The 117,229-nt window shown below is 41.3% G+C and overlaps 5 protein-coding genes across 8 annotated transcripts; 3 read left to right on the top strand and 2 right to left on the bottom strand.

Annotated features, from left to right (window-relative positions):
- The first annotated feature begins 16,270 nt into the window (after window positions 1-16,270).
- On the top strand, window positions 16,271-33,771 carry klf13 (Kruppel-like factor 13). The gene is made up of 2 exons (XM_041037555.1): window positions 16,271-17,211; window positions 28,576-33,771. Exons 1-2 carry the CDS (start codon window positions 16,734-16,736, stop codon window positions 28,890-28,892), a joined length of 795 nt encoding a protein of 264 aa, XP_040893489.1. The 5' UTR covers window positions 16,271-16,733; the 3' UTR covers window positions 28,893-33,771.
- An 8,422-nt stretch (window positions 33,772-42,193) lies between these two features.
- Window positions 42,194-80,167, bottom strand: otud7a (OTU deubiquitinase 7A). Of its 3 annotated transcripts, none has more exons than XM_041039131.1 (13): window positions 80,038-80,167; window positions 64,765-64,894; window positions 61,038-61,191; window positions 58,675-58,860; window positions 58,364-58,582; window positions 56,162-56,263; window positions 55,457-55,584; window positions 54,664-54,776; window positions 53,118-53,245; window positions 52,877-53,026; window positions 46,496-46,610; window positions 45,732-45,816; window positions 42,194-45,367 (listed from the first exon to the last, which is right to left on the bottom strand). In XM_041039131.1, exons 3-13 carry the CDS (start codon window positions 61,120-61,122, stop codon window positions 43,805-43,807), a joined length of 2,874 nt encoding a protein of 957 aa, XP_040895065.1. In that variant the 5' UTR covers window positions 61,123-61,191; window positions 64,765-64,894; window positions 80,038-80,167; the 3' UTR covers window positions 42,194-43,804. The 3 variants fall into 3 exon arrangements, with proteins under 3 accessions (XP_040895065.1, XP_040895066.1, XP_040895067.1); XM_041039132.1 differs by lacking the exon at window positions 80,038-80,167 and adding an exon at window positions 67,809-67,940; XM_041039133.1 differs by lacking the exon at window positions 64,765-64,894 and having other exon boundaries at window positions 80,038-80,148.
- Window positions 80,168-81,484: 1,317 nt separating this feature from the next.
- LOC121181970 (proprotein convertase subtilisin/kexin type 5) lies at window positions 81,485-95,225 on the top strand. The gene is made up of 16 exons (XM_041038215.1): window positions 81,485-81,662; window positions 83,353-83,556; window positions 83,641-83,709; window positions 83,858-83,900; window positions 86,666-86,811; window positions 87,627-87,821; window positions 88,917-89,003; window positions 89,094-89,292; window positions 89,394-89,617; window positions 89,764-90,006; window positions 91,008-91,253; window positions 92,147-92,342; window positions 92,678-92,883; window positions 93,038-93,138; window positions 94,024-94,195; window positions 94,273-95,225. The coding sequence occupies exons 1-16, from the start codon at window positions 81,485-81,487 to the stop codon at window positions 94,653-94,655; spliced, it is 2,892 nt and encodes a 963-aa protein (XP_040894149.1). The 3' UTR covers window positions 94,656-95,225.
- Window positions 95,226-95,609: 384 nt separating this feature from the next.
- Window positions 95,610-97,641, top strand: gcnt3 (glucosaminyl (N-acetyl) transferase 3, mucin type). Its single transcript, XM_041039137.1, has one exon. The coding sequence runs from the start codon at window positions 95,671-95,673 to the stop codon at window positions 96,973-96,975; it is 1,305 nt and encodes a 434-aa protein (XP_040895071.1). The 5' UTR covers window positions 95,610-95,670; the 3' UTR covers window positions 96,976-97,641.
- Window positions 97,642-97,851: 210 nt separating this feature from the next.
- bnip2 (BCL2 interacting protein 2) lies at window positions 97,852-108,637 on the bottom strand. Of its 2 annotated transcripts, XM_041039135.1 has the most exons (12): window positions 108,212-108,637; window positions 107,576-107,958; window positions 104,659-104,754; window positions 104,461-104,528; window positions 103,790-103,966; window positions 101,944-102,126; window positions 101,640-101,742; window positions 101,430-101,561; window positions 101,263-101,349; window positions 101,076-101,174; window positions 100,282-100,317; window positions 97,852-98,480 (listed from the first exon to the last, which is right to left on the bottom strand). In XM_041039135.1, exons 2-12 carry the CDS (start codon window positions 107,941-107,943, stop codon window positions 98,423-98,425), a joined length of 1,407 nt encoding a protein of 468 aa, XP_040895069.1. In that variant the 5' UTR covers window positions 107,944-107,958; window positions 108,212-108,637; the 3' UTR covers window positions 97,852-98,422. The 2 variants fall into 2 exon arrangements, with proteins under 2 accessions (XP_040895069.1, XP_040895070.1); XM_041039136.1 differs by lacking the exon at window positions 100,282-100,317 and having other exon boundaries at window positions 107,576-108,636.
- Window positions 108,638-117,229: the final 8,592 nt, after the last annotated feature.

The following is a 117,229-nucleotide window of genomic DNA, read 5'->3' as shown; positions in this document are numbered from 1 at the left end:
TAATGGAAGCTCACAGAGGCACATTGCAGCAAACTAAACAACAGCAAAGCCACGTGTAAGTGAAGCAAAGCGGTTTCATGAGGTCAGAATCTCAAATAATAAACACCAACCATGAATGGATGATTTCCTTTTTTCTCCTCCACTGCAGCCATGTGTATCAGTGTTGTCTGGCTCTAAGAGTGGATAATGCGTAATTTCTCCTAGTAAGCAGACACAAATGAGCTTTATCATCTGTTGGTGGCTTTGCGTGTGTCAGTGGAGGAGATTACTTGTCTCCAATTGAAGCTACAGCACTGAGGAGTAAAGAGGGCCAAAAATAAATAAATAAATATTTATTTAAAAATATTGAGAAAGTTATCGCTACCTGCTCTGAGATCAGAAACAGATGGATAAAACTACTAGTACATGTGAAGCTGAAGACTGAAGAAAAACTGCAATTGTGATTTAAGATGACCATTAATCAGCAACTGTTTCATAAAGTTCAAAGATTTTTCACATTCAATTTTAGTTTCTTTGATTCGGAGATTCCTCAGACAAACATCCAGACACACAGAACCTTTCTGAATAGACAGTTAATTGAAAAGCTGCCAACCTTGCTCCTTTATAAATTTCAGACACTCTACACACATGCTACTTTGACAGAACAAAAGAAGCAAAATAACTGGATGACCCTTGTTGTCACAATGCACATTTAAAGTGTTGCATGTATCTTCAAGAATCAACTATAAATTCATTTGATAAGCTGTACTTGCTTTTTAAGTGCGTCATTGCCAAAAAAACTGTGGTCAGTAGTTTTGACTTTTTTTTATGCTGGACTGCTGATGCTAGTGGATTTTCTTCAAAGTTTGTCACTGCAGTCACACACTTCTGCAGTCTGTGACACCTGAGATAAAAGATATTGGAGCCCCCCCCCCCCAAAAAAAAAAGCGACAGGATGTTGACATACTGCAATCTCTCTTCACAGGTGGCAGGTAATATTTAAAGTAAATCCAACCTGACATGAATGCATCATTGAACAGGCTTTTGCTGGCAGAGGAGGTGACTGCCTTCCAGTCAGCAGACAGAAAATAGATCTCCCTTGTGCCCAAATGTATATTAGAAAATGACGCCTTATGAAGCTAATTTTAATTCACTTTGTTCAAATAATCAGTTCATCGATCAGTTCATTTGTAAAAATTCATGTGGCAGCTTTATGTAAATTAAAAGCAAGGAGATCTAACAGTATCTCCTTGGAGAACACATTGTACCCTGTCTACTTGAAACAAATCTCTGTGGGCACAGGTGCCTGAAGAGAGCACTGTGTAAATTTTCAGCCACAAGAGGGCGCTCTGAACGTTTGTATGGCCATGGACTTTGGCTTAACTCTGACCAAGGGTTTAGGGAGTGATTGTAAGAAGTTCTTTGTGCTTTAATTCTGTCAGGTTACCTCAGAGGTTATCTCTATGTCAGAGCCATCAGCTCAGCCAGAACCACAAGCAGAAATCTGCAAACTCGGAACAAACAGAAAAAGGTTCCTTGATTCCCTATACTTTACATTTTGTTTGGGGCTCCTGCTTTGCATCAAGATCAATTTACCTTCAGTTGTTTTACTTGATAATTTGCAAATGTCTTGTGTGACTAATTTCATCACTTAAGCCAGATGGGATAAAGCCAACAGCTGGGAAGCAGGTTAGACTGAAACGACTTCCACATGTGATGGTCTGGAAGGAGACACTGTTCAACGAAGAGGATTTGTCTCTAGTTTGTGCAGTTCAGCTGAGCTGTGGAAGACCTCCTTTGTTACTGTGAAGTGCTTACAGGCACCACCCCTGGCAAGGAAACCCAAACATCTAAATGTACGGAACAGGAGTACTGCACAAACCTGCGGGTGAAAAACACCAAACAAAGGCATTTACGTCTGCTTTTGTTTGTGTGTGTGCTGGTTTTTATCAAGGTGATCTGGAGTGACCTACGGTAACAAAACAATAAATGTTGTGTGTTTTTGACTCAGTGAACAGCCAGTGTTTCTCCTGGTTGCTAAGGAAACGGACTACACCCTCACCTGAGGCCTTGGTGCTTCAGGTGTGTTCAGTCCCTCAGTACTGCAGGGGAGGACAAACACACTCAGCTGATAATAACATGCACACAGTTGGACAGAGAGATTAAAAATGGAACACTACATTACATGAGTAGAGAGAGATAACATGCCACAAGGATGTGTGTGTGTGGATGTGTGTGTACCGTGTCTCTTGACAGACCAAACACTCTGCCTGAACTTAAGGGCAGGAAATGTTCTTTAGTGGTTTGTTAGGAGTGGGTCATGTTAGGACATGTTCTCTCTGCTCTCTGCATGTCTACGGGTTGCACCTTGAGCTCCCCTCATAATAACCACTTATTAGACTTGACACAGTAAAAACTTTATTTGTATGTCTCAAACCCAGTTGAGGGGCATAGGTGTGGAGCAGAGTCCTGAACATCAATCAAAATCTGAATTATAAGCTACTGATATTGTTAAATTACCATTTAAAGCCAGACTATATAAAAAAGAAAGATGACAATCATGCTCTTACAAATGGAAAGTTGAATTCATAAGCAATAAAATGCCCTTCAACAAGCTCAGGCATTTGACTGCTACAGCCTTACTTAGCCCTGTATGACTAGTCTTTTATGGTGGCTGATGATAGTAAATTTTATATAGATATTGCAGTGTAAATGACATTGTTGAGTCATTCTGCTGACTCTTCCCTGCTTGTGCTACTGTTACACTATGTTTTAGCATTTATACTTTTCCCATAATTGTCACTTATGGCTCCATTTCCTGCTGATCAGCAAAATCTTTAAGGCTCGCTTTAACACTGGTTATTCAAAATTTAAAAAACAAGATTCAACTACAAATCTACGAGTTGTTTTTTAAAGCCATGCATCTACAGGCAATTCTTGTTTATAGATTTAGCAAACAAAAATTGTACTGGTCAACAATAATACCTGTATTTTTTAATGTTTGATTGATATCTCAGATTATGTCTTGGCATCTTTTTAATTTTTATTCTTTTACCATATTCAACTGTGCATATTATCTACTTTTTACACTGTACCTATTACAAACCTACTCACTGCTCAGAACTGCATCCCTTCTTAATATCACTACTCCATTGATTATACAGTTAGAGGCCAAACTGCAGGTTGTGTGCACTGCCAATAAAGTATAATCCAGTAGTCTAATCTCCTAGTGAATGTGGATGACAATATGACAGTCCACAAATGTTTTCTGTATTGCAGGAAAATGGTCTAAACTATCCAACCTTGCAACTGAAGATGCACAAGAAGATTAAAGTTGATTCTGGGAATATCCCGGAGCTGGAGACGCAGCAGTGCTCTTAATTCTTCTCAAGGTAAAAATGACAAGGGTTCTTCCTGTCAAAATAATAATTTTGTTCTTCAAATCTGTTTTAATGAGCAGGTAATGTAAATTACATATATGTGTGTAAATTATATGGAGTTTTTTTTTTTAAGTGAAGCAGGAAGCCCTCTGTGGGTGATGCCTCAGAGCTGCAGTGTGTGGAGTCTCAGTGGAGTCCACTGATGTCAGAAAAAGGATGTTTACAATGTCTGGGGCTCAAGAGGGGACAGAATGGGGTGAAGGGTAAAATTGCATGGGCAGGCGTGTTGGGCCTTAGGTCTTCCTGAAGGTTAAAGCTTATGAGGATAACACTGATGATAAGGCATATGTTTAGAGGAGTGGTCCCTCTGTACTCCACTGTCAGCACAAAATGGATTTTAGGGAAGTAGGCAGGAAGGAGGTGTGGCAGGCTATCGGTCTGCTTGTGGCTTACTACTTCTCTGGTGAACACCAGGGCCGGGGCTTGTGCACACCCATATCTGTCTGCTTCTGCTCATGGACTGGCTCACTGCACACCACTTGAGCAAAACTGTTCCTGGAAACCTGTCCCCTGGGAGAAATGCATTCCATGAATCTCCTGCTTGGAGCAGCTAAATGGCTGGGCTTTTATATACCTCTATTCTGCTCCTCAGTGAGCACATGCTGGTGTAAGGCATTTCCAGGATTGACCTGGGGCCCACACAGAGGTTAACAGGGAATCCATATGCTGCAGTGGGGCTGTAAAACTGCAGCTCTCTTGACCTGCAGGAAGTTACTCCAACCACTGACTCCATTTCACAATATGTCATACTGGACTGAACAGTAGCCCCTTCCTTTGATCACAGACATTTCATAAACCTCCTTGTTTGTAATTGTAGTGTCTGTGCAGACGGGGGGTGGGGTACTGGGGGGGCACATAAGCCCTACCCCAGCAGATATTTCTCACTGGAGGAGGGTGCTGAGTCCTGAGCTCAGCTGCATAAACTTCCAGAATCAACTTATCGTCCAACATCCAAACAGCCAGATGTGGGATTCACACTCAAAAGCCTTCTTTTCCGTAGACTTTTCCTGACCTTTTAGGGGACTGACATGTGATCAAAGAACTATTTGAACTGCCCTGCATTAACACTCTGGAGATGCGAAACGGAAACAGACAGCTAGACAGACAAAAAGCACAGAACTGCTGATCAACACTTTCACACCGGGAACCGAAGCCACATGATACAGTTGTCTTTTGTGTCAGACCACAACCGCAGTTTAATGGATGTAAATTAATGTCAGAATCAGATGTAAACAAGCAAAATCAATAGTCATTGCTGTGCTTGCTTGATTACCTCTGCAGCCAAAGAACTGCTGTGAGCGGGATTACTGAGCATTATGAGCCAAAAACAGTCAATATTTTCAGTGCTTCATCTGAGCCACAGACTGTTGTTAATGTCATGCTAGCTCTGTATAATCCACAGAGTTGTTTCTATGACTGGGTCATACATAAAACCCAGTATTATGTGGCATGAGAAAGCAATGGGCTCGGACAATTTCAGACTGTTCCAGTCTCAAGTGACTAAAACATCAAGGCAGTGCAGATGTGCATAAGCTAAATACTGGGAATCACCAAAGCACATGGATGTGGCTCAGAGTAGAGAATCAGTGTTAAAGTATACAGTACAATAATTCATTTAGATTCTGATTAGTTGTTTGAACAAATTATCAAATAAACTGTTTTAGCAGATGTTTTGATGGGTCACAACCATACGCTGTACATCCAGTTCAGTTCAGTTCAATTCAAAACCTGGATGGAAAAAACTGACTGACTGGAATATCATTGAGATTTTCCCTCATTTACAGTGATGTTGACATACAGTGAAATACACAGTTACAAAGAGTTATTAAAAAATTCAAAAGAGGACAATACTCAGAGAAAATAATTACACACCAAGGTGGAGTGGTCGTTGATGCACAAAAAGTAAAGGCAGATTTTAAAAGTTCAGATCGAACACATGGGAATAGAAACATAAGACAGTAGAGTGAGTTGGATAGAGTCCAGCATAGATTTTATACAGAGTGGCGAAGGTCCAATAAGGGATTTATGGATGAAAAGATACGAGTGTTTATTGTGCCTCTGCGCCAGAGAGGACTATTTACAGTCTTGTAGACTGTCTCACTCAGTTCAGCACTGAATGAGACAGACTTTTCAACAGCTGAAATTGGTCTCATGTTCCTGGCTAATGATGATAATGGCGACTGACAAACACTCAGGGTGGTATTAACAGACTCCATTTTGATTCACTTGGAAGACCAGCATGGCATGTGTGAATACAATTTCAAAACTGTTATCATTAAATATAATTAAATTGCAACCCTAATCATCATGTTTACACTACCAGTCAAAAGTTTTCCATCACAAACTGTTACTCAAATGTACATCCTGTAATGTCTCTGTGTACTCTGACATTAAAGCATAGAACATACAAATAATAAAGATTGAAAAAAACTAAAGAATCATGGAATTTAAATTGAATTTTAATTTTAATTATTTCTTTGTACAGACAGAGGGTTTGTAAGTGACCAGCAAAGGTTGGGTCACCTGTAGGAATTGTTTGCCTGTTTTCCATTAAATTTACATCATCAAAACTTTTGACCGGTAATTTTATGTTTCTGCGACAAGAAACAGCTCTGCAACTCTGACGCAGAAAAGAAGCACTTGTTTCTTAAAGGAAATTGCATTGTTGGTGTATCTGAGCAGGAGACAAAGAGTCACTGAGGTTCCCATCTCCTCATTGATTGTCCAGGGTGTGTTACAGACCATAAAAGCCCAGGTCAAAGCAAGTCGACAAGCACCTGTCTAATCCTGCTGATCATAGCAGCATTGTCATTATCTATGGGCTCTTGCCTGTGACCGTAATTAGAACTGCCTTGGATGATCTGAAACACAGATGGCGGGAGACTAAGCAAACGGCAGTAAGGTAATCAGTTGAGGCTGCGGGAGCAGACAAATCTTTAAAGACCTGAGCTGACTGAGGCTAAACACTGAAATCACTGAATCTAGTTAGGACTAGTCAATCTGCACTACAGCTTCTTCATTCTCTAGACATATTGTCAGGGAAACCTTTTCAGTAACAGCTATAAATGTGATGCTGTCTGATGGATTTGAAATGAAATTCAAGGATGTGAAATGCAATTACTCCAATAATGCCACTGACTATTGAATCACACAAAGTCATGTCCTCTCAGAGTTCGTTGACCTTGTCAACCTCGCCGCACTCAGCCATCATTCATGCTCATGTTGTGAATCCAAGCATCTTTCAAAGCCAGGGAATAATTAGGGTCCCAAAGTTATTCTGAGGTTATTACATGCTCTCATCTTGAGCAGCAAGTACAGGTGTACCTTTCTTAAAGTCTGTACAAATCAGATCATTTCCCTTAAAAACAAACCGTTTTCTCACACCCACACAGGAAGCAGGGTTTGACAGAGTTGATGTAACACAGAAACGCCCTGCAGCAAAGCGTGTACCTTGCTGATTCTACATGAAGCACCTAAAAAAAAAAAAAAGATTTAGGAGTTTCACTCAAAATCAGCACTGCCCCCTTTTAAAGATAAAACTAAGCACAGGACACAATCAGTTCTTTGCTTGTACAAGCTCAGTTTGTTCTCAACCTTGGAAACAGCAGATATGACAAAGTAAATTTGACTTAAGGGGGATTTACTTTCCACTTTATCACATGGTTTTCATCAGCAGATCATGTTTGTTGTTGTTTGTGAGGTTAAGAATGAACCTGCAAGCTCAAATTCTAGGTCAACATGGATGGGAAGTCCTAAATGTTTTCAAAATCATGCAAAGTTTAATTGTTTTGATGGCTGATGAGGAAACTCTTTCCAAACTCCAGAAAAAAAACATCTTGCATTGAGGTTTTTTTTTTTTCAGCTATATTCCTTTTTCGACACGCTGAGCTTTTGAAGTGCTGCAACTTCACACATAAGCATTATCTCACTAATTCCACAGGATGTTTTATTTGGCATCTGAAAACATGCATCGTCCAGGGCTGAACGCCTCAACCCTTCTGCTTGTGGATGCAGGTGCGGCAGCGTGGCGCAGTCATGGTATGGAAGGGATGGAACTGGAAAATGTCAGGCTTCACACAAGAACCACCCTGGTTATGTCTGGTATGACTGGTTGCACGGACTGGGTGAGGCACAATCCCAGACTTTCGGTTTGTCTGTGTACAGTGATACGTAAAGGTTTACATTATGGCACCGCGCATGAGCACTTTTCCTCCAGTGTGCTTTTTGGGCTGCCTAAGTTGTTTTACTGCTGCTGACCTACATACAGCATTGCCATGTCAGCCCTCAAAATCAGCCTGCCCATAGATTCTCCAGATAGGAGACTCCCAGAGAACATAGCAACAGAAACTCTCCTCCCACCTCTCTCCCCTCCCTCCCTCCCCCTGGAGCTATGCAGGCCAGGCTCTGTAGCTCCAGCCCCACTTGGCTCCAGGATTGGGGGAAGGGACTGAGTTAACATATGGCTTATTGTGCATTGTAGGCTATGGCTTTCAGCTCATCAACATTGGCTCTCCTCTTGGCACAGAACTGTGCTGGGATTGTTGGGCTGGAAAATTGCTCAGCATCGTTTTGTGCAGTATACATTTTTTATACTGTGTTCGTTTTCTGAAAGACCGACTCATATTATGTTTATGCATAAACACAAACACGTCGCACCTTCAGTTTGACACTATACTCCCTAAATGTGCACTGGCTGAGTTATTGTCAGCTCTCACCACCTTAATAACAACGTGCGTAACACTTAACAAGTGGTAATCACATTGGCTGTAACACCCGCAGTCAGCTGGTGGAGAATGATGACTACCTGTTTTATAACTGTGTTTGCTTTGGAGGAGAATGTGTTGCTGGCACAGTTTGTGGCTCCGTTGCGTGTCTAGCAAAGCGGTCCGCCACAGTTTGGTGACGCAAGGAGAGCTATTAATATCTCAGGAACGGGATGTTCTCGCTTCAGCATTGGGGTCATTCGAGGATAAACAACGTGCGTCCCCTGTAGACGGTGTCGTTATGGAGAGCGCGACGAAACGGTACGCGGGGAAGTTTAAAAAAGAGACGCTGCAACTTCTTCCATTTCATTCCTTACACTCACTCTCCCACCGCACCTCACCCCGCCCCCTTCACACCGGGCGCATCCCCGCGGTCAGCCCGGTTCATGCACCGAGCTGAGGTTGTGCACCGCTACAGTCTGTGTGAAGCCTCGCCCACTAGTGAACCCGGTGACTTTAGAGCACACTCTGGTCGAAGCGGTGAAAACAGCCATGTGATGTAAGAGTACCTCTTTGGAAATCGTATGTTTTGAAATTCAGCCTCGCCTTTTTTCCCCCTTTGAACTCCCTTCCTCTCTCTCTCTCTCTCTCTCTCTCTCTCTCTCTCTCCTCACCACACAGAATTCAAATCTACTCGATCCAAATTACAGGCCCGTAACCGTGCGAGCGAGTTTGATAATGTAGTCAAAATCGAAGCGGACCCAAATGAGAGAAAAGACGAAAAGAAATGTCAGAATTTGCTTCAAACGCTGCGCCAGTAAGTAAATGAACTTGCAAAGATGGAATGAGGGCACATCACAAATAGTCATGGGCGTACAAGATTATTTGTGTCACCCAGTGGTCTAATTGGAAGTCGAGCATAAAGTACACACAAACTCAGTTAAACATTTTCCAAAACACAATCAGTTTTGAGCATCTTCTCTGAAGTTTCTATGTATCTATGTATCTATGTATCTATCTATCTATCTATCTATCTATCTATCTATCTATCTACCTGTCTGTCTGTCTGTCTGTCTTTTGTGGTGTAAACACCAAAGGAGGTCAGACTGTCAGTATATGTGGGTATATAGTAGATTTGTATCTATTCATCTGTGAACAGAACCCACTGTACTGTCACACTCAGTGCTGATGTTTTATTAGAGGTGACGCAGTGGTTTAATCAATGAGTCGATCAACACAAAATCATTTCAACTGATTTATCACTTTTCAAGCCAAAAAAGTGAAGTAATCACTGGTTCCAGATGATTCGCTGCTTTAACTGATTTATACATTGAATATCTTCAGGGTTTGGACTGTTGGTCAGAAAAAAAAGAAGACATTAACTTGGAATCTGGGAAATTGTTTAATTTTACTTTATTACTTTATTTTATCACTGTCTAAACGATCAATCGAAAAAGTAATCAGCAAATCAGTCACTTATGAATGTAATCATAAGTTGCAGCCCTAATGTTTAACATGATGTTTAATGTTTAACAAGCCCTGTTTAACATCAGGTCAATCTTTCAGTGCAATGTGTTCTTTGCAGTCGTACATAGACTCCACTATGGGCCAGGTTCATTCTTCATGGATAACATGCCATATAAGTGCTTCTGTTGAATGGCCTTAGAAAGAAAAAAAAAAAACCTCATCACTATGGCATCAGCACAGTACGTTAATGCAGCGCCTGCGGACTCACCAACAAGCTGAATGGTGTATTTCAGAGTCAGTTCCCCACACCAGTGCCTGCGAGGCACATCCCTCCCCAGTCACTGCACTGATCAATGCTTTCTGAATAGGGCCACTTCTGACCAGCAAATGGGTGCAAAAACAAAACTGTGTCCGCTTCACTTTGCTCTTTTCAGCTGTATTATGTGGAGTGGACAAAGCCACCGCGCTGTGATGTGAGGGGACAATGATGGCAATACATAGTCATGGCTCAGCGTCAGCCTAGGGTCAAGCGTATGACGTGGATTTTAGCTTGTGATTATGAACTCGAGTTTACATGCATGGCAGTCGTCACTTTCCACGTCATATGATGGAGTAAATGTCTTTAGTAGGCTCTTCTCTCATATTATGCAACAGACAATTCAACATGTTCTTCTGTCAATGAGTGTTGGGCAGCACTCTGTTCTTTGTGGTGGTGTGCTGGGGAGGCAGCACCAAAGCGGGGGAGGCAGGCAGGATTAACATACTGGTGAAAAAGGCTGCCTCTGTTGTGTGGCTGAACATGGACAGCCTGGAGGCACAGGCAGAGGGAGGATGACGACCAAATTGAACTCCGTCTTCAACAACACCTCCCACCCTTCTCTGAACTGATGTAGTGACCCCCCTTTCAGGCTCCACCCGCTTCGTGCAAGGTTGCCTCACAGGGCACCTTTGAGCACTCTTTTGTGCCCTTAGACTTTGCAATGCTTCCTCATCTTCCTCCCAGTCTCAACTTACTTCTTGTTGTCAGAGAAGAACACCTGCATGAAAACTGCCCTGCACTGCCTTTGTGGGTTCATCTGCATGTTATCTTAACTGCACATACCGATGCACGTCACTGCTATCTCAATGCACATAATCATAACCGTATGTATGTTTCCTCCACATGAACAGCCTTTACAGGCATGAGCATGCCTGAATATGCACGCTGTTTACACAAGGCTTTTATGAGACATTCATGAACTGCAAATATGACCGTGTTTAATGTTATTAATGTGAATGTTTTACATGTCCAAATCTACTGAAGACAATATAAGATTTAGCTACTTAAAGGAATAGTTCCACATTTTGGGAAACATGATTATTCACTTTCTTCTTACTCTCGTATTTGTCTGTGAACTCACTAATTAAAACATTATATTGTTTGTTTAATTCATGTGTATATGACAGTTTGTGGTTTTACAGGGAGTTATGTACTAGACTACTTTTTGGCTGAGCGCAGTGACTTCTTGGAGTCTTGTCATCGCGGTGAGGTTGCCAGGCAACCAGCTGAGACTCCTGGAAATCACATGCCCCTGCTAAGAAATAGTCCCACACATAACCCCACGTAAAATCACACTTGTCCTCTTTATTTATTTATTTATATTATGTAATTTACAGTTTTTGTACAGTAAATTACAGATGAAACTTGAAGGGAACCCAGAGAGCACAGACCTCTGCTAAAGGCAATGTCAAACAACATACACCGGCCTTTAGGAGGAAAAAAAAAAATCTAAAAAAAAATAGTACATGATCTGGATTTAATTGAATGGGCTCTTCCCAGGCCCATGCCCCATCTGTCCAACATGTTCGGAGCAAATGGGTTCAGTGCTTTTTGTATGAACCAAATAAACAAACCAACAAACAGGCACGGCTGAAAAACACAACCTCCTTGGCAGAGGTAACAAACAAGATAGGGAATGTATTAATTACTGAGCTTTAGTTGTGCTTTTAGGTGGATTGTGTTACCTTGGACTGAGACAGGTTTGCTTGTTTCTCCCTGGTTCCAGTCTTTATGTTAAGCTCGGCCAACTGGCTGCTGACTGTAGCCTTATTACCATATTTACCATACAGACATATGAAGTGTAGTAATCTTCTCACTGAACTCACAGAAAGAGAAGCAATAAATGTTTTTCTCAAAATGTCAAACTTTTCCTTTAAGCTCCACGCAACATTACCTCTGACAGACTTTACAAAGTAAAAAAAAAAAACAACAAAAAACTTCAGAGTATGTTGACTGATAGACGTCGCTCTTTTGGATGGTAAGAATCAAGCCAAAATGGGAAAGACTGGCACCGTATTGTTTTTTTTTTTTTTTTTTCCTGCGAGAGATCTGAGACTGAAGCCCATCTGAATAAAACACAATGACTTTTGAGAATACCATGGAAAAGGAGCAGGAACATGTGATCTTATTTGTGCAAAGTGCCAAGTAAGTATTTGGCTTTCACTCTTGTCCTGAACAGTCAGTTGTGTTTGTTCAGTCTCGTGTTAGTACTCCGTGTGTCTAATGGTAATGTTATGACAGTAGAATCTTGATGATAAGGACCCAATAACACTGTAACCAGTATATCCTGCTAGACAGCAGGCAGGTCGCACTTTGTTACAATAACACATAGTTTGGACTTGTTTACACGTCCCTGCTACACCTGACTGACTCATTTGGCCTCATGTGATTACTGCATTCATATATGCTGTGTGTAATCTGGCTTTCTTTTCCCTCTTCAGTCAAAGGGACAAGATTTTACATGTGGCTTACTGAACATTGCACATGTGGTCCATTGTTACAGAGACTCAAAGGGTGGATATTAGACTTAGTACCCGCTGCTGACTTACATGAACATGTTTTCTTTAACACCTATGTAACATCCTCTCTGTGACTAATCCTCTTTTCTTCTGCACAGGTGAAATCGTAGCCTGTTTTGTGATCATTAGTCATGAGGCCCAACTGCTGTTGTGTCACAAAGGATGACTAAGCTTTGTTAAACAACAACAGAAAAGAGAGAATCCATAGTACCCACACAACAACACACCTTATGTTCTGTATCAGTTCTTACCGCTGAAATAGCTTGGAGCTATGATCAGTGAATTAGTGCCTCTGATTTACTTGAAACCACCACCAAGTTCAATATTCTTTTATGAGTCAATAGTAGATAAGACACATGACATTTCTAGAAAGACTGGCTCCGCAGTAAAACACCCTTAAGTGCTTAAAAATTACTTTTATGTTCTGATAACAGTTGGCTCGTTTTCATTTCAGGGAAGTCTGACAAGGTAACTTAAGCACATAAGGAAACCCAGTGGAAACTTCTTAGTTAATAAATGATCAGGTTTACAAGAAAAGGTGCGTTTTAATGAAAAACAGCATAAGATTTTTTTTTTTTTTTAAGCCCTGTTAGTGGTGAACTCCTAACTTTTCATCAAGAGCCATCATCAGGTCAAAACTTATCTTGTCCCATACTTTGATTTATGACCAAAACTTGTGTTTAGTGCTAATTAGCAGCAAAACACTAAACTGAGATGGTGTGCATGGCACGTTAGCATTGTCATTGTAAGCATGTTAGCATGCTGATGTTTGCATGTAGCTCAAAGCATCAAAGCCTCACAGAGCCACTAGCATGGCTGTAGTTGTGTTACAATACAGAATAAATGGGGTTCTTTGTTGTTTCTTCAAACTTTGCATAACTCAACCAAATATTTTGTCATGAATATGAAAGAGTCTGGTCCAGTGAATGTGTGTATTCACTGAGTAAAGTTTAAAAAAATAGTACACTGCCAGGACTTGATGACAGTTTGGTGTCTGAGACAATGTTCTACCAAAACTATGGGATCAGACTCAGGTCATAAGCCAGAGGTCTGCGCCCTCCACTGAGCATCACTGCCTGCTGCGAAGAAAAGAAATCTCATCAATCTAAATCTACTTGTGGTGTTTCGTGCTTTTATAGTTCTTTGAATTTTTCTCGTCCTTGAGAGCCTGGTCTTGACACGACAGGCCAGCCAGACAGTTGTAGTGGTTAGGCTGTGCTTTAAAGAGGATCTCTCCTATTACAAACAGAAGTGAAGTGGCCAATCAAATTGCTGTTCCTGCCTGAGAACTTTATGTCAGTGCCAGACAGTGTGCTGTTTGGACACTGCACGCTGGGGGGTTGGTGCAGGGATTTGGGAACGTACAAAAGGTCTCTTGAATCATCAGATTGCTGCAGCTACAGAGAAAGACAGTTCACTATTTCCCTCTGAGTGAAATTTAAAAAAAAAAAAGAAAAAGAAAAGAAAAAGACTTCCACTGCTGCAGCCTACCTTTGTAGAGGTTAAGTTGTATATAAGCTGCAGCTGATTTCCTCACTGTCTCTTTTGGCCTTCTTGTGCTTGACACCCAGTGGGAATTGATAAACACTTGCAGTTTCTACACAGCTCTGGGAAATAACCCTGTGAAAGAGGAACCAAACCCTCTTGACGTGCTCTCGTTAGAACAGATCGCCAAAGCACCACATGAAACACAAGAACACCACGTATTTGTGGTGAAAGAATATGTAAAATAATACAGCCAGATGGCCTTCTGAATGCCACATCGCCTTGCTCACACTGAACACTGGGAACTTTCTAGTGTGGGCTTTTGTGCACAGTGCTGAAAGTGTGCATTCATTCTCACAGGAGAGCATCAGCTGCTGCAGGGAAGCAGGTCTAATCCTGTATCAGTGGAGTGTGTGTTTATTTTTATTCTTAATAAATGTGTTTAAATCAACCATTTTTTTGTTAATTGGGCTGCAAGCTGGATAAACAGGAGATGAAAAAGCTGCAGTGTAGCAGGCACTGATCACTGGGGACATAATGTACAAAGCAGAATTTTGTCATGTTCCTTATCTGAGACAAATACATCCTGAAAAAAAATGTTGTTATAAACGGTGGGGTTAATTTGGGTGCATGAGGTTAACAGGGACGTTCAAGTGTGTCCTTGCTGCTAATCAATAGTATCAGCTGGTTTGTTTTCTGCCAGGACTTTGTAACTGGTGACATGCTATTTTCCAGCGTGTTTAATTCCAGGTTTCTGGAAATATGTTCAGACTGATTAGCTGGAAAACTAATAAACAGCTGTCTAATAATGACAAAACCTTCATTTCGCACAGCTTTGTATCTTGACTCTTTCCTCCCCACAATGGTGTCACTTGTCTCTTGCCTGAGGATAAATTGAAGAAGACATTGCCTGTGGTGGCTGGCTGGATTTCAGTTGGCAGAGACCACAGAGCTGCTCAGAGGAGGGTTTTGAAGTAAATTTCTATTTTGCTGAAAGTAAGCCGCCACGAGGGTGCCAGAAAGTGTTCAAGCTGTGGATGTTGCATTTAGCAAAAAAAAAAATTACACTTTAAAATGGATCATAATCACAACACCTAACAACTCCTGAATGCCATTTTTGAGTCAGCAAGGCCACAGTACAACTATGAAGCAACTTTTCCATTTCACTTATACATTCAAAGTAATCACACTCTACGAAGCTAACAGTGCACTCTGGTAAAGGCTGCAATCTGCTAAAAAGCAGAAGGTTTAATTCACAGGTCAGACAGGTATTTGAGCAACTGTAAGAGTTATTGCCAGTCATGTTTACACCACTGTCCCTTCTTTGACTAGAATGTAATTAAAAGCCTTTGAGAGGCTGTGAAGAAGAATTATTTTCCCTGTGTGGAATCTCAGCAGGCTAAGCCAATAATTTGGGAGTTGGAAGCAGCTGAGCTCAATGCTAGTGCACTGTCTCGCTGGCCAGAGGCCCCGGAGTCACCGGTAACAGGAAGCTGGAGCTGATCGCTCCAAGAAGGTGACACAATAATATTCAAAGAATCGGGCACATGTTGTTGAGGATGAACTGCAGCCTACTTTCCAGACTAAACTCACTTTACCTAAATGATCGCACAGTGTGTTTTTCTTTATTGTTTCCTCATTTGTGATTGGTCATTTGTATATGTAACAGGGGAAGTCAGAGGCATCATGGCTTCAGAGTTGAACATCATCAGGTTACTTCATGGCAAAAAATGTTGCACATTCAGTGTTTAAAGAGGAAACTGTGCCCATTTAATATTTCTAGACTGATTTCCCATCAGGTCATATCCTTAGAAAGCAAACATATTTAACCAGTTAATGTCAGATCACAGGAATTCAATCTGCAGCCACGTTATCATCTTTTATATGATTACTTTATGGTTTCTAATGTGAGGATTTGCTGCTTTTTATATCATTAGAAACTGAATATTTTTTGTTCTGGACGGTTGGTGAGATAAAACAATCAGTTTGGACTCTGGGAAATGGTTGTTGACGTTTCTCACTATTTTCTAATCGATAAATCAACAAAATTATATGAAACCTAATCGGGCATAACCTATACAGTTATGTATTTATTTATTTTGTGCAGACGTTACAAAACATGTCAGCGCACGCATGCAGGGTCAGACAGGATGCTGCAGAATAAGCCATCCCACCCACCTACTATACAAATATTTAGATTCTTAATTTGCGCGTATTCTCCCTAAAGGTCTCTGCAATGCACACACACACACACACACTGTCGCCGGTGAGATGCGTCATCTGAATGCATGGAGACAACCTGTGGTGAAACTTTCAAGTAAACTCGCTTTGTTCGGTGCATTTGGGGACATGCAGTGCCCAATGAATGAGCGGCTACTCTGACGATGCTGCCAAGCGCTGCCGGTCGACACGCCCCCAGCAAGGATACAACCAGCAGGAACAGGCGCTCAGGAGACGCACTCACTATGCTGGAGAGTGTTTGAAGCCGCGATGGGAGTTAACACATCCAAGTTTCTAGAGTTCCTGATACAAGCGTCGTTGCACTAAACAAAGACTTTGGGTTTCTTGTGTGTGTACGTGTGTGTGTGTTGTTGTGTTTTTTTTTTTTTCCTCTGAGGGGGCTTGTCTGCATTTTTGTCCGAGGCGTTTCTCTCACAGGATGTTGATGATACTGGAAAGCCGGGTAAGATCCTAAAGTCACTTCTCTCCGATGAGATCGACCTCCTCCTCCTCCTCCTCCTCCTCACCACCACCACACAAAGGGAACCACGGAACAAGTACTTTTTTTCCTCACACGCCATCGTTTTATTTTATTTTTTGAATGTCATTAAGAAGCAGAGGGGGCTGTTTCAAAGACAAAATGGATCACTTTGCAGCAGAGTGCCTTGTTTCAATGTCCAGTCGTGCAATTGTTCACCCTCCTAAAGGGAATAGGGAGATTAAACCAGAAATCCCGTCCTCCTCCAAGAACGGGGAGGAAATTAAAGAGCCTTTGGTGAAAGATAACTCCTCTCTTTTTGTGGTGGCGCGGATTCTGGCGGATTTTAACCAGCAGACTCCCAACAATGTTGCCGAGCAGGCAAAAATAAAGGATGAGAGCATGCCGAACCTCATAGATGATGGAAACTCTGCCACACCTACCACCATCTCCGATCCTTCGCTCAAACAAAGAGGCAAAAGATCGAGAGGTCGAACTGAGCAAGAATCACCTCAGAAAAAGCACAAATGCCACTATTCAGGTTGTGAAAAAGTTTATGGCAAATCATCCCACCTCAAAGCTCATCTAAGGACACATACAGGTCAGTTTCAATGGATGCAAATGTTTGTTGCTGTTAACATGACTTACTGTGGTTCCCTTGCCCTTGTGAGAACGGATGGGATTATTAAAACTGAAAGTACTGATTAAAAACAGTGTGGTTTCTCTTACATTCAAACCGATATTTGTGCAGAGGAGGGTGATTGACTGCCGTGTTTCACCGAGTCATATGCGTAAATATTCACGGGTCCACCCTAAATGAAAATAGTCAGCGCCTTCTGCAAAGTAAAGCCAGATTTGTTTTCTATTTTTTGAATATTTGCATTGTTTGATTAAGTTGTATGAACTTTGCGAAATGTCCTTTTTTTTAATTTCGGGGAGAGGGAGGGAGGAGGAAATAGTGCCACTCCCACTCAAGTCTCCGAGCTTTGTCACGGCTTTCCTCTGTGCAACCTCCCCTGCATTGGACAGTGTGTACAAACCGAAACTGCAGTGCAAACGCAGAAACAAATCACACAGATCAGATTCCGAGCCTCCTTTTCTGCGCACAGCGATAACAGTAAACTTGTTTGTTTCATAGCAACATGAGAAAAAAAAAAAACATCCTTCGACAACATGTAATGTGCACATCACAGAACAAACTAAGTGTGCACTGATATGGGCATGCAAAAAGTTCTCAAGATCAATCCAGCACAGACTGAGTGTACCGTCACACTGCAGAGAGACAGGCTATCAAATGCGCTCCAGATCAGCGGTATGTTACGTTTGACCTTCCAGAAGGACCATACATCCATATTTGCGCTTTGCATTCCGCAGGATAGGCTACTGAGAGGAGGGAAAAAGATGCAGATCGACTCAAATTGGGGGGTTGATAAGAGCTGTGCTTTCGTCTGTCTGCCCAGAGCCCTTTGTTGTGATGTGCCACACCCCCACTAGACAGACTGCCAGCTGATCTGGCCAGCAACAGACTCAGCTAGCTGAGCCTCGACTGAGGAGCCTCTCCTCCCCTCTGTTCTGTAGACTGCAGCTCACGCTCCCTCTTCCCACCGTTATCCTCCATTCTTCACACGCACACACATACACACATCAGCCTGACAGACCAGAAACAAAACAGACCTCTCTGTATCCCATAAGAAACGCCTTGTGTGAACTTGACATAATGAGTTTATGAGTACATGAGAAATCTGAGCAAGAAAAAACACCCAACTCAGCACAAAATTCTGAATATGTGGGACACCTTCTTGACAATGAGATTTTTTTTTAGAATAACTCTTCTCACAGGGGTGAATTCTTGTCTCATTGCTTGTGAAGCTTTTCTTTCTACCTTACTTGCTGGGATACTACACTCCTCTTTCTGGCTTTGTGACTGGTTTGTGCCATAATTAGATTTATCATCCTTTAGAATAATTTCATATGGATGCCATATGCCATTGAAATATCAAAGCATAACTTTAAAGCTGCAAGTACATACTATAAGACACTATACGGCTGTTTTATGGTGCTTTTTCTTGTAGATGGTTGGTTGTACTGTGTTGGTGGTGCAGCTTGGTGCTGACAGCTGAGGTGTATAATCAGCGTTTTTCACAAAAAACAAGCTGAGAATGATTTGGCTTATATATGTGCATAAGGTAGGGTTCCATAATACTAATAATAAATGCCAGTGTCTTCTGCACAGTGTGTTTAAGTGCAGTTTTACTACTGTATATCAGCCCTGCCCTTGTCTCTTTGCTCATTAAGCCTTTCCTTTCTTTTGGATATGCTCCTGCGCCTGGCGTTGTGATTGGTTTGTGTCCTATAATTTCTGATAATGAGGATGGTTTCTTCTTATTTGATTGGATAGTCTCAAAACGTGAGTCATCTCGGTTTAGCTGCCTCGTCTCAGTCAAAGTTGCAGCATCGCTCTCTCCGCGTGCCAGCCTCCAGCACACGGTGTGCTTCCCTTCAGCCCCAACCATGTGTTTTTAGAGCAGTTTTATTGCTCTGTATTAGCCCTGCCCTTGTCTCTTTGCCTATTAAGCGTTTCCTTTCGCCTGCCTTTCTGTTTGGATATGCTCCAGCGTCTGGCTTCACGATTGGTTTGTGTCCCATAAATTCTGATAATAATGACTCTTTCTGCTTATTTGATTGGATAGCCTCAGAATGTGGGTCATCTGAGTTCAGCTGGGCTGCCTCAGCCAACCTTGCAGTGCTTTCATAGAGCCAGACTAGCAGTGTGCTTCCCTACAGTCCCTACTAGCAGAGTCAAGAGAGAATGGATCCCAGCCCAGTCAGTCCCCAGCCAAACACCGCTATCTAATTGAGGGGGGAAACACTGTTATAGACACTAAACAAAGAGCTAGGGACAAGGCGTCCTTACTTGACTTCTCTAACGCCCAAAGCCTCATCATCCCGGCTTTTGCAATCCTTGTGTGTGTGATTTGTCAGAGTGTAAGAGGAGCTGAAACCTGAGCTACGTTGTATTTCTTATGCAATGTCTACAGTACATAATAAATCAATCCCATTACAAGCTCACAATGAACTTGACCCGACAGTAATGTCTTAGAAGAGGCATCATCATTTTTATGTTAATCCATGCAAAGATATTTTCATATTTTAGTTTCTGTTTTGATAGTGCTGTTGACATCGTCATATTACTCATTACTATTATTGTTCAGCAACTGAAATATCACCGCCTGCTACTTACATAGTTAAATTCAGAATCAGTATCAGTATATTGTATGTTGCAGTGTATTTTATTGCCTTTTGTGAACTACTAAAATATTTAAGAGTCAGTCTAAATAACCAATTACCTCAGCTACAGAAATAGTTTCAGTCTGTTTGCCTAATTTTTGAGATGGATGACACTTCTGTTGCCACTCCAGCACAATGAAGGTGAATAAAAGTTGATTTACAGTGCTCTAAGCATTTAAAAAAAACCCTGAAAAACTCAGTAGCAGTGTATTTTAACAGTGTGCTCAGAATCATTTACAAACCTCACCGTGAGTGCTTTTCATGGCAGGGAAAACTGTCCACAGCAAGGCCTTTATGTTATCCCAAGTTACTGGGAAATTTATCTCTTTAATGGTATTAAAAGGTTCCCGGTTAAAGGTCTCTTCACCAGAGAAAAAGTGGTTTCATTTTAGGTTTCTTTTCAAACATAGCTTGTCTCTTCTAACACAGTGTAAGAGGGACAACCAGGATGTAGCAGACATGGGAGTACACGCTGAATTTAAATCGCTCATTATACTGCATTGAGTTTGATGGCGAGGAATCCACAGCAGTTTAGGGGTCTAAGGTTACCAGACAGCTTTTGTCTGATCTCCTGGTGTGGGAGGTGGGGCTTTTCTCTGACACATATACTTATCCTGCAGTATGGAAAATGCAGTCATGTACATCTGATGTACAGATAAACTCAGTTTTATAGTCAAATGGAACAAGTGAAGGGCCGTAAAGGCAAAACTGCCTCTGATTATCTCTGAGACTTTCTCAGCACCAATTGATTTCTTTTCATTAGTTTTTTTTCCCCAGACTCTTTCTCTTAAGAGTATAACGAACTCTTAACGATGAAGACCCACTTTCCCAAAAGGTGTCTTGCGGTCATGGAGTACACGGTGTTCTCTGTGAAGCCTCATTACTCTGCTTTGGTCACGTCATGCAGACGGCCATCTCCAAAGGAGAGATGGCCCCTGACAAGCTCATTACAAGTCATGTCTTCTTCAGAAAGAACAACCCAGGCCTTCTGTGCCCCCCACAGCTGGGCCTCACAAAAGGCCATCTTGTCAGTGTATGAGACCTATTCGAAAACTATTTGAATCACGGGGAAGAACAGGGTCAATATTTCTCAAAGACAAAGAGCCTAATGACATATTTTACAGTTGGTTTGATGTTTTGTCTAGACCTCTTTTGTGGTGTGCTGGGGGTACCTCTAATACTGTGAGATGGCTGTAAAGCCTTTTACTGTCTGTCCTAAAAAATAAGTGGCACCACCTGGCAGTACAGTTCCACCGCCATGTAGACCCAGTTATTCATGCATGCTTTCTATTTTCGGTCAAATAACTGTGGTTAATGACACTTTTTTAAACGTGAAATTATCCCTAGTTCCACATGGAAAAAAAGAAGCAGGAGTCTCTGATTGTATATACTGCATCTCTGCCAGTGGTTTTATATTTGGCAGCACTGCTGCACAGAGTGCACAGTGTTTCTGTGTGGCTGGTGGCAATGATGAGGTAGCAGGGTGGAGATGGGGTTTTCCTGCCCTTACTTGAGCCTGACCTTGGCACAGCATTATGCAAAAACTCTACTGGGGCACAAGAGGTTAGTCTGTCTACTTGCCACACGGCAGGATTTCCACTATCCCTCCCATTTGAGCCATAGTTCTCCTGACATGTAATGAAACGATGACTCCTCAGTCAGGAGATCCTCACCAGTTTACATTTGTCTCCATTCTGGTGATGTTGTAAGCTATGCTAGCGGTGTGTAGGGCAGTCTGTGCCTTTCGTTTGGATTGCAGTATCTTAACAACTGTAGGATGAATTGCCATGACGTTTTTTTATAGACAATCATAAATCCTAATGACTTTGGTGATCATCTGACTTTTCCTCTAGAGCCACGAGGAGGTTGACATTTGTAGTTTCAAGCACAGCGTCTCATTTATGGCCAGATACTTGCAAAGTTAATGACATTTCTACCAACCTCAGCAGCACAGTGTTTAGTGGTAATTAGCAAATGTTGGCATGCCTACACCCTAAACTAAGATGGTGAACATGGTACATATTACCTGCTTATCCGGAGCATGTTAGCATTGTCAATGTGAGCCTATTAGTTGGTGTCATTTCAGTTCAAAGCAGCATTGCGTTTTAAGTATAGCTTCACAAAGCCTATAGCATGGCTGACGACTCTTAGTCTTTTTTTAATAAATTTACAGATGCACAGATTTTTGTGTTTTCTTTTGCTGTGGGACAAGACATTTTCCTAAAAGCAGCTTGTGTGAATGAAATCTGGTTGGCCCACATTTAGCAGCACAGTATACAGTATGTCCAGTGGAAACAAGGTATTAGTTAAATCTACTTGATCCTGGGGATGTAAATAAAACCAAAGTGGAGCCACCATCTTGCCTGTTCTAATCCTCTGGTGCAGGGTTGCTGCTCCATGAAAGACACCACAAAGGCATGTTCTGGTGCACACGCTGTCCATATGCTATCCTACATGTGGACATGTAAAGCTGGCTGGAGGATAGTTCCTCACTAATGTTGGAATATAAATCAGATTTAATTGTGATTAAGCAGCAAAGCATGCACGGTGGACACTCATAATACTGAAAGGCCCCTGTCAGGCAGTTCCCTGGCTGTGCTGCTTTCAGTGGCCCACAGGGCTCATGTATTCTTTAGTTAGCTCGGGAGTTCTACTATAAAAGCTACTCTGTCTATTCCCCCCACCGGCCCCTCCCACCCTTCTCTGGCTTGCAAAGCAAAATAGGTGCTGAAGCGTGTTGTGTTGCGAGGCCAAGCCCCGGCCATGGCTTGTGGCGTGGTGTTGATTACCGGCGGCAGGAAGAGAGGGATACAGACCTGTGGAACATTGTGCATTTTTCACCTCTACTGTTCAGAAACCGCCAACCGCATCTCACACGCGAGGGAGGGTTCTGCAGTACAAAGAAGGAGAATATACAGTGTGGCAGGGTGGGGGTGGGGTTATATAGCGGGATATTCACTGTCAATGCCCTCCATTGATGTAGGTCATTTATTCAGCTGCATCTGCAGCTAATCTGATTAACGTTTGAAGGGCTGTGACCTCTGCTGCAGAGAACACCCCTGTCAATCCCGCCACTCTCAGGGTCCCATCTGAGAGGTAGCCTCTGACTGCGTCCACTTCAGCACAGCTTGAATGAGAGGGGAATGGCTGAAAATTGCTGTGGAGCTAATGTCAGAGGGAGTGTTCTGTCTCTAGCTGAGCTGTTTATGTTCCCTATGGTATGTAAGGTGTGTCCCCTTTCTCTGCATGATAAATCAGACTGTGGCAGACCACGACACAGAGGGGTGTGGCCCTCGGCGCAAAATAAGGAGTATTTTGTTCAGTCTTAGGGGGAAAAAGGGCATAATCATTTTCCCTGTGAGGCATGAAAATATTCCTCTCCCACTCTCCATCGGAGTATCAGGTATAACACTGGGACAGCTGGTGCTGTCTCCAGCCTGTATCTCCTCTCATTTGCAGTGTGGTGAGGCCTCTCAGGATCTAGCAGGGCTCTTTGTTTGGCACTGGGTAGTAAGGATGTCTATCTCATACGAGCTATAGTGTCAGACTCCATCAGTGGAATGAGCTGGCAGTGTGCTGCATGAGTGAGAGTCACGGGTGATGGGGCATCCCTGCTCCCACCTGCTTATAACTGTAAACACCCATTAAAAGCTGCAGCTGTTTGCATGTCCTTAGTTAACCAGGGCCTAAAAGATAAGGAGACCGCCTGCAACACATCAAGGCTGCAGGTTGTTTTAGCATGCACTCAAGGCTGAAAGAGAGTGCCCACTCTCACTAATTGAGGCAAATGTGATGAGCTGGTCAGTGCAGGCGAGCTATCACGGCCCTTCCCTTAAAGAGTTAAGGGGATGAAGTAATGTATGGCTAAGTGTGTGCAGGAATCAGACAGTCACACTCGACCCCGTTGCATGTGTCTGGGTGAATGTCAATAGCCCTGTGCAGTGCAGACCAAGGGGAGTGAGTTACGGTTAGTACGCGCAGCTTGTCTGATTGAAATGCATTACAGGAGTGCCTCTCCTGCTGGGAGCGAGGCTGCTGCTATTGTTCACAACCTGACAGCTATAGGCCCACAAGGGGAGCAAGGCTATTCAACGGCAAGCAAGGTCCCTCTCAATAAAGACAAAAGATGATAATAGATCAAATGCTCCCTGTTTTTCCTGAGCTTTCCCCTGACAAGCTTGAGCTGGTCCTCATCGCGAGCACCTGACCCACCCAAGGGTCCTTTGTTACTCCTGCAGAGACGACTTATTCTTGTTTGCCACAAACTCAGAATGGAGCTTTAGAGAAAACATGTTTCGAGTGACTGATTTTCTCAGTAATCTGACTCCCCTCCCACAGAGTTAATTTTTCATAGACAAACAGCCACGTAAACAGTTGTTCTGATCTCAGATGTGTTTCAAATCAAGCAGTGTCCTTTTTTTTTTCTTTTCTACCGACCGCAGAACTTTGTGAGCCTTTGTTGTTATTTTTGCACAAGCGAAGCCTGCATATACTGCTGTGTGAACAATGAAAAGAGGAGCTGCAAAGGCCTTAATGTATATTTATTGTTCTGCTCACACATGTTTGTGTTTATGTCAGCTTGGCATGTGACGGTGCGTGTGGAGGGAGAGGCTGGGCACGGTTGGGTTAACCCTGTCTGCACCAGTGGTTTATGCTGATGAGGGACTCGGTAGTCATTTTAGTATTACCCAGAATCCCATGAATGGTCGTCTCCTGGCAGAGTAGCTGGCTCCTGGTTGGTTACAGGTCATACTCTGTTGTAAACATGCAGCCTAATTACAGGATTGTGCTGAGCCCTGCCACTGGAGTTAGTGGTGTCCCTCTCATTTCATGTTGCCAAGCTGGCTGTGCCACTAAGCCAGCACTGAAGTGAGGTAGCTCTAGTTCTAATGAGCTGCGATCTACAGTCTGACTCCAGTCTTACTTTCTCTTTGTCTCGCTGTTTGCTTGTAAAAGTCCATACAGGTTTTCATGTGCATCTTGTTTTTGTTCTGAGCTCTGTAAAAGATATTTCCTGTTCTGGTTCTCACTGTGCAGGCAGAACAAAGTCAACTTCAAGGTGATCTCTGATGTATCCACAGGAGCTGCGTTTTTTTCCGTCCTTCTCACCCTACAGAGTTATTTACTCTAGCTCTCTTATGGCAGGCTCACGTGGAGGTTTTAGCTGTACACTGTGTGAGCTTGGCCCATGCCTGAGAACACACCAGGAATGTTATCTACTCTTGTTTGAAATGCTGGTAGCTGTTGTTGGAGCAGGTGACCGGGTTGAGTTGTGCTGCTGCTGCTGCTCACGTCAAAAAGAGATTCGATCTCACCTTTGCAGACAGCATCTCTTACACCGGGGAGACAGATTCCATTTCTCTTAACCATTTCTACAGAAAGTGAGGAGAAGCCAAGGAGAAGCCACACTTCTTAGATATGAATGAGAGGAGGATGGAGCGAGAGGAGCAGAGATGAGCTGTTTATTTACTGACCCAGTGGCCTCGGAGAGAACAGTTATATAACAAGAGTACCTGTGACATAATCGCATCGCCTTGGAGGGGGGACACTAGTGCTTAGCAGAGGTACAGTTTGTGTGCATGATGTAACTCACTTTACGGGTAACTGGGTCACTGTGTTCGTTAGGGAAAAGCTTCCCTCATTACGCCCCCCCTCCCCTCCCCCCCCCCCCCCCCCCCCCCCCCCCCCCCACACACACACACACACACACACACGCACGCCCCTTCTCGCCCTCTGCAACTGACACATTCTGAGAAAGACAAACCACACCCTGGATGTGGCACTCTGCCAGAGATGGGATAACCAATCGGTGGGGCCTGGCGTCATGGTCACCACGGTGCCCTGCTGTGACAACACTGGAACTAGATGGGAAGAACAGCGGGGTAAGGGGAGTAGCTTGCTGCATTCTTTTTTTCAACAGAGATGCTGAGTAATAGCTGCAGCCTATTGAAATATCTTGGAGAGTGACATCCTCCTACCACAACAGAGTAATAGCCCCTATCATTGTTTCCAGTCAGGAGCAAAGTGTCTGTTCCCTAAACCTCCCTATCCTCATGTTATGAAACAAGCACAACAGTTAATTGGGACATTGCGTGTTTTATCTTTGTGCAAGTGAATCTTCCGAGGCTGACATTAGAGCAGCGGGATTTTAATGCATATTCATACTGTTGACCTAAATGCCAAAAGCAGTTTAGCAGGAGGTGAAAATGGGTAGAGTATAAGTTAATTCTGCATTTTCTAAGAAGTCATGGAGCTCTAAATAATTTGATGCGTCTCGCTGAGTTGCTGCTGGTTGCTGGATACCTGATGCTTCCACTATGACTGCATTACTGTATCAGGGCAGTTAGAATGGATATCTCAGCCTAGCTCTCTGGTGTCTGGTTAAATATTAATGTTGTTGGATCCGTTACACTGGTTATTGAGCCTTAAGCAGCATACAGAGCTTAGCTCTTCTTTTTTAGCCAATAACGCAATTTGCAGTGCCAGGTGGCAGCACGGGCTGCTTCTCTTGCTAATAAGGTATGAAATCAGACTATCATGAGTCTCTTCGAAGAGATTAGTGCCTTAAAGGTTACACTGCTTCCCTTCTCTGCTGGAGCATCGCTTCAAGCAGGGTGTAAACTCAGGGGTCAAACAGTTGTGAACGGTAACTCTAACTTCATGGAGGACAGATCAGTGCATTTCTTTTTTTTTTGTCTTAACTGAAGCAGGAGAGTGAGAACAGTAAAGCGATTTCACAGAAGAAAAAAGAGACTAGGCTGTGACCAGTGTGTAGACTATATGCAAATGTACATATGTCAGTTACAGAGTTTACATACACTGAGCCCTGTAGGAGCCCGCAGGAACTGTAGTGGGCAGGGCTGACTGAGTTTGTCTGGAGCTGAGGTGAGGCGTCAGAGGCAGGAACACAGACTGGGCTGTCTAGACTTGCTCTGTCTGTCTGCCTGTTTTGTAACCATGCAGTATTTGGGGGGGAGGGATCAAGACTAGTAGTGCACTGAGTTCTTGTTTTTGAGACTCACTGGTATCAGGTAGCATATGAGTGTTTGATGCTGAACAGCGCTGTTTCCATTGTGGCCCTGAGGGAAACCACAGAACAAAGAAAGTATTCGACGTGCCTGTTCTTATGCGTTCATTTGTCATGCTACCAATAAACATTAACGTATCTCACTGTCTGCTCCTTTTCATACTTTAAATCCTTGGCATAAGCTACTCTCATTCTCAAGAAAGAACCATAACATTAAAAGAATATGTCCCGCCCTTTGCTATGATACTGCAAGGTCACGCTGGTAAAATTAGAATGCTGGATGTAGCTATTGTCAGGCAGAAACTCAGTGAAATGGAACTAAAAGGAGTACAGTATTAGACATGTTGGCCAGTGGATGCAGAACGCTGCATTTAGGCTCCATGCACACTGTTTCCACATCAGAATGGAAGGAAACCACAAGATATATAGTACCATCTGGCTTTGAGTATATTTGTGTCAAAGCCCACTTTTATTGCCTGATGGAGGGGGGAAGGGTGTAATTTCCCATGTGCCGAGTCACAGATAGTTGCATGTTGGAAAATGGGCTGGGCAACCATTGTGACTGTGATTAGCATCTGGAGCTTAGATAATTAAAATGTCTCTGCTCCTTCAGCACAGCGCCAATTTTTAGGTGATTTACCCCAAGTCCCATGGCTCACTACAGCATTTTTGCCTCACGTTTTTTTTTTTTTTTTTTATATTTTGAAGATATCTTGGGTGGTTTTTGATATCCTTCCCCTTACTGGCCCATGAGACCCAGCAGTAACCTTGTGCTCGTTATTCCTTCATGACTCAGTCGACCATGTACAGAAAACAGCACAGGCTTGTTCAGCAGGACCTGTCTTCTCTGAAAAAAAAAATGTCTGTTTGCTGTGCATGGCAGTGTTCATGACTTGTTAACCTGTAAACACCTAATAATGAGTCACTACTGTGGCGCCAGTGTGGTGATCAGAATGCAGAAGTGCTATGCGATGTGCTATATGTTACACTCATTGACACTATCAGTATTTCTGAAAAGTCTTACTGTAAATATTTGATTCCCATTGTGAACAGGACTAAAACCTAAAGCATTTAGGGTGGATTTAGCATGTTTTGGCTCATTTAACACAAATCACATATACTTTACATTCCTGTCCACCATTCTCCCAAGAATTGTTTGAAAAAAAAAACAACTTTTTAAAAAAAAATTGCATTCTGTTGGTCTTTTCAGACTTCTATTCATTTCAGTTGGGAGTTCAAATTAGCATCTGAAGAACTGAAATGAGCCTGAGTTAGGAAATCCATCATAATGCAAGCCCTTTCACATCGTTGCAAGCTGATTTTCATATCAGACTAAAAATCAACGGAAAACAGTGGCAGGCCTGAAAAACAAGTTCAGAGATATTTTTGTGTGCTTTGAAAAATGGACAGGCCTAATGTTAAGCATACGCGATCTGTAGAACTGGTAAATGGGCCAAAACGTGCAAAAAACATAGGGAAATGCTGCAGAAACATTGAGAAAAAAGGGTCAGCAGTAATGTAAAGGAAATGGTATAAACTAAACGAGCTGAAACGTGCACACTGCTGTGATCCTCAAAACCATGCTGCTATTGTCCTGTGTTTCTTGTGTGATCAGACACTGACATCTCTCCTTCCTTTTCTGTTTTGCAGGAGAACGGCCTTTCCCGTGTACCTGGCCAGACTGCAGTAAGAAGTTCGCTCGCTCCGACGAGCTGGCCCGCCATTACCGCACCCACACGGGGGAGAAGAAGTTTGGGTGCCCACTTTGTGACAAGCGCTTCATGCGCAGCGACCACCTGATGAAGCACGCCCGGCGCCACTCAGATTTCCAGCCCGGCATGCTGAAGAAGCCTCACGGCAGCAGCAGCAGCAACACCACACGTCCCAGCTCCCTCAGCGACTACAGCCGCTCAGATGCCTCCAGCCCTACTCTCAGTCCCACCCTCAGCCCAGCCAACTCGCCTTAAACTGAAACCCAGTCGCACTTTCCGCCTCCGACCTGCGAGGCCCGTGTTTTTGTCATAACACTTGTGTTGCACAGTTGTCAGCAACCCCCCCCCCCCCCCCCCCTTTGCTATTCCTGCGCTTGCTGTGGTGTACCATACTGTACATAAGTGCTTATTGTAGTGCAATTACTTGTGTGATCCTAAAAGAAGGTAATGCCTTTCCCAGATGGCAATATTTACATTCTGTACCATATGTCTGTATTTTTTTAGCTTCTGAAGATGGCTAGTTGTCCAATGTACGTTTGCAGTCAGCTAAACAAGGTTTGGAAGAAAAAAAAACAGACACCCAGACAAGTCTTATCAAAAAATTTTTGGTTTTGTTTTTTGTTTTTTTGTTTTGCTTTTTGTTTTGGTTTTCGAACAGGGGAGGAGGAGGGGTACACACACACCTCAGGATTGAAGACAGTTGCTATTTCTGTAATACCACAGTACTTAACAGTACTCACATTGACTGCACAATATACTCATCACTTTACTCTGAAATTCAACAGGGGTTGAATTTTACGCCCTGCTCAGGGATGGCCTTGTTAGCTTGAAAGAATGAACACGGTGAAGAGAAACATACAGTACATATATAGCAGCCTTACACTCAACACAATTTGCACTCTTTTTGTTTTTTTATGGTTTTTGGTTTTCACGTTCGAGGAAACTAGCCCTATGGTCATACGGTCAATCGTACACAAAACCCATTCTCTGTTCTCCCTTGTGTTCTGGGGATTCATATGTAATGTAAATGCTGTGTGTTAAGAAATCGATCCCCAAGCCCCCACCTCAGTAAACAAAATACATCTGTTCCTCCACTGCAATGTTAATATTCAGTTGCCATTACACTGGGTTAAATACAGTATGTATTACAGCAGTGTGCAGTATATACTGTGTAAATCTGCACTGTGGGAGGATAGGGATTATATTGGGTGAACAGTTTTTTATAAATATACTCAGTTAAAGAAACTTTGGAACCTTTAAATAGAGACAGTTAAGTTTCAAAGCAGCTGTTCATGTTTTTTTTCTTTTTAAATAAAAGTGCTGTATCATCAGCCAGTATTTCACGCAAAATGGACACAAAGGGACTTTAGTTGAAACAATGTTTATCCATCTCTCAAGCACACAGGAAAAAGTACCAAAGACAAGAGTGAAAGAAAGCTTTCTACTCAGTCTTGTAAGCCGCCCTTCATTGAGGCCTGGGGCTGGTGGTTGGCAGTATCACAGGTAGAGCCAGACAGCCTGCTCACTTCCCCCCTTCTGGCTCTGCCTTTTTGCGGCCTCCCTGGAGGAAACAGCTGCATCCCTCAAGAAGCTATTCACAGCCTGCAGGAGGAGTGCTAACATGCCATTCCCAGGGAGTCCTCTCTCATCCATTTGGCTCTACCTGTCCTGTCAGAGAGCGGTGAAGCGCCAGGCCTGCCAAATTGCGTAAGGTCGGCTAACTCGGGTGGGGGTGGGGGGTCAAATGTAGGCCAGAGCGTTGGGCAGAGCCAGGCTGGGTTGCAACATGGTGAAACAGAGAGGGAACAAAGCAGCTATCTGCAATAGACAGGCAAGAGAGGGCAGGCCCTGATAAAAGAGGAGAGGTTTATCATGAGCCGAGCAGCACAGAGGAGGAGACACCCAGTCGCAGACACCCCCATCTCCTCCAAAAAAAAACCTCCCTTCCTGCCTCCAACTGTAGGAGCTATGAGCGGAAAAATGGCTGTAATTAGTGGTTTGATCCAACCTGTAGGTTAAGAGTAGAAAGAGAAGTGTATGAACAACAGTACTACCTAGACAATGCTGGCAGTGTGGGTGGGATGTACCCAGCTTCATCCTAAGCACAGGGAGAAATCATCTACTCTTGCTGGAGAGTCAGATTTCACAATTGCCAAGGAAAACGTTGCTCCAGATTCACACCAATAAATCCAAGCTCTCAAACAGCTGCTTTCAAACTTCTCTCTCGCAACAGGGGGGCTTTTAAACTGTTGTAAAAACATCGGAACCAAAATGAACATATCAGCAAAGTGCAGTGCTCACCAGCCTCACGTTGTCCTGCCTGTGAAGCTCAGATGTCCCGTGAGAAAGCTGACTTGTGTTTTCTAGACAGACATGCCTCAATAAGTCAGGCAAAAGGCACAGTAAACCTTCCATGGAAACGGGCACCACTATCAAAACTGCTGCAGCCCCGCCAGTCTGTGTTATGCCTACATTTTCTTTTAATGCTTCAGCACTATGGTTGGAAATAGTTTCACCCATGTGGTGCGGTCCTGTCAGACCCCTCCAGACTGTTGTCATCATGAACTGCATGTGCTAGCTTCATCTTACCAAGAAGTCGTCCGACTCTAACCCCACAGCTTCACACTATATGCATGTTAACAACTTCACCCTGAAAGCGTAGATGGCTTTTGAGGCGGTCTGGCAGGTGTAAGTTCATGAATGGCAGGCCTTGTCCCTCGCTCTCCACAGCACCCATCTCTCTTTAAAGTTGTGAAGAATCAGCTCTGTCACATCCTCCAGAAAGAAAACATCCCTTATTTAGATTTAGATTGAATGCAGTAGTTTCCTCAAAACACGACATGTTAAAAAACAACCTTCTGTAAGATGTAAAGTCAGTTTCCAGGCTGCAAGACGACACTTTGAATGCCACTGATCAGCAGCTCTCAGTGAAAGAAGCACTGAGAGGGTTTTTACTTTTACCATTTCTGAAAAAAAAACTTTGATTTTCACAAACAATTTCTTCAAATTGCTGTTGAGCAGCTTTTTGTGGTATCTATCCATGGCTTTTTTTTATTATTATAGTCAATTTTTGACTTGGTTTGTAGTGTAAATTTCTCTTGCAAGAAAAAAAAAAAAATCTGAGTGGCCCTCACCCTCAAAGCACGTTTCATGAATCACTTCTTAATCCATAATCTGCACATTTACCTCAGGGTCGACATCCGCAAAGCAGATATGGGACAATTTGTGGATTTTGTTGTAACATCAGTTGCTGCACAGAAATGTCTGCCAGCCTCCCACGGTGTTCCTGGGTGCTTAGTGCTCACTGCTGGTCAGTGTCCGACCACACTGGAAACACAGGAATGCCTCTGTACGGGCCCAGCTCCTGCCTATTATGTCCTCATAACATTCAACAGTCCTGCTATACGCCTTAGTAAGCACTGGGCACTCTGGACACTGTTTTCAGTGAAATGAAATGCCCCTTTAAAGACCTTTGACCGTTAGTGTCAGTGGACTTAATGTACAGTAGGCAACAGGAAGCTCCTACCATCTGAAAATAAACCAACTGTGACAGTGTAAAACATCCCAGTCTATATCCATCCATCCAGACTGCACCAGTGACATATAGGCCTCCACAGGCAAAGTGTCTCATAACTTTTACTCTCACTGTACCAAATCTACTTGAATAATCCAACACAAAAGGCCATTGAACACAATTTTGTACATGTCCATTTTCACTGTACTTGCTTTTGTTGTCAAATAATTATTAACCTCTCTGGAGAAAGGTGTATAGTCTGTTTTTTGTTTTATGTTTTTTTCTTCTTTTTTTTTCGTAGATTTTCCATTGTCTTCAGGTCATTTCAGCAATTCTTCTGAATTTATCACAGCATTAAGGTTTGGGGCTGTTTAAAGGCACCATTTTTTTTTTTTTTTGCTTAAATAGCATAATTGTAATCCCATTAATTGGGGTTCACCCCTTTAATCAGAAACACTTACTACTCTGTTGATGTCAGGATGCAGGTTATTCCAGTTAGCCTGTTATCCAAAATTTCTTCAAAGGTAGAAAATGAAAGGATTGTTTGGGGAGTGATTGGGGTCACGATAAGAAACTTCCTGACCTCTGCGTACGTCAATTTCAGATGGAGTGATTTATTTCCTTTTAATATTTAGATTCTTTTGAAAGTTTTCCATAAAAATAGAGACCACAGCATTGTGAGTTAGCGATGTAGTCATAATTTTTTATTATTGCTTTTTTTTGTCTCATATAAACTGTTTAAGCTTGTATGTTTTTTCAAAAATCATACCTCTTCAAATATTTGACTTTTGTTGTACCTTCATATCTTTTCAAAGCATCCATCATGTAGCTTACGTTTGCTTGATGAGTAGCACAAATAACTGGTGGTTTTATTTGTCCCTACTTGAATGAAGAAGGAAGGAAAGAGAGACTTTTTTTCTGTAAAAACAAACAAAAAAAACCCACAAAAACAAAATATTTAAAAAAAGCACTGGGCTACATTTTATATAATCATCCCATGTTGTCGGGGTCCTGCACATCCTTGTACGTTTAAAAAGTAATCTTTCCGGGGAAAAAACTGAAACCATATTTTTATTATTTTATGTTACAAAAATATTTAAACCACCTCTTCCCTACTGAGCTCCACATATTTGTCTTGGTTTGAATATTTAGTGATGATGTCAACTGTAAATTGGTATGAAATTCCATTTCAGCATTTTTTTAAAATCCAATTTTATGATGGTAATCCCAGTAAGATTACAGATTTCGACAAGGACTTTGAACAATGACATTATGGAAATACACGTTTCTACAAGATGCTAACAGTGTACCAGTTCATATTTTTTTCTTCTAATTGTAAAAATACATTTAAGAGAATTGTTGCCTAGTATGTAAAGAACTAACCTTAATCTTATTTAAAAAAAAAAAAAAAAGTTCATATTAATGACATGAATATATCACTGATGAGACCATCTCAGCTGAAATCTTTGTGACTGATCTCAATGTAAAAGCATGATTGATGCAATTGTGTGCCAAAACCATAATGGTAACTTCATAAAGATGATACAAATGTTGAGGATAAAAGGAAAAAAAAAAACTATCTATTATCGGACATTTAACAAACTTGTACAGTTTTATAAAGTGTGACATGTTTTTATGTTATGTACAGGATTTAATGAAGCAACTCTGCATATTTGATATGCAAGTGTTCAAAGGTAAATATTTCTTTTTCTGCTTAATGTAAACATTATGATTGTGTAGCTTTGTTTTCATTTGGTTCTTGTTATTTAATTTTTTCTTCTTCTTTTTTTTGCTGTATAATACTCAAGCAATGTATAATGGCTTATTACAGGTATTTTTTGACATAAACAATCTTAATGATAATGAACGCCCAACCATTCCAAAGGATTGAAAATTGCATTTGCTATAAATGTGCTGCTTACATCGACCCGATGCATTTTTGTAGGTTATGAATAGAAGTCTGTCTTGACTGTGAGGTTTTACACGTTGTGAGTTGTGCACAAGGTACGTTTCTCATTGTCAACATTTCCCAGGTTTAATCTCTCCTTTCTACTCTGCAGGCTCTTTCTGTAGGCTAAGCCAATTCGAATGAAAACCATACATGCAATATTTAAAATTCAAGGACATACAGAGCATGTCTTCCCTCATGACAAAGGCCTGAGGCTTTTTAAGGTGGGGATAATGTTTAAGAGACAGCCATGAAAGGACAGAGTGGATCTTGAGCAGTGAGACGGGGCTCTGAGTTCTCACAGCTCATCGGAGGCTTCACAGTTACAAGTTGTTACCAAAGGCTTTTGAAGGGAAAGATGAATGTTGCATTAATTTTGAATCCAACCCAGTTTGGGCCCCTGGGTTCAACTTTATATGCTCTAACTGTTGATCAATGGATGTTATGCTTGATATGGACCTTTTTCTACATCTCAAATAAGCAACTTTTTTTTATTTTTATTCATTTTATAAAAATAACTTGAATGAACAAAATCCATTCAATCATACAAGCAAACAAATTCTGAAAGAGACAAGAAACAAAAGCGACTGAGTGAGTAAGAACATGCAGCATGACAGACTAGCAGATCATATCTGTCTGTACCCTTCACTGACCATGTGGTCTTGCTCGCCTGCCAGGACTGACACTGTGCAGAGTTTGCTCTCCACTGTATAAAAGCACGCTGACAAAAGTCTTTTACTCAAGCTTTGGATATTTTTGCCCTTCAAGAATTTGTCTGTTCCAAGATATGCAGCACACAGTGCTGTCAGTCACCTCCCTTTGATTACAAAGGGCCTTTTGGTTCTATTTCCTGTACCTGTTTGTCCTCAATGTACCTCCTCAGTGTAATGTTGCTCTCTTGATACCTCTGTGTGTTTTTCCTCTGCCCATCACCATCAGTTGCCTGTTGTAGTGACTCCATGGTGCTGCTCTCCCTCTCAGCACCAATAAAATCTAATCTGTAAATAACTCTTGACTCAGCTATGGCCAGTACATTCTCCTATGACCTCACTCTAACCTTCAGGTGTCATTTTTTTTTCTCTCTCAGCAAACCAAAATCACTACATTCAAGTATTACAGTTGTACAGTTCCTTGGATTCTACACAAATTTAATGTGCTGGTCTTAGCTGCTCTGCTGTACCTTTTTATGGCATTATTTTTTACATGTTAGACAATATATTGTGACTATGTCCTATGCAAATATGAAAAATAACAGATTGTTGAATAATGTATGTTGTCATAACTTGTATGCATGAAATAGTGAAGTTTACATTTGGAAATAAATTCATAAAATAAGCAGCTAAAATTTTGTGCTCTTTTCCTTTTCTGTTGAGGAGACACTGATTTTTGATGAACAGCGGCTAGTCTGACCACAATTAACTGACACATGACAGGAGTAATAAAAGCTAAAACATAAGATAGTATAAGAAAAGAGAAGTTATTAAAGCAGTAGTTTAACATTTACGCCCCACCCCCCCAAAAAAAATACAAACAAACAAAAAAAAAACAATTAAAACTGTAAAAAATCACAAGTTGTGTTCCTGTTGTTGTTTACTTTGATTTTTGTATGAATTAGACAAACAAGATAGAACATGCTAACCAGCGAAGTGCAGGTGGATGCTGATGCTGATACTGATGCTGATGCTGAAATGGAACAGCTGGGTTTCAGTCACGTGATCATGATGACGCACGTAAGCGGCGCAATTTTACACGGAGGGCAGAAAGTACATGTCAAAGCCAATGGAGGAAATATTAGCAGAGTCCATATTGTACGGGTTTAGATCCCGTGTCGAGACGGAGATACACACAATTAAACAATATGCTGGACGTGACCCGTACCTCATGAAGATGAGCGCGTTTTCAACGGAGGTTAAAGTTTTGCCGACAATCGAGGCTGTTGACATCACCAATTATCTCATACTTCAGACCTCTTATTATACAAAACAGCAAATGAAATCCTACAAAAGCCTGGAGGCATATAACTTTTTTGTGAGCGGGTGGGTCCACAACCTTGGTACCAAACGGCTCCAAGACGATTATCGTTTGGTCTTCGCCAGGGAGAGTGTTTATTCTTATACTGGTTATGTATAGCTAGCAGCTAGCAATAGCGGCTATAATGTCAACAAACACATCTTACAGGGATACAAGGGGGTTTATTTGTCAATTGCATAGAAATACTAATCTATGACATGACAGCGAAATAGCATTTGGACTAATGAGTCAACGTCCCCTAAAACGCTAGGGCAGCCTAAAAAGTCCCAATGAAGTCCATATTAGACTACCGGCAACTTAATAATTATTACTATGCAAATGAGCATTAAGCGACAACCTAATGTTATAAACACAGCCACAAAAACCAAGTTAGATAGCTAACATACCTTTTACGAAGTGGTCACTGCAGATACAGGCGTTAGCAGACTGCTCCTCCCGACCGCAGACGTAGGTTTAAGATCCACCTTTTACGGCGTTGTTCTGTACGTTTTTTTTTTTTTTTTAATATATATATATATATATATTTCTCAACTTTGTGGGTGACTACTTTTGGTACCCTATAATAGTTTTTTTCTTTTTCTCTATTGGAACGATTTGAGCACAGGTAAACTACACAAAACAGGTATTTTTACACACGTTAGATTCTCAGTGTGTCAATCAGCTGACGGCTGAAACACTTCCTGCCTTCCATCTGAATTTGGCGCCCGCGCGTCGCTGCGTCGTGACGTCACGTGAAACCCACCTATTGCCTTTGGATCGAGCCAGGTTAGCTGTTTACATTCCTTAAGCTAGACTAAGCTAACCGACTGCTGGCTGTAGCCTTATATTTACTGGACAGAAATAAGAGTAATATCAATCTTCTCATCAAACTCATGGTGAATCCCAAAACGTCAACCTATTCAGGGAGTCAGGGAACCGAATGAGTGATGTCAGTTACATTAGCTAAGATAAGCTGCCATAACCATACCATAGTAGAGAGAAAGAAATCCCTGAGTGTACTGAACTTAGCATGGGTCTGTTTTATTGCTTGCTAATTCAACTTTACATTTGGAATAATGGGTTTTCTTTTCTTTAAAAAGTTACCTATTCTTTTTTTAAAATCAGGAGTGGGTCAGTTCCCCTTGAAGTTCTTCATTTACATTTATGAAACATTTCAAACCCTGTAGCAGGCTCTTACAGTTACTTCAGGGAACCACAGAAAATGGCTTTTTCTCATAAGCCTGCCGTGTGCTTCAGTATTATTCTTGCAACAGGAAGTACACCTTGTTCCCCCATGCAAATATTTACAGTAACTGCTGGGGTATCAACAATGGGTGGGGCACCGAATGCTGGGTACTCCTTCCTTCCTTATTGTGCTTCAGGCCAAATAGAGTGATAAATTGTGTTTCCTGTACATACCCAGTGCCTTTGCTCAGTTCAGAAGACTGGATGATTCACTACAAACTGCAGTCCCCCGTGAAAAGTCAGTTTTTAATCCATGTTTCTCACTCCATCTGCATTTGACCCTGTGAAGAATCACTGCCAAAATGTGCTTATTCCTCTCTTAAGCCAAGTGTGCCCACCAACACCAGCAGAGATCACAGGCGTGGCCTTTCCTGCTCACAATGAATCACGCGATATGGAGTGAGACAGGAAGGAAGAGAAAGAACGAAGGCATTAAAATTCTTGATGAGGAGCCTGGTGTTCTCCCTGCTCAATCTGTACACCTCCTGTCTCCAGGCAGGTTGGAGATACCAGCACACCATGCTACACAAACAGACAAGCTGCCACCCCTGGCACAACCACACAACTTGATGTGCCATCACAGCCGGCATGTTCCCAGAGCTTGTTTTCATATTTGTGCGGCAACATGGGGGGCTTCTGCATAGTTAGTTTTAATGTGTGTATATTTAACCCTTTTTTTTTGATTGTCTTAAGCTTTGCATGTTGGCAGGGAGCTGTTGTCAGGGAAAATTTAGCTCCTAAATATACAAATCCTGTCTTGCTTCTGGTCATGCAACAGGAGAGACTCACTAGAGTCCCCATGCAGACCACTGACTGAGCTAATTCACACATACATCTTGCTGTATTACAAGAAACACCTCGAGTTTTACTGGTTGCGTGGGTGTGGTACATATTCTGTCTGGTTTGCATGTCTTTCAATCGTCTGTGTATTTTCAAGATGACACATTTTCTCCTCCGTAGTGAGTTACATTGCTGCAGATGCAGATGTACAAACAGTTATATGAGCAGTGGGAGCACATCTCTGCTGGTATCACCCAGCAGACAGGATGTGGGGGCAGAGGAGGTGGTTTCAGTTTGACTGATTTATCACTTCAGTCACACCTTTTCTTTGGATTATCTGCTCCTGAGCACCTAAACTCCAGGAGAAATTTTCTACGCAGAATAAACTTAGGCATTTACAGCGTGGCGAGAACCTCAACCATGAGTTATTTTGAATGCATTGTCTCCGGGAAAGTACAGTACAGTGTGTGAGAGATGGAAGAAGAGGATGAGGGGGTGGATAGGTGGTGTTACCCGTCGCTGATTGGTGCACCCATGCTAGACACACTCTAGAGTGTGGGAGGATCTGCGGGCTGGAAAAGGGTCTATGCTCCACTGAGGTGTGTGGGCATTGCTGACTTTGAGATTCAGTGGAATTAATCCACAGAAAAAGAAGGAGTGATGTGGCCAGCAGCAGCAGCAGCAGCCGTGGTCCTAATCACACAGAGGCCCGTGTGTGTGTTTATGTCCCTCTTCCTCCATGCCAAGCCCCAGAAGGCAGGCTGAAGGGCCATGTGATGCCACCCACTCTCGAGTGCAGTGCATGGCAGGGCTGGCGCTAGATCCTGCGGAGCGGGTGGGATGAGCTCAGATATTGGAGGCTGGCACTGGCTGAGAACAAGGCTTAGCTATGGGAGGTGGGGAGGGGGTTGGCATTACCACTCACTGCAGCAGAGGCATCAAAGGCAGCAATCCTGCTTAAAACACAACAGCACTGTAAATACTGTCAGGTAGAGTTGCTTACAGTCTCGCTGATGAGAACAGTTGAGGAGAATAGTGCAAAGTGGATCTAAATATTCAATTTCTATACCCTTGGACATGCGTAATTGTCCCACATTTTAATTTCACCATCTTAATGAGGCAACTGCTTTCCATAGAAATCAATATTTATGAACTATCGTGTTATGTTTAGACCTGTAATGGGTTCTGATTATGTGAGGAAGGAGACAGATGCATCTGAAAGGGAAATAAGAGGCAGTTAAAAATTACTGTATCCTGGTGATTTCAGTATGAGCGTTGGTTAGAAATGAGGGAGTTTGACAACATGGAGGCTGTGCTGTACTGTTCGAGAGGATGAGAGGCCTGCCAAACGACTGCTGTATGCCTGATAGAGCTCTTTGTTGCCTTGAAAAGCAAAGGGAGGTCCCTCATGAAAATTCAAAGGAAATTCTGCGAAAAGGGGATCCAAGAAAGTAGACAATGCACTCTGTCTCATTTAGTGCGACTAAGACGCAGGATACAAGAGCTTGGGGTATGTTGCTGTGAAGAAAGAGGCCCTCATGCGCCATTGTGTGACTAACATTAGGCATCACGTGGAGATGTAATTCATCTTCAAAACTTAACAAGTCACTCCATATTATTAGCAGCCGCAGTCCACAACTGTGACCTGAAGCATGAGGCAACAGTTGGAGAAGTGAGTCTAACCCACATTGTCGTCTCTAGCAGCCCAGTCACGAGACCGTACGCTCAGTCAGAAGTATGCAATTCATCCCACACATAACAAGCTTCTGCCCACAGAGCAAACCTTCCCCTCACTCTCACTCCACCAACTCAGCCTGCTGCTATTGAATAGACAGCGCACACTTGAAAACGCAAAGACTAATTTTACCAGACAAAAAAAAAAACAAAAAAGAGCTTATGAGTGTATTTGAGAGTTCTCACAGACTGATTTATTACCATGTCTACACTTCTCTTGGCTGTCGCAAGCCATACTTTCTCTCCTCACTTTTTAAAATCTGTAGGTGCTTTTTATGGTTTAACAAGGCCTTAAGAGTTTACAGCCAGGCTCTGTAAGGCTGTACTTTGGCACAGTGTTACTTTGAACTCAGTGATAACATTAACATGTGAACACACTGATGTGGAGCTGCTAAAATGTTTATCCTGTTCACCCTCTTTAACGTGTTAGTGTGTTAATGCTCGCTAATTTGTACTAAACACAAAGCACAAGCGTGGCAGAAGGGAAGTGTCACAGTCTTGCTTGCAGATATTTGGTCATAAACCAAGTATATGATGTCTCAAAATTTAGACCTCCACTGGGGACCGTGAATAACTGTAAAAAAAAAATTCATGGAGATCCCACTAACTGTTTAAGCTATTTCAGTCTGACAAAAGTGGACTTAAATATCTCTAGTGCCATGTCGCTAATGAGGCTAAAGACTTTTTATATTTTCAAAAATCATGGCTTCTTGTGCATAATCAATGATGATAATCTGACTGGAAGCCTTTGGAAACAGCTTTTAAAGCACTAGGATGAAACCCTTCTTACTGGGCTATTCTCATGAGCTGCTCCTTCGCTCTGCATTAGAAGATTAAATTAAGCTTTAAGTAAATTAATCCTTACATATGCATGGTGACAAATACATGACTAAAGCTCTCTTTGAATATCCTCTAAATCATGTTTACGCAAAGTCTGATACCATTTGTCTCGACGTGTGACGAGCTCTCACTAGATTCAACCATCGTCGTGATGGAGAAGACACTTCACGTGAAGGCACTTGCAGAATTTCTGCTGCTTTTCAAAGGCCTGTTTCGCAGCTTGGCGTCAATCCTCTTGTCAGTGAACGAGCTTCTCTGGAGGAATAAGGCTGAGAGTTAACAGCTCTCAGTCAGGAATGCTGCCCTACTTGGCAGTTCCCTCCTAAGAATCTCAACTCTGTAACCTCAGACCGATTTTGGTGGGAATTTTTCCCTCATTCAGTTCTGTCTCATTCAACAAGCTGACCCAAGATTAATTACCTTTTTCCATTAATGCTGAGTCTTATAAATCAGTGTGTGTCCAATTCTGAAAATTCAGACAGTCTCTTAAAGGAGCACTGCACTGATTTTACACATAGAGATCAGTTTGTTGGTCAAATGTTTGTCTTTGTCTAGACTGACAAAAAAAAAAAAAGAAAAGCCTTTAGTGATATCATGGTGGTTTCATTAGGGTTATCTTGCCGGCAGCTTACTGAGGCTTATGGAAAGCCTTATGGAAAGCCTGCACATCTGTGTGCAAATTGAAGGCATGTAGTTTAAGAGACATCAAAACTGATGCTATAAGATGCTATAGAGCTGCATCTTATAGCCTCAGCTGCATCTGTTTTGACAATTATTTTAAAACAAACACACTCCGGTGATTCAGTATCACACTTCCATGAAGGCTGGGGAACTTCACACATCAGGCCGAACTATCCTGACTTTTAGCTCGTATAATGCAATTTAATAGACTCTTTTATTAAACCTTCCCTACTTGTTAAAGAACTCATCTTTCAAACTCCATACACCCAGTTTTTTTTTAATAGCTGAAGCCTCAAGTCTAACTGAAGATAACACTCATGATCTCTAGGGTTGTTAAATGAGGCTTGTTTCAGACTTCCTGTCTAGAGATACGTAAGACATTTTCACAGGCTGAATAGTGCTATTCATTATGGCTACGTGTAAAATAATTTTATGTGTAAAATCTGTGCATCTTTGGTCTGTCTCTCATACGTCAACCCAGCATTATTGAAACGCAATAGTGATGTGCTGGGTAACTCCGAGCACTGATTACAACTGCCAGGAAAAAAAACCCTAGAAAGACAGTCTTCATTGTTTGTTGTGTAAAACTTCACAATTCAGTCTGGGTAAGTTCTGGTACACTAATACTCTAATGTCACCCTTTAAAAGAAAAAAAGAAAGAAGTGAAAAAGTGCACTGTAGTGCTTGTAGAGCTCCCTCGATTCTTATGAAATGCCTTTAAACTCTCAGTACTGATCAAAAATATTCCACAGCCTAAGAATAAAAAAAACAAAAAAAAGACACAGACACACCATGTTTGTAACAATAAACTATTTTTTTTTTTATATTTACATCTGTACCTAATGTGCAAATTAATAATTTAAAGTAGTGTAAAACTCTTAAAGGAATACAAAATCATATCTTACAGTCCTAACATGGTGAGAGTCCATGAACTGGTCACATAGAAACAAAGAGGAGCAACACTGCAGTGTGTACAGGAGAGAGACAGAAGCGAACCGAGGGAGCAGTGGACATCCTTGGCCAGGACACACTTAGTTAAGGACAGCATGGTACATTATCCAAGCATCACCAGAACAAACAGCAACACAAACACTGCGTCTTTACAGTAGTCATGTCGAATGAGCAGAAAGCACTTGGAGGCCTGGGGTTTTACAAACCCACTGATTGGTTAAAGCACTGATGATCACAAAGGCTTGAGGTGCTCTTAGCAGCAGGTGCTTCTTTTAACGGCCTCTAGATATGGAAGAAGAACAGACAATCTCACACTGGATCGGTGACACATCTATACTGCAGGTCACCACATAGTGCTAATAGCATGATTGCACATCGTGTAGAGTGTGTAGAGGGGAAGAGACACGTAATCACACTTCAGACAAATACGCATCGGCCTGCTCTCACTACCCACAATTCTTCTCATCTAACACATTTACTGTAGTTAACAGGTGACTCAGAGAAACACACCATAAACACTGCATATTTGAGAAGCAATTTGTCCTATGCACATTGTTCAGTGTTTGGCACAAAAAACATTTTTGGATATCTGAATCAAATTTTTTTTTTTTTTTTTTTAAAGAGAAGCCAGTTTGGCAGTGCTTGTGGTCTTTCGGAGGTTGGCTATGGGCAAAAATGTGAAATCTGAAATGATACACAATATTTTGAGTCCAATTCTGACACAGCAAACCCTTGAACCGCGATAAGAACAAAGGTACACTTAACAAATGAGTTTTACATTTGATCCTAATCCAACATTACAATATATAATGCTTACATATTTTAATTCCTGTAGTTCAAATTGTTTACAAAAGCACACCGTGACAATCCTTTACAATTTACAAGACACAGTTAACCTACAGTAACTATATTATTGGTGCATAGACAAAATTGGGAGAGGGTGTAGCAAAAATCACCAATTTATTGCTTTGAAGTCTAATATTAATCTCCCATTAAATTTCTTTTGATTGCAAAACAACTACAAATTTTCCACAGAGATTTTTGAAGAACCAAGCAGAGGTATTGCATTCAAACTGATTAAAAGAGCTAAAATGTTCCCTCCAGATAAGATGCAAATCTTTTTGAACTTTGAAAAATAAAGAACTTTCCCTCACATACAGAAAGTTAAATCACAGAGATGACTTTTACTCTAAAACAAGTAAAAGACTAAATTCAATGAGACAGAAATAAAACAGAATAGCACAATATCTGGCCAAAGCTGCTCACTGTTTCAAGTTCTGCTTCCCCCATCATAAAGTAATAATCTTTACCAACAAGGGAAGGGTGACAGGAATACAAGAGCATTCTTCAACAAAATAGGAAAATGTTTGCCGTCATGTTTATTCTAAATGCAGAGTGCAGATGGGGTCATTCCCTCAAGTCTCCCGCGGCCTTGCTGACAAGTGGCTGAAGTGGCGGTGTTGGCTATGCAGGCCTCTGCACTTTGCTCTCCCTCTCCCTGCGTTTCAGCTCCTCCCTGTAGCAGTAGGAGCAGTAGTTGTCTGTCTCTGGCCTGCCGTAGAAGGAGCAGTTCTCCCTCTTGCAGCGGCGCTGCTGAAAGCAGTACAAAGGGCTTCCAGAGCTCCGCCCTTTGGTTTTGTCTTGGTTGAGCCAGGTGTGAGACGAGTTGTCCTCATCAGCAAACTCCAGGCAGTCCTGAATGTCTCCCGCATCAAATCCATTGGTGTAGGTGTGGGACTTGTGTTCGCCAGGCATATTGTAGGACAGGGTCTCTATGGTGTTAACAGTGCGGACCCCTGACAGGCGAGCAGGGCTGTAACTCTGGGATGAGAGTGTGCGGTTCTGCTGGGGGTAGGTGGCACATGTCTTTAGGGTGCCCACCACAGGCTTATAGGGGTCATCTTGGAAGATGGAGGATTGCATGTTGACATCTTGTATGTGAATCACGCTGTGCCTCTGGATGGGCGGTGTATGGCTGTAGTGGGCAGACACAGGAACAGGCCCAGGTCTCTTAGCACCAATACTAGGGGAGGAGTAAGGCGCAGGGGCTGGGTGGGAGACATGGTGGGAGGCTATTGGTGGCGTGAGGGGAGGCACTGGGACAGAGACGAGAGGGGCTGCAGGAGTGGGACTGTTCCTGCCCTGCATCTTGAGACCCAGCGGGGGCTGTGAGTTGTGGTTGTAGGTGTGGGTGTGGTGGGGCAGGACGGGAGAGCAGCTCTCCGGAGGCGAGCTGTCCGATCTCTCCCTCTGGAAGACACTCTCATGCTCAGGCTTCTTCACAGCCACCTCGTTAGTAGCAGGGGGCTTCTTCTCAGCCTCCTTCCTCTTCTGCTCCTGCTCCTGGCTGAATCGCTCCTGGGCGTTGGTCAGATAGTAGCTGATCATCTCCTCGTGGAACTGGTGTCGATGGCTGGTGAGCAGGAGGCCTGCAAAAATGAATTTGCGCTCCCCCTGCATGGCAGCCCGCAGGATGTTGAGGCTGAGCTTAACATCAGTGCTGTATTTCCAGTTTTCCATGGTCTTGTCCCCTGAGACTCTCCCTGCACTGTCCAGTCTCTCGGTGGGGGAGGAGCTAGAGGGTCTGTCTCTGTCTGTAGGAGAGGGACTAGTGGCCTTCTCAGAAGAGGTGGAGCTGGCTGACTGTCCTGACTCCTCCTTGCTTCCCTTGGTTGTCTTAGATTCCTTCTTCTTCGCCTTTTCCCCTCCGTTCTCCCCACCACGACCTGAGCCAGAGTTTGATTTGTTCATTTTGCCATGCACGAGGCCACCCAGACCTCCCATGTTCTTCTTCAGCTTGATTCCCAAGGTTTTGCTGAAGCTACCTAGTTTGTTGGCTACAGAATCAGCCCGACTCTTGTCTTTGTCCTTGCGCTGCTTGTCTTTGTCCTTCTCCTTGCTGGGCTTGCCAGTGTTGACGTTAGAGTTGCTGCCGACAGACTCACGGTCAGAGTCCATGGACTCAGCTAGAGACTGGACATCCTCACCTGCAGAGGCTGTGGGAGACTCTGGCTGAGCCAGGGGAGCCTGCACAGAGACGCGCGCACACACACACACACAGCAATGAAGAAAACACAGAACAGAGCAGAAGCAATGATGACTCTGGGATAATTTGATGACATTTTGATTTAAAGAATTTCTAGTGAAGTGGAAGAAAGATTTAAAAGATTCCCAGTGTACCCCAGACACATTCACACACACAAGAACTTAGTGGCCTGCATTTTGAAGATTCACATTCAGTACACACATAAATGCCAGAGATTATAGCATTCTGACAGTAAATAAAACTGATTGATTGGACTCTGTGGTTTCAAGAACATCTGGAATGTGGGAGTCTCTCCAGAGCTAAATTAACCATGACAAACAAGACACACATGCAAGAAGAAGTTACCCTTGTTTCAGATGGAATTCGGATCCATGTTACATTCATGTAGTTGTGCAGCAGGTTGAGTTTGGCCTCCAGGGACAAGATGAGACTGTGGGAGAACATGCATCCATGATTAAAAACAAGCAGTGGTATAACACAGCTGACATCTGACAAATGTTATTTACCAAAACGCCATGGCATATTACAGTGAGATTACACGACGAGTGTAACATGAATTTAAAAACTCTGTCAACCTATTTTAGGGAGATTAAACCTTCTGCATTGTACCATTTACATAAAGTAGAAACCCTACATAAACAGTGCCCGCAATGCATTAAGGGTAATATAAAGTGGTGGTATTAGGAAGTGGCTTGAGCATCTTTTCTCTGTATATCTGCATTATTCATCCCGCAGCTTGTTCAAGGATACGCTAACCCCCTGACTGGCAGGAATGTGAAACAGAAACCCTTACATAAACTCACTGCTAAACTCAGAGAGGGTGTTGCTGCTTTAGTGAGGCCATTCCTGGGAAACCCTATGGATGACTGACGTGACACACAATTTGTTCTCTCTCTGCTCTCTCTTTGAAGTAACCTGAACCCAGAGCCTATAATCAAAGTTAAATCCCCCACATACAGCCTTGTGTGTAGGCTAACAGAACTGTCTTGTCCTGCAGTTTTTCTTGTTTTTTTTTCCTCTCTCACTCTTCTGTGGGGCTGCTATCATAGTCAGTGCCTCTGTCTGTTGATAAGCATCAACAACCCTGTGATATACTATACAGGACTTACTTGGCTAGCTTGGTATTATCATTGTCATCCCTCCCCCACTCCCAGTCCCTGCCAGGGTCCACGGCAAAATGGAGCGCCAGCAGCTTGTGCTCCGAGTCAGTCAGAGGGATAACAGCTGGAAGAGATGAGATTATCAAAAGGTTAGTTTGGTCTAGCTTTACCACCAGAGACTGCATCGCACGCCACCCATTCTCCCACACAGCCGGAGTTTTGTCAGAGCTAAAGTGACACCATAATGGCACACTAGAATAATGCCATGTTAATTATCCCAGATGCCTGTCAGCGTGGGGTAAAGGATACTAGGGGTGGATTCTATTTGCCATCTATTGCCATCTATTTTTTAGGCAGAGAAGGGAAACGTGACCAGTGAGCGTCGCTCATACTGACTTATCCAGACAGAGAAGGGCTTCAGTCAGCTACATCTCTTAAAAGCTTCAATTTGGTTGCTTCCTTCCTTTATGACACAGGCTGGTCCCTGGGTCTCTGAGGAAGGGAACTCTAGACCAGACAAGGCCTGTCTGGTCTAGAGTGATACAACTTGAGTCATATCTCTTCTGTTGAGATACTAAACGGACCTTGTGATGAGACTGTTCGTGAAGTCAAAGGTCAAGACATAACTTCAGCCCCAACGTTGGAACCGACATGGATGAGATGTGAAAGTTGAACTGGGAAGTCAGTCTCTAAACTGTGACAAATGTTTACAATGTACTGCTTGAGACAGCAAACTGCCTGATCATGTGACTGCTCCAGTTTCTTGGCCCGTGTGTTGTAGTAAACTGGAACTATCCCTAAGCTAACAATAAGGGAAATATTAATCTAAATTTGGCACGGTGAGACTGTTGCTTAGATTTATATTGAACCGAGTGGTTCTGCAGCTAATCAGGGTTGTACGTGATGGTTTGGTTTAGTAATAGAGTGCAATCAGACCCAGCAGTACAGGATAAGAGCAGGAGTGCTGAAATAATTTCATTCATCCTCCGCTGATATGATCAGCTACTTACAAGCAGGAAGATATTTTCAACACTAATCACTGGACACAGAACATAAAACAGACACCCACCCGGGCTTCCTCTCGTGGGAGGCGTGCTTTCAGTGAGTGAGCAGTGCAGGCGTGTACGTGTTTGTGTGTGTGTGTGAGTGCATGGCTGCCTTTCAAAACAAGAGTGCAAGGAGGACTAACTAGACCCCACTGGTCCACATGACAGCTCTCCTCAGGCTACCTAGTGTAGGGGCTGTTGTCCACATGACAGCAGAGAGAGGCAGGCTGTTCAGGCCGAGGACATTCCAGCCTTCACTGTCAGCCCCAGATGGAAGATACAATCTCCTCCCTGCCTCATCAATTCTTCCACTGCCAATAGGCTGCTCTGCTCTGCAGGCTTCACAGAGACTCTGACACCAGCAGCAACTGCCCCTCCTGTGTCCCGGATGAAACTGCAGGTCAAATCCTCACTCTGTGAGCCCCCTTGTGTCTCTTTCTGGGTGCCTCTGCTTAGGTGCAAAGTACACGATGAAGGACTTTGCAAGTGCCAAAATACTGGTGCTACATGCATTGTGATGATGTTTTCAGTTCTTGAAACAGAATTAGCGCAGCCCCACCCACGCTAGCACATTTAGCTCTGTTAACATGATTACTTATTTGTATCTGACACCATCAGTCGCTAAGCAAACAAATTCCGTCAGCTGAGTAAACATACCACTAACAGCACTGCTGACAAACTAGGCTTGTCCAGAAATCTGTCCTAAAATGTCAAGCTTGCCTTTGCGTCATACTGGCCAATTAGAATGGATTTTATACCATCAACCTAAAAAAAAAAATATAAAGAAATGACTAATACCTGAAGTCACAGAGTCAAACACTAATGGCAGCATTGAAAACAGGGAGGGGGAAAAAGAGGTTTTCCTAAAGAACAGTCTTTCCTAGAAGATTCATGCCCAGGAAAATTCAGTCATCATCACTAACACACACACACACAAACACACAGAGAGAGTGAAGACAGTGAACCAGCTCCCACTCAGTTCCCACTCAGGTCATGCAGCAGGCAACGGAGGTCTGTGAGGTGGCGTCCAGGCTCCCACGATGCAGCTGTCCTCCTTTCTCCCCATTCCAAAGTGCTGTGTGTGCTGTTGTTCCCACTTGGGCCTGGTCCAGATTCAGAAGTTCAACACTGCCAATTGAGCTCTCGGGGGCTAAAGCGTGCTGTAATGTATTTACTATCCCGGTTGGTCTCGTTGGCCTGCCTTGTTTTGTTGTCCTTGAATGACTGATTCCCATAGCTTATGCATGGATGACATCATACTGTAGCCCTCTGTGGTATGCATGCTGTGTACTCAGCAACATAGCTGCTATCCTGCCTCGCCTTGCTCAGTTTGCATCTTTGATTATGTGGGGATACGGTCAGAGAGAAGGGGGAGGAAACTTGGGTGTAACCTGTGAGGAAACAGCTGTTGGAAATTAGGTAGATAACCCTTCGAAGCATTTATTCCCATGATTTGACTGGACATAAATATCTTTTGCTTTGCCTTTTTTTTAGTTTGTGCAAAATGAGCACCTCAAGTGTATCATGCCATGTGTCATGAGAGTGGATTGAGAGTGAACTCTCCCTCCTCTTTTATTCCCTTCCCAGAACAAAGTCACCCATTACAAGCTTAGATTCACAGCAGGAACACTGAGCCAATGTTTCCTCTGTTTTACGATTCAAGAACAATTTGTACTGTCTGGAAAATGCACAAATTTGAATTCCTGACTTTGGTCACTCTGCACAGCTGCAGATTTAAAGAGCCCAATTCACCAGAGTAAACAGCAGTCATGCATATAAACAAGCCTAAGCTTTTTTGACACCAATTTTAACAGCGGAACCATGGTGGTAATTACAAGAGAATCACATTTGAAGTAACACATAAAACCACAACAAATAAAATTTAAATTCTGATTGCCACGTTGATTTAATTACACCAAATGCATAGTGAGTAATACACAGGGCGTCTTTAATAGATAGAAAAGTGAAACCTTGCCAGAGCTGCTGGCACCATGCTGTTTTGTAGGTGGTCTTTGTGTAAAAGATGACCATTTACTTCGTTCACATGGGTGTCAGAGGGTTGGTGATGGGATGCCAAAGAAAACCTGGAAGTGTTTTGGTATTGGGACCAGAGCTTGAAATAACTCCAGAGTTTTCCAGAGGGCCAGTTCCACTCGTACGTCGTTTAACCACAGGAGCACAAACAAGCTGATAAAAAGACATGGCCGGCGGCATCTACTGAGGAGCCAGTCATTATCACACAGCAGGTGAGCAGTAAGTGGGCTGACAGAAAACAAACCCATGTGCAAGACTCTGGGTTCACCTGACTGTTTTACCCAAAAACCACTTGCTCTTTTGGGATATGCCCAGAAAAAAAAAAAACAACAGAATTGAAAAGAAAGTTTAGATCCTTAGCAAATACCCTGACTTCAGTCACCACTCCCTTGTTGTTTTTTCACCATCCACCATCAATACAGCCCCAGCAGCCATGCAAGCAGGCCATAAAAGGGGCAGTAAGCATGATGTGTCAGTGTGATTTAGAATCAGGTTACTGGGAGGGACTCCACTATAATCTTCCATACAGAGGGCTGAAGAAAGAGCCAGTATTCTAACCCAGCCTCTGGCACCTGAACACACACAGGGCCAACGGCCCCTCGGATGCTCTTCGCTGTGCTGGGGGAAACTGAGAGCAGCCCACCACCTGAGACGTCCACACAGTGGCCTGACTGTCAGGAGAGAGGGTTGGTTTGTTGGGGCCCTAGTAGCTCGGGACCTTGCCCATATGTGGTGATGTGGTGAGGGCTTAGGGGCCGGCTGGGGCTACTCTGCCCTAATTGGCAGTGGAAGATTAGGTCTGTCTGACCCTCTGCTTCCCTGCCTGGCATCTGTTCAGACATGAGCCAGCATGGCAGCATTGTGCTTTTCTTGAAATTTACAAATGATAAGAACATCACCCAGTTCTATAATAAAAAAAAATAATAAAAAAACATAATATCATACAAAACATAAAACCTATACTTCTTAAATACATAAAAATGCACAAAAACATTACCAGAGCCAGACCAAATTTGTATGACTACTGCGTAATGTGATTAATCACATGACATACAAACACAACAAGCCAAGCGTTCAAGTGTTTTCATAACATCCTGGAGACAGACTGCAGACAAAACGCACTCTGACCCTATCTTAGGACACAGTGTACCAGAATAAAAAAGTACAGTCATGCAGTGGTGTTGTGATAAAGATACAGCGGGTTCTTTGGACATATGCACCATCTGGTGGACAAAAAGAGAACCCCCTCTGCCACACTAAAACACCCACCTAAAAGTAGGAGTGCTGAATAGTTATGGGCTGTGGAGTAGGCTGGCTTTGATGTGCTGCTGGTACTAAAGGGGCTGACTTCAGGGCAGGAATGGCAGGTTAGTAATCATGTCTGTCTGCTAGTCTGCAGTGGTCATACCCTGACTTAATAACTAGGTTTGTGTTTATAGGCTGAGAATAGGACCTTACACACTCAGAAAAGCACAACAGAGACAGGGAGTGAAGGAGAAGGAACACAGAGAGAGGAAGAAAGAAACACTTTGCGTAAGTGTATCTGTATTTGAGGGTGAGAAAAAGAGACAGAAACGGAGTTGGCCAGCTGCCCACGCAAAATGACAAGTGAGTTCCACCCACTGAGTCAGATACAGAAGAGTGCCGTGACTACTAAGACTGGTTGTCAAGGAGATCTACTCTATTTGTCAATTAGAGGACCTCCATGTGAGGATTACTCTGACCTCGAAAATAAGCAATGCATCCGGAGTGGGAGCACTGGCGTCTACACGGGCAAAACAAGACAAAAACAAGAGTCACTCAGTACAACGGAAAATCAACACTCTCTCGCCACAACATAACACAATCAGTATGCTCTGCACAGCACCATATCACAAATTCCTGTGAATGAGGCACAAAGCAGTGACATGTGGTGACTTTTGCAGATAAGCAAGCAGAGCTGAAGAACCAACTACACCCCATAGTGGTCAACTGATGAAAACATACTTTTTCCATGTCAGTACTAACAGCAAATCTCTCTTAAGTTCTCATGTCTCATGAGTGTGTGCTTTCTGTCCTTCCTGTGCTGAGAATCTCTCTCTTGCATGTGGCTGCACTCTGCCCCGACATCTTCACCTTTCTGCATACATTCCAGGCTGAACAAGTATTAGCATTATTCATTTGAACTGACAGCAAACATATTAAATGTGCAGTACAGAGGGAAAATACCTAAAAATCACTTCTAAGGTCATCTTTATGACCTTACTTAATATTTACCCTTAACTGGAAATGACACACTCCCGTGACAATGCAAATACAATCCTATATTTTCCTGCTTCAATGGGCCTCAACCCTAATTCCTCGTTATCACACGCTGACCAAGGTGATTAGTAAGACAACTGATACTGATTTGAGATGACAAATCACAGTGTAATTTGCTTGTTTACTTGCTACTGATACCTGTTAATTCTTAGGAAGAAAAGACTGTTGAAGTAATTGTATAATAATGGATGCAATATCATAACTGATCTCAGAACAGTGGAAGCTGAATCAAGGGCAGCTTGACAAGCACACTTGTTTGTAGCTAGCTATAGCTGGTCACCCGTCAAAGACCCCAGGGTTTTCCATAATGCACAGGAACAAATGCCCCCCCCCCCCAAAAAAAAAGGCTGCTCCCTCCTCTGATTAACAAGCCCCAACCTTTGTCAACGGGACACGCCCAAAAAACGGTCAGAAATGATTGATGTAACGGTTAAAGTCAATCTAGCTTCAAGTTACTGCATCTACTAACCGATGTCTATTTTAGTTTTAACTGGTCAAGCAGTACTTTCCTTGCTTGTCCTGATGGAACACTACTGGCATAAACAGACACGCATACTGTGACAAACTACATTCAACTGACAGTGGCCCCAGAGGGAAAAATGTAGACTTACAATAACATACAGGCCTGAATCATTTGGAAAATGCTCAGTAAGTCAGAAGAAGGACCCTGCTGTTCATTTTTCCTCTGTGTTGGCCACTCCCTGGTTCCTGCTGCCAACTGGCCAGTTTTAATAATGGATCACACGTAATTAGACTGCTGTCTTATACATTATTCACCTCTAGCAGGACAGGCAGACCACTCGCCTTCAATCTTGCTAAGATCTTCTAAGTTAAAAGTGAAGATGGCCTAACTATCCCACATTACAGCAAGTGCAACTTTGGATTTTTAGAAAACAGGAGGTCAAGTAAAGGTTAATATCCCAGAATTCAAGCCTGCGAATGTTCCCAGCTTTTTTCTGTTAAGAGTGAGAGTATGTAAGTGGTTTTGTAACAGTGTATGGTTGCTTACCTTGCTCTCGCTGCTGGTCTCTCTGCTCCATGGACACCAGTGCGGAAAAGTGAGCCTGATCGTAGGCCAGGACAAGAGGGGAGCAGTGACAGCGGCTTGGAGGCACCTCCAGGGGCAGATAGAGCCCTCCAAACGGGATGGGAGCAAATGCTGGAATTCAGTTACAGCACTGGATTTAGTGTCAGTCCGTTGCTTAGCCTAGTGTATTGTAGAGGATTGTTACAAGATACAATCAGTCTACCTTCTCCTCCTGAGTCTCTGAGCATCGTGTCAGCCACCACTACAATTGGCCTGCGTAACACGTGAGCCAGCACAAACACATGGAACTCCTCCAGACTCTCGTACACCGGATCCTCAGAGTTATCCACACTGAAGAAGAAGAAAAAATAAAACACATGTAATACTGATGGATCGTGGGATAATACTCCTGACAATTTCCTGAACTGGTACTGACTAATAGAAAAAAACATCTGCAGTCAAAATTGTAAATGTATGTGCTAATCATGAGCCTGCGTAATCTAATCGGATCCACTTGGATCCATTTGGCCTTCTGGTTGCAGGACAACAGTGTACAAAGATCTATCGGTTCATACACGGGTTTGAATGAAAGAGAGCAGGAGGGACAGAAACGAGGGAGGGAAGCAGGGAGAGATGGAGAGAAAAAGCAGTGGTAGAGCTCTCAGGCATGCAACCACCAGGGAACCAGAGGATGTGCAACAATTAAGTTGTCAGCCACACAAACAGCCACGCTGCCAAATTTACTCTAATAAAGAGCCTCTTAATATGTGAATCCCACTCATCCTATTTAGGGGCTCATCTCACACTGGGACCATCAAACATCCCTAACCTGATTACTGTATTACAGTCAAACTCAATGAGAGGTTAAAACCACCAGACAAAATGAGTAAATTATGCTCTTTAATGGGATATTTTGGTGATAGAAAGCTTTGTGGTGGACAAGTGGATGCTGAGAAAATACAGTGAATGTAAAAATGTAAAAAGAAAATGTACATGTGTATGTACATTTATTGTAGTTAAATGCATCTAAAGTGGGCGGATTTTATGTGGTCCTCTGTTCGTCATAGCTATTTTTTTCCTTCACCACTTCAGCTGCTATACCTAGCGAGTATATGACAATGTTCGTGTTTTTTTCAGTGAAAATGGAAACAGAGAAAACCACAAGGTTTCTGTGCGTAGGAGGAGGAAACCAGAGTTAGTTTCCAATCTGCCTCTGTAGCCTGAGAAAACCCACTCTTACACTTGTTTATAAACCGGGCGGGGTGTGCGTATGTGTGAATCACATCACCTGCACCAACTGAAAGTAACCCCAGCTCAGGGGAGGCTGTTCCGGAAGAAATAATTAATACTAAAGGCAGCCAGTAGATGGCACAGTCTCACATGTGAGCTTCACCAATGTTATTAAATGAAAGAAGCAATTTGAGAGAGCAACAGTCCGAGTGGGAACAGTTTCCCTGACAAATCCATCTTAGCGAGAAGGTCACTTTTGTTTTCAATGTGGGCATCCTGCAGCGTTTCAGCGCACAAGGCATTAAAACACAGCAGGAGAGTTGTAATGTGCGATGTGGGATGAAAGCTGCACAACTTGCACTGCTGCTCTGTTTCATTCTGTTCTCCATCTTATACAATGATTACAGAGCAAACACTGCTGGATTCTGGTTAAAGGAATGTAATACGTGTTGTGTCTTGGGAGGTCCAGAGTGTGTATGCTTGCAGGCTTTTTTTTTTCTGGGATAAATCTGTAATAGTATGTGAGTCAAACAGCTTACCCTCCACTGGTGTTGCCGTTTTTGCTGAGGTGAGTGCGAGGCTCACTGGAGGCCAACTTCAGCAGCTCGTTCCACTCTCTCTCCCACTCCTCCTCAGTGTACACCAGCCCTGACTGCAAACACACACACACACACACATAGAAATTCTGATAAGCACATGCTGGTGCTCACCCACACAATTCCTATTGTTATTCATTTTCACTATTTCCATCTGCATCTTACAAGGATATCTCCTGAAGCTTTATGCATCTGCACATGTGGGCATTTTTTTTGTAACTTCCATATTGTAACTGTTAAAGGATGGTTTAACAGAAGAGGATGACAGGAAATGTGGGTAATTAGAGAAAGGTGGATGACATGAAACAAAGGTCCCTGCCCAGATTCAAACTGGGACGCTGCATTTACATCAGTAGTGTCTTAAATCACTAGGCCACCAGAACGCCCCAGGCATTTTTAAAACATGAGCATCTGTACTACTTCTTTGCCTGAGCCATCCTTGGTGACACAATTTTTCTAATAGATTGGAAAACACTTTAATCCATGAACATCAAGAGAAGGGGACAGGAAGTGCAGAGGATTTGACAGTATTAGCAGCACTGCTACTAATGTACACATTGTACACACACTCCTTGCAGTAAAAATCCAAATGTGCAGCCCAGCAAGGAAGCTAAAATCAGCGCTTATTAACAGAGGTTATGAGTGGCTCATCCCTGGATATATTAATGTGTCATTAGTGAAAGAGGATGTGATGCATTTAGGCGGCGCAGTGTGCTGTGATGGACACTCTCCCAACCTCCTTGTTCTGTTGGGTTTGCTGCCACCTCCACCTCCTCTTCAGAGCGTCTCTCTCCGCTCCGCTCTTCATCATGGTGTACAGGGATTTCCTCAGCATCAGGTCTCTGTCATGGAAGCCCCACATCCCTGAACAACACAGACAAACAACAGAGTTACTGCATGTTAAGATTGAGGACAAAAAGAACATTGCCATCGTATATAGTTGAACTGTACCAAGCCACACAGTTATGTTGATAAATCATTCTGAGATGACCTCAGCTCTTTAACTAAAAACGTCTTTCATCACTCATCAAAGGGCCTTAGTTGTCTGACTGTCAGTGCAGATTACATTAGCTCTGGTGCCTCTAACCCTCTGCTGCTCCAGCAGTCCTCACACTGGGGAGTCAACCGTCTCCTTCAGCACAAGACCTGAATATTCTGTCATTCCCTGAACCACCCTGCAAACTCTGCAGCTTACAGTTTCCTGCAATGTATAGGTCAGTTACCTCCCTCCTTGCTTATTTCATCTCTCCTCCTTTCTCACTCATTTCTCTGGATTCAGCAGCTGTGTCGCAGCACTGACACTGTTATTAGACAGCTGTGACACCAAATCGCAGTTGTTCTACGCCAAGCATGATGTTTAAAGCTGTTTTCAAGAGATTATATAGGAAATTATGGTTATAGTATGTATTAAACATTACTGAAGTGTACATGAGTAGCTCACCTAAAGAGGCAGCATGCAGAAGGCAGTTCCCGTCCCCTGTGGTGGCCAGAGGAAGCAGCTTCTTACAGCTGGTGCACATGGTGGACCACCAGTTCAGACGACCTGCATATACACACACACACACATACACACACAATATAATAAATAAATAAATTCTGTACAAAACCGCGAAACAGAGAGGAGCAAACACACCCATCGTATTTCGCATCAATCTATTTTCAATTTCGTTTTGTCTTAATGTGCTCAAACTGAAACACAAAAAAGACTGGTGATAAGCTTTCAGAGTCCATTTTATTTGTATGGTCCAATACAATGTCTCACCATTGATTCCTAACCCAGCTGTAACGTCATCCTTCATTTTTATCTGAACTACACACCTATTGCAGCGACAAAATGTGTCCACAGTCAGGTACATAAATACCTGCCAAATTAGTCAAAACCACCTCTGTGGTTTTTCCTGCTACAGTGGGTGTCTCTAATACCACATTTTGCCATGATGACACACACACACACATACATACATACACAGACTCACAAGGTGAAAACAATACCACCTACGCTTTTGTGACTGGTGAAAAATTTTTTTGAGAAAGGTTCATTTAGTCCATGGAATAAATTGCTCAAAAATCTAACAGGACCCATAGGTTGGGAAAAAGGCAGTCACAATAACTAAAGAAAAAACTGTCCGTCACTAAGCTAACAGCAAGTCAAATTTACATGTGATACGTGTGTGGGTGTAGATGTAAGGACGGCTAAGTGAACGGGCAGCTCAGATGGTGTTATCAGAGCATCTATTTTGGTGAAGTGTTACATCTAAGGAATTCATGTCATTTTCAGATTATATCACTATTTTATTTTTTTCTTTAGACGTGAGATGTCTGTGTAAATCTTGTAGAAAGACTGCAAAATTGCTACTTTCCTGCCTGTTAAGTGATATTAAAATTGTGTCTCCTTCTATCAGATTGAAAAAAAAAAACAACAGTGTCACAGATACTTAACAGAGGCCTTCAATTGTGCACATGAACCTCGCTATTTAAATGTAACTTGATGTCTCTCAGTCAAGTACTGGAGCAGGTACCAGTAACAGCCCATTGAGTACAATTAGCCGACAAGCATAATTAGCCTCGATAGCTGAACTTTGAAGGCAATGATTAGCACAGGCCATATGCTGGCACTGTCCCTAAATTACCCAGCAATACCTCCACCCCCCCACCCCCACCCAGAAAATACACTGTGAATATATTCCTCCTCAGTCTGACTTTTACTGTATCTCCAGTTTCTGCTCCATCACCGCCCTGCCCACGTCCCCGAGGGAGAAACGACGGCTTCACAGCCCAGGGCACTGCACACTGCTTTACTGCAGGCAGCCTCACTGCTCTGAGCCTGGGCTCATCTGACTGCATCATTTATTCAACAACAGTAAACACAGAAGAGGCTCTGAATGATTTACCCTTCAGTCTAGATAGGCTCAAAATGCAGATGTCTTTGCATTTCCTGTCACTTTGCAGTTGTTGACTTCAGTTTTTCACTTTGCATATTGAAGTTAATTGTCTGGAAGGATGGACTGCTAACCCGTCCCAGTGTGTTTAGTGGCGTTACATTCCAGAATGATCCATAGGCAGTGCACGTGGACTATCTTGCCTAAGAATTTTACCTTTTCTTAAGGTACACATATTCCAGCTGGGACTGAGTCACTGTCAGAAATGTATCTATAAGACTATTAAGACAGCCTCTCTCTTATTAATGTGTTAATGGTTAACTGACCCAACGTTCCTCTTGGCTGACTATGCTCAGATCTGGAACAGAATTAGGTGAGAAAGGCTTTACGATCTCTGCAGTCTCTGTGTGGGGAATTCGGCTGGAAGATTTGGAACTTCACTAACTAGTTTCTCTTCATTATTTCAAAGCTTCAGCTGAGAGATGAATCCCTTTGGGACCGAGGATGCTTTGAATTAGTTGTTGTCATCTTGCTAGTCTCATCTGCTCTGTCTCAGTATCTCAGTATCACCTTCTACTTCTCTGTCTACATAACTGACTTTCACTTCTCGTTGCTGCTGCTGCATTGTTGGCCTTCTGCTTTTCAGTGTAATCTAAATAGAGAATGGAGTGAAGTGCACAAGATTCTGTTACATATCTCTTATCAGTAGGAGGAGAGTACTATAATTGAATGGATTATATCATATTATATCGCGCAGTACTCACCAGCCTGCTCCAGAGCCATCATGGTGGACTGCTCTATCAGGTCTCTCTCTATGAAGCTCCTGAAATCCTCGCTGTACACGCTGAGGTCTGGTAGCTGGAATGTGTAGATGGGCATCTCAAGAGGGAACTGCTCGTTGGTACACTCACTGGCCACCTGCAGCCGCGCCAGGGAGACGATAGCAGAGCTGGCGTGGGAGATCCCGCGGGACAGACGCTTCTCTACAAAGGGAAAAGAGGGAAGAACGGATGAGTGGGAAGCAAGCAGAGACAAAGGAAAAGGCTGTAACATTGTGTTGAGGTGGCCCTGCTACCTTGTGCATTGTCCTCCTGCTTCTGTGCACACGGCCTGTCGATCTTGCTGACATGGGTGGGCGTGTCACGTGTCTCTGGCTGCTTGTAGTAGCGGCCCTCATTGAAGACCTGCGGCAGGTTGGCAGTGTGGACCTGCCTGAGCTCCTCGTAATCATTTAGAGCAGCACTGAGGTCCCAGTTTTTACCTGCAGGACACAAACAAAGGTCTGGCTGATAGTTCACAGACACTAAAAGTGATAATGATAATGATAATGAATATCCAGGATAAATGTTGGCAGTCATAAGTTTATTATCGACTGGGGGGGTGTTAAATTCAATTTTCACCCAATGTTACGTTCCCACGCAAAAAGTTGCTGTATTCCTGGTGCAATACGACACTGTTCGCTGTAGTTTACAGTAAACAGGATCATCTTGTGAAGAAAAACTGAGAAAATCCTACAGATAAGCAGAAAGTATAAAGAGAGATTGGGGTAAAAATCCTGCAGGTAAGCCAAATTCCTTGTTTGATAAAAACAATCAATGCGCTGGGTGTTTCTGATTATCTGATTTTTGGTTTACTGTCTTTTTCAATATTTTAATTAAACACCGGTATATTCCCAGATCTCTCAAATATTTACACAATGAACTCCCATAATAATGATACATATTGCCCATATGGAACAATGCCGTACAGTGATTTTGTCTCAGTAAAACATGCTGCACTATAAGGTGAATATCTAGAGGTTGAGGTTGGTTGGTGCCACAAAAAAATGAAGATAGTGAGGGGAGACAGATCCTTTAACAGAGTGACAGCAATATCCTGATGTGCAGGAGGGACCCACACAGAGACACACTTGTCTCCTCTGGGTACTGTCTCTTGAACAGAAATCCCTCCCAGGTTTAAGAGACACAAGTCAAGCCTCAGTCTTATTATATCTCAGCGTGCCTTCTCACGATTCCACAGGAGCTATCTGCAAAACAGTCTTCATAAAACTCACATAAATGCCTTCAACTTCAAAACCGTTCAGGGGGCTGAGTGTCTGTCTCCATGTAACCTGAGCATGTTTGTGAAACAGGGGCCATTAATGGACTCCCTGTGTAAGAGACCTGGAGGAAGTTGTCCTCACTTCCCCTGACTTCCAGACATGATTATTCTCAGCAGTCTGAACATGAAACATGGCACCACTAATCACCATCTCTCATGTCAATCAATGCAAAAATGATTCCACTGTATGGATCTCGGGCGCCTTGAACTCCATAAATCCAGGAACACAACTTAAGGTCCAGCTACACAGCCACTCAGCACCTAATGCATGGTCTTTGAATGCCTCCACATTAGCCTGCTATTACGGCGTAGCTGCCTCTAGAGGGAAGCACCTCATGTGGTGCTGTCATATTTCTCTGTCGTCTCTGTGTCGGTTTATCCGTCCCCTCACGTCACCCAGACTCAGACCAGAGGTTAACGGAGCAGCTGACTGATGCAGGTCTGGTGAGCTAACCTAGCATCAGAACAAAGCAGCAGGCATGATACTGAAATAGGGCATCTGGGCCCATGTCTGTCTTGTCTGAGTGCAGTGTCTTGTTTGGTGTCTGTCAGTGTCACACGTATGCCCCTGTGGCTTTGTGCCAAGGCAGAATCAGAACAAAAAATGACTGAGTGGGAGGAAGAGACAGACACTCAACACTTTAATTCTTTTATCAGACCAGACAGCGGCTGCATTATGTACACACACCGACAAAAAAGATTTCCAGGACACATAGGTACTGCAAACACTCTACGAGGATTTCATCCCCTAATGGAAGTCTGATTAGTGTGGTGCTTGCTTTTATTCCCATAAAGCAGACAGGACTGTATCTGCAGTTAGAGTTCTGCATTTCTTTACAGGAATGCGCGTGCTTCTGGTCTGCTCAAAACCACAAAAAAACATTGCGTCTCTAGATATCGAATCCAATCCCACAGACCAGCATTCTGTTGCTATGTGCACTTTTGCTCTCCTGTGTTGTCTTTTTTTTTTTTTTTCCAAGCGGCACTGTATGTAAGCTATACAAGTGCCAGTAGCACTCTGCTCCTCAATGAGTTCCAATGAATGGGCACAAAGCTCTCTCTAGGGAGTGCACTCGTAAAACCGTCACACTGGCCTCTAAATCAGCAAGCTGGCTCACTGTTGCAAGCCCCACTCCTCTCCTCCCTTCCTTTGTTTCCTTTATTTTCCTTTCCTCTCCTCTTCTGTTCTTTCATTTCCTCTGCTCACTTGGGTGCAACCACAGCACAACAGGGAGCAGCTGATCAAAACAGAAATTCCCAAATTTCGAGTCTTGTACATGATAGTTTAGCTCTTGAAGGTGCAGGACAGTGTCTCTCAGTACCGCAGTGATCTCTTACCTTCCAGCAGGTCTCTTGCCAGACCCGGTTCTGCCCCAGTGGACCGAACAAAGTCTGACAGGACCGCGTCCATGTCCAGAGTCATGTGATCATGTGTGTGCGCTGCCCAAGGTGCAGCGGTGGCCTTGGTGGACGCCAGCCTTCACGTTCTCATCTGGAAAAAGCAGCAACGAGAAACACAACAGGCCTTAAATGTACAGTACAGTAATTTTACAGTAAGTCCATTTCAACCACGCTTTAAAAAAAAACAACCCAAAAACATTACTCACTGTAACCCCTGTAAGAAAATGTCCCTCTGTCTTATTTCAATCCCAGCCAGTATCCCCAGCCTGCCTGTACTGATGTGTAATGCTTCATACAGCTGATAGTTCATCGCACTGTGAATAGCACTCCACTCCTAGTGCTCCTCCCAGCTCTTGCTAACAGTCATAACATAACATCCAGCAGCACAGATGTAATATCAACAACACAGCCAGGGGTCGTATCCAGGACACACCTGCCTATCTCCAAAGCCTTTGGCCCACCGCCCGTGATCAAAACAACGCTGACCCTCTTCCTGCCACCGAGTGTCAACCGGGGTTCTCTGGGTATGATCCAGTGTCTTAAACCACATCAATACTCCGAGCTGGACAGCGAGGAAGGATGGCTGGTGACCGCTTGTGGAGCGCTGTGATTCAGTGTGATGTTATTTTGTATGATGCAAGCTGGAGAGCATGTTTACATCATGGCTATATAACACTAGGGCCCTAATTAATCAACAAGCATTGCCTTGTTAGGTCATAAACAGCACTTCTAATAACCACATGCGTTCACTCCCTCGGCCCATGGAATGAATGAGTCCATGCATAGCTTTCATTCCAGAAACAGAGGTCACAGCATTATCAGTGAAGAAACAAACACCCACAGGTTTGCAGCTCTGACACCAAGCCTCTGTGTGCGGACCGGGGATCTGGAGGCTGGTCATGTCCCTGGCTTTGGCCTATAGAGGAGCGAGAGCACGCTGGAGACATCCAGATACTCTGCCCACGTCTATGAGCAGAGAGCAGGAGAGAGGCTCCACCTCTCAGTGTGCCCCACGTGACATGACTGTCCATCAGGTTTTGGCTCAGTGTTATGAGCTGACAGACACTCCGCTCTGGAAATAGAGCCGACGCAAAACAAATGCCGTTGTTTCCTGATTCTGAGGTTGAGGAATATTAGGGGATTACTCTGACAGCAGGATAAACAGGACATCACAGCATAGTTTTTACTGACCACGACAGAGCAATCTCAGATTTGAAATGTCATCTCAACCAGTATTATGGTCACAAGAAAATTAAAAGGCTCGTGACATTAAAAAAGACAGCTGAGCACTGCTTAATTGTTAGCATCAGAGAGAAAAATATCTTTGTTCAAGCAACTTTAGTCTTTATCATATGCATTATTAATGAGTCAGAGCCGCACTTAAGCAGTAGTTTAGCTGACCTAGTTACTGTCAGCCATTTGTATTGTGTTGCATGTGCATTATCGTACTGAGAGAATCTAAGCACATGTAAACTACAGGAACCACAGGGTGGTCGGCTACTACCAAAGACTGTCAGAGATCATGAGATTATGATTGATCCAAAAAATGTGTTTGCTTTTAATACCAAAAGGCAAACTTCCTTTCAATTGAAAAGTACTGAAAGATGAAAGTCAGTGTGTGAGGTATTAGCCTTCGTTGAGGACCAAAGAGACACCATATGTGCATAATTACTCTCTAGGGATGAACACTGAACTCCAGCCCTAATACAGAATAATAGGCTGCAAGTGAGAATCACAATATTGCTTTGCGGGGCAAAAAGCCTTAAGTCTAGTGTTGTGGAGCAAGTCACAGAAATAGCTGAATATTATAAGTCATGACCTCATCTTTTCCCTTAAGAACAGCCTTAATCAGATCACTGTCCCTGTGGGAGGTAATTATGACTCAGAAACACCCTAATGGATGTTTTTCTATCAGACATAAAACCATGTGGGCCAGAAGAAGCTGGGACTGTCCAGCTTCCTGTTACTCATAATCACAATTACCATATTTGTCACACATAATGTATCATGCTTCTACAAAACATGAAAGCATTATGACACACACTGACAGGCAGGGAACTAGAGAGAGATCTGCTTGTAAGGATTAGTCTATTTGTCTCTATTTTCTTTATTTTTAACTAATTCCATGAAAAGACGAGAACCAACAATGTGTCAGTCCATCTATTAAAACTTTCCAACAACTCTATGATGCCTGCTGGTCTCAGCCACAAACCTCTGTGTACGTATTGTACAAAAACAAGTCAATACTAGATAGTTTTATTTAAGGAAAAAGAAAAAAAAACTCCAAACACAGTGGTGCGCTGTGGTTATCCACAAACATTTCTCAAAACCGGAGGAAATACTATGTTTGATACTCACTTGGTGTACCAGTGAATATTAATACAACAGGACCAGTGGTGGTGTGTGATTACAGTTTTGTGGTACTTGTACTCCACTTGAGGTTTTTTTTTAATGTTAGGTTACTATGCACCTGTGCTCCACCCACATTTCAGAGGAAAATATGGTTCTTTCAACCCCACTACATATTTTTGTCAACCACAGATACTAGTTACTTTGCTGATTGAAGATTTTAACTACAGAAAAGAGCACAGCAAAATAAGCTTTTAATTTATTGACACAGTGTTTATTGACACATTGACACAGTGTCAGACTCCTACACCCGCGGTGTAAGAAGGAGAGACAGACTCCTACACCCGCGGTGTAAGAAGGAGAGGTACCGCAGGTCCTTCATCCCAACAGTTGTGAGGTTGTACCATGACAACACATAATGAAACCATGTTACATATACTACTGCTCTGCACTGCCAAAATTCTGTTTTTTTGTTTACATACATCACCAGTCGCTTTCTTTACAAAGACTCAAGCACCTTTTGTATATAGTATATAATATTTATAACCTGAGTACTTTTTGCCTTTGTTTTTCTCCTTTGTGTTTTTGGATTGTATATTGTTATTTTTATATTTTCTGTTACTGCCGTTTTCTACCTTTTTCTATATGCTGCTGTAACAATTGAATTTCCCCGTTGTGGGATGAATAAAGTCTATCTTATCTTATCTTATCTTATCTTAAACTACTCAACAGAATAAAATGTAGTTCATATTTGCTCCAGCTCAGCCAAATACAGTACAACACAACAATACTTCCTCTGCATGAATGCATCAGTGTCAATACAGTATGTGCCATTTGTCTGCATAACAAATACTTTTACCTCTGATACGTTGAGCACATTTTGCTAATAACACTTCTGCTTTTCTTCTACTAGTGAGATTTCTAATGTAAATGACTTTTATTTATGAGGGAGTCATTTTGCAATGTTGTATTTCGACTTCGACTCAAGTAAAACATCTGAAAACTGACCAGGAGGGCATATGCAGGTGTGACCTGAAATAAACTACAGTGCCCATGTACATCACAATGAAGGACGATGTTACCCCCCATGCAGCAGTGCTGCTGATTTTTGTGTTTTCAATAGTTTTTGATATCAGTGGTCTATGAAATAGCGTTAGAAATCAAGCTTTGGCCACACAAGCAATGCTTGATAACAGGAAAATGAAGAATACCTCCACCCTGATCCTTTTAGTGTTATTTAGCCACTGTCAGTGATAATGTATACTATATTATTGCAAATCAACATTTTTGTTGTTTCTTTTTTTAACACACTTACTTTCTGTATTTTCGCTGACAGTTGTTGAGAAGCCATCTGATGACCACAGGACTGTGAGGACCATACGCAGCTCTAGTCCATGGCTTCAGAGGCAGCAGCGGAGAGGAAGACACTGGGGATGCAGACAACCCTGAAATGCACAGTGAAACACTGAAAGTGATCTTCCTGAAACAGAAAGTTATGACCCTCAGTTCTGAGTGGCTGAGTTCAGTTTGAAGCGACTGTAAAACACCCAACCGACACACATGAGCAACTACATTTGAGTAAACACCCTAATCAAAAAATACCCCTAAAGTCATTACGTTCATCAGGTGTCATTTAGAAACCACTCTGTCTACCCAGTGATCATCCAACTGACAGAGTATTACCCGTGAACACTTAAACTTTCATTGTTACTAGATTATTGACTGAAAAGCAAAGATTTATTTCTTAGCTCTCCATAATTCTTTAATAAAATGTGGCTTTGAGATGTGTGTAATGACACCCGACAGCTGTTGTAAAGTCTCAGTGAAGCAGTGTCATTTCCTCTTAGATGCTCACAAACATTTAATAGCTACAAACAACCTGAAGTCTGGGGGGCAGCAGCACTTGAAAGCAGTACATATTTCCCACGACCCCCCCACCTTCTAACTATTTACATTGCCGTAATCACATTTTCAGGTTCTCATACTAAGATGCAGGTGTGTATGTGACACCATCACCAACGTGGTAAAGAAAGTGCAGCGTTAGTCTCACGATCTCTGCTTTTACGTAATGAAATGCTATAACATGCTGATGCCGGTAAAGGCAGAGAAGGTCACCGGTGGGTTGTTGTGTTCCAGGATGATCCTGCATGACACAGCAGGCAGAGATGTGATTATGTAGTGTGTGGAGACATACACACATGGAAACTGTGAGAGGAGAGTGTGAGAGCAGCCACAGTGGAAACTCGGTGGATATTCTGCCATCTTCCCTGGTGGATCACACCACCCTTTCAGCAGAATACTGGCAAGTGCTGAGGAGTGAGTGTCAAAGCCCTCCTAAGTGGGACTGAAATATACTTCAGTGTCATGCATAATTCACATGAGCAGACAGTAAAAAGGTTCATAAACTGGACGTGTCCTCTGTTTATTTGTACAGTCTCTTCCGGCAACTTCGTCCACAGCACCGTGTGATTAATATTAGACAGATCTCATCTTTAAAATAATAGAAATCAAAGTGCAGCATTGAAATCAGTGGGTTTAACCATTACTAATATGTTAGTTGATGCAGTTTGATCTGAAAAATGACAAACAACTGTGGAGAAACTATACCTACTTCAGCCGTAGTTACTGATGGCTGTTAGAAAGGAACATGTATATTTAAAAGAAGGACTAATAATCAGCAGGTCTGGAAATAGTACAAGGATGTTCAACTGAGGCAGAAGTTCCTTGACAAATACTGACTATAAGTACAAGGGAAATTACATGTGTTGAAAAATAACTAAGCAGAAGTTCTAAAATAGAGCGTTTGTCCTGGTATTACAAACGTCTCATCCTGGATCACAACTAACATTTCAGTATGAGTACGCCTCACCGACCAAATGACCAAATTCTCCTCATTGTTTCACTATGGCACAGGCCTCGCTCAAATCCTTTCACTGGTGGAAAGTATTTTCATTATATGCTACTTTATACTTTTACTTTACAAGAGAAAACTCCTTGCAGATTCAGATTCGACCTGTAAAACATGTGTTCTGCTTTCAAAATGTTTAAACTAATAATTATCCAATTATACAGCTTTGCAACACAATGACAGGGGGCATTGCAGAAAAATGAGTACTTCTACAGTTGTTACTTTAAGTACATGTTTTGCCAATATCTCTAAGTTACTCTGGTAAAGTTTTTAATGCTAGACTTGTAATTTAATGGAGTATTTTTTATACTGTGTGTTTATACTGGTCTGAATACCGGCACTTATTCCATCACTGAATTCTTTCATTTTCAAAGTACTTGGAAATTTACTTAATATAATACATAATATTCATGGGATGGTATGAATATCAAATTAATAATTAGTCATGTAATTTCTCCTCAGGAATTGCTGTGCCTCAAACTGGTTGGCTATGATATTTAATTTTACAAAAATCTATTAATGAAAGCAGAACAACAGATTTTAGAGTTGACAAAAAAAACCGACTCACAATATTGAAAGTACGTACTGCAAACTTGTACATGCAGAAATCATTCAGAGTGTGTATGTTAGCACTGTGTATTTAGGTCAGAGATGAACAGGCAATGTTCAGCACAGGCTGTATCTTTGATCTTATGGCTTCAATACAAACACTTTGAGCCTGAAACCTTGGGGGAAGTGAGTGGCCTTGCAACCAGCTATTTTCACCCACAAGAGCACTTCATATTATACATCTGAGGAGCAGACATACAGGTCTGAGTAACAGAACAGAGTCAAGTTGTGTATTCTCCTTATAGGCAAACACACACTGTATTGTTTGCATCCTATGGTCCACTGACCCGTGAGCATTCTGCCCGCAGTCCCTCCGTATTTACAAGGACACGTTTGTAGATAGTGAAAAACAGAGACGAAGGATTTGTTTCTACCTGCACAAACACGGGACGACTGTCCTCTTAATTATCCTCCAACGCCACAGTATTCACCAGCACAGACACTGCGGCAATACAAGTGTGAAATCAAAGAGTCTCAAATTGTTGGTTAATTTAATCTCAGTTTCCGTCAGAGGTACCCTTTAGCGTTAAATTTTATATAAATGACTGAAACACCCTCTTAATATATGTAAGCTTACACACTTTTTAAAAAAAAATAAATACAGTCATGCTTTGGACCGAGCCTTGTAAAAAAACAGACTATGCAAAGGAGCCAGCTGGGAAGCTGCTGAATCTGACCCACTGTGAGCAGTACAATGCTGATGTTTAGGATTTAAGGACCATAAGACAAGACCCCTTTTTACTTAGGTGGCGTTTAAGTTGTAGCTTCTAGAACAGTAATTACCACCATACAAAATCAATCATTATCAGCTGACAGTTTATGCCACAAGACAGTAAACCTACCTGTGTGAACTCTTCAGATGAGAGGCTTTATAGGTGCTTAAATCAAATTAATCCTTTCTCAGAGGAGAAATATGGTATCACTACTTAACCTGTGAAACAATTAAAAATCTCCCAAACACAGCTGTTTAAAACTCAACCTCAAATATAATTAAATGCAAAATCACCCTACATTATGCATGCTTATAGCGCACATTAGCTTCCCACCCACTACTTCCTTTTTTTTTTTAATGTTTAACACTTTTTGAAGGTTCACTACTTTAAAGTGCCAGCAAACCAGTTGGCTGATTATAAAGTGTGAAATGACTTGGTGGGAGTGAATCTACAAAATTTAACAATGAAGACTTGTGGGATTTACTCTGTGAATACTTCAGAGTATAATATAGATAAAACACAGGAAGGACAATGCACAGTAGGTTCCACATAGAGTCATTCAATACAGATTACCTTTTCCACCACCACAACTAAATGCGCTACAGGTTATTTTTCCATGATGCACATGCATGTATGTAGCAATTTTACCGTAATGGGATGAGTTATAACTAAGATAATTGTCTCCATAGTGAGAGGTGATCGCCCACATGCAAGGCAGATACACAGCAGGTGGGAGGTTGAACATACCGTGCAAACACTAATGCTCTACTCTTTGCGCTACATCTCCTCCAGAACTAGAATACAATGGTCCGGCAGTAAATCCGATACGTGTGCATCAAGGTTAAACAGAGTGTATACATTAGCAGTTATGCTTTGGCTTAGATTTTTATATTTTGCAAATGTGAATTTATGTAGATGTCAGAGTACACTTGAGTGCTCCAAGTGGACTGTATGCTACAACATAAAATACTGATGCTGTGAGGGGAAACCCTGTCCTTTACACTCTGTTAGGCATCATTCATTTATATTTATAACAAGAGTCTTATAATTTATGTTTTTGTCTCCATTTTCCATAAACTTGTGTTGTCTGCTTTGACTTCTGACTTCATAGAACCCTTATAACAACCGTAAAGGCCTTTGCTTCAGAGGGAAAGCATGCAGTGTACTGAGCTGAGGAGGGGCAACACAGAGAGACCAAACAATATGATGCACTACTTTACTACACTATTGTGATTGAGGCTTTTGTCATTGGAGAAATTAGTATCTCTTACTTACTAGTTACGATATAAGTACATTTAAAATAAAGTCCTACTCAAAATTATAACTGTAGAATTACTATACTAGGAAAAGTCCAGTAATACAAAACATTTCAGCAATATTAGCTTATTAGTGTTTAAGTGTTTGTGTGTTAATCTGTTTTTTTAAGTGTGAAGACTTCAATGGAAACAAATTTCCCACTTTGGATAAATGAAGTCTATCTAAAGTGGTATCTATCTTATACTCCTCAATGTAAACAGCAACAAAAAGGCTGTCACTGAATTATAAAATGTAATGATGCTTCTTTCACCTAACAAACTCTAACATTTACCGTAGCACTAAGCCAGAAGAAAACTGAACGTGAAGTAAATCCTGTCACGAAGAAAGAGTCTCATCATGCCCTCCCCCTGCTGCAAGACTGTCCTGACTTGACAAAGTGTAAAATTGATTAGTCTGATGATGGTGGATGAATTGTACCTTTTTATAAAGACTGGATGTCACACTGTGACAAGCTGCTGCAGAACCTGCCAGTGGCAGAACATCTGGTGTCAGCCTCCAACCCACCTCCAGCCAGGAGAGGAGAGGAGAGGAGGCCCAGCACCTGAGGAGGGTTTTCTTGATTTTATTATTATTCAATATAGACCTTAAGGGCTGAAATATTTTTAACACATACAGTACATATGCCTTATATATATATCTCATATATATATATATATCTATAGCTGATTCCAGCTTCTGAAATGAGAGCGTTTGCTGTTTTTTCTCTTTTTCTTATTCGTAGTCTTAATCTTAATCTTCGTGCACTGAATATTTTAGGGTTTTGGACTGTTGGTTAAACAAAACAAGCCATTTGAGGACATTACCATTGACATTAATAGAATGAATATTAAAAGAATAATCAAAAACAAATCTTTACATTAATCGATAATGAAAATAGTCATTAGCTGCCCTACATCTTGCTTTGGTGGGTCTGTACCACCTGATTTGGGCAATATGTTGTTCTTGAACGCATTCATCTTTTTATTTTCATGTGTAATCATTTCCCGGCTAATTGCTGTTTCTATGATATGTCCTCTGAAAAAAAGATAACTCACTAAAGCCACATACAGTACGTTCTCATAAAGACTGCCCGCACAAACAGCAGATTTGTCGGTTTGTTGTTGTAAATAAATGTGACATGAGAAAAAGGAAGTATATACAATATTCAACAACATTTATGAATGACACAGTTAATCTCAGCGACTGATTCAACGCCATCTGATTTTCAAGGACTAACTCACTTCACAGCTCCCCACCACAGTAGGCGGTAATAGTCCAAAGTGTCAACAGGGCCTCTGAAACCTAAAACCTGAGCCTGGTTGACAAAATAGTGGCAAAAGACCAGTCCTGCGAGGGCCAGACATAAGATGTGGGCTTGTTGGTTAAACACAAATGAAGTTTCTTAAACCCCAAATAGTTCCTCCTTCTCCTCCTGCTCCAAGCACCAACAGGAACAGGTTGTGTCTGCTGTGTTCAGCACCCTATGATCCTCAGCCTTGTAGCACGTGACTGTGTGAGAACACAAACACGTGTGTGTGTGTATGCAAAAACACTAATCAGTGCATGTTCACTGCTCAGTGTCCCCTCAGTGTGTTCATCAATCTCAAAGCTAACAGAACAAGTGCGTCCGCAAAGGGCTGCCAAAACACAGAAGACAGCTAATAAAAGATGGCATTCATTCTTATCCAGTACTTATTCACATGCCTGCGCACAGCAAAATGTCAAACCTCTCAGTCAGAGAAAAAAAAAAAAAAGTCTGTTATTTTAATACACTACAAGATGGAAACAGTGAAACCAGACAGCAGTTTCAAAACGGTGTTGATGCACAGCTATTATTGATGTAACTCAATGAATAAAGGCAGAAACGGAAAGATACAGCAATGGAAAATACCATTATGTTAGACTTGGGGTAACTGCATGCTGGAAAAACAAATGAGCACAAGTCCAGTCAAACAGATCATTTCCACCTTGCATCAGTAGCGAATAACCAACACAATCCATTAGCATAACTCATAACACGGCACACTTAAGTGGCATGGGAAATTCATGTAATGGGATATTATAATGTCTCACCAAACTACAAACTAAGCACTTCCACTATTTCAAAGTCCTTGCTTGAGAGCACAAGATTCAATCAGTGAATTTCAATGGAGAGTGGAAGCACCACTTGCTATTCAGCCTTCATATCAGTCAGTCAGCCTCAATCTGAGTCCTTCCTCCTCCTCCTCCTCTTCCTCCTCCTCCTGCAGCCACAATGGCAAGCTTGTATTTGCAGTGATAGTGTATGCGCATTACCAGTAAGAAGCGTACAGGGACAGCAAATGTGTGCATGTGTGTGTGCATGCCAGACAACATCATAGGCAGCCTGTGGAATGTGTGACACGTTTCAATCAGTGCCTGGGACGATATGTTCGAGCAAGGGCTCTTCAGGCTCATCAAGATTAGCCATTTTGATTTTTGAGAGCTCCATCTCTGTCTGTCTGTCTGTCTCTCTCTCTCTCTCTCCAGTCACCACCTGGGAGTGTGCTGAGTTCCTCCTTATCCCTCCATTATGCTGTACTCACTAGTGGGACTTTCCCCTGCCTTTAAGACCCACAGAAAGCTATGTTGTGACCTCAGATCACCCCCACACCCTGAGAAATCAACTACTCAGCCCCACTTCCAGAGACAAGAAGACGGACAGACCATCTGAGAGAACGCCAAGAAGGTGGAAGGACTGACCACTCCTGTTTAATGCACAGCAGAAAGGAAGTGTAATACTCTTAAGTCGTGACTTATAGACAGAGTCTGTAATGAAGCCGTGCACAAACACTCACATAAATACTTTCTCTTTCACTTGCTTAACCCTGCTCTAAACTTAAAAAACAAAACAAAAAAAAAAAAAACACGCCAGCTTCTGTGCAGCAGCCTTTCACATGCTGTGAGAAAGATGCTGCTGGAAGCAATAATGTCACTTTACATCTCATTCCTGCACTGCACACTGCCAGGGCAGCATATGCATGGAGTGGAGACAGTTGTTGTCAATTTGGACTTAATGCATCATCACATTAATATTTGAGGTAAATTTTGGATTAATGCTGCAGTGGACAGCATGAGCTTTGAGCTGTGTATACATACCTGAGGCAGACTAGTGTTTCTAGAAAAATTCAGTCTTTGTGAAAAGTTAAGAAGCTCGGGCTATGAGCCAGCCGAATGAGAATTTAAATTTACCATCACGGTCGTAAATTTTACTGCTTCACCTGTGGTTTCAATTACTTACAGACACAAAAACGACAGGCTGCGCATCATGTATGCCCCACCAAAAATATGATCAGTGTTTACACTACAAGCAATAAATCCACTGAACAAAGCAACCGATAATTCTTCTGCCTCACCTTACAGTCAAGTCAAATCGACTCGATAGTTCCAACAGAGCGAGCGTGCACCCAGACAAAGAACTGGTTGCTGAGAGGCACAGAACAAGATCATAACCCCTTAAAATGTCAATCCCTCCAGCCCCCCCTCCTACCACAGCGGCCAGTACCTCTTTTCGACAGAGTGCCACAAGCAGACAGCTGTGACAGGCCGAGGCCTTACCAAAGCAGAGGGTTCCTGACTTTCTGTTGATTTGAAGGAGATGCCAAAGAAAGCGGAGAATTATCCACAGTATGCCGTGGATATAAATTACACGCTTAGCAGCCTGTGTTTCAAGCAGGGAAGCAAAGATGTAAGAAATATACAGAAGAGACATAAAGAACTGCTTATTATCTGAATCTGAATGTTCTGATCCCACGTGAGATAAACAGACCAACGTGCTGAAACCAGCTGGTGTTTCCTATTTGAGCTTGTGCTGAGTTGTGTGAACACACAACATCTTTAGATGATTTCTGCTGTAAATATGATGGTGGATTGGCTTCATCTGCACAGATTATTGACATCACCTACAGATATGTGATAATTGGGGGGATATACGTTTTTTTTTTTACATCTAAGCCCAAGGGATGTTTACAGTTTGATATATAAACACACACACACACACACACAGAGCCACATATAGGTAAGCTAAGCAGATATGCAGTACTTCATGTTCTCTTGTCAACCTGATTACTTCATTTTGGTACCATGGGAAAAACAAAACAAAACAAAACAAAAAAAAAAACAGGAAAAAGGCATTTACTGCAAAGCACTGCACAATGTCACGCTGGCTAGATCACCTGTAGCTTTAAACAAGCATCTCAAATGTACAGAAATATCAAGGAAATAATGGTATGTAGCTGAAACTCTGCTTCAATCACAGAGCAGTCACGTGTTTTACAATTAGCCCTGAAAATTCCAACTTCATTATCTCCACAGAAACTCCAGTAAAAAAGGAAATACTAGAAGAGATTGTTTTGACACCTGTTATATCTCAGTTTCTACATCTCACAATACCCGTATTGTACACTGTGGCACCACTAGTGGATTGATCCTGTGTGTGGGTGCTTGCATAGTTATGCATGTACATTCAAGTAGGTGGAAGGGCCAATATCACATAACCTTATTCTTAATTTAGTATCTGAAGAAAAAGACATTAAAACCGATAACCCTGTTGGATCCTGAAGTATTCTGGCTATTCCACAAGAATGCAATGGTGATCTAATCACCACTTCTGTGCTAGTTATCAATTACCACAAATAATAAGAGGGTAGAGCTCTTCCTTTAGTCAGCTGACCCCACACTCAAAAAATAAATAAATAAATTAGACATAAAGTTAGTCACCTTTCCTGCCACCTACATTATACTATATGTGTAAAATTAGCTTGAGTTGCGACACTAATGTCTGAATATGGAATTAACTAATTCCTCTTTGATGGCAAAACAGTCTTGTTTGCAAAATACTGTAGTTATGAGTGGGTATGAGTATTCAAGTCAAATTCCTTGTCTGTGTTCACATGCTCGGCCAGTAAAGCTGACAGAACACAAAGTTGTAGCCATGACAGTACAAAATGCTTCAAATATGGATGTTGCTGCAAAGAAGCTACAAATTCTGATGGATGCTTCACAACCCGGCAGCACTGAAGATCGACACAACAGGGACGTTTGTGCCTGATGTGATGAAAGTCTCTCCAAGCGTTCCTGATATATCAGATTCAAAAGAATGGGACAGACGAACAGACGGACAACCCGAAAACTTATTGCCTTCAGCCACAGCTGGCACTGACGCAGAGGCATAAAAACTTGCACAAAAAGAGGAGAGCAGGACAGAATGCACTGCTCACTGTAGTCATCTGGCATTTGTAAACCTACTGAAGGAAGGTACAAATGACCCTGAATTGAGAAACAGGCCCCCAAGCGCTTACTGCAGTTTACTGTGGTCAGTTCAGCTCAAGGAACAACGATTAGCTATCGAAATGAAACTCCTGCTAACTGCAACAGCCAGTTTTATCTGACACCCGAGCTGTGCCTGTCGAGGATACTTGACAAGAGCCCAAGTCACCAATTGATGGAGACTGCAAAAGAAGTGCAGATATTATGAATCTGATCCATTATTTATTCCCATTACCCAAGGCCAGGATGGACAATTATCCTTGTGAGAGGTTAATGGATCCAAGCTCTGCAAAGATTTGCGATATAAACTTTTACATTGGCTTCTTGGATGAAAAAATAAATCTTGGGCTAAGTAACTTTGTCTGATGCGTGTTCTCAAAACTGGCCTCAAGTACACCCACAGAGAGGGCATTCAATGGGCGTGGGTGCATTGTGGAGGAAAGATGCATCATACTCAGACAAGTAACAGCTACTGACATTTGATTATGTTGTAATGACGGATGATACATGTATGCAAGTGTTTGCCCTTTATGGTTCAAAGGGTTTACACCAAAAAAAAAAAAGGGTTTTAGAATCAACAGAGCTGGTTAGATTAAGTGATTGATTGATCTGGCACTGTACAGCCCATGGTCTGATTTATTTCAAAGACCGTTTTTGTTATTCACTATATACACTTTTAAGTGGCCAGTTTAGGCCAATTAAGCTCCTGATAGAAGTTCTTAATTACAGGGTTTTTAGGAGATTGCCAAAAAAGATGTAACATAGTATGCCTTTTTTTTTAAATTATTGATCGTTGTATAATTTCTGATGTGACAGCTGGAGTAATCTGCGCGGTACAAAGTCAGCAGCTTATCCAGCTCTTTGTGGATTTGCTGAGCATATGTTTGGAATAACATTTAGTCACTGATGTGGCATTAACCAGGCACTGTTTAGCTGTGGAACAAACCCCAAAACAACTGTTAAGAGTGCAGGTTCAAATTCAAGTTTTTTTTTTATGGCTGTGCAGTGCTTTTTCAGACCCTCAACCCAATTTCAAAGTGTTCAAATTTTTATTAAATCCAGCCCCATTATTTATACTATTTCTGGTTGACATTTTCAATGTTCAGTTCTCATTTTCAATATTTCTGGCTGACATTTTCAATGTCAACCTGGAAGCTCGTTCAGTGGGTACTTCAAGGAGTGTTTGCTGCCACCAGAAATTTGGGACCTGTAGTGATAAACTGCACTTGCTGTTACAACTACCAACCACAGGCACCACTAAATCAACCAAGACTGAAACCTTCAGGATTATAACTTTAAGGTACTAAAATGTTCACAAAAGCACAGCAATTACAGAGAATGATGATTTATTTTAAAACATATTAATTTATTTATTTATTGTTTAAGTCCTTAAGTTTAAGTTATCAGCTTCTTGGAAATCCCCAGCAAACCCATCTACATATCCATGTAGACCTCACATGGGGCTTTCTCTAATGTAGGGAAAGTATGAAATGTCGGTGGTGGGGGGCACACATAAGTCTATGACTGTGAAGTGTGTGGAAGAGGTATAAAAAAACGTGGGAGGAACAAAGCGGCACTGTAAATAATCAGAGCAGACCTCCACCAAAATTAATACTAATCTGAATGTACGAGCAACAGTATGACTGGTAACAGACAGTGACGTCAAAATAGGTTCCCTGCAAATCTTCATAAGATAAATATAGTCCAGAAAACAACTCTACTTCACTTCCCTCTTGAGTCATCTCAGATCTCTTCTTCATCTCACCGGAGAGGAAACAGCAAAGATGGAGGAAATATTACTATGGCTGAAAGAAAAGGCAAATTGACTTCCCAATGTTTTGATGAGATGCACTGTTATCTTATGGAGAAAAGATGAAAGTAAGGGCAGTGACAGTGACAAACAGCAGAGCATTTGTTTTCTCTGCTTAAGAAAATGAATAACGCGGAAAGCAAGTTGAACAGCGCTGCTGCTCTACTTTTTTCAGGTGTAGTGTCTAACCTGCATTTTCTTTCTAATATCTTCTTCAACCAAAATAAACCGAGACAAAATGGAGATACACCGAGTTTCCAACAAATGCAGCTGGGTTTTGCAGAGAAAAGGAGGCCTGACCTCTTTTTCTGAATGAATGAAAATGACCTACACTGTGGGCCTGGATGAATCTAAATTGAGTCACCAAGGGTATCCTGTGCAACAGTGTTCTGTTTGATTTAGAAACTGCTCCCTTGCTGATTCGAGGCAGGACAGGGGATGGCTGTGCCCACCGGGCCTTGTGGCGAGATTGTTACAATGGCTGATGTCTCCAGCAGCCCGCCTGCTCCCAGACTGAGCACCAGACAAGCGAAGCAACACAAATGCAATTAGGTGCCAGAGACGCAGACACACACATGGGTGTACAACACATACACACACACACACACAGGCTATGGCTGTCACAGAGGATGTCTTCTTGGCAAAACATAACATCCAACTCCTGTTGCTGCTTGTGTCACATTTGGATGACGGCTGAGAAAATTCTTTGTCAAACACACAACCTGTGGTTTCTCTTTCTTTCTGAGGATGTCACACCCTCAGCCTCGATCACAGCACCTTCTCATCGGTGAAGACAGTTCAATCTTGGACATTGTGTGTAACTGAAAAACAAGAATGCCGGGCAAACACGGTTGATAAGTCACTGTTTTAATCCAAGAAGCACGCCCTCAAAACACCAAGCTTTGGTTGTCATAAAATGTTCCACAGAAACATTTTCCGTTGCAAAACTTTAGAGTTAACGGGAAATTCAACTGCCATTGTGACGCCATAATCACTCGCAATCTATGGTACAATAATGTAAAAAATTCAGGTCTGACGTCTCCTGGGGGAATACTTATACTTCCTCATTATACATTTTATAATAATAATAATAATCCTTCCTCATTTAATTCAGCCTCAAACCCTTGAAATTAATCATAAAGGTGTTAATCCGCACATATGCTATCAAAGTTCATGCAGTTCAAATTTGGCAAAAGAAAATGTTTGTAATAATCAAACAGCATTTAATCCAATGGCTTTCAGTTGTGTGTTAAACCAACAGGTCCTGGTTTCAGCATCTGGATTCAACAACTTGATTTTTTTGTGTCAGTGTCAGATAAAAGGACTACACTGAGCCCTGACAGGTTTATTCCTAGTTTTAGATATCAGACAGCAATGCTGACTGTTAGATACTACCTTAAAGAAAACTGTCTGTGTTCCATGTTAATGGGGAAGCCCCTCAATTCTCTCTTTATAATTCATGTCACTTCCTTTTGTGTTTGTTTATTTAAAAAAAAACTGCGTTCATTAGCACAGCGTTAAGGGTGAAAGAGGACCGTGTTTGTTGGAGGGTGCTTGATTGACAGGTGTCTCAGCCGTTGACAGTCAGCCAGGGTGGTTGCCACTTCTTCTTCCCACCTCAGCCTCGTCAATGTTTCTTTACTGTGATTCAAATTAGGATTTTCTAGCTTCAGTAAATTCCAAAGTTGACATGGCTAAGGTCCAGTCTTCCAAATATCTCCTCAGAAACCTACAGGTCTATAGTTCCCTAAAGGCTACGGTTACAAGCCACAGCCTCCAACAATTCAGACATCAACATCAGACAAACAGAAACACAATCTCTAACCTTGCGGATAAACACTGTTAAGTCTAGGTTTTCTATAAAAATGTTCATAAATCATGGTTAAATGCTTTCTGCAGTCAGCGTATTATAGCACATATGTGGTTGCAGCCTCTTTCACAGCATGAAAGGGAATACTAGTGTAAGGATTTGTTAAAGCTTAATGGTACAAGTTACTACTTAATTTGTCTGTGATTTGGGGGGACAGCTCATACTTCCATTCACACACAAATTCCAACATCTAGGCCTGTGTACAGACTCACATGTGACCTCAGTGCAGTGACTCTGGGAGGGTGACCAGTAACCCCTCCACCCTCCCCTAATTTGATGTATGCATGAGAGGAGCCCCTCTGGCTGGCTCCATGGCCTCTAGCTGACCTCCCTCCGCCTGTAGACAGAACACTTAACATTGCTTCCCCACCTGTAGAGATGTCTGAGGAACAGGGCCCACTTCAAAGCCCTGCAGTGATTGGGCCGTGATTACCATGGGCACTTGACTCATTTCATCTCCTCTGAAGGACTAAACTTTGGGGGAATCAGGCATGGAGACATGGAATTCTTTTGAAAGGAAACAGCAGATTTAAGCCCCCTTTGCAGGTGCTTTTCAGGGGTCCAGATGATTTATTTTGATGGTTCTTTTAGATCCCTGCCCAATGATACCAGTGGAAAAACACAATATTACTGCTCGGAGCCCTGTTGCAAAATGTGAAGAAATGTAAAGTGAGAGAATGTTTTGATTAAGCAATCTTTTTTCTCTTTTCTTGTTTTTTTTAAACAGTGAAAGCTTATGAGGGTAATTTCTCTGCTGAGGTTTTTGAAGTAGGTAGCGCACAATCGGCACAGATGTTTGCAAAGGAATGTCATTTTGTATCAGTCGAAAAGCAGTTTGATAAAACGGCACCGCTACAGTAACATGAAAGCCCAACTGAGTTCAACAACAACCGTCATCTCTGCTCTGCTTTTCTGTAGCAAAATGCCAGTGACAGGAACAGAATTCACTGTGGTTACTGATCAGGTGCCAAGCGCCCTCTCCCCAGTGCCCTGCTGCACTGAAGCCCTCTATGGAGCTGGCATGGCCTGGCTTGGCCTGGCAGCCACGGGCCCTGCTTTGTAGCTTTGCCCCGTCTATTCGAGCTGTCTCCAAATCAGACTCGACTACTGTCAGCTGCTCGTCTCAAAAACCTGAGTAAAGAATTTAGATAGGGGTAATAGGTGGCTGAATAAGTTGTAAAGTTAAGCCAGCAAACAAGCTGATTTGATGTAAATCATCAGCTTACACATGACCCAGAGGAAATTGTGGCAGACTTTATTTCACTAGTGTTGTACCCAGCTCAAATATAAGCTGATATTAGTGATAGATTAAAGGTTTTATCATGTAGGTCTTTGTCAGGGGATATAAATGTGCTTTTGAAAATACCATAGCGATGAATTAGTGCCCTCACCATCTTTACAGACAGGCACAGTTGGGAGATATTGTGAACCAGGCCAACAATAAAAGAAACGTATGTGGCCACCAGAATTTAAACCAGACAGTGGTATCTGCAGTTATTGTACAGCTTCCTATGTTTTAGAATTAACAGAGACTGCTGAGATTTACCATATGAAACATGTAGCTGTTATGTATTTCCTCATCATCTACATGTAAACCCATCTGGCCCAAAATACACTGTGATGATTAATATTCCATGTCTGTAGAAAGAACTATAGCCTTAAAGGCTTCATAGCCTCAAGAAGCTAATGGGCTATTTGTTATAAGACAAGCTAGCATCACAAAATTCACTCATCTGTTTCAGATTATATAGCTACTATAGAATCAGAATCACAAAGGTCTGTGACTAAGCATACAGATTCAAGATACACATCCATGTTTACAGCATTAAACTGTGAGACTCCGGCTAACGTCTCATCCCAAACCGTCGATGAGATCTGTGGCCTCGATGTATTCGCCTTCGACCTAAAATAAAGGTATTCGCACGGAACCTGAAGTTGAATGCATCGAGGCACGTACTCGCATAAAGGCAGGTGCACCTGTCTGCAGTGGCAGCCCATTGTGTTCACTATCAAATGAGCCATGAATCGGCCCGTCGCGCTGTATGTGACGAGGGGGGGGGGGAACATAAATAAACAAAAGCAGGTCTGTCTCTTACCGTTCTCTTTTCAGTCATTACTCCCCATCGTAACGTTTTCGGTCCAGACCTCTGACGAACCGTTAATTCCTATCAGGCCGTCTCACTCTCTCCCTCTCCCTCTCGCTCATCCCCATGTCATATTTCTCCGCTGCAGCAGAACAAAGCCACGCCTCCTCCGACAGCGCCGTGACGTCAGCCGGTGAGGAGCGTTGGCACACGCCCTCGGATTCACGTCCGGCCAGGAGCCGCGAGAGGCCGCTGTGTCTGAGCAAAAACAAGACACTTCACTTAAATTAAGCCACTTGGTGCTTAGCAAATAAAAAAGGGCAATATTAGGGAAACAAATACTCCCGGTGACTGAGTTTCAAACCGCAATGAACGTTAAGATAGCTATGGATAACATAATAAGATAGTAGCAATTATAAATGACAATATTCTTCCGCCATGCAACGTAGTTCTTCAAAAATAGTTCATAAAACAAGCAGAAGTAGGCTGTAAATTATGTTTTCTGTTTGTTTTGTTAAATCGTTTTGAGATTAAAGTTTTCTCTTTAGTCGAGAAAAAAAAATCCAGGTACCTGCAATCAATATCTGAAATACATATTACTACACAAAACACTACTGGTTTTACAACTGACTGTTACATTATTCTCCTGTCAACATAAAACGTTTACCATGGTTCCCTCACACACATTCACATTACATCCTTTTATTTTATTTTTTTATACAATTATTTTTTAGAATTCTTAACCTGTCTTTCCAGATGTGGGCCTTTATTTATGATGGATAAATCAGTGACTGATGCTTCATAGATCAGTTATAAGCCATTAGATCGGTTTTATAATAACAACAACGTTTGGGTTGCCAGGTTATGAATAATCTTCCTCCTGCATGGCACTTTACCAGGACTTAAATTCGTTAGGAAGACCCCCTCAAGTCAGTATAGAGCTGCGGACTTGTTGAAAGGACAACCTACAAATTCTGCAGCAGTATTTCAAGGTGGTTATAAATATCGAGATTTTACCTTATTACAGTCGCAGGTGAGTCAGGTGTTATTGGAACCGTTAATGTTTTTTTTTTAAATCAGAGGGCTAAACATTGGCATCAAAAGCTTTGTAAACAAAGTTAAATGTTTTGGGTAAATTATATTTGGTGTTATGATTTAAGAAAGTTACACAGAAAACTCTGTCTATCTGTCTATCTATCTATCTATCTGTGGTGACACAGAAACTGGGTGTTCTCTCTTTTTCTTCTTAGGATCATTTACTAAATGCTGACCGCAGTCCACGCTCATTGTCCAGTGCTTCACTTGAACGAACTGGTCCAGCAAGTTATTTCAGGGCTGGTGTCTCAGAGCCCCATATCGATCTGCCAGCGTACCTGCTGCACGGACGCTGCGTCTTTTGGAGGCAGCTCTGACCGTTTGCTGTTTTCCTCCCTTCCAGACAAAGTCCTCGGGCATAGCCATGAGGTCCGTCACCGCGTTCCTGATCTTTCTCTGCTGTGTCGGATTTATAGCATGCAAACCCTCGCCGCCCTGTCCGAGAGGACAGTTTTTGCTGAAGAACCAGTGTGTCCTCTGCCATCCCACCTGCTCTGAGTGCGACGGGCATGAGCTGTTTGAATGCACTACCTGTGGAGTTGGTGAGTAAGATTTCCTATGTGCGTACTTCAAGCTAAAATAATGGATGCATCTCATAAGGGAAAAGGCGAATTGATATTTTAATCATATAACAATTTACAATACGATGCATTTATTGAATGGTCCAAGAGGGGGTTTAAAAAGTTATGTTTTTATATAGTTTCTAGGATAACAAATAAATCATCACCGGATGAACAGGCGTCAACGAAGTCAAACAATATTTTGACAAATTTCACGTCTGTATATCTCCTTTTTTTCTTGCCATTAAATAGTTTACCACAGGCCGATATAATTTTCCTTTTTTTTTTGGCCCACCAAATTCCAGATTAACACAAAACCATGTCACAGACTCATTAATCCAGTTGAAAGGGAGGTGGAATTTTTATGTTGTTGTGTAAACGCTTTAGAGGAGGACCATTCAGCTCTGGTTTACCATTTACTCTTAAACAATCAAGAGACTGGCTGTAGAACTTGTTGATTTTTTTTTTTTTTTTTTTTTTTGTCACAGGGGCACTTTTGAAATAGGTAAGAAATGAAGGTGTGATCATTCTTCTCCTGAGTTTTCACAGTGTAATCTGATCATGTCAGAATGGGGCCTTTGTTAATCAGAGGGAAAGGGGAAAATATCCCCTCGGGCTGGAAGTATTACTGTTGCAGTTCACTGGGCTTAACCTGCAAAACCTGCAAGTCTCTCTCTCTCTTTCCCTCACACACATCCCTTTCTTTGTATATATGCATTTTGACATTGCCACAGTCATGTATTTCTACTACTTGCTGACTGTATCTCAGTGTACATTGCAGATGTTGTTTGTTGTGTGTAGTACACAGTGGGTAGCATTTGAACCTGGCGTGAAAGTCTGTACCCCATTCTTCATGCTCTGTGGTTTGTTGTCATGTAGAAGCCAAATTTCTCTGTGCGTGCTGTGGTTATGTCTCTGGGAAGTGGAAGGGTTAGAAAGGCAGCAGCAGCAACAGCTTGTGGCCCTTCTCCTCCCTGTCTCACACATCTTCTGTGCAGCGCTGAGCAGATGAGACAATGCTGTAACTCATCTGCTTCCGGAGATGCCTCAGGTGTCACAGCTAGGCTAGTGGCAGGTGGCAGAATATTAATCATCAAGGCCAACACAAGAGTCTGTCTCTGCCCATAGCTCTGATCTCTCATCTGCCTCTGATTGCCCTTGTTTACATTAGTTGGAGCATCATCAGTCAGTGATCTCATACGGTGATCTGTCATTTGCAGGCCTACAGTCAACATGCTGGGCTGCAGCCATCAGTTTATGATGTTCAACATGCATTTTCTGTCTTTGTCAAGGTTGCATGGGCAATGAATTGTTGCATGAATCCTCCGTTTCCTATGCTGAGCCACATGACATCTATCTCTTTTCCAGCATACAAATTTGATCTCTGCAATATGTGTTAATGCTGTAATCTGCTGTGGGCCCTGAACTTTCACACAGTTGGCAGCATGTCCTTTCATCTTTTCTTCATCCCATGTAATCGTCGGGCCCATTTGGCTCTACCTCTGTATCTATTATGAGAAGCTCATTGATTTTCACTCCCAGAAGAGTCAAGATTTTTGGAAAAGCAGTTTCCTGGCAGGAGTTCCATATGGCTAGTGGCATCTTTATCAGTGGAGAAAATAGAGTAGGCTCTATGTTAACAAGTCCTTTGTGCCCTCCTCCTCCTCATCAGATGAAGATGGACAGGAACGTTTCCTCCACCAAGGTCGCTGTCGGACACACTGCCCCCGGGGACTCTATCCTGACAGGGGTCACTATGCCTGCCTGCCCTGCATAGCCAATTGTGAACTCTGCACAGATGGCAACATATGTGCCAAATGTCGGGAACACTACAAACTCCAGAATGGGGTCTGCCAAACGGCGTCCTGTGACATAGGTAAATGTAAAGCAGAGTTTGTGAGCAAGCTGTTACTTAGGAGAAAGACACTGTGGCTCATTATGATGGGTGTCTGTGTTTCAGGGCAGGTGCAGGACCCTGATACAGGGGAGTGCATCAACTGTGAGGTGGGCTGCAAAGCATGTTCCACAGGTAAGTGCTTCCTGTATCATGCTAACATCACCACACAGTTTCATGTCTAATGTAACAAGTATCAACAAACCCTGGAGATAATGGTGCACAGTGCAGTTTGGTTTCCCACATGAATTCTAATTAATCACCTTTTCTGACTTGTACACAGAAGACCCTGAAATCTGCAACAGCTGTATTGAAGGTTACTTTCTGTGAGTGTTTTTTTCTTGTTTTATTATTCTGCCTTCCCATATTGTCTGCTATTTTATCAAAAATAATTCTCAAGTATTATTTTAGACACCTAACATTTAATACTAAGTCTGCAACCAGCAGTTTCAGTTATTCTGAATAATCTATTACATTCTCAGTCAACTGACAAATTGGTTGGTTTATAAAATGCCCAAGTGCAATTTCCCAGAGCCCCAGCTGACATATACAAAATGCTTGTTTTTCTGACCAATACTCCAAACCCAAGCACATCTAGGTTACAATCATAGAAGACCAAGAAAACCAGCACACATTCATATCAGGGAGGCTGGAATCAGCATTTTAGCTTAGAAAATTGACTTACAATTAACAAATCATCAATATTGTTGTAGATTGTTTGTCAGTTGACTGATTGTCTCTATTCAGTACAGTTAATGTAGTGTTTTTCTAGCACTTTTACATTATGGACATTAAATACGCTGCCAAGAAATAATTAACCTCAAAATTACCTTGCGATTGTTTTTATTTGCATTTGCCATTGTCATGCTAGATAAAGACTTGGGTAATTCAACAAGCAGGATGTTGGGTGATATACTATGCCTTTCCATAAATTGTTTTTCAGAATTTGGTTTGTTATTCTTCACGCTACAAAAAGCTACATTTCACCTGCATTTCTGTTTACACCAGCTTATCACTCGGACCCAGCGTGTAACACAGGTTACAGAGCTAGAACAGACCTCCAATTGTGTACCTCTCCCTTGAGTTTAGGCCCACTGGTATTGTGTGAGTCAGGTTACCTTCCATTTTGAGTCATACACTGTTACCTGAGCCTTGGTTTGAGATCTGAACAGTGGTCTGCCTCTTAACAGAGAGTGTTTTTTTTTTTTTTTTTGTTATGTGTGAGGAGAAGAGAAAAGAAAAACAGAGAGCAAGTCTAAGTGGAAAGCATAGCCAGAAGACGGTGTGATTATATAGGGTGCACCATCTTGACTTCTCTGACTGCTCGTGTGAATCACAGCAGAGGAGGGTTGAAGGAAAATCCACCGCTTCACTGCACTCGCCTCCTTTTACTGCTGTTACACAGGTGCAGTGAGATACTCAGTCTTCTTCTGAGAATCTGCTTGTGTAACTTTTACTTTAATAGTTACGGTTTGAGAGAACGTCAGGTCATCACAATAATTTCTGTGGCTGCGGTACTTATTACATCTACCGAGAGAGGCAAACACCAATACAAGAAACCCAATAGAGCATGGGCTGCTCATGCACGGCAGGAAGAGCCTGACTGTGATAGATTGTGACAGTTTCTTATAGAAATTCCATTCTTTGAGGTTTTACTTGTAGTAATGAAAAATGGTAGAGTTAGACAGCTTTGGCATAACTGTGAATCTGTGGGGCCAGTGTTACACTCACATAAAACACAGCCTATTGAAAAGAGTCACAGCATGATGGATGCTTGGTATTTATTGACATTTACCTCCCTCTCCAAGGAACTAAGCTCAGCTAAAACAAAAAAAAATTGCTGCGATGTGATTTATTCTCAGTATGGTTTATACTGTCAATTCACTCAAGCTTTCTTAACTTTAGGCTCTACCTACAGCACATGTTCACCTTTTCCTAACTGATTCAGCGAGTAAAAGCCCTAAACAAAAGTTGCTTTGGAAATGCTGATGTGCTCTCCTGGAATGGATAGTCTAATATTTGCACAGAGGGATTCTTAAACATCCCGCAGATTCTTAAGTAGCGTACTGTTTCCAGGCCAGCTGCTATTGTGAGTGAGTTGATGGATGCTGTGTGGCGCCTCCAGCTGTTCCCCCTCAAACAACCACCACATCTTAGAACCAAATCCTCAGCAACGCAGTAGGAAGTGCAGCTTGGGCTGTCAGTGGTCAGATTCTCTCATATAGGAAGATGACAGAGGAGGCAGCAGAAGATGATGAACTATAAAAGTTAGGGGCATACTGCTGTTTAGCCTTTTTCATTTAAAACGGTAAATGTTCAAAGTAGGAGTCATTCTGGCTTTTATGTTTTATGTGTGACATCTTTGCAACTCAATATCTCAGCTGCTTCAGGCTAGATTTTTTTTTAGGACAGCCGTCTCATGTTTAATAGCTCAGTTAAGCCCCGAGGGACTGATAGGACAGGTTAATGACAGAAATCTCCCCATGCCTCTGGGCTACAAATAAAACACCAATTAATTTTCTGCCTTAAGAACAGAATAGAAGCACGATAAGCTTTAAGAAAAGCAGCCTACATTATTTTTTCATCTCTGTTTGCTCATCCTTACGGATGTTTGATTGAGAGCACCTTTTGGGCCGAAGTGTGCATTCAAGTCAACAATACCGCTGCAGGTGTGCTGTGGACTGACGCAGTGCATGTTGGGATTGCCTCTTGCATGTGGTGTGTTTTGTCTTTTCTCTGGTTTCAGTTGATCTAGCCTCAGAGTCATCCATCTGGGCAGAGGCTGCCTGCAGCAACAGCGTCCTTCTTTCACTGTAAAGCTTTGAAAGTGCTATTAAATCACTATAGTCTTCATGAGGCCTTTGATATTTCAGCAGCTTTGTTCTGTGTGTTTGCTTTACAAAACAAAAAAAGAGCCTCATTTTGTTTAATAGCTGTGACAGCCAGTTTAAGCCAACACGTTATTGACCGATTTCACACACGTTGACCATACCCAGTTTTATACAAATGGTTTGCTAAATCTTATGGATTATCAATAAATATTTTTGAATCCTATTTGATTTCAGTATTGAGTTCACCTTTCCCTTTGCAGTTTCAGACACCAGTGTCGCAGGCACTGCCCCCAAAGCACCTATGAGGACTGGGGCAGGGGTGTGTGTCTGTCCTGTCCAGCACCATGCACAGACTGCAGGAGTAACACACGCTGCCTTGCCTGCCAGCCTGGTTACTTCCTCAATGGTACCAGTAGCAATGACTAATCTTTTCTTTATTTCTTTTGTTCACTGCTGATTTGCCACAGCATTCAGATGACCATTTTGTCCTACGTAGTATTAGTAGAGTTTGTGTTTTATGGACTCTTAAATCACTGTGTATGCAAGAGTAATCAATCATTCTTGTTAAAGACAAGTGATGGCGCTCTGAGTCTTCATTTGGATTGCAAATCATGTCCGTGTCAGCAAATCTGTAACATGAGATATGCAAATGTATGGTTCATGCAAACAAGGAATTAGTATGATGTTAGGTTGTGTTCTTCATGAGCATCGGAGTAAGAGCTTTGAGATTCTAAATAAAACATTTAGCTGTTTAAAAAAAAATAGCAAGCACACTTCAAACACACTATCGAAAATGATTTTAACATGTTCAGGCACGTGTTTTCATTGGCATGTAATTGTACATTGTGTCAGGCGGGATCTATCATGGACAATCAGCCTCTATCTTCTCTATCCACAACATCCAGTTTCAAAAGACTTAGGTGATTGAATTTGTGCCTGGGCAGTCGGATGGAATTTGGAGAGGGAGAGATCCTGGAAGGGTAGACAGAGGAGAAGGATTTCAACAGTTTTGAAATAAATGAAGAGATGAGCAGATACTTTCTGAAACCACATCAAATCTTTTTAAAAATACAGGTTAGAAAGACAGTATCATAATAAAATAGACATTATCGACCATATTGTGTCTACTAGGTTTTTTAAGACGACTATTTGCTCATACAGATGAAGTGCTATACTGGAAGATAATGTAATTTCCCTCTGTGTCTTGCTCTACCCTGTCAGGAGGTGAGTGTATTAAACAGTGTCCACAGCAAACTTTCAGTGACTCCAGTGGGTGGCGCTGCCAGCCTTGTCACAGTTCATGCCAGACATGTCACGGACCTCGATCGACAGACTGTGAACTTTGTCTTGGTGGGAACCCTTCTCTACATGGACAGTGCCCTTTGGTTAACTGCCCATTGGGACAATACTTTGACGGTATGAGTAACAACGATTTATTTATTTATTTTTTAGCTCATGTTAATTTTTATAAAAACAGAAAATGAACATTTCCTTTTCCTTTTCAGTGAAGTAAATTTATGGGCTTGTGAGCAAAATGCGATTTACTGTATTTTAGTAAAGTACAGTAAAACAATTTGAGCAAAGTACAGAGTTGCAAACATGGTGACAGTGGAGTTAGCGATTATACTGAGTAACGTGATACTTGACTGGTTAATTCCCTGATGGAAATAATTGCTTTTCTCCAATGGGAGGTCAGAGCAGAGGTCAGCACGGTGTCCCAGGTATTTGGAGGGATTCAATATCTTGCTCAAGGACATTTTAGCGTGGTGGATGCTAGCTGCTGAGACAGAGGCTTGAACACCGCTGAAGGACCTCTAGGTTCAAGGACAATCTCCTTCTCATTGTGTCACCCTGCCACACATGTACTGCGTCACCTTTCACTCAAGAGCCGTTTTATCGGAGCAATTTCTGAAGGCTCCTCTGTCTCAAGCACTGGGCTCTTCACCTGCTTCCCTATTTGGTGTCTGTGTCAACAGCACTGGAGTACAGTAGTCTATTGTTAACAAGCATACAGGGTTTCCAGGCCAGTCATTTACATTTCTGCCTAACTGATTTGATTATTTACATCCTTGTGTGGAGCAGTCAGTCTTGCATTCATTGTCAGGAGCACTTGTCATTGAGCCGCGTATTTTTTTACACTACTAAGTAAAAACAACTATTTTCAGTTGATTTTTTTTAACCTCAAAACATTTTGTTGCATTTAAAGAGTAACCAAGTTCTGCATTTACAATGCAGTATGTTTTTATTGCCACAAACATGTAGTTTTAGCAATATGATATCTATATTTTTTCCTACTTCAGGTCAGCATCAAGCCCTGCACTGTACTCTATCAGCGCTGAGACACCAAACACCTTATTATTCATCACTTCCCATTATTTGTGACTCAGAAACACTATGCTTACAGATTATTGTGCTTCCCTCTAGCGGTGAAGGGAGGTAAAACAGAAAGTTATGAACTCTGCATTCAGTTTTAACAGGATTTAACAGAATCTGTGTTCTTAATAATTCCAGGGAAATATGGTGAATGTCACACTTGTGATGCATCCTGTAAGACCTGCTTTGGCCCTCAACCACTAGATTGCTCTTCTTGCTTCAAAGGTACAAATATTTACCATCAGTCATGCCAGCAGATTGAGTCACTCTCTCAGATCTTACTGTTAATTGCGTGTGTGCATTTGTGTGTCACAGGATATTTCCTGGACCAGGATAGTTCTTGTGTAATGCAGTGTCCATCCGGCTCCTATGCAAACTCTGCCACTCAGCTGTGTGAGGACTGCTCACCAAACTGTGAGGCCTGCATGGGCACCAGTGATAACTGCATCAGCTGTTCCAAAGGCAGCTATAAACTTTTTCTCCACCACGGGAGATGCTGGTCAAATTGCCCTGAGTAAGAAGCTGGCCAACCTAAACAGTGGAAAGAAGAAAAAGCTGTGTTTACTGTATGTCCCTCTTTATGTCTTATCAACTGTCTCCTGATTTTACTTTCAGAGGTTTCTTTGAGACAGCTGAGGGTTCATGTGAAACCTGTGACAGCTCCTGTCTGACATGTGATGGGACCAAGTCCCAATGTCTGTCCTGTGCTGACGGCCACTACTTAGAGGGTGGTACGTGTAGACTCAACTGTTCACTGCGGACATACCCTGCAGATGATGGTACCTGCAGACGCTGTCCTCCCCACTGTGACATTTGCTCAGATGACAGGACCTGCTTCAGTGAGTTATCGGCTTTGTGGGCAACTAAGCTTTAAAAGGAAATTTATCCCTAACTGATGACATTTCAAAATGAATAGTGAAAAATTGCATCGCATTCTGAAATCTCTTGTTACAACTTTACTAACCCGTCGTCCATATCATTTCAGAATGTAGTTTCCTCTACATGATGCTGAATGGTGCGTGTAAAGCTAGCTGTCCCATGGGCTATTATGAGGATATGGAGGAGGGCCGTTGTGGTCAGTGCCATCCTACCTGTGCCAGCTGTTCAGGGCCCTTAGCAGATGACTGTGAGACGTGCTCAACGTTTAGCCCAAAACTCTACAAGGGTACATGCTCAAAGGACTGCGTCACTGGTACTTACTATGAAACTGAAGCTATGGAATGTCAAGGTGAGCCTCTGGATTAGATGTTTAAGCACTGGTGAATGTGCATTGATCATAACACAACGCAGAAAAAAAAAAAATTCACAATAAGAGAACTACCCTCAATTACCAGTTATTAGATACACCTAGCTAAAGTAATAAAGCCATTAACGTTCGGTTTTTATTGAAGCTGTTTTAGAGAGGTGTTGGTTCATTTTAATGATTGTTTTGGAGGATGTAGTTTGTGGTGCTGCAGCCTCCAAAATGATCAGACATTTGAATCAACACATCTCTATATCAGCTGCAAACAAAACTGAACATTATAACCTTTAGGAAGACAAGATTTATTGCAGGATTTTTGTATTAGACTACATTAGTTATAGCCAGATGTTTAAAAAAAAACACCTGTGGTCCTGGTATGTCCCTAATAAACTAATAAAGTGAGAAAATAGCATAAAAAGAAATATAATTGCGTAAAGAATATAAAATCAAAGCAATTCAAATCAAACTTTGTGTACAGCACTTTTCATACTGGTTATTTCAAGTGCTTTACAGGTAACTGACAAGCTAATAGACTAAAGAAATATAAACTCTAAGTGGAGACTAATAAACACAACTGAAGATTAATGCACATCTGTGCATACAGAGGTTTTAACAGCCAGTTTTGTGATTTGTGCATCCTATGAAAACAAAGGCCCAAGTGACTTAAATCTTAATTCTCACTTTAGCAATAACTGGGACATCCCGGGACCAACGATGTGCTACCGTATAAGTGTACAGCTGGACTTTTGATAAAGGCATTTACAATTGTATGACAGAACGCACATAATGCAGGAAGTACTAAATCCACAGTACCTATAACCGCAACAGCGTCACTTCTCGTTCCAGCTTAGTGATGATTAAACAGTGTTTATTTAAGTATTTATTTAAAATGATAATCATTCACAGGGTGGTGATTACACCCTCTTTTGTAAATGTAGAGGTATCACATTTCACTGACGCAGTCTGACTTGTTTGATTATGTGCAGAGTGCCACCAGACGTGCATGAGCTGTTCCGGCCCAGATGCAAACCAGTGCACTCAGTGCGAGAAGGGACTCGTGTTGGATCCAAACACATTGTTGTGTGGGGTGACAGGTGACACAGACTGCCCACCGGGGTCCTACCTACACGATGACCAGTTCACCTGCATGGGTTGCCACCGGCACTGTTACTCTTGCGAGGGGCCGGGGAACGATGAATGCCAGACATGTGCCGTCCCCAGATACCTTCATAGTGAGCATTTTCTATCAGTGTTCAACTGCATACACAGAGGTGGCTCAGGGAGGGAAGTATACAAAAATCAGCAGAGAAGATGATTTTATATTATTGTGCAACCACACAAGAAAGTAAAACTGCATATCTCCAAACTATCAGCTTTTGGTAACAGTCTTATTTTTAACCTTGATAACTAATGGAATATGAGCCATAGATTTTCTCTACTCGTGTTTGCAGTTTACGCCCAAAGTTCACCATGAAAACTGGCTGCACAGTGATGGCTTTCCTGAGAATATTTTGCAATTTCAGTGGCACCCACTTAACAACAACAGCTGGATATATTGACAATGGGAGTAGACGTGTAAGGCCAAATTTACATTTTCTTGATTACTTGGAAATTTGCATTTGAAAGAAACGTAGTCCTTTAAATTTAAAATTTTGTAGCCTTCAGGATGTATTTTAAAGGAAAAACTGTTGTTATTGAAGTGTAAGCAATGAAATGAGTCGAGGTGCCAGTCAGTTGAGTTGAAGATTTACTAATTATGTGATTACTATTAATAGAACTATTTTTGCCAGGAACATTATCAACCAACAGGAATGTTTGCCCTGTGGGGTTTGAACCAAGAACTTTCTCACTTTGAGGCAACAGTGCAAGTTAAAAAAAAAAGAAAAACAAAAAGTGAGTTTATGGACATCTGATCAGTTAAGGGATCTAAAATTCTAACTATATTTTTTTACTTTTTGCATTAAAAAGAGGCTCATGAGAACATAGATGATAGATGTGTGGTATTAGTTGGGTGCCAGGAAATGTCTGGAATGAAAGGAGAGAAAAATAAAGAAGTTTAATGGAACGCATGAATGGGTACTCATAAATTGTCAGTTGAGCTTTGTGTCTGTGTGCTGTTTTCCAGACAGCACCTGTGTGAGCGAGTGTCCAGCTGGTACATACAACACACGGCAAGAAGCAGACGGAAAGGAGCTGGGATTCTGTTTGCCTTGTGACCACGTCTGTTCCATGTGCACTGGGGCATCGCCTAGAGATTGCCTCACTTGTTCTCCAGGATACCTGCGCCTTCTTGAACTCTGTGTCACCCATTGTCCCTCAGGGTACAAAGATGAAAGCTCCGTCATAGGATTGGAAATCTTTGTGGTGCAACGTAACCTTTGTTAATCGCCTGTTGACTTTCTCTCCACCCTTTATTCTGTCATTCAAAAAAATGCACACAGCACTTCTGTTATCAATCCTATATAACAATATTGCAATTTGTTATTATTTCTGCAAAAGAGGTTGTATTTGTTGCCCCTTGATATGACTTTGTAGCTGATGTTGGATCATTTTAAAGTTTACTGATAATTACCATTTTTAATTTAGAGTTTTAGTTTTGAGTGTCTGCAGGAATCAAAAATCTATGTTACACTGATAACTTCATGCATTTCCTCAGGTATTACAAAGAAGGGTCTCGCTGTGAGAAATGTGACCAGTCCTGTGAGCTGTGTACGGGACCAGGACCTGAGTCCTGCAGGGCCTGTCCACCACCTCTTCTGGAGCTGAAAGGCACCAAGCTGTGTGTTGAACGCTGCCCACCCCGCTTCTATCGAGTCAATGACATCTGCCAACAGTGCCACACCAGCTGTCTGACCTGCACAGGTACAGCTTTTCTACAGAATCAGAATTTGTTTTGTTTTGATATCAGTGAGCATCTGCCTAATATCCTCCTACAGTCCATATCTTGCCAGCAGTGCTCATTCATTTTCACTTTGCGTAAGCTGTCAGACTATGTGTATTTATGGTGTGTTTGCAGATGCCTCGCCTCAGAGCTGCCTGACGTGTGACTGGGGCAGCACTCTAAAGGACAAAGTCTGCTATCCACGTTGTGAGGAGGGGCTGTACTTTTCAGATGAGGTGTGATCTGAGCTACAAGTCATGTACCCTATTCCTTTAATTATTATAATATTAATAAAAGACGAAAGTATTTCCCTCTTAATTTCATCTAATACAAAGCGAAAATTGTTCACACAGATTTTTCAAGTAATCGGTGCTCTATACATACACTATACACTATACATCATAAAAGTGGATGTAGAGTGGTTGATATATCTATAAATGAGAACTTTATGATGTTCATTACATGCACTTCAAACATAAGATTTTTTTTTTTTTTTTAAGTAAATAATTAAAGGCCCTGACAACAGACAGTTGTTTCTCCATTCAGCTTGTTAATGTATGGGAAGTGGAATAGTTTAGTTTTGGTAATTTTACATTTTACGTTTGCATATTTGTGCTTTTGCCTGGGCTCTTTACAGTAGTTTGAAGTTTAGGATTCAGCTGGAAAAAATGGGATGTCACATACTTTGTGCACCAATCAGGACGTGGAAATATTAGATGAAAGTTGAGGTGTTAAAGCAAATCTGCTTTATCAGGATAAAATGGGTGTTAAATCTTTAATGAAATAATAACTAAAGATCTTACTTCCAAACTTTACCTTGGGTTGTTGCTTAGTTTGTAAAGAAAATTTAACACTATAAACTAATACTTAAGATTGGAAATCAAATTTTCAAGGGTTTTTTTTTTTTTTTTTACCTCATGTAGCAATTGTCTACAACAAGCAATACAAAGTGCAGAAAGATGCTACAACTCAGAAAAACAGTTGTCAATAAAAGGCACATTTGTAAATAATAAGTTGTCTCTCTCTGCTCCAACAGTCCATATTGCTGACTTACCTAATGTCTACACCTGTTTTTCTTTTAGTAGTGCAAAACAATAATATGTGAAATTGTGCCATTGCAGGAAACCTGTGACCCATGTGACAGCTCATGTAGACATTGTACCGGCCCCAGACCTGACCAGTGTCTGACTTGTCACCATGGTTCTGCTCTCCATGCTGTGGAGAACCGCTGCACCCGCTGCTGTCAGGCAGGGGGGAATGATACTGACTGCTGTGTTTGTGACAGCCGCTCAGGTAGAGATCATCCTATCATAGGAAACGTAGGATTATTTGGATGCAACAATCTACTAAAGGCATTTTTTTCCTTCTAGCTCTGTGTGTGGAGGCCCCCCAACCCAAGTCAGGGGACGACCAGGTAACAGACCTGAACATGTCATCCAGAGCTCTAAATCACACCTCAGCTGCCTTACCTATTTCCCTGCTGCTGGCACTGGGGTTGGCTCTGGCTGTATTTGCTTTGGTCAAAGCTTATTCAAGGAAAAGGCTTTGCTGGAGCCAAAGCTATGAAAGACTGAGTGGCAGTGCCAATATCAACATGCCCCACGGCGTGCCTGAGCCGGACAGCGGAGATGAGGTGGACGTGGTGTACACAAGTAGAGGTGGATCCGTCTATCGACGCTACAGCTTCATTCAAGAACAGGACACTGATGCAGACCAGGGTGTGGATGAAAGCACTTGTCTCAATCAGTCTTAGATACATCCAAATCAGAGCTTACAGTAACTGAGGAATGTATTGTGGATGCCCACAATATAAAGACTGACAGGTGAATTCAAAGAAGCATAGTTAATGTTTAGAAGAGAATGTAGTGGTGTGTTTCTCTATGAGTTCTGGTTATTTTATTCTACAAAGTGCCTGTACCTTTATAATGCACATTCTTAGATTGAAGCATTTGTGACTGAAAAAGAAAGAAAGAAAGAAATACATATATTTGTGCATATGTATGTATAGGACTTTTTCTTTTTTTACTTGATATTAAAGAGGTATTTGTGTAATAGTGAAATTACCACGTGTAACTGAAATCTGCATGATTTGTTGTAAACAGAAATTCAAATGAAATAAATTCTGCCAAACAGCCTCAGTACACTTTAAATACTGGCTACATTACTGTGTAATTCCGACAATATCTGCTCTCATGTCTATATTCTATTGCCCTTACGTTTATATTTTGCTCGTTTACATCTTTTATTGCTCTTTTATGGCTTAAACTGTGACCTGATTTCGTACCATACATGTAAATGTACTGGTATGACAATAAAAGTTCCTTGATCCTTGATCCTTGAACCTTACTGTAACTTCACACTATAGTCTCATAAAATGATATATAAAATGAGATTGCACCAATATCACGTGCAACACACATGAACAACAACTCATGAACAATACTCGATTTAAAAAAGTCACTTGTCATCGTGTAAAGACAGGCTCAACCTAATTTGTTGTTTGAGATGTGTCTGCAAACAAATGCAAAAAAAATATGTTGAAATATCCTCCAGGACACACAAAAGATTAGATCCTATTGAGGAAGTACTGGAAGGCAGAAATTCCTTCCACACCTTCATTTGACACACCTACTTAAGGGGTTGATTCAGATTGTGTTCCTTTATTGTGTGAAGCACTGCAGCCTCTCCTCATTTGGTCAATCTGTAACCGGCACTGAAGACAAGGCTGCCTGTGTTGTAAGCACCTCTAAGAGACCTTGATCAAGAAAATGGCTTTTGCAAGGTTGGCAGGGTTGTTCAGGGGCCAGATGTTGTTGAGGGCCCTCTGTCTCATCTTCATGGGTATGTTCCTTTCTTTTTTCCTTTGGGAAACTGGCTCCAGGAGCAAGTCGATGTCTGCTCTCAGCATACCACAGCAGTTCTCCATTGACCTGCCCGGGTGCTCAGCTATCCTCACTGGAGACGTAGAGGGCAAGAAACATGAATTAGAAGTGCTTCTGGCATCCAGGAAAAGGCAGAAAATTTTGTCTGAGGATTTCTACCTGAATGCGACAAAGGACTGTCCAGCTTACATTGAAGAGAGAGGTTTCATTTCGGTACCTCTCAGTGAAGAGGAGAATGATTTTCCCATTGCCTACTCCATGGTGATCCACGAGAAGATTGAGATGTTTGAGCGACTTCTACGAGCCATTTACGCTCCTCAGAACATATACTGCGTGCATGTGGACCAAAAATCCGCGAAAGAATTTCAGCAGGCTGTGAAGGCTATTGTTTCATGTTTTCCCAACGTGTTTGTAGCCAGTAAATTAGAAAAGGTGGTGTATGCCTCGTGGTCCCGTGTGCAGGCAGACCTCAACTGCATGAAAGATCTGTTGAACTCACACATCCAGTGGAGGTACCTGCTCAACACCTGTGGGACAGACTTCCCCATCAAAACCAATGGAGAGATGGTTAAGGCACTGAAGGCCTTAAACGGAAGAAACAGCATGGAGTCTGAGGCCACCAGTGACTACAAGAAAGGCCGCTGGCAGTATCATTACAATGTCACCAACAGTATCAGCCGGACAAATGTGAGGAAAAGTCCCCCACCCATTAGCAGTCCCATGTTCTCCGGGAATGCCTATTTTGTGGCGACAAGAGCCTTTGTGAAACACGTGATTCAGGACAGAGAGGTTCAGAAATTTCTAGAGTGGGAGAAGGACACATACAGCCCTGACGAGCACTTGTGGGCCACTCTGCAGAGGATGCCCTCTGTGCCCGGATCAGTGCCTGTCAACAACAAGTATGATGTGTCAGACATGCAAGCCTTCGCACGTGTGGTGAAGTGGAGCTATTTAGCAGGTGACATGAAAAATGGAGCCCCATACTATCCTTGCACTGGTGTTTACAGACGAGCTGTTTGTGTGTACGGAGCTGGTGACCTCCAGTGGCTCCTGAGACAACAACACCTCTTTGCAAATAAGTTTGATCCTGAGATTGATGATATTGCCATTAGATGTATGGAGACGGTACTGCGTTTCAAAGCTTTAGGCCATGACCCACTGTTAACAGATCAATTTTCTGACACGTTTTAATGCTTATAGTCATTTGAAAGGTAAAATATAATATTTAAAAATGCTACATAGTTATATTATGTTTGTATAGAAGTCATATTAATTTATTGTCAAACTTGTTAAGCAGCTACTGAAATGTACTGTTCATTTTCACAACCTTATGTGTTGTAACAGGAATTTTCAAAATATTCTGTGGCTGTTCTTGTGTAAGTTTTTCAAATATTCTGTGCATTTTATTATTATTGTCAAGTCATTGATATGGATCTTGTTATAAAGTTCTAATAATATTCTATGACTTGACTTCTATGATTTCAATGAAGTCTGGACTTTACTGTACTTTCTGTAGATTACTTGTAGTAATTAACGTACGTGATTATTATTTGAATCTTGTCAAATATACTAACCATTTGGTCACTACATAGTTTTTGTGCTATCTTGGTGCCACAGGAAAACTGGCATTACATTGAACAAAAACATAAAACAATGATGTGGAGTAATGTCCCCCTTCTTCATTCGTGAATAAACAAGTTGATGATTTGACATAAAGCTGGTAAAAAATAAATCTAGACCTGTTGTAGTCAGAGCAACAAGCCCTGAAGCTCAAGTCTACAAAAGTGTGGCTTATTGACAGTTAGCTGGATCATGACTAACATGTTTTATGTCTTGCTTTCTTAGATTTATGATAAAAGAGTGTTGATATAAATGTGATTTTAAAGAACATGCAGGTTGTTGAGAAATCTTTATGATCTGTTGGTCCAATTAACAACAAAATACAGTTTGAGATAATGTGAGCAAAAAGAAGTAAACTCAGCTGAAAGAGTCCTACTTTTAAAAGCCCAATGGAGGCAGAACATAAGGAACTTAACCTGACTTTAAAATGGGAATTTATCATTCAAGTGAGGGGCAAAAAATAAAACTTTATTTTCCCCAGGCAGGATTGTAACAGAGAACGTCAGCAGTGAACAGTGAAAAAGGTGCTGTCAAAACTTGTTCTATGAAATGCCACTGGGTCAGAGACCTAAAATGCAGTTTAAAATCAGACCAACCATAAAAATATATTAATTTCTCTCCTTTGTCACCTTTTGAATATAAATACATATTTAAATGTAATAAAGCAAAGCATGCATCAACCATTTGTAACAGAGTGCCTTAAATAAAGTGTAGATACAACAGTAACTAGGGAACACCAATAAACTAAGTTTGACATGATATACCAGCTGTAAATAAAAAGGATTAAAAACGTTTCAGACAGCATGTGGACGAAATGCTGAAGATCAGGCTGCTTGACACAGAAAATACAGCAAAATAGTTCCACAATGTAACAGGCAGCATAGTTTCAAAAAGGCACTTTCCTGATGCAAAGAGCTAAGTCTCCAGTCACGTTGCCCAGAACATAAACATACGAGTGGCTGCGGTTCTAAACATTCTTCATCGTTCTCCTCCTCGACATCTGAAAGTGTGAGCGGGGTCACTCTGGAACAGCAGCAGCTGCCATCTCCACTTTGCCGTGCATGTTCTGGTCGATCCTGCAGAGAGATTCGATCGTCATCAGACGTGTGTGTCACTGGGATGGCATCCCATCAGACAGGGCTGGGATAACTGATAATCAAAGTAATAACAGGCTACTACACTGCCCACAAACACACTCTTATAATCACATCCTGAAATGTGATCATTGCCTGTACATTATTACAAAGGGAATACTTTCTGAGAGAATATTTATGTAAATAGATTTTTTTAGACTTACCAGAACTGATTAACAAATTCAATAATAAGTCTGTCTATATTTTTCCGATTTTAACTTCACTAACATATTATCCATATTATTCTCTGACTTAAAACACTTAAAATATATGGGTACCACAAACCATCAATATCAGCTGTATTACTACAAGGTTCTTCCCTCGAAACCTTGTAAGACAAATGAATGAGTACTTCAATATATAGTGAAGTGTACAGGCTGCTTTCATTATCTGCAGCACACTCTGCAAAAAGAATTACATTTCATTTAAATGACTAATTTCATATAAATTTCAAATAAGTACAGTATCATAAGCAAATCTGTGGACAATCTAATGCAGTGATTAGATTGTATAAGGTTTAAACTCTCTGTGCTCTCTGTGTTCCGATTGTGTTAATACTGCAAGAAAAACATTGCTTTAAGTACATGGTAATGTGTGAGGTTTTAGTGCATTTGATTTGCAACTTTGCCAATCAACTCAGAAACTAAGAACAGAAGCACAACTAATTGTGGCAGTGGTTTAAAACCCTGAGAAAACACACAATACCAAATTTCTTCTACAATCCCATGTGCCCTCTAAAATGGCACGGTCATTATAGTTTTCTAATGTTCTATCATCCCACGACATATCTGCAAACTAATAACCTCAGCAACTGAACATTCACTACTTATCAGCAATGAGCAGAATATTTCTGTGTGCGTGAGCAAGGCTGACAAAGGTTTGTGGAAATTACCAAACATCAGCAGGGAGTGGGTAATGCACAAGTCATGCAAAGAGCTGTGAGAGTGAACAAGCTGGGTGTTCAGTGAAGGCGAGTTACTGAGGGGAACCATGTGAGGACATGGTTACAGTGCAACCACACACCACAGTGACTAAGACAAACTACTTCCTTGTAGTTCCACCCCCCTCAGTTGAAAAAAAAAACAAACTTACCCAACAACAAACATCAAATTCTAAACCTGGTTTTTAAAAAACACATGCAAGTAAGTGCTACTTGATTCCTCAGCTTTTACATCAGAAAGCATCAGAAATGCAATAAACTGACATCTTGAGATGAGTTAAATATTTATGAGTCAGCATAACAGTGAAGAAACAGTCTCTTGCTAAATAAATAAATAAATAAATAAATAAATAAATAAATAAATAAATAAATAAAAGATATACTTGGTATGTTTTGAACCACATACAGATAGCTGACATTGTTTTTAGGTAATAACAGAAGAAAGAAAATGACATGAGTTGGCTTTGAGCTGAACTTCACAGAATTGGCTCAGAGAAGGGATTTATTTGGTTAAATAATCACCAAGCCACCTATTTTTGGAAAGCAATCAAACAGCTACTCAGTCTGCTTATTAGGAATGTCCTAAATCTACTCAGAGGGAAATGTGGGACACTGAGGAGGAAAGTGGGTTTTGGCCAGAAGGTATCATCCAATACAAAAACACCAGACAGATTGAGGTGTATTGATGCATTTCTACAAGCCAACGGATAATTTCGTTGTTAGTTTTGTGAAATGCAAAAACAAAAAAAATAAATAAATAAAAATCATAATGCTGAGACTGATCCTGAGTGAAAGTGCATATACCTTTTACGGCTTTTCCTATTTTTTTCGTCGTCAAACCTTTGGAAGGGGCAGGGAAACGGAGTTAAGGAAAGGACAAATACACAGCCAACAGCAACCAAACATCCCAAAGAGCAAAAACATTTTGTAAGATGAACATTTGCGCTGAGGTCTTTTCAAATGCCACAAGAATACAAGATCTGCTTCAAGTTAAGCCACAACATGAAACAACATGGCATGAGTAATTTCTCAGCATGAGCTCAGTGGATACACATATCGGCAAAAGTTCACACCTGAAAACACGCTCCCATCAAGGCTATACTATGCTCTAAATGTATTATTCTACAAAATAAAATGAGATAGATATTTGTAGTCTGCACTTGGATCTCTTCTCTGCCATACATGTAGTGCCATACATAAGTATGACAATAACAATTCTTCAATTCTTAAAACAATGCAATGGAACATACTTAAGTCATCCAAAGATTAAATGTGCAAAATTTCTTATGAGCCAGACTCATAACCACTGACATCCTGTCACTGGCCACACAGGAAGAGTGTTGCTATAGCTCCACCTACAGGCAAAAGGCAATCAAATTTTGTAGGACCAGTCAGAGCTTGCAAAATCTCCAATCACTAGGTTCACATGTGGAAATAAAACAACTAATGCTATGATTCCACCTCAGCCAGGAACCACCCTGATCGAAACAGTATGTCAGGGTTTTTTTTTTATATCACCCATTTAATTTTAACCGACATACAGTATATATACATATTAACTTCCATAGTGCTGATGTGGTTGAGTGAAACATACTTACTGTTTGATACAATCTGGTATGGACACATACTCCATTGGAACCAGCTCTGCGAGGTCTGTCAAGCTGTACACATACTTGATTTTCTGACTAAATTTAGAGCTGTGAAGTAGAGAAAATGTCAGAATCTCAAGGTTACCTACGACAATCTTTATTTTATTATTCTAATGACCGAAAATATCCCAGTTACCTTATGAAAGGTTTTGTGAGTGCCAGCAGGGTGCGAATAAACCAAGAAGGATGGACAATTATCAAAGACTTCAAGTTCTTCCTTAACCTGTGAAAAAAGAGTGAGATGAGCCGTTACAAATTTGATCCCATCACAGATATAATGATGCTGTTTCTACTCAGACTGACCTCCTATCAATCTGCTGATAACACTTCCTGAGCCAGCCGACAGTCGGCATCTTTTTCCGAGAGGTCGCCCCGTTCAAATACACAATCATATAGTTCTCAGCAACCAAAAGCTCCAGTGTGCCAATGACATACCTGCAACAGGAAAATCCCATTAGTGATGGCTCTGAAATGTTCGCTCACAAGACCGAAGGAACTCAAATAAACACTCACTTGAATAAATTGTCCATGATGTATCTGTAATTTGGTTGATTGCTCTCAGGCATAAAGCACACAGCAAACACAATTATGGCATTCAAGCCGTCTCCATAGTAACCTGCAGTGAAAAATCAAATATCAAAAATTGATGTTCCAGTACCAAAACACTGTTTTCATTATCAGAACTTTTTTTAATTCACATTTTCAATCAACACAGACTTAACAATTCATATGAAACACAAATGTAAAACATACACACAACTTAAAATTACAGTTTTTTTATGCGACTGTGCCAACATCACAATGTAATGCCACTGACCTCCATGGCTGATAACCTTCTTGTAAGGTTCAATGGCCTTCATGTCCACTCTGTGTTCCTGGTCTCCGATACGAAACACCCGCCAGCGTCTACCCTCCTCCCTTTCCTCCAAGGCTGAGTACTCCTGGACTGACTCCACACCTTTCTGTAGTAGTTCTGTGGTTTTTGGCTTAGGGAGATCGTCTAAAGGAGAACAGGCATTTTAAAGCCACGGCTTGGATACTGTAGCAGCTAGATCTGAAGGTTGTCTGGTTTTATCCAATTATATCTATTTTGATCAAATGAATGATATAATTTTCAGATAAGTCATTTTACTCATCATTTACCGTTTTAATCACATGCATTTAATCAACGCACATTAACATTACATTTAATTTTTTGGTATTTATTATCTTAAGGTCAACATTTGTCTAGTGAATAATTTTAAATTTCATTGGAGACATCTTGCAGTTATATTGTGCTGCAAGTCTGACATGTCACCATATAACAAATGTAAATAAATGTGACAGTAAAAGGCTTCCATTCACAGAGATGCACCACTGCTGAGATACCTGAGGAATTCTGTGCATCTTTAGTTGGATGTATAGCTGAATGATCCGCGCAACGACCCATTCTGCACATCATGAAGGCGTGTAGCAAAGTGTTCAAATGATCATGTATATAAAGCATGCAACGAGCAGAATTGAAAATATGGAAATAATGCAACCAAATCACACCAATACGTTTTCTTTCTGATCACCAATACGTCAGATCTTTCTGAGTGACCCATTTGTAAATATAAAGAATCAAACACATCCGATCTGTGTTTCTTCTTGTGTGAACTGTGCCATCAACATATATTGATTTATACTGAAAATGCCCGGTAACATGCTTATCCTTTTTTCAATCGTCTACCAAATGAATCATTTAAAAATCAGATAATGTGAGCTTCCAGTGGCAAAATGATAAATGTAATGTGTTTCAAATTAAAGGCCGAATTTGTTAAATGCACATCTTTATTATACTATAAAGTATTAATCTATTGTGCACTTTCTTGTGATATCTTGTAAAATGTGACACACTGAATGACTAATAATCAAACAGCAAAGCAATGTTAAAATGGCTCCTATCTGATAACTGCACCATTACAGTGCTCATTGAACCACTTCTTAGCCGACAAGTTGCGATTGATTGATTGCTTTTTTCAAACTCAGGAAAATTCACATGCATGAAAATAACATGCACAAAAACACAGACTGAAAATGAAAAGTTATGAAACATGAAACACCCCATGATTTTTTTTGAACAACTAAAGACAGAAAATAATCTGGACAATAGGGGTTGATTGACTCATGGCTGGCAGGAAACCAAAAAAAATAAATAATAACAGGCGCTGTCCAGGAGACCTTACCACAAGGAAGAGAGAAACCTGTTGCTGGCCTGCAGCCTGTTTCCAGGCAGAGAACGGAAACAATTCTTCCAAGTGAAAAAGAGGAAGGCAGCAGTGTGGAAACACAAAAACAACAAAGCATATTTTAACTATACTTTAGGCAGACAGCTGCCTTTCGAAACCTTTAAAATCAAGGGAGGAAAATGCCAGTGGCTCCAAGAACCACGACACAGAAGACTGGTTTGATAACACACCTGCTTTTGTGTTACAAGCCAACGAAAAAACCCATCTTTTCATAGATAAACTAAACCTCTACAGACTTCACCTTTGGGAAATTTGACAGTACCTTTGCACCTCCCACCTTCTAAACTTTACTGTTTGAACTTTAAGTGAAAATTCTAAAGCAAGCAAGAACAACTAGGTTTTAAAGGTAATTTAACATAGTGAAACGGCAACTGCATGATATATAGTCCTTACCTTCCCATTCAAACTCATTGCTGTTGTCTGAGGGTGTGTCAATGTCGTCGAGGTCCAGCTCTGTACTTTCATCCAGCTCATCAGAAAGAAGAGAACCTTCACTGCGGTCAAGTGTCAGACTGATGTCTGGAGCTGCAAGCTTCTTCTTTACTTTCTTGCTATGGTCCATTACATAGCCTAGGGTAGATATCAAAATATTAGTAGTTATACTGTTTGTTATACAGGTTCAGATTTTTTTTCCATCTTAATACAATACTCATGCAGTTTTCCTTGCCCATCTCTAATTTAAGAGACTGGGAAAAAATCTGAAGTGCTTGTGAGGCTTCAAAAATCAAGTGCTATCTTCCACTGGTGGTCTTTTACTATGAAATCCCCTCTTTGTGTCACTCTCCCTGCACTGCAGCTAAGCAAAGAAAACACTGTCTAAGCCCATTCTGACCTAAAAGACAAGGTTGAAAGATACTCTTTTGATCTGGCTAATTCAGACGGCTGAGGCCTAATATTAGTTTCGGCTGAACTTTTGAATGCATTTTTGCACAAACAGTACCTCTCTCAACTTGCATGTGGGGCACGTGAGTTTGAAGATAGACTTGAAAAAATCTGAACATGTCCTTTAAAACTGTCACATGCCACTGAAGTAATGTACCATATGCTATTCTGTTTTTAATTACCAGGCTCTCTCTCTTCAGATGTCCCAGCAAAAAGCTCATCTTCAAGCTCCTCCTCCTCTGGTAGGGGCCTAATAATCAAACAGGAGATGATCATCTTTTCAGTAGGTCTGTAGCTCATGTGACTTTCAAAATACAAACATGTGATACAAAGCTACAAACCATGATCAATTACAACATTATGAGTGATTGACACAATACCGTGGAAAGTCCTCATCCTGCCACTCTTCCTTCAGTTCAACTCCTTCCATTCTTAGACGGGCCTCTGTTGTGGCAACTGACTCTTGGCGCTCGAGGCTGGGAAAGAAAATACAAAAACGTTATGCCATCTTTTATGTTTAATGATCTCTAATTACTAAAAGGTTCTCTTGTACTACTAATGTACTAAGATCAAGAGCAGGACGGGCAAAGATTATCCATGACAAACAAAATCCAAACACATACAATTGGTTATCTGTCAACACTTGCTTGTGACTTGTACAATCCTCAAAGGATTATGGGGGAGACATTGAAGTTCTATTGAACTACCAAGAGTCAAAGGCAATTTTTGTTCTTGAGTTAATATCTCAACTACAAAAACCTTTGCAAAGTTACTGGATATGGACACGAACAGTGATGGAATATTAAAAGATGATGGACACACTGGACTACAAAAGCACATGATAACCTCTGAAAACAAGGGTAGGGGTCTTTATGTTATCAATACGATAACATAAACAATACACAAAACATGACAAAGATCCAAATGAGATTTTTGATTTTATGGCAGAGAAGGTTTACATTTCTAAAATAAAAGAAGGACATTTCACGCTTAAAACTGTCTCAGTGTATAATTATATGCTCTGTTCATGTCCTCTGGTAGGCGAACAGCAGCCTCTACTGTCACATTTTGTCTCTCAATGGACCTTATATTTGTAGATCAAAATTTAAACTTATGTTTTTTTATTTTAGCTTAACTAATTATTAACAAATCATTGTAAACAGATTCTATCTTTTAATGTGATTCAACAGATTTTTGTAAGTTGTTGGTAAGAGACCGTGTTTCATGTAGTTCAGTGACAACTTTTTCAGTTACATGCAGAATCAATTTGCATCAGTTTACATTACGAAAGACTTTAGTCACAATGCACAAGATAATACCAATGACCATCTTCCATGTTATTTTTGCAATCAAGTGCTTTTTACAACATTTAAACACATTTTTTTATTTCACCTGGGTTGTTTTAGCTTCACAACTTTACATCTTGTCAAACGTATAGTTCTGACGAAATTCTGTCTGGAGTGCACTTCTGAACATATAACCACATTTTGGGAGAAAATGTCTTTGGCTAAATTGTAAACTTCAAATACTAAGTAGAATCGGAACCATGACACCTTGGTTGCACCAAGCACTGGACAGATGCTTTGTGTTGCAGTGCTAAACATTACATGATTTGTTGTCATGCATGTTGATCGAGTGTCTCCTCTGGAGGCTTGCAGCTGGCCACATAATCAGATCACTGGCTTCTTGAAAAGCTTACAAGCTTGTGTTAAGGGCTTAGTTTATAAACCATGAGGCTACTTACTAATGCTGATCATGGTATCTGTATCTTTGCTGTACAGAGCTCCTTTTGATGCATTAATCACATGCATGACTGTATTTGTGCTCCCAGACACAAAAACATTCTGGGCATTTGGTACTCAACATTTCATAACGTATCAGTTTAGCTGTTTGCTTATGTAGAGCCCTAATCCCAACATCACATTTCAAATCCAACTGAGAGAGGTTCGAGGGCCACAGGAATGTGATTTCCTGAAAACAAAGCCTTAAAATCAAAGTGTAGTGGGGAGCTGGCTGCACGTAAGTGGAATCTGTCACATCAGAGACTCAAATGGAAAAGTGAAAAATAAATTAAATCCATGAAAACAGTTCATATATTACACAAATGCTAATCATGCTAATTTCTTTAAAGAATAATAGTCAGATAGCCAGAATAATAGTAAATCTCTGCAACGAGATGTCCATGTTTAATGAGAAGCAATTTTTCATGATGATGATTTTATCAATCTTAACAGAAATATATAAATATTATTTGTTGTTAACACCTTTGCAAAATAATTCTCTTCTTATCTACTTTCTTGTCTCCCCCAGAAAACTCTTCTTATGTTCTCAAATATACTCACAAAAATCTCTATAATATAAAAATTTGTTTTTGTCTGATAGAGAGTGGCCTTCTGTCAATAAGGTAGAGGCACAATTCATACTACCACCGTATCCTTTCAAACACAGACCAACAAAGACAGCCTTTCCAGGAGATGATACCATATTGACATGTCATCTTCATTTATTAAATCAAATTTGTCAGCTTGTACTTCTGTCCAGCTGTTACCCTTTTCATTTACTTATTTATATTCTAACCTTGCACCTTAAGGAAAGTTCAGCTCGTTTACTAACAATAATAAAGTTATCTTCTTGATATGGCTTAATATGGCTTTCAAAGGGAAAAAAAAGTGATGCCCTGTATGCCCATGTATGTGATACTGCTCTAACTAACCCTACAACATGCAACATTTCTAAAGCTTAGTTTCTTTCTTTCCTTTTTTTGTGCCAGAGAAGTGCTGATTTAACTCGGTAGTCATTTTATATGTCCTTGCCTGCCCTGCTGTTGTACTGCATTGCATTTGAGCCTATTAGTTTGTTCGCAGCTGGACAAAATAACATCAGATTGCACAGGGATTCCTGTTATTGTGTACACCCCCTCTGTAATGTTCAGGAAATAAATGTCATACCAACCTCAGTCTAGCATGCTACTTTACATGCTTTTCTGGCCAGTCTACAACCGGGGAATGCCAAATAGTTTTAAAAGGATATGTCTTCCTCTTCTGGTACAGTACCCCAAATAATAGAAATTAGCACTGGTATTGGCCATAACGCTGGAGGATCACTGGCTTGTCAAATAAATTTCAAATGCAGTGCATTGGAAAAAACTGAAGAGACACTTGAACACAGGCAGTCATTTGGGTCAGGTGCTAGAATCTGGAAGAACTCTTCTTGCAATGAAGAAATGAAAGCAGAAACCAGTTCATAGCTTTAAGTTACCAACACGTAGGCCAAACTTTAAAATGTTCAAACACTGACCTTCCAGTGGGTCCAGATGGTGAGCGTGGCTGGGGAAGACTGACTGGGGTCGAGCTTCTTGCTCCCGGCTGTTTCTGCTCATTGTCTGGAGTTGTCCTTCCCTGTGGCGTACCTCTTGTTTTGGTTAGGCTCTCTTGAAGCGCCTCTTCGCCATTTTCAACCGTAGAAGCTGTGCTGTTTTGTAATTCCTCTAATTCTTCCTCATCGCCTTCTCCCGACACTCCGGAAGATGAGGGACTAGAAGTCTGTCTGTTTCTCTGCTCCTCATGAGTCCTCCTGGGTGTGACAAAATCTGGGCTGCTATTGTTCAAATTCATATCACTTACACCCTTTAGTCCCGCTTCACTCTCAATCACATCCGATGCCATAGGTTTGTCCTGTTGCTAGAGCGGATCAGAGTGAAAGAGTCCGTAGATGAAACGTTTGAAACACCCCTCTGCTTGTTACCTAAACCAGTCAGATACCTAAATCTGACTTACACAACTTCTTTAGAAGTTTGTGGCTAGCGTGCTAGCTCTTTCCCGCTGTACAGCTAGCCGGGGGAACTGTTGTTGTTGACAGCTAGCTACGCCAACTAACAGCATATCTTATTAACCAAATAGTGTTAAATGTCACACAGGGTGCACAGATAGTCACCTTTTCTAAATGCGTCACGATGTGAACTCTGGAGTCCAAAAAGTGGGCTAGCTTTGCATAAGCAGCGGTGCGCAATGATCCTACTTATCAGTTTCCTTCCTTCCTTCCTCCAAGTCAGAGTGGTCTCCTGCGAACGTAACACACGTTAATCACGCTAGCTTGTGAGCTAAAGTTAGCGAATTTAGCCACAGCAAAAGAAAAGCTAGTGTTGTCCACTTAACGCCGGTTGTAATACATAAAATCAAGACAAGACAGTTGTCAACTACGACAAAACATTAGGACAACCGTTCCATGGATCCGTGTACAGTACAAAGTCTGTATCCGCTGATTTAACTAGCCGGGTCTAATAATATCAGCAATTTAACGGTAGAAAACTGTTGTTTGCTAACGACGCTAGCTAACTGTAGTCAGCCTTCTATGGAGTTGCCAGTTGTGACTCCTCCAGCTTCGTATCAAAACTTTCTACTCTCAAGCGTAAACCAAACAGAAACTACACAAAATTACTGTATATTGTTATTGTGATGCATTGTTTTCTCCATCTGAATAATAGCTGTAAGTTTTGTTTCGCTTTTTAAGTGGGAAGCTACCTCATCTTGCTTTGTAGAAAGTATATTCCAAAGATATCACGTATTTTCAGTGTCTCACAAGTGAAAACGGTTTAAAAAAAAAAAAGAGTTCATAAAGTGCATTCCTTCCCAGCTGTATTTTAAAATATGTCACATAACTGCAGTTAGAAGCTTTGGCATAGGTTAATGGACAATATATGAGTTTAATATTTTTTGATTGCTCAAAATTAGCAAACCTGGCATCCCTGCCGGTCTTGGTCCTTCCGTGAACTGTCGAGGTGTCACTGCTTCTGCGAGGTTTCACTGCCCTCTGCTGATAGTGGAAATTACCATTTTAAAAAAGTTTGACAATACCGAATCTGCCTCATGTCTGCACCAGGCTTGTATATCAAAACATCGATTTACCTCTGGGTGCTTAGGGCAGCAGTGGGTTCTAAAAATTAAATTTCCAGTTTTAATCTGTAAAAATAAAAAGTATAAGTTTGATTCCATATAATAATGAGGAATATCCATAGTATGAGTAGTACTTACTGTAAGTTGTGGTAGTAAATCTGTTATAGCAGTGGAGAGTACGTAAGTACATTTACTCAACTACTAATGTACACAAGTACACTTTTTAGGTAGACTGCTTATTTGAATTGTTAACTTTTATTTCAGAGACTTATTGTACATTTTACTCAGCTACATTTAACAGAAGTTAAAGATTACAGATTACAAAACCTGTGATCAGTTGTAACATAAAATGCATTTCTGTTAGTTAAACAACCCAACCGTATACCTTGAATTGTAACAACATTAACATGCTGCTTTCATTCAATGAATGCATAATAATAATCCAATAATATAAAATATTTTATAGGGTCCAATCAATTTTTTGCCACTTAAGTTAAAAAAAAAGAAGTGCTTCACCCACAACTGGTTTGCAGTAGGACTGTCACACTCTCAGTGTATTCCTACAGTTGGGCTGGAGTTATAAACCTGTAACAGTTTCATAAGTGTGTGGACTTATTTCCTCTGTTAAACATTGCACAGATATGTTGATAGTGTTTAAGACCACAACAAATATTAGATTTTTATTTGTTTGATTACCTGTAATATAATGTGTTCTTAATTATAATTGTTTCCACCTGTGGGATTTGAGTCCGATTTTGAAAAGGTTACACTATTCACTTCAAAAGGTCATAGCCTTACTGTCTGTGTCTAATCTTTGCCACTAGGTGGAGGCATATGCTCACTTAAATACTGAAGTCTGAGGCTCTTAATTGGTAAAAGAAAATCTGCCACATCTCAAACCCTTGTGAAAAGCAAACAGTGTGAGATGTAACAAGGAGAAATTTTTGCAATTGTGATTATAATTACAAGAACCAGCTTTGAACTTTTCAGTTGGAAACCTTATTTGCCTGAATTTAGCAATGAGACACTGTTGTATCTTCCATGTAATTGAGAAACAATCATATTTCATTACACTTGTTTTAATAGTGATATTCTTAAGTGTGTATAGTTGCAGTTATCCCTCAAGCGAGCCCTTATCAATAAATATTTCTGTTGAGAAGATGGCATATTAGTCTATTTAGTTTCACAAGCTTTCAACAACACTCACTTCCTAACTGAAGTGAATCAACTGCAACAAATGCACTATAATTTCTCATTTGAGGATAGTCATAATTGCCATTTTACTATCAGACCTCATGGTGAAAAAGAAAAGACAGCTATAGATCTAATATAATGATTCTGCTTGGTTAATACCTCGTGTGTGTGCAGCGGATCATTCAGTGTGATTTCTAATTAACACATTGCTATTTACTCTGTTGGATCATTAGGCCTCATCACAAAAGGATAATCCAGTCAAATTGAGAGTTTATGCTTCCCTTCCACCTTCCACCATGGTGCTGTTTGCTAATGAGTCATGTTGCAATTATCTGACAAATTAAGACAAATGTTGCTTGTTTAGCCAAGATAAATCTATTGAGCCAGGCTGTAGCATTAACACGTGTAACAGGGATAGCATTTCTTCCAAATATTTCTTGAAAATTGTTTTAAAATGTAGGGTATTTATACCCTACATTTTAAATAAAAGCTAAACATAAAAGGGGAAATGTAATCATGACTTTTGATTTGAAATTTGTCCTTATTTTATTTTATTTTATTTTATTTTATTTTTAAGTTTATTCCTAGGGATGTTTGGTGATGCAGTGAAAATGCAAAATATGATAAAAATGGTGATAAGGAGATGTTTAGCAAAATAGCACTAGAATAAGGCATGGTCAAGCAAGAGCTAATGCAAACTAGCCTGTTAGTGAAATATTCTAAAGTTTGTGCTACATACACGCTCATCATCACTCTTACCTAATATCCTTAAAACACAATCAAGTGCAACCAAGAAGCTATTGTTCTGTCAAGTCCAGTGCAGCCTAGCAGTTGGTTTTAACAATAAAATCTAAAGTGGCATTGTCTGTCAGGATGCATCCAATTCTTCCTTTTAAAAGATATACAGGAACTCCAGATCTCTGTTGCAGACCCCTCCTTTCATCATGAAAGGAGGGATGAACGTTACGATCAGAGATGGAGGCATAACCTACTTGCAGAATCATTAAGAAGGTTCTCCAACCAATTTCCATAAGTGGGGTAGCGGGAAGTATTTAGGCTACTCGAAGTATATCACTAATGAGAAAAGACAAAAAGGATTCATGTGCATGTTTTATGCAATCTCTTTCTGGGTGTAGATGAATAATTATTTATGATTGCAAAGCCTAAAAGGGAGGCAAGAAGATAGCAACTGCAAAGAGACTGGTAAAAAATTTAAAGAGGAAGTTAAATGAATATTTAAGGGAAGATGAAATATTTAATGGAAACAAATGAGCAAAACATTTAAAACAGCATGATAAATAGTAGTGAGTGTCATTAAATGGCCCTCATAATTTGTGCTATTTGCTCCAGCAGCCATAAGGTCTCATTCACTCTCGTAATGGTGTGAACTGAGAACTCAGACGATTGTTTTCAACATGCCAGTTGTTGTATAAAGACACTGTGTCTGTGACCCAGGGCTGACCTCATAGCTGAGAAATATTAGCCTTTGGTTGGGTGTAGTTTGTACTGATGCCACGAGGCAGAAACGTTTTACTGACCTTCATCAAGTTGAGGTTAGGATCCTGAAAAAAAAAAAAAAAACAAAACAAAACACATAATGACATAAATTGTGAATATGGTTGCAGTTAATTTCTCACGAGACATTCTTTGATAGGATTTATCATAACATCCTAGTTTCAGTCTGATACTCACATTTACAATGCATTTTGTGAACTTCACCTACCAACATCAAAAGAAAAAAAAAAATCTGGAGTATGTACCAGCACACGTTCATTTGTTTTCCAAACGCGAAAATAATTAAATCAGCAAACAAATAATTATTCAAGTCAATGAGAACAATTATCTCAAAGACGCCTCTGAGACTTGGATGTGCATACTGAATTGATTAATTATCCTGCTAAAGATAATTGAGTGGAGCTAGATCTTTGACTGCTTCCTCTCAACATACTCTTGCCACCATTTTGATCTCAAGAAGAAAATCATCTCCACCATCTTTTACAACATGTGGTCACACTGAACACTTGTCTTTGTGTTCACAAAAAAAAGGGTATGGTGTAATGAAATATTGGAGTTTTTAACTCCAGTATTTTAGTTTTGCTGTCATTTAGCTCTATAGCTACTCTACATCATACCTGGATCATAAGGAAAAATCTAAAAATGTCCATGGCTAGAAATCAAGTGCTACTCACTTCTAACTTTAAACTTCATGAACCTTAGGTACAATATATTCTAATCTTTATTAAATTGCCTATTAAATGTTTTTTTTTAAATATAGCAGTGTACTGACCTGTGCTCATCTGTCCAAGTTCAACTTTGTCAGTGACGCTGTGTCATGCCCTTACCAACCCGTGGGCAGACTATTACTTACTTCTGAGCCAGACAGAGATCATTACCTCTGTGAATGATGGCAAGGCGGTCCGAGCCCAACAGCTTTATTTCCCAGCTCAACTCCGCGGATGCAAGCCATCACATCCTGTTAACAATTCCATGGCTCCACCATAAAGATAAGCTCTCTCAATCAGCTCCATCTGTCTCAGTCACCGCTGAAGGGCCATCAGTCATCACTAGCCGGGACGGGAGCCCTCCATATTCACTTGTGATTGACACCATTTAGATGATTCAGACAGAATCAGTAGGCTGTTTATTTCCTCTATGGACCAGCGCGCTGTTTCCTGATTAAGGGAATTCATGAAATATTTATTTTTGAAATCAGCTTAGTCAAGTTCATGTAATCAGTCTTTTCACTCTGAGCAAATATTGGGCCATTTCATGTGGAATCTTACAAATGCCGAGATGAATTAAGTCAGAGGCTTTGACATTTTAATCGGAGTGAACACAGGAAGCCAATCGTCACTGTGGAAACATATGAGGGTCATTTCAGGATCTGCTTGCCATAACATTTAATCGTTACATCCTAATGATTACATGTGAGATCAAGTTGATATTTTATGTATAAGCACACATTCTATTCAAGGCCTTTTATTCTATTAACCTGTCCTGTCTTTATTAGATCATTTCTGAGATAATTCCCATATGGCTTAGCCTTTGATAAATATGCTTTTAGGTCTACCTAATTAACGCATTCCGCTGTGATTTTCTTCACTTGTCACCCACTCTTTAACCTCACGGTGAAGGAACAGACTTTTCCTACTCAAATTAAAGGTCCTCTGAGACGCTGTACACGTGTGAGCTAATGATGTAGCGCACTATACAACCTGATATCTTATCTAGAGGGCCTTGTTGAAATGTTTTGAGTATGAATTGGATTGTATGACCTCACTATTATGGAGTGTGGATACATTCCAAGCAAACATGTTTATTGTGTCTGTTCTTAGCTGGTAATTCATTTAAAACGATTTCCCCATGAATTAGACTGTTTTTTAACTGCAGCTATCTCTTTACATTTTTTGAATACCACTGGAAAAAAAGGAGGGAAAAAGAAAGAGAGAGCTCTACATTTAGATTCATGTGGGCACAGACCAACAAAGCAATGGCCTGGTGTTGAGGCAGCATTTCTGAAGGGACACGGGAGGATAGGCCTCCACTAGATGAGTCTACTATTTCAAAATTAATTTAAGCAATTCAGCATTTTTAAATGTACCACTCAATTTTTCCTTTTACCGCCAGCATAATTGCAGTTTCCAGCCATGTGACCAAGGGACTATTCATAGCTATAATGAATGGGATGAGGTAGTGATCAGCATAGACTGCTGGTCTTTTTTTGTAACTAAATATGCCTAATAAGAGAAAAGCCAGCTGTACCCATAAGTTATTACATTACATCACATTACATCACATAACATCACATAACATCACATAACATAACAAAACATAACATATAAAACATGTTGTATGTTTAGAAAACACACCATGCCATTATGTGTATAAGAACTGTGTTAGCAATTCCAGTGTAGTTTGAGTAACCAGCTGTCACCTGTTACTGTAAAATGCCACAATGAGGCTACACAGGGAAAATGGCTTAAAAACTCACTATAGGGTTTGTTGACTGATTCCATGGTAACAAGACCCAGGGTGCCTGGTGGTAAAGCAGAGTCTTTACAAATAGTAAACACAGGCTTTATGCACATCCAGAGCAAATGTTGTTAAACATCTCAGGTACTTGGGTGGTCAGTGGGAGCAGTGAATTCATTTACAAAAAAAGATAAATAAAACAGGATTGTATTGAGTTTCAGATCATACAAAAAAAGCTGAAAAATAGGTTTGTTTTTTTTTTAACCATCTTTGTTTTAACTGCCCGCAAAGATTTTTGTTTTCAGAAGTGAAGTTTACCTCTGCCAGACACTGTAGGTAATAGTCACTGATAAATTAATTAACAGCTCTGAGAACTGACCGCAAATCTGGGGATATGTTATTATGTGATTTCTCAGTATTGCAGATTAAATGAACTCATCAACTGAAACAAGTATTTTATTTCTCATTAGAGTTTGTATAATATTTTATGATATGCATAACCTTTATTGTCATTTCCTATAAAAAAATGAAAATATTCTGTTTGCATCATAATGACTATATTTAGGTCATTTAGGTTGTATTGTTAAAATTTTAGTTATGTTTACAGTTAATGTCAAATATTGTCTAACTGAATACATGTTTGATGTGTACAGTGGTTCAGAGGTTCACCGAGGACACTCAGCGATCAGCACATTATCTTGAACTCAGTAAAGAGTTATCATATTATTTCAGCAAAACAGAATTTTGACATCTGACTGAGCTATCAAACAACCTTTAGTGCATCCATTGTCAAAGGGCCAAGAAGCTTTCAAAATCAAAGACCGATCAGCCACTCAGATAACACAAAACTCTTTGAAGCACCCTTTTAATTTAGTGTCAGAAAAGCCTCCCAGTAACTGTCAGTGCATGCATCTTGGAACCAGTGAGTGATGAGAAAAAGCAAAACTTATAATTACTCTTTCTGTCACTTTTTTATGATAAATGTTTAAGTTACCATCCACACAAAACAATAAATATTGTGCACAGAAGCTGCTATTTTCCCACTCTGGCTTCAAGCCCTCTAAAGAATTTATTCACCATTACAGCCAAACAGTGTAACTACAAAAATACTTTTCCTTGTCTTTTAAAAAGATGAAATATTTTCTCTGCTGTGTAATTCTCCTCTCTGTATTTCGAGAGATACTGACCTAAAAAGGTTGATCAAAGACTGTTGGAACTCTACAGCCTGCAGCAACCAATAAATTGGTCCATTCGATGTTTTGCACTGACAAATTATTCTCCAGAGTACTAACATTCTTGGTAGCAACTCAATTAGCAAGAGACAGATGTAGCAAGAATTCACATTTATGTTTCATAGGCGTTTCAATATTTTATTATTCCAGTGCATGTTGGCATGGACCTTTTCATGTCATAGAAATGATAACTATTTGCTAATTCTCACATAAAGTGATAGTTGTTTTGGTGCTTATTGCAGATTTGTGGGGAAACTACACTCTGTATAAATCCCTTTAGGCTTCTGCACAATGTTGATATGGCCTTGAGCTTAATGTGACTGTTAAAAGCCAATATTTCTTATTATGGCTGAGGGGAGACTGATCCCGCTCACTGTCAATGTAAAGAGAAATGTCGACAAAGGAAAGTGAGAAAATCATACCTAAGAGGAAAAATCACTTATTAATGTAACTCTTTGTGAAGCTTAGATATTTAAACTTTATGAGTCAGTTCACTTTGTCTTGGTCTAATGTGACATGATTGTCTGATTAAAAAAAAAAAACCATTCTTAATATTACCATTAGATAAGAATGACTTCGGCATATTAGTTCGACTCTTAGTGAGTTAATTAGAATAGACTGAAAGTACTTACTCACTAATTGTCTGTCACTACTGTGAACACAGCACATTCACAGTTGTCTCAAGAAAGATATAGAGATTTGTCATTTACCTGGTCTTCTTTGCACAAGGGAATAATGACCATCATTAATATGCATGGGTCCCCGTTGTCTGTGTTTGGGCGTTTGATATTAACCCTTAGAAACATGGGTGACCTTTTGCACAAAACCATATGGTTAACAGTGAGTGATCTCCCTGCTGTTCAAGCATCATTTACCTCAGAAAGGCATGAACACAGAGAGCGTTACAGCACAGCTCCATGAAGGTGGGCAAAAAAACATTAAAGAATTCACTTGAGTTCATAGGCAGTAGAAATTTAGATTTAGGTCAATTGAAACTAGTTTATTTAATTTAATAAATTTATTAACTTATCTATTTATACAGACTATTTAGATATTTGAAACAGCTCAGCTTGTTGTGTATGTGTACTTGCGGATTACAGCACATCAACAACATAAATATACATAACTAATATCATTTTGAAAATCAAACATTAGGGATTACTACCTTATGTCACAGGAACTGAATCCAGTGAGGTGTGACGTGCTACTAATGCACCTCTACAGATACAAATATCACCAGAATTTTCCAAACACGCTGAAGCTTTGCATGTGGCGGCAGCAACAAAACACATGGTGCTCTTTCTGTTATGCAAATATGAAATGGATCCAGAGCACAATAACAGCTTTATAGTCTCACTGTACATTTGCTGAGAACATCTGAGAATAACCAGACTGCATAATTAACTGCCAATGAAATGTTCCCTTGAGTCAGTCCTCTGCTTTATTAACAAAGTAATGCAGTTATTTTTAATTGGCTATTTCATTATAAAGCAAATTAGATAAAATGACATGGGCCCATTACTGAAGAATAGGACAGTGCATTGTCTTCTTTGCCTGTGACATATGGTCAGAACAAATAATATTGTGTTTTTCTCATCAAACCTAAAGGATATGATCTAAAATATACTCTGGGGTGGATTTAATGTGAGAAAGTGCTGTGG

Source organism: Toxotes jaculatrix, chromosome 5 (genome assembly GCF_017976425.1).
Source record: "Toxotes jaculatrix isolate fToxJac2 chromosome 5, fToxJac2.pri, whole genome shotgun sequence".
Taxonomy (NCBI): Eukaryota; Metazoa; Chordata; class Actinopteri; family Toxotidae; genus Toxotes; species Toxotes jaculatrix.
This window is presented reverse-complemented; position numbering and strand designations above follow the sequence as displayed.

Bases quoted from the DNA above. Each gene is read 5' to 3' on its own strand.
- klf13 (XM_041037555.1), top strand. From the start codon at position 16,734: ATGTCATTAAGAAGCAGAGGGGGCTGTTTCAAAGACAAAATGGATCAC. The intron at 17,212-28,575 runs GTCAGTTTCAAT...TCTGTTTTGCAG, and splicing joins TCATCTAAGGACACATACAG to GAGAACGGCCTTTCCCGTGT.
- otud7a (XM_041039131.1), bottom strand. From the start codon at position 61,122: ATGACTCTGGACATGGACGCGGTCCTGTCAGACTTTGTTCGGTCCACT. The intron at 55,585-56,161 runs GTGAGCTACTCA...TGTGTTGTTCAG, and splicing joins TCTGCATGCTGCCTCTTTAG to GGATGTGGGGCTTCCATGAC. The intron at 46,611-52,876 runs GTAAGCAACCAT...CATCTCTTCCAG, and splicing joins AGACCAGCAGCGAGAGCAAG to CTGTTATCCCTCTGACTGAC.
- LOC121181970 (XM_041038215.1), top strand. From the start codon at position 81,485: ATGAGGTCCGTCACCGCGTTCCTGATCTTTCTCTGCTGTGTCGGATTT. The intron at 91,254-92,146 runs GTGAGCATTTTC...GCTGTTTTCCAG, and splicing joins CGTCCCCAGATACCTTCATA to ACAGCACCTGTGTGAGCGAG. The intron at 92,343-92,677 runs GTACAAAGATGA...GCATTTCCTCAG, and splicing joins GTCACCCATTGTCCCTCAGG to GTATTACAAAGAAGGGTCTC.
- gcnt3 (XM_041039137.1), top strand. From the start codon at position 95,671: ATGGCTTTTGCAAGGTTGGCAGGGTTGTTCAGGGGCCAGATGTTGTTG.
- bnip2 (XM_041039135.1), bottom strand. From the start codon at position 107,943: ATGGCATCGGATGTGATTGAGAGTGAAGCGGGACTAAAGGGTGTAAGT. The intron at 104,755-107,575 runs GTCAGTGTTTGA...TTTCTTTCCCAG, and splicing joins CCATCTGGACCCACTGGAAG to CCTCGAGCGCCAAGAGTCAG. The intron at 101,562-101,639 runs GTGAGTGTTTAT...TTCCTGTTGCAG, and splicing joins ATCATGGACAATTTATTCAA to GTATGTCATTGGCACACTGG.